General features: G+C 38.9%; 17 protein-coding genes across 33 annotated transcripts; 11 read left to right on the top strand and 6 right to left on the bottom strand.

Annotated features, from left to right (window-relative positions):
- Nucleotides 1-5,239: 5,239 nt before the first annotated feature.
- On the top strand, nt 5,240-6,889 carry LOC103973134 (probable plastid-lipid-associated protein 8, chloroplastic). The gene is made up of 4 exons (XM_009387621.3): nt 5,240-5,450; nt 5,680-5,803; nt 6,107-6,286; nt 6,479-6,889. The coding sequence occupies exons 1-4, from the start codon at nt 5,271-5,273 to the stop codon at nt 6,667-6,669; spliced, it is 675 nt and encodes a 224-aa protein (XP_009385896.1). The 5' UTR covers nt 5,240-5,270; the 3' UTR covers nt 6,670-6,889.
- Nucleotides 6,890-8,008: 1,119 nt separating this feature from the next.
- On the top strand, nt 8,009-15,839 carry LOC108951891 (uncharacterized membrane protein At1g16860-like). 2 transcript variants are annotated; one of them, XM_065124877.1, is made up of 8 exons: nt 8,009-8,215; nt 9,029-9,168; nt 9,300-9,393; nt 9,700-10,866; nt 13,047-14,091; nt 14,572-14,727; nt 14,902-15,113; nt 15,404-15,839. In XM_065124877.1, the coding sequence occupies exons 5-8, from the start codon at nt 13,195-13,197 to the stop codon at nt 15,594-15,596; spliced, it is 1,458 nt and encodes a 485-aa protein (XP_064980949.1). In that variant the 5' UTR covers nt 8,009-8,215; nt 9,029-9,168; nt 9,300-9,393; nt 9,700-10,866; nt 13,047-13,194; the 3' UTR covers nt 15,597-15,839. The 2 variants fall into 2 exon arrangements, with proteins under 2 accessions (XP_064980949.1, XP_064980957.1); XM_065124885.1 differs by lacking the exon at nt 9,700-10,866 and having other exon boundaries at nt 9,029-9,393.
- A 566-nt stretch (nt 15,840-16,405) lies between these two features.
- LOC135622760 (uncharacterized) lies at nt 16,406-23,125 on the bottom strand. 2 transcript variants are annotated; one of them, XM_065124909.1, is made up of 9 exons: nt 22,777-23,125; nt 21,765-21,965; nt 21,501-21,660; nt 21,335-21,414; nt 21,162-21,239; nt 19,546-19,637; nt 18,036-18,147; nt 17,769-17,894; nt 16,406-16,925 (listed from the first exon to the last, which is right to left on the bottom strand). In XM_065124909.1, exons 1-9 carry the CDS (start codon nt 23,065-23,067, stop codon nt 16,803-16,805), a joined length of 1,263 nt encoding a protein of 420 aa, XP_064980981.1. In that variant the 5' UTR covers nt 23,068-23,125; the 3' UTR covers nt 16,406-16,802. The 2 variants fall into 2 exon arrangements, with proteins under 2 accessions (XP_064980981.1, XP_064980991.1); XM_065124919.1 differs by having other exon boundaries at nt 21,501-21,603; nt 22,777-23,122.
- A 2,091-nt stretch (nt 23,126-25,216) lies between these two features.
- On the top strand, nt 25,217-35,150 carry LOC135581912 (pumilio homolog 5-like). 4 transcript variants are annotated; one of them, XM_065124936.1, is made up of 12 exons: nt 25,220-25,422; nt 25,654-25,714; nt 26,626-27,425; nt 28,866-29,148; nt 29,220-30,315; nt 30,418-30,559; nt 30,708-30,815; nt 31,801-32,013; nt 32,115-32,225; nt 33,318-33,512; nt 34,473-34,644; nt 34,789-35,150. In XM_065124936.1, the coding sequence occupies exons 3-12, from the start codon at nt 26,811-26,813 to the stop codon at nt 34,815-34,817; spliced, it is 2,964 nt and encodes a 987-aa protein (XP_064981008.1). In that variant the 5' UTR covers nt 25,220-25,422; nt 25,654-25,714; nt 26,626-26,810; the 3' UTR covers nt 34,818-35,150. The 4 variants fall into 4 exon arrangements, with proteins under 4 accessions (XP_064981022.1, XP_064981008.1, XP_064981001.1 ...); XM_065124929.1 differs by lacking the exon at nt 25,654-25,714; XM_065124942.1 differs by lacking the exon at nt 25,654-25,714 and having other exon boundaries at nt 34,794-35,150.
- Nucleotides 35,151-35,324: 174 nt separating this feature from the next.
- LOC103973130 (protein NUCLEOLAR FACTOR 1) lies at nt 35,325-52,142 on the bottom strand. 3 transcript variants are annotated; one of them, XM_065124971.1, is made up of 25 exons: nt 51,989-52,142; nt 51,469-51,573; nt 50,993-51,122; nt 49,654-49,742; nt 48,210-48,381; nt 47,425-47,569; nt 46,692-46,812; nt 45,534-45,634; nt 45,297-45,428; nt 43,676-43,756; nt 42,002-42,174; nt 40,950-41,022; nt 40,771-40,830; nt 40,616-40,654; nt 40,447-40,535; nt 40,009-40,073; nt 39,027-39,073; nt 38,900-38,959; nt 38,622-38,693; nt 37,744-37,773; nt 37,099-37,193; nt 36,735-36,840; nt 36,495-36,557; nt 36,312-36,383; nt 35,325-35,584 (listed from the first exon to the last, which is right to left on the bottom strand). In XM_065124971.1, exons 1-25 carry the CDS (start codon nt 52,002-52,004, stop codon nt 35,513-35,515), a joined length of 2,208 nt encoding a protein of 735 aa, XP_064981043.1. In that variant the 5' UTR covers nt 52,005-52,142; the 3' UTR covers nt 35,325-35,512. The 3 variants fall into 3 exon arrangements, with proteins under 3 accessions (XP_064981043.1, XP_009385890.2, XP_064981050.1); XM_009387615.3 differs by having other exon boundaries at nt 49,648-49,742; XM_065124978.1 differs by having other exon boundaries at nt 49,648-49,742; nt 51,993-52,098.
- A 1,921-nt stretch (nt 52,143-54,063) lies between these two features.
- Nucleotides 54,064-56,921, bottom strand: LOC135622812 (gamma-glutamylcyclotransferase 2-1-like). Of its 2 annotated transcripts, XM_065125019.1 has the most exons (9): nt 56,708-56,920; nt 56,032-56,150; nt 55,848-55,924; nt 55,526-55,582; nt 55,395-55,451; nt 55,245-55,285; nt 55,041-55,112; nt 54,844-54,923; nt 54,064-54,509 (listed from the first exon to the last, which is right to left on the bottom strand). In XM_065125019.1, the coding sequence occupies exons 2-9, from the start codon at nt 56,138-56,140 to the stop codon at nt 54,349-54,351; spliced, it is 654 nt and encodes a 217-aa protein (XP_064981091.1). In that variant the 5' UTR covers nt 56,141-56,150; nt 56,708-56,920; the 3' UTR covers nt 54,064-54,348. The 2 variants fall into 2 exon arrangements, with proteins under 2 accessions (XP_064981091.1, XP_064981083.1); XM_065125011.1 differs by lacking the exon at nt 54,064-54,509 and having other exon boundaries at nt 54,516-54,923; nt 56,708-56,921.
- LOC135636200 (U-box domain-containing protein 34-like) lies at nt 56,619-59,624 on the bottom strand. The gene is made up of 5 exons (XM_065147823.1): nt 59,537-59,624; nt 59,045-59,470; nt 58,213-58,968; nt 57,306-57,364; nt 56,619-56,634 (listed from the first exon to the last, which is right to left on the bottom strand). Exons 1-5 carry the CDS (start codon nt 59,618-59,620, stop codon nt 56,619-56,621), a joined length of 1,341 nt encoding a protein of 446 aa, XP_065003895.1. The 5' UTR covers nt 59,621-59,624.
- A 1,875-nt stretch (nt 59,625-61,499) lies between these two features.
- LOC103973149 (trihelix transcription factor ASR3-like) lies at nt 61,500-64,408 on the bottom strand. Its single transcript, XM_009387640.3, has 2 exons — nt 63,480-64,408; nt 61,500-61,866 (listed from the first exon to the last, which is right to left on the bottom strand). Exons 1-2 carry the CDS (start codon nt 64,066-64,068, stop codon nt 61,610-61,612), a joined length of 846 nt encoding a protein of 281 aa, XP_009385915.2. The 5' UTR covers nt 64,069-64,408; the 3' UTR covers nt 61,500-61,609.
- Nucleotides 64,409-66,310: 1,902 nt separating this feature from the next.
- Nucleotides 66,311-68,077, top strand: LOC135622804 (coniferyl alcohol acyltransferase-like). Its single transcript, XM_065125001.1, has 2 exons — nt 66,311-66,765; nt 66,856-68,077. Exons 1-2 carry the CDS (start codon nt 66,343-66,345, stop codon nt 67,777-67,779), a joined length of 1,347 nt encoding a protein of 448 aa, XP_064981073.1. The 5' UTR covers nt 66,311-66,342; the 3' UTR covers nt 67,780-68,077.
- A 2,006-nt stretch (nt 68,078-70,083) lies between these two features.
- Nucleotides 70,084-74,935, top strand: LOC135622799 (uncharacterized). Its single transcript, XM_065124989.1, has 7 exons — nt 70,084-71,920; nt 72,509-72,599; nt 72,733-72,890; nt 73,011-73,062; nt 73,260-73,342; nt 73,540-73,633; nt 74,214-74,935. The coding sequence occupies exons 1-7, from the start codon at nt 70,253-70,255 to the stop codon at nt 74,867-74,869; spliced, it is 2,802 nt and encodes a 933-aa protein (XP_064981061.1). The 5' UTR covers nt 70,084-70,252; the 3' UTR covers nt 74,870-74,935.
- A 548-nt stretch (nt 74,936-75,483) lies between these two features.
- LOC135622826 (upstream activation factor subunit spp27-like) lies at nt 75,484-78,064 on the top strand. The gene is made up of 2 exons (XM_065125036.1): nt 75,484-75,800; nt 77,739-78,064. Exons 1-2 carry the CDS (start codon nt 75,576-75,578, stop codon nt 77,862-77,864), a joined length of 351 nt encoding a protein of 116 aa, XP_064981108.1. The 5' UTR covers nt 75,484-75,575; the 3' UTR covers nt 77,865-78,064.
- Nucleotides 78,065-78,403: 339 nt separating this feature from the next.
- On the top strand, nt 78,404-79,255 carry LOC135622821 (uncharacterized). The gene has a single exon (XM_065125025.1). The coding sequence runs from the start codon at nt 78,536-78,538 to the stop codon at nt 79,133-79,135; it is 600 nt and encodes a 199-aa protein (XP_064981097.1). The 5' UTR covers nt 78,404-78,535; the 3' UTR covers nt 79,136-79,255.
- Nucleotides 79,256-79,460: 205 nt separating this feature from the next.
- Nucleotides 79,461-100,276, top strand: LOC108951889 (dual specificity protein kinase YAK1 homolog). Of its 9 annotated transcripts, none has more exons than XM_065125074.1 (21): nt 79,461-79,976; nt 80,584-83,902; nt 84,070-87,300; nt 88,839-89,035; nt 91,394-91,547; nt 91,788-91,897; nt 92,003-92,072; nt 92,155-92,237; nt 92,327-92,405; nt 92,527-92,567; nt 92,828-92,950; nt 93,487-93,637; nt 93,726-93,840; nt 93,965-94,047; nt 94,155-94,229; nt 94,676-94,750; nt 94,937-95,570; nt 95,667-95,736; nt 96,840-97,019; nt 98,679-98,856; nt 99,946-100,276. In XM_065125074.1, exons 3-21 carry the CDS (start codon nt 87,181-87,183, stop codon nt 99,952-99,954), a joined length of 2,547 nt encoding a protein of 848 aa, XP_064981146.1. In that variant the 5' UTR covers nt 79,461-79,976; nt 80,584-83,902; nt 84,070-87,180; the 3' UTR covers nt 99,955-100,276. The 9 variants fall into 9 exon arrangements, 8 of the variants coding, with proteins under 8 accessions (XP_064981146.1, XP_064981125.1, XP_064981131.1 ...); XM_065125053.1 differs by having other exon boundaries at nt 80,584-83,128; nt 83,230-87,300; XM_065125059.1 differs by having other exon boundaries at nt 80,584-82,473; nt 82,764-87,300.
- A 1,241-nt stretch (nt 100,277-101,517) lies between these two features.
- LOC103973122 (uncharacterized) lies at nt 101,518-103,983 on the top strand. The gene is made up of 2 exons (XM_009387604.3): nt 101,518-101,801; nt 103,780-103,983. Exons 1-2 carry the CDS (start codon nt 101,607-101,609, stop codon nt 103,861-103,863), a joined length of 279 nt encoding a protein of 92 aa, XP_009385879.2. The 5' UTR covers nt 101,518-101,606; the 3' UTR covers nt 103,864-103,983.
- A 290-nt stretch (nt 103,984-104,273) lies between these two features.
- Nucleotides 104,274-106,711, bottom strand: LOC135622854 (trihelix transcription factor GT-3b-like). The gene is made up of 2 exons (XM_065125104.1): nt 105,672-106,711; nt 104,274-105,045 (listed from the first exon to the last, which is right to left on the bottom strand). Exons 1-2 carry the CDS (start codon nt 106,074-106,076, stop codon nt 104,458-104,460), a joined length of 993 nt encoding a protein of 330 aa, XP_064981176.1. The 5' UTR covers nt 106,077-106,711; the 3' UTR covers nt 104,274-104,457.
- Nucleotides 106,712-132,851: 26,140 nt separating this feature from the next.
- On the top strand, nt 132,852-133,829 carry LOC103986307 (putative germin-like protein 12-3). The gene is made up of 2 exons (XM_009404271.3): nt 132,852-132,992; nt 133,081-133,829. Exons 1-2 carry the CDS (start codon nt 132,881-132,883, stop codon nt 133,620-133,622), a joined length of 654 nt encoding a protein of 217 aa, XP_009402546.2. The 5' UTR covers nt 132,852-132,880; the 3' UTR covers nt 133,623-133,829.
- A 1,531-nt stretch (nt 133,830-135,360) lies between these two features.
- LOC135637044 (putative germin-like protein 2-1) lies at nt 135,361-136,260 on the top strand. Its single transcript, XM_065149389.1, has 2 exons — nt 135,361-135,494; nt 135,584-136,260. The coding sequence occupies exons 1-2, from the start codon at nt 135,383-135,385 to the stop codon at nt 136,141-136,143; spliced, it is 672 nt and encodes a 223-aa protein (XP_065005461.1). The 5' UTR covers nt 135,361-135,382; the 3' UTR covers nt 136,144-136,260.
- Nucleotides 136,261-138,507: the final 2,247 nt, after the last annotated feature.

Here is a 138,507-nt window from a genome sequence, read left to right on the forward strand (position 1 = left end):
ACGTTAAAAGATTTGGTCTCACTATGTTATTGATTTATTGCTCTACTATTTTTTTTGTTGATATTAGTATTTTGATATCATGTTGGTATTTTGACGAGGAACCCATTTTGATATACAAAGAGGGAAAATAATTATTTCGCTTTAACAAGTTTTTCCCAATAAGTGGTATCAGAGCAACAGGTTATTTGATGCTAGTTTTTACTTGTGTGATTGAAATGGAACAGTTAGATGGTATGATTAAATTGAACTCATCAAACTATTCCACTTGGAGGCGTATCATGGAAGATCTACTTTATTGTAAAGATTTATATAAGCCTATCAAGGTTAAAGATAAACCTTCTACTATGGACGATGAAGAATGAGAAGTTCAATATAGAAAAGTTATTGCCTATATTAGAAGATGGATGGATATAAATTTGCATGAGCATATTTCTGATGAAAACAGAGTTGATATTATTTGGCAATGGTTAGAAAATCTCTTTGCAAAAAAGACAATAGGAAATAAAATTTCTCTACGCTTATAAATTTGAAGTATAAAGATAGTGGTAATATTGTTGAGCATATAAGCCTATTTCAGAGTCTTACAAATAAGTTAGTTGCTATGAAAATGAATATAGATGATGAAATACAATGATTATTACTTCTAAGCTCTTTACTAGAAAGTTGGGAAACGTTTGTAGTGACAATTTGTAACTCCATGCCAAAGGAGAATCTAACTATAGATATGGTTAAAGACAGTTTGCTAAATGAAGATGATAGAAGGAAAGAACATGATGAATCTTCTTCTATTATATTTGTTACTAAAAAACAAGAAAGACGTGGAAAAAGTCATAGTAGAAATCTACATGGTTATAGAGGAAGATCCAAGTCTAGAAGAGATATCAAATGTTTCCATTGTAACAGACCAGGTCACATGAAGAAAGAGTATAGGTTTTGGAAGTGAGAACAGAATGAAATGGAGAAAAATGAGAAAGAGACCAATACAGTTACTACTAAAGGTAATATCACTATTGTTTGTGATGACGATTGTGTCAGTCTTGTAGCTCAGGACAATAACTAGATAATTGACTCCGATGCTTCATTTCATGTCACTTCTCATGTTGATTTCTTCATATCTTACACTGCTGGTGATTTTGGTAATGTCAGAATGGGAAATAGTGGTACATCTAAGATTGTAGGTATTGAAGATATTTGCTTGGAGACCAGTATTGGGAGCAAATTGATACTCAAAGATATAATGCATGTTCCAGATATTCGTCTTAACTTAATATCTATAGGCAGACTTAATGATGAGGGCTTTGCACATTATTTTGGTGAAAGCAAATGAAAACTCACTAAAGGTTCTTTAATTATGACAAGAGGAAAGAAGCTTAACTCTTTTTATGTCATAGAAGCTAAGCTACAAAAAGGAGAGATTAATGTAATTCAGAAGGATGAAAGTATAGATCTTTGGCATAATAGGCTTGGTCATATCAGCGAGAAGGGACTTCAAACTCTTGCTAGAGAGCAATTCTTACCATAGTTGCAAGGTATATCTCTTAAATCTCATTGTTTAGCTGGAAAAACACATAGAGTTGCATTTCATACATATCCATCATCTAGAAGATCAGATGTTATTGATTTAGTTCATATTGATATTTGTATTATGCAAACTAGAACTCTTGGAGGTGCTCTTTATTTTGTTACTTTTACTGATGACCATTCTAGAAAAGTATGAGCTTTTGCTTTGAAATCTAAAGACCATGTATTTAATATTTGCAAGGAGTTTCATGGTAGTGTTGAAAGAGAAACTAGTAGAAAGCTAAAGTGTGTTCGATCAGATAATGGTGGTGAGTACAGGGGTCCTTTTGAGAATTATTGTAGGTTCCATGATATCAACCTTGAGAAAATAGTTCCTATATCTCCTCAGCAGAATGGTGTGGTAGAAAGGATGAATAGAACTATTGAAGAAAAGATTAGGTATATGTTTTCTCACGCCAAGTTACCGAAGTCATTTTGGGGGAGGCTATGAGAACTACAGTTGATCTCATAAATCTTTCTCCATTAGTTCCTCTAAAAGGTGATGTTCTAGAGATAATATGGAAAGGAAAATATATATCTTATAATCACTTGAGAGTCTTTGAGTGTAAAGCATTTGTTCATATTCCCAAAGATGAGAGGTCCAAGCTTGATAATAAGGTAAAAGCATGTATCTTCTTAGGATATTGTCATGAAAAGTTTGGTTACAGATTATGGGATCCAGTGAACAAGAAAATTATTAGAAGCAGAGATGTTGTATTTCTTGAAGACCAATTGTTTGATGATGGTGATAATGTTAAGAAGCCAAAAATCTCTGTTTATATTTCTTGGAGTTTGGGTTCAGTTCCTTCATCTGTAGTTCATGATGATCATGGGGGAGATGAACAAGAAGATTGTGGTGAGAATGCCAGTGATGATACTCCTACATTTGATGATGTTGAACCAACTGAACAAGCACATCCACCACCAGTTGAGATTACATTGAGAAGATCCATTAGAGAGCGACAACCATCTACCAGATATCCTCAACATGAGTATGTTATACTTACTAATGGGGGAGAGTCAGAAACTTACCAAAAAGCTATTCAACATGAGCATAAGAATGAGTGGGTTAAAGCCATGCAAGAAGAGATGATATCTTTGTATAATAACCACACCTATGACTTGGTAAAATTGTCTAAAGAGAAGAAAGCTCTCAAGAACAAATGAGTTTACAAATTGAAGACCGAAAATAATAGCTCACAACAAAGATACAAGGCATGACCAGTTGTGAAAGGATTCAATCAGAAGAAAGGTATTAACTTTGAAGAAATATTTTCTCTTGTGGTGAAAATGTTCTCTATCCGAGTTGTTCTTGGTTTGGCTGCCCGCTTGAATTTAGAAGTTGAGCAACTTGATGTGAAAACAACATTTCTTCATGGTGACTTAGAAGAAGAAATTTACATGGAGCAACCAAAAGGTTTCAAAGTTGTGGTGTGTAAGCTTAGGAAGAGCTTATATAGATTCAAACAAGCACCTAGATAGTGGTACAAGAAGTTTGATTCCTTTACGATGAGCCAAGGGTATGATAGAACTACATTTGATCATTGTGTGTTTATTAAGAAATTTTCAGATGATGATTTCATTATTCTCCTGCTATATGTTGATGATATGCTAATTGTTGGTCATGATGCTGGTAAAATTGAAAAGCTTAAAAGAGAGCTAAGTAAGTCTTTTGCCATGAAAGACTTGGGATCGGTGAAATAAATACTTGACATGAAGATTCTTTATGATAGGAAGAAAAGAAAGATTTGGTTACCTCAAGAGACTTACATTGAAAAGGTTTGTGAAAGTTTCAACATGAGTAAAGTCAAAGCAGTTTGTTTTCCACTTGTAAGTCATTTCAAGCTTAGTTTGAATCAATGTCCTATAAGTGAGAAAGAAAAAGAAGAAATGTCCAGAGTGCCTTACTCATCTGCAGTAGGCAGTTTGATATATGCTATGATTTGTACTAGGCCAGATATAGCTCATGCAGTTGGAATTGTCAGTCGATTTCTCTCTAATCCTAGAAAGGAACATTGGGCAGTAGTGAAATGGATATTAAGATATCTAAGATGTACTTCTAGGTTGTGTTTATATTTTGACAATGATGAACCTATGTTAGAAGGCTACATAGATGTAGACATAACAGGTGATACTGATTCCAGGAAGTCCACTTCGAGGTTCCTAATGACATTTGTAGGGGGAGCAGTCTCTTGACAGTTTAAGTTATAGAATTATGTTGCTCTATCAATCACAGAAGTAGAATACATTGCATTTACTGAAGCATACAAGGAAGCTTTATGGATGAAAAAGTTTCTACAGGAATTGAGCTTAAAACAAGAAGGATATACTGTTTACTATGATAGTTAGAGCGTCATTCACCTCTCTACGAATTCAACATACCATTCTATATTCAAGCATACTGATGTGAGATATCACTGGATTCATGATGTGCTTAAGTTGAAAGAATTACAATTGAAAAAAGTACATACCAATGAGAATGGATCAGATATGTTGACAAAGTCTTTGCCTAAAGAGAAGCTTGAAGCATGTAGGCGAAGAGTGGGTATAGTACAGCCCACCATATGAGCTGGAGGGGGAGAATTGTTGGGTCCAGCCCATATGTGGGCTTGGACAATTGAACCTTTAAAGCCCAAATCATTAATTAAAAGGTAAAAGAGATATAGGGTAGCAAAGGGTGAGAGAGAGAGAGGGCAACGAGCGTACAGTGAATGCATGCAGTGAGCGACGACGTAAGGAGAGAGAAAAATTAGGATCTTAAGTTTTTTGCTTGACGATCGGTAGCCAAACATTATCAGTTTTGACTCAAATTTTATACAGAGAATCCTTGTAGGAAGCTCTACAATCATAAAGGTGTTGATATGCAGTTTACCATCTCTGAGGTACTTTTCTGTTATACCCACTTTGTGAGATCTAGAATTTTTAGATTCATCTTGTGTGATGATGATATGCTATTCTTGAACTAAGATCTATGTTCTTGATGTTATTATGATCCTTTGGTTATTCTAGAGAAGATTTACTGTAAACCTGTTATCATAGTGGAAGTTTGAGGTGGACTACGGTCCCATGATTTTTTTCGCATTGGGTTTTTCACATTAAAAGATTTGGTCTCACCGTATGATTGATGTCTTCTTGTGTCCTTGACCCCTCCGAATCGAAGATAACCCGCCCTCCGTCGCCGTCGCTTGGCGGGTGCACCGGACACGAACAAGCGTTGGGATCTCTGCGGTGGCACCGCCTCCCTCTAGTGCGAGCCTGACGACGCGTTCCTCTGCAAGGCCTTCGACGTCGCCTTCCACGGCGCCAACTTCCTCGTGGCACGCCTCGTCAACTGCGGCGCGTGCCACGCCTTCGACCGCCCGCTGCGTCCCATCGCCGGCTACCCGTCCGTTCCTTCCGTCTGCCGCACCCTTCGCCTCGCCTTCCTCCGGCTCCTGCCTTGTAAATCCAAGATACAAGGTCGCAACCTAAGTCGAATCTTAAGCGACGCCGTGGTACGTTCAAGGCCAGTCCATCCTACAATCCAATTGCCACTAATCAAATATTACATGGTCCAATCGGGGCCACAGATCTCGCCACATGGCTCATGTTCACAGCTCCTGGCCCCACGCACCCTATCCAAAATCTAAATATAGCCAATCAAAAAACGAAGAAAAAATAGATATATAAGGAGGCACAAAGGCGGACGAGGAGCTAACGCGGGCACGACAATGGCTTCGTCGGTCGCTCTCTTCCCCCCCGCGACCCTCGTCTCCCGTCCTGCGCTCTCCAATCAGCGCGTCGTCTTTCCGCAAACGCACCGCTGCAAGATCCCAATCGTCCGCGCCTCTGTCTCGGCGCAGCCCTTCGTGGCGGCCCCGGACGATCTCGTCGCTTCCATCCTTTCCAAGGTTCGGTCCTCTTTCTCGATCTCAGATATTTTTCCTTTTGCGCAAGAAATGAAGATCTAGGAGGAAAGAAGAGTATCGAATATGCATCAGCTCCACAACATTTTGGTTGGGAGCTTGGAGTTGGATTGAAATTTCCCCTGCTAGGTTTGATGATTATTGTCTGCATTTTAAGGTACGATTTCCAGATCAATCGTTGTGTGTAGCAAAAAAAAATCACATCTTGCTGTAGGTGAAGGGAACTGATCGGGGAGTTTCGCTTACGAAGGACGAGCACAAAGAGGTGGCCAGTGTGGCAAGTCAGCTTGCAGGATACTGCGTCGATGAGCCTGTTAAGTGCCCTCTCATATTTGGAGGTAAAGACCAAGATCCAATTAAGCCAGTAGTTACATATCTAAAGTTCTCAGCAAACCATCATGCATCGAATCCAAGATAAGGACTCTTAATTGACTCTTGAAACATCGTTCTCCTTCGTGGATTTCAGATGCTGAGACTTGCCTGTAAGCTATTAGAAACTCCAGTTTGTCGTGTAAGATTTGTGGCAGCTCTCCTTTACACACCATCAGTTAGAAAAAATTGGCAGTGATGAAATCATCATGTTCTCGCCTGAACTTTGCGGTCATTGGTTTAGCAAGCTCATGTCTTGTCATATAACTCAGATTGGGATGTGGTCTATTGCTCGGTGCCGACATCACCTGGAGGAGGTTACAGGAGCGCAATTGGACGACTTGTCTTCAAGACAAATGAAATGGTGCAGGTCGTGGAAGCCCCTGATATTGTGAGGAATAAAGTATCCTTCTCTGCTTTTGGTTTCCTCGATGGAGAAGTGTCCTTGAAAGGTAATTGTGCACTGATATCTCCGTCTTCCACTTTGTTCTGTTTTCACCTTGCTTATTGTGATGATTCAAACTTCTCTCTACTTTGCTGGAATACAACCAAGATAACATTTTTATGATAAATATATGCAAATTGGATATTGTGAAGAATTTGTGCTATTCACTAGATAATATGGAGTCCTTATGGTTTTCCAGGTAAGCTGAAGGTATTAGATGGTAAATGGATTCAAGTCATATTTGAACCCCCTCAACTGAAGGTAGGATCACTGGGCTTCCAGTACGGTGGTGAAAGCGAGGTCAAGCTTCAAATAACATATATTGATGAGAAAATAAGGCTTGGATTAGGATCAAGAGGTTCACTCTTTGTCTTTCTGAGACGAGGATAGCTGAGAAATTTGTCCTTTGGTTCATTAGAATTTGTATATTACTTGTTAGTGTTTCGTCTTCATCAGAAGAGGTCCAAACATCCATTATGTGCAGTTCAGTAAACATAAAAAAGAGTGCTACATTGATTGGTTGTTCTGCGACCAACCTGCTGAGGACTGGTGGTGAAGAAAAAGAGTTGTGGAGATTTTGATACTTTAATAATACAATTTTGTGAATGAATTCATGCTCCACCAGAAATATGCATGTCAATTGATCTAAATTCAGAAACACAATGAACGATGTTTATGTTTCCTTTGTACCAAGGACAAATTATGTTTGCTTTTCTTTGCAACTTTCATTTTATAGATCTTTCACCTGCTCAAAGAAATGTGCAGCTAACTTTGTTTTTTGAGTTATGGAGAAGCTGGTGAATGGTTTTGCAGTCATGCATCTTCTGATTAGTTTCTTAGGAATTTCTAAAATCTTAGAAATTGGTTTCAGATATCTAACCTCAGGATCTCCCTGAAGTGTTTTTTGGAATATGGAAGTTATTTTACTAGAGGAAAAGAAAACAGATCACAAGAACAATATAAAATGCTTATGAGGTAAGGACATGGCTTCCAAGAAGAGTGGTCTAGGAATATATTCTCTGCTTGTCTCCAACTTATGGGCGAATCTTTGTGCAAATGAGAAGGCAAGATGAGATCGAGCAACGTCGTACTTTTCCTGATGTAGGACTTGGAGAGAGTCAATATCTGTAATATTGCCCTGGAAGCAGAGAGAGGGAATGCATATTTTCAGTAGTTTCAAATAATCTTACAATCCATTTGATTTATGTTAAAACATGAAAAGCAGTAAACTACATCAAGGACAACTATGATCAACATAACGCTTTAGTTGCATTGAAATCTGGCATGACATATCTGCAAGACTCCCTTGATTAAGGACAATAAACATGATGAGAAGGATGTCTCATCAAGTTGAAAGCTTAGAGCAAAAAAGAATTTTTCTTATTTTTTCCCCTCACCTAAAACAAGCTGCTTAGTGAACAAGATATGCTCTGGTTACAAAGAGGGGTCAGCTGAGTCTCCATGCAGTCATTTTGCCTGTGGTATGTTAGATGAAGATTCAAAAGGAGAAAAAAATGTTCCAGATTTATTTTGCAAACCATAGACTGTTTCTTGCAGCCAACTATCGTCACTCATTCCTCAATGAAAACTGTTGTTCATGGATGATTATTTTAGAAACAGTAAAAGACTTCATTTTTGTTTCTTGTTTTTTTATCCTGTCTTTCCTGTTTCGGTTAATATTTCTTGTCTTCTGCTAGCTCTAGGTGTTTACTATTTTTTTTTGGTGGGATTGCTGGATGAGTTTGATTTAATTATTTGGAACTAAACTAATCAAATTGCAATGGATGCTTATTGCTTAGTACTATTTCCGTGTTGTATATTGACATCTTTGCAGACTCAAACACAATACAAGGAATTCCAGAGCAAGGCATACATCACCACCAAGATGGTAGAATGTCCTCTGAACATTTCTGGAACCCAAACTTGCAAACATCAGGTCAGTTGAAACACAATCTTTACAAAGTCTATCTTAAGCAAACATGTCAGAGACCTCATAAAACTATGTTAGCATATCGGTTAATTAATGGTCTTCCTCTCTCTTACAAGATGAAAGAAACAACCAAGTTCTCTTAGCTTTTGCGTTTAAAGGCATTGTATTCACTTGCATTTTGCATCTGTTGGTAACAAGAAATTAATGTGCACCATCCAATTATAGCTTTTCATCAACTGATTCAAGATTAATTTCAAGGAAAGCCTGCTGATAATGGGAAAACACTTGTTATGTATGCAACACAACAACAAACCATAATGTCTCAACTATTTGGATTTTGGAGTTCACTATATGAATCTTTTTTTCATAATTGATATTAGTTTAAAGTAATATTCTTAGTAAAAGAAAAACTTCATTATTATTAACAATCTTGGATATTTATGAGATGCAAGTTGTTCAACAACAAACTTCAATATCTCAACTATTTGGACTTCACTCTGCGTATCTTTTTTTTTTTTGGTCACTGATATTAGTACAAACTAATATTCTTAGTAAAAAAGAAACTTCATAATCTTGTATATGTATATACAAGATGACACAGTCTTTTTGTATATAAATAAACTTGATTCTACCCAAAGCTTACACTTTGTGAATGCAGACATCCTTGGCCCAGTCTAAACTTAGACTGATACCTCCTCCCCCCTCCCCTTCTGTCAATAGCAGACATGCTTGTTCCCTCTCTTTCTTCCTTCCTTTTTCTAAAGGAAGAATCTTGAGATCAAATTATTAAATATCATTTTGTGAATGGTTGTTTGACAGGATGTTTGACTAGATGGAGCAAGTAATGTTTTTTGTGAGAGCAACGACAGATCAAACTTGTCTCTCTTGAAATTTATAATTTCGTTGACCACAAGGTTCTACCTAATCCATTTCTCCCCTGCATCGGTTCTCCCCAGCTGGTTGATCGACTCTGAAACTTACATTTCCTCATCTACCACAACAGAATCCACATACCATTTTTTTCCCTTTGCCTTAATCTGTATCCCGACTTTGATTTTGCTGATGTTGTGTTTCTCAAATTGTTTTGCAGTCCAATCATGCATCAAGGTGGCAGAGAAACCGGTGCAACGCATGCATTTATGAGTTGAACCCCCGAGTGATGGTGGCAAACACTGTAGCTCATGGTGGGTAAGCCTCAGCTTCAAAAGATTTTTATCCACCTGCTGTCAGCGAAGCCATCACGACCCCTCATATGCCACATGAACTGATCCCTCCCCCAAAACTGTGAGCTCTGGTTGCAGACCAGAGCAGCACAGTTCTGCTTGTCTCTCGGTGGGGGCAACCTGCAGATGGCAAACCAGGTGATGGTATCACCAAAACCATGAGGAGGCCATGTGATGACGACACTGCTGCCAGTACAAACTGCTGGGAGTAGCTGCAGCCATTGGCACAAAATAATGTGACTCACATCATGCTGCTTTGCTTTACAGGACCATGCTCGCTGCTTCCTTCCTTCCTTGAAAGCCACATCAGTAGCTCCTCCTTCTAACCCCATTATATTTAATCTCCTTAGCTAGCTGGATCGACAAAGACTAAAGATACTTAGCTGGATTGACCTCCTTAGTCTTTTCTAATCCCCAACCACGCACAATGATTCCAAAAAGAAGTCCTCATGCAAGGAGGTGGTGATTGCTCTCATGGCAACGCCACCCAACACCATCAACTCTGTCCGCCGCAGCTGAATGCGGCCACCTAACACGAGACTTGTATTTGTGGTCGGATCGGAAGTCGATGTGATAGAATAAGTAAGCCTAAGTTTCAGTTTGAAGTTTATATGGATGAGATAACGTAAGGACAAAATTATACTTTCCTTCCTCTCTGCGTATATAATGAAAACCATCAAATTATTATTATTATTATTATTATTATACTATATAGGAAAAGACAAGGAAATATTAATAAAAATAACAATTTAACGAAAGATACATTAGGGAAAAAGAAAAAAAAAACATAAAGGAAAATAAATGACAGTGATACATAAAAATTGCAATTTGTGGACAGCCGACAGAGATGCACGCTCTCCATGATATAAAATAATAGTTCTGAGGACCAAATGACTAAAATGGTTTGAGATTAAACAAAGACAAAGTGGTGACACTTACTTAGTATTATTAAATGGTATTTGTTTGGAAGTACACACATCCTTAGTTGTGGAATTACAAAATTGTTTTTTTTTTAAGAATGGCTTAAAATGTTCTTATCAATTTTCACTTATTTTCATTATGCAAATGACATAAAAAAATAATAATAATATATTTTTTTTCTTAGAAAAGCATTAGGAAGAGGAGTGTGATGGGAAACCCTAAGGCTATTATGGTCATTTCATGAAAAGAGTATCCATTAGAAAGTTACAGCCCAATACCCAGGTGAGACAGTGAAGCTGGAAGCTGTACTCCTCTCTCTCTCTCCCCCCTGTTATTTCTTGCTCTGCCTCCACGCTCTCTCTCTCTCTCTGTCTCTCTCTGTGTCGAGGTTCTGTTTGGGTCAGTCCACATCTCTCTGCGGCGATTTTGTAGCAGTTTAGCTCCATTTTCCGCCTGCTTATGATCCGCCCGAAGGCTCTTAAGTTCATCCAACGCGCGCGGAAATTCGTCGAGGTAGGGGACTTTCTCTCTCTTGTTTGGTTTCCTTTTGAGTGGTTTGTTGGGGGCGTTGACAGCAGCATCTCGAGTCCCCGCTTGTAATTGGGTATTGCTTGTTAGGTTCTAATTAGTATGGGGAGTGCGGGTTTTGATTCCTCCCTCTAGTTTTGGATCTAGACTGTTGGTCTTCTTTCTTTGCGACTTCCGATACATGGATCCGAGTGTGAGTTCTTCGGAGGCGGAGAGAGGGGAATCAAGCAAGCAGGGTTTTTTTTCGTTTAAGTTCATTACCCCTGTAAAAGTGTTTCTTTTGTCTCATTGGTAGGCGCTGATTGAGGTGTTATGAGTTCTAGTTGCCTCGTGAGGTCAATTTCGAGGGGGGTTTGGAATGGGAAGAAATTATTGATGCAAATGATAACTGCGATCTGTCAAAAGCTTGATTCTTGGAAATGGTGCAAAGGCTCGAATCTTGGATTTTCGCTGTGATCCATCTGGTTATGATTTTGGAGACTTGTGCTGAAAAGATGCTACTTTTTTTGTACATGTTTTTCCCAATTTTTGGTGACTTAGGTCGATTCTAGATGTGTTCATTTTTCTAATTGATCCTGCATTTGGTTCATAGGCAATGGTAACTATGGGTTCGTCAAGAATCTGAATCCTCGCAAGGCTTAATAGTTTATTTTAGAGCAAGCATCGAGTGTTACTCTTTGTACCTTTTCTTTTGACATCCACTCAGCCTCACTGCTTTTCGGTTTCTAGCCAAGTAATTGACGGAGCACCTAATAGTATGTAAGTGGCCATAAATAATGACTAGTAATAGGCAATAGGATTTAGTTCAAAAAGGGTAAAAACACAAGAATACTTATCGTTTTAAGTAATGCGGCATGGGTGGTAATCAGAACATACCTGACCTTCAGAAAGTGATTCTAAGAAGACCGCATGTGATGTTCATGTGTTTTATAAAAAAATATGCGTATTGAAAAAGTTTGCACCTAATTTTTATATGCACATATAATCTATATCATTTTCAAGGTAACTTTTCTAGGTGTCGACTATTAATTTTAGGTCTTCCACTTAAGCCTTGTAAGCAGTCTCCAACTATTACCACCCGAGCAATTTAACATCATGGGATTGACTAAATGGATGTGTGGAACTTTTAGCGCTGCATTTGTATTCTGGATGCAAAAAAATCATAGTTTGGGTTTGCAATTCTGGATGTGGAACCTGAATCTTCCATTTGTATTCCGGATGCAAAAAATGTTGTCATGATTAAAAATATTCCATCCTGACTTCAAGAAAATCATAGTTTGGGTTTGCAATTCAATATAGGAAGCTCAGTAGAACTTCTCTGGCCACCCTCAATTGTTTCTTGACTCTCTTCTGCAGATGTTGGTTTCAATGTGAACTCATAAATTTGAAGATCTGTAATGATGACCCATAGGTAGCTATAAAAGGATGGTTAAACCAGTGTGAAAGATTGAAAACTGAATCAAAGGCAATCAATCTATTGAGATGCCTTTTTCTACTCGAAGGTGATATATTACTGAAATAAAGAGATCAACTCTGGCTAGGGAGTTATGGTAAAACGAGGCTATTAGGCCGCGGATTCTTTTCCCATTAACTTCACATGGAAAGAAATTTTTGAAGTGGACGACATTCATAGTATGAAAGATATTACTGTGCAAGTACGGGGCTTAGATACAGTTTCTATTGGAAGACGAGACGGATGCACAAGGACTTTCTGAAAATTTTTTATGTCATCTCCATCCCTTGTGCTTTGTAATTGTTCTCCTTTCTGAAAAATTCCCTGCCTATGCTTATGATTCACATGCAACGGCTTGTCTTTAGATGCAATGCTAAAAATGGAATTAATGCTAATTTTTGGATATAACCCAATTTTCTTGCTCGAATAGGTTATCACTTATCATCCTCTGCTGTCATTTTCCTAATTCGTATTTAATGTTGAAATTCTCTTCTGGCTTGGAGACGCCTTGCTTTGTTTACAAAAGTTGCTTGTTCTTTTCAAATTCTAATCACTTCATAATGTCCTAATGGGCTAATTGCATTGCATGTATTCTTCACCACTGATGTAAGAAACCTGAACATATTAGCATGTTGGTTTATTAGTATTAATGTCAGAGTGTGCCTGGACATGCTTTCTTCATCTCTGACATGGTTTCTTGGTGCTTTAACAGAGTGCTTGAAGATTAAGTTGTGGATTTGTGCTTAACTTGCAATTTGAGCCTCATGATGATTCAAATATTAAATCTCAGTGCTGATCCCTGTGGACTACACTAACTATCTGCCATCTGCCTTCCGAGATCTATTGTCATTTGAAGCCTGATGGGTTCCAGATTCCCATCACACCAGCTCAGCAATGGCCTCTATGTATCAGGCCGACCTGAGCAACCCAAGGAGAAACCTCCAACAATTTGCTCCACAGCCATGCCATATACAGGTGGAGATATTAAAAAGTCTGGAGAAATTGGGAAGATGTTTGAACTTCATGTGGAAAAGTCTAGAAAATCTGGTCCCCTTGCTAATGCCCCTTCACGAAATCGATCGTTTGGTGGTGCTGCTTCCAACTCGGGGCCCATTATGCCTAATGCCTCTGGTCAGTCTAGCTATCCTGGTTCTCTTTCTTATGCAGCTCCAGGTTCTGGTTCTTCACTAGTCACTGGCGGTTCCGGTAGACAGAAATCCAACTCTGGGCCACTTAAACATGGAGATTCAGTTAAGAAGTCATCTGGGCCTCAATCTGGAGGTGTCACCCAAATGGCTCGCCAAAATTCTGGCCCTCTGCTTCCCACTACAGGTCTCATCACTTCTGGTCCAATTTCCTCTGGGCCGCTTAATTCATCTGGCGCCCCCCGGAAACTATCAGGACCTCTGGAATCCACTAAATCGATGAAGTTACATAATGCCTCCATTGTTCATAACCAAGCCGTCACTAATCTCGGCCAAGAGAATGATCAGTTGTTCAAGGGGAGCTTTCCTAAGCCCATCCTTTGGTCTGTGATTTTGTTGTTTGTGATGGGTTTTATTGCAGGTGGCTTTATTCTTGGTGCTGTTCACAATCCCATTCTTCTTCTTCTTGTTGTAACTATACTTGGAGTTGTTGTCATGCTTTCCTTTTGGAATACTTGTTTTGGAAGAAGAGCAATCATAGGATTCATTGCCCAATATCCTGATGCTGATTTGAGAACTGCAAAAGATGGGCAATATGTCAAGGTCTCCGGGGTATGTAAGTTGAAAAATATATTTTTTTTTATTGTTCTCTAGAATCGTGAAAGGGAGCATTCAGTAATTACCTTTATTCTTTTCAAGTTTGCATATGATGATCAGAATTGCTCTCAGTTTCTTGCAAGCAGTGCCCTTTAGGCTGCCTATGAACTCACTAGCATGTTTGGATTTTCTGTTATTTTAGTGCAGATGCCATGAAAATTTTTAACTACTATTTCTTTTGTCTTTCTGTGGAATTTTTATTGATGGTCTAATATGTGAAGTATTGCTAAACATGCCTTTTTTGTTTAAGTTATAACCTTCCTTTCATTTACCAATTCTCAGTTCAAGATGCAATCTGCATATTGTTAAATACATTTCTTATGTACTTCCAGTACTCCTTTCTGTGTGCGTATCTGTTGTCTGTCTGTTTGCCTACCTGCCTTAGTTTATGGTTCTTTGGTGCAATTCTATATATTTAACTTAAGCTTATTGCAGGTTGTTACATGTGGGAATTTTCCTCTAGAGTCATCATACCATAAGGTTCCAAGATGTGTGTACACATCTACTGGCCTATATGAATACAGGGGCTGGAACTCGAAGACTGCCAATCCCCAGCATCGACGTTTTACTTGGGGATTAAGAACAGTGGAGGTATGCCACCTTTTAAAATAACTGAACTTATTAGAGATAAATTATATATGAAATAAAGAAAACAGAGAAAATTTTAACCATCATAATTTGGAAATGTTTACACTAAACAATAATCATGTTTGCTCCAGTTTTATTATTTTGTTCTGACCCTCTCAGTCATCTTATGTGATACAGAGGCATGTGGTTGACTTTTATATATCTGATTTTCAATCTGGATTAAGAGCTCTGGTCAAAGCTGGTTATGGTTCTAAGGTGACCCCATATGTTGATGAGTCCCTCATTGTCGACATCAACCCAAACAACAAGGACTTGTCTCCTGAATTTCTCAGGTGGTTGCAAGAGAGGAGCCTTTCTAGTGACGACCGCGAGATGCGCCTGAAAGAAGGGTAATCTGAAATTATAGTTGCTAGTATATCACCAGATAGTTATTGTTTTGGCTCTTTGCATGGTCTTTCAGTGGTAGACAAAAAGAAGGAAGATGCTAGGATTATCTTTTTTGTTCTGATAGGTGAATAATTCCCTTTTCTGGTTGGAGTATTGTCTTCTCATCAGAATCCCTTTTCACAAACCCATGTTTTAAACTATTCATAGGAACTGATGAGCGAAGGGATTACCATGTTACATATCTTTTTCTACAGGATTCATTAGGTTAATCACTTGATCATTTTCGATGCAGTTATGTCAAAGAGGGCAGCACTGTAAGTGTAATGGGGGTTGTTCGAAAGAACGACAATGTCTTGATGATAGTTCCTCCGTCTGAGCCCATTTCTACAGGATGCCAGTGGGCAAAGTGCATAGCTCCAGCGAACCTCAACGGAATAGTCTTACGATGTGAAGACACTTCAAATGTTGACGTCATACCGGTGTGACGGACAAGTTTAATGTCCAAATATTTGCTGTTACTTATGCCCTCTCTGGAATTTGCATGTTTGGTTTTTAGCTTCAGTATTACTTGGAAGAGATTGTGATCTATCAATTTAAAGAGGTGGCTTGGTATCTTGAGTCTGTATAGCTTTGTGTTCCCCCCTTTTTGTTAATTTAGAATGGATAATTTTGTAAGAAAGATGGTGTAAAGGATTACTATGATGATGTTTGAAGAGAAACTTGACAAATCCTGTATGTTGAGAAATCTTCCTGTAGGGCGGATGCCAAAATTTTGTTGTTTATTATTTTTTCCCGGGCTTACTCTTCGGACAATTACTAGATTCCATATCTTCGGTTCATAGCGTGATTGCACGTAAAATTCTGTTTAAAATTGTATCTTATTGCTCAGCAAATTTACTTCAAATTCAGCTTAAATTTGCATAAAACTCATTGAAATTCCACTCCTTTCTGGATGTGATGCAAAAAATGTCAGCTTGGAGAAAAGGCGAACAGAAAATTAAGAAGCTTGGAAATGAGAAAATCTTGGTGGTGGTAGGAATTCCTCAGATTCCTCGTCTTCCCATTTCATCTCCCACATGCATTCAAAGGTTAAATCACTAGCAATTCTTAGATCCATGCATGCATGAACACAACAAGAAAACAAGAGCATGTACGAGGGGACTGTACATTAATTGTCTCCGCCATTGGAACGTAGACATCATTGGACATTCACAAATAGTGTAAACAAGCAATACAACAAGCATGTTTCAGGAACATACGACACAATAAACCACACTACAAAAAGACAGATTCATGACAGTAGGTAACAACGATCGAATTCATACCATCATGCTTTGGTATGGTGCTTAAATTTTATTTATACTTTTGATACATGAGCTGCTCTTTTTGTGTCTCGGGTCACTACCCACAAGGGATTCAAATTCATGAAAGCAAGTGTTTGGTTCAACTTTTGCAGAGTCAGCCTCCTTACATGCCCACAATTATGAACACATACTTTAAAGACTAGGAAAAGGGAGGAGATCTTCATGGCCCCTTGAAGGTCAAGAAAACAAGGGCAGAAAGAAGAACAAATTTGTTTTTTCTTTTATTCAAGTCATTCCAGAGAATCCTTTAATTGCATGGCCTGTCCCTGGATCATTTCGATATTCATGACAAGTTGATGTTACTGTCGTAAATGACGAAGATATAGTTCAGTTCCCTTTTTGTGATCTTGAACTGCAAGACCTGTCTATTATCTTTTGAAGAGCTGCTTTTGCTTCATCCAGAGTCTGCACTTCATGTTCGACTTCAAATGATATCCTTTGAATGTTAAACTGCATTGGAGTACAAACATGTCCTCAGCAAGCACACTTCAATACCGACAACATCCATATACAAACCTAAGGTCTCATAAGCGATAGGGTTTGCACAGTAGCTCAATCAAAAACAACTGAAGCTTCAACGAAACTAAAACATAATGAAACACTGTTATAAAAGATTAGCTTCCTGCTGACCTTATAAGTTACTGACCACCTAAATTCAAAATAAGAAATGACCATTATTTCAGGTTTCTCATATAGGAGGGAAAAATAGATGAAAGGTTGAATGTCCATGAAACAGTAAGAGCATCTGTCTGTTATAACTAGAAAAGCAGAGTGATAAAACTAGGAAAGAAAGATGCTTCCACTAGAATATTATGAAAAGGGGAGCTGCTTTTATATCATTCGCGTGTCCAACGATATACAGACATTCAAGAGAGTAGGGAAACTCAAAGAGCATGTGTGAAAATTGAAACTACAAGCAACTAAAGCTTTTATAATATTTTCCAGAGATGAGGCTTCGAGAGACTAAGCAATAAGCAAAACAATTATCAGCACTATAATGCTAACAGCTCTAAAGCGATCTAACAAATTTAAAGAGCATAAAAAGAAATTAATGAAGGGACGGTTCCAGGCGAAATGATGCATCCACAAACCAAGGAATGTGTTTCCCTTTCAATGTTGCCTTGTAATAAAAGCACAAGCAAAGCTGGATATATTCTTTAAAGCCACCTTCTACACCATATTGGTTAAACAGGCATTTAAATGTTATAAAACTTTAAGGTGTTAAACTGACACTGGATCTGCCAATCACAAGGATTAGATATCTTCAACAACACTAAGGGAAACAGCAGTTACCTGTGCACCTTGCCTAACCCGCACATCAGTACCTTTGCTGTCTACAGATATAAAAGCAGCATCATCTATCTCAGTTTCTGTTGATAAGATATCCTTGATTGGTTTTGAAAAGATTGCATTAAGTTCCTATGAAGAAAATGTTAAGTCAAATGCCAAAAAGAGGGCCAGGTTTTTTATCACTACTGAAACCTTTTTCAAGATCAAACCGGTAATAAAGTTAAAACTCAGCCATTTAGTGTAAAATATGTAGCAGTTTGTAAAGCTGACCTTCAAATTCTGTTCTCCACTGTCAGCAGCAATCTTATCGGGTTTCAAGCCCTCATATTCCTTGACATCTACCCATGCAACAGTGCCGAATCCTCCAATGAAGTATATGTCACTGTGCCATGTCAAAAGTGACATCAGTCATGCAGAAGTAATTCATCAGTTGAATATCACGTAAGTGAGAGAGCAGAAATAAAGCACCAAAATTTATGTGTGTGCGTGAGAGAGCAGAAAAAGAATATAAGTTTCAGGAAAAAAACAAAGAACAGGTGCAGTTTTGCATCTGTTCCTGCATTGTTAGATGGGAAAAGGCTAAGAATACCAAAAAATATTAAAGGTACAAAATCTTAAAAATTAATATATTCTCATTACAGTTTGGAACAACTTCACATAACAATGTCCATCAGACAAGTCAAATGCTCTGAATTTAAAAATCTGAAAATGCAAAACAATATGTACATTGGAATTTTAGGTGTGGTTTAAGGGCCATCGGACAAGACAAATGCTCCGAATTTAAAATCTGAAAATGCAAAACAATTAATAGGTACGTTGGAATTTTAGGTGTAGTTTAAGGGTATGTTTGATGTTGCGTCTGTGTTTAAACAAGTCACAAGACTCTTCCTAAAAGGTATTAACTTATTCACAATTTAAGTTCGGCAAATGTTCTCCTTGATAAAAATGGGCAGCAACATATTTGCTGATAAGGATATAAACCAAAACCTTTGCTCAATAGTTTCTCTAAAAGCAACTTATTTTTTTTTCTTACATGGCAAGTAGTTTAATTGAAAAATGACAAACAGCTGTTCTCTTTCTTTTTATTTATAGACTGCAGAAGTGCTTTTTAAACAATGTCAAACATCTCTAAAAGTCAATTGAAGATTCCAAACTAAACTTAGATTTTTGACCAGATTAGATATAACTAAAATCAGGAAAGATTTCATTTGGTGGCTTCAGTCTATTTCAATTCCTATATTCGGAATTCTAACAAAGTTTAGGAGGTGTGATTGATTAGTGAAACTGAATCATAAATTTAACTCTCCTTGTGCTGAGAGTTCAAATCAAAGTAGGTTTCACATATATTAAATTCCAAGTTATGATGTTTTCTTAGATCCAAAAGTTCTCGCTACTTTCCTACTACAAGAATAACCATTACATCATAGAAGTTGCTTGTGTTGGAGCCAGCCTATTAGTATGCCATGGTTTATAATTTCGATGTGTACCACTCGATACGAGAGGTATGTACCAATTCGAGAACGTCTTGGCACGCGGACCGCCTGTTACTGGGCGTACCAAAATTTTGGCCCCATATCGGGCGATACAGGATTGTATCGAGCGATAACAGTCGAAATTTCAACCGTTACCAACCTGTACCGAGCGTTACTGATCAATTTCGACTGTTACCGACCTTTTAGCTAATTTGGCTAAAATAGCTGTAAACACTAATACAATATGTATTAGTGTTTTCAGCTATTTTAGGCAAGCTACAGCAGGAAAAAAAGGTTTGAAGCATAACCTAATATTCTGCATCCTGGAATAATAGAAGTTGCCCCATTGTTGGGATGCCCATTGTTGGTGCTTTGCAACAAACTGCTGACGAGCCCATTCCTGAGGTAGAAAAGAAAACCTGAGGTTTTTAGGAACAAACTTTTACTTATCTAAAATGCAAAGGTAAAGGTATTTTTCATCAGAATATTTGAGGAATCTAAGCTACATTGTGTCAAATTAAGCATGAAAATGTAGAGTAACCAGTGGAACTTCGACAACATACATAAGAAAGAAATTCCATGCAACAACAAAGTAGTAAATTTCTGATTTCAAGCAAACCAGTTTACTCTGCAGGATATACTTGATGCAATCACAAGAAACTTCTGGATTTTCTGAGTAACATTTATAACCAAAAGAGCTCCCATTGGGAGTATGCATGTTCTGTCTGAAGATTTCACACCAGTCAAATATGTCACGAATCATCTGTGGCGGTATGAGAGAAAGCCTCAAAAAATCAAATATTTTAGGCTCTACTCACTTAAATGTATATATTGTAAGTATCGATCTGAACCCTCCATATTGCTCAAGTCAATTGGAAAGAAACGGATAAAACATAAGATTTCATAAATATACAACAAAATTTTCATCATTAATTTTCATTAGTATACTAATTTTCAAGGTTTTTAAAACCATTTAGCAATGTTAATGACATCATAATACCAGTGTCAGCAGCACTAATGCCACAAAAAACAAAACAAAACAGAAAGGGAAACTGATTCACAAAAGTCCTTCCAATTATCTATCAAAAAAAAAAGGAGAGAAAATCTTCCAACTAACCTTTTCATTTGGTAAATCAAAGGAAGAATGATAAATGGGAGAACCAATTATCTACAATTAGTATGGTTTTAGGATTTGCCTAAAAGCCCATCTCATGTGACTGATTACACTCCTAGGCTTTGGTCCTTTACTGCTGAAAATGCAGATATTTATGCCCATCAGCAGCCTCAGATTATTTGACAGCATCAGCAGTGGATTGCTTGGAAGCAGCCATGAGATACATGAAAAACTGAAAGAAAATTCCACCACAAATGAGGCTGCGTTATCAAAGGAATCAAACACCAACATTCCTCCCTCTGAACAAAATTTCCATGTCCAAGCAGTAACAAAATTTCCCTTACCTGTGTGAGTAACAAAACTCTATCACTACTTCAAGTCCTTATTTTCCTAGCAAAACCAATACCGATTGACTTGTCATGTCAATTACCATAATACCCTCTGAACAAAATTTCCCTTACCTATGTGAGCAACAAAACTCTATCACTACTTCAAGTCCTTATTTTCCTAGCAAAACCTATACCAATTGACTAGTCATACCAATTCCCATAATACTGCATCAGTATCCCTCCTAATGTGCATCTAACATAGAGGGCTTCTCTTTATCATGAATAAAAACCAAGAACATTACGCTGCATCAGTATCTCCATCTCTGTCGCGAATAATATGAGTATTCATATATTGTAAAATAACATATCTGCATTTTTTATATGTGATTATAGTCACTGGAAGTAAACTCAAAAGTTGTATACTATTCTGAAAATTAGCAAAGAATGGAAAGAAAGAATACTCATATAACTTGTCAACAACCTGCTCATCAGCTGCAAGTGGGAAAACATCACCAAATATTGTGACACGTGCATTTGATAGAGAGCTCCATCCAGGTATCTACGGCCAAAAGTTGCATTTAGCAGGAAAGATAAAAACATCACTTGTGTTAGAAGTCTTTAAAAGTTGTCTATATCAATTAAGCTAAGGCGCACCTGCACTACAAGCGAGCATTTTGAATTTGCCAACAGATTCCTTGTGTGGATTGCTAATGGAGAGAATGAAAAAATAGGATCTGTGCAATGACACAGATATAATAAGCTTTGAATTTCATTTAAGTAGTACAGTTGGATGTAATTTTAAGATATCGATGATACTTACGCCCCATTGAATCAGGTGCAAAATCAACCAATGAACCAACTGGGTAACCAGCACGGTGATGATGCATCCCTGACATTATAGTGCATAGTTGTCCAAATTTGGCCTTGGTTTTTTGACATGAAGAGCAAAGGAAAAAAGAATGAATGTCATCTGCATTGATCTACACATCCCCAAGAAGACCAAATGCAGATGGAAACCATGAAAAGAAGGAAGAAGAAAGATATTTTGATAATCCCTCACTATTATATTTCTGGCTAAATCTACCTGCTCCATTAGATTGCGAACAGCCAAGGCTGGTGGAGGTAAACCATGGACTGTTGTTGCACTTTGAACACCACCAGAAATTGGTGTCCTGAAAAGCCCAGCTTTGGATCCAGTTGTTCCACTTCCAACAGCAACAGGTTGTACCATCTCCTTTTTCTCGCTGATGCAACTCTCATGGCTTCCATCTTGAACTGAGTCATTCTAAAAATGGCCAAAGAAACATCAAAATTATTTCTGCTTTTTTTTTTTTTTTCAGTCTCATGGTTAGCATTAAAATTTAACATGAAATACGTTTCTTCGTATCCCATCATCAATAACATGGGCGAAAGAAAATTAAAAAAGAAAACACCAATAAGAATCAATACGGGGATTTTCTGCATGGACATGAAAGCTGTGTCTTCTATCACAATTGCTTTTTAGTAAATGATTCTGCTAACGAAAGAAATTAGGCATACTAGCTTTTAAAGCTGACAATGCAACTAATTATAACAACTTGCCGGGATTGATGTCGATAAAGATCACTCTAAACCAAAAACATAAAATCTAATCGTTGACTCCCAGGTTTCTCAGTTAGTTCTTTCTTTCAAATGATTAAAATAAAATAACGGTCTTCAAATTGTGGTAAGGATTGCTCGTTTACATTAGTTTGTGATACTATTTACTGTAGCATTCTCAGATACATTTCCACCAATCTGATTGTGGACCGCTCTAGTGAGTTCAAAAATGCCCCCACCAATCCTCCTAACGGGAAAAAAGGAGATTTTTTAATCTATTCTTCGCTTCTGTTCCTCTGTTTTGTTGGTTGATATATAGACCTACCAATATGTTGACTACGGACATAAAATTATGCACAGTAATTATCTGGCTCTATTGATATAAGGTTTTCAATCACAGATTTTGAATATCTAATCAGAGATTTAAGTTGTATCTGTGATGGAAAAATGGCAGAAAAGGCCACCTCAGATGCCACAGAAACAAAACTTCAGTCATCGAGACTGTCGTCGCAAAATACCTCAGGAAACGCCCGGCCATCGTTGATCAGGACATTAAACCCGTTCGTCGGAACACCATTGTTCTCCCCACAACCACCGGAGGCTTCATGTGCGAGGACCGGCCACCTTCTCCCCCACTTCTGAGGGCTCGGCGGAGGGCTCCAGAGCATCAAAGAAGCGGACTTTCCTCTGTCCCCATGGAGCCCAAGACGCAAGGTCGGGGCTCCGACGCGGGACAAGCGCCCGGGTAGGTGAGCGACAGAGGCTTCGATCCACCCGGAGGTGATACCGGAGCCGCAGAGGGACTCCATGGAGCAAACTCGAAGGAGATGGAGACAACGTCACCGGGGAAACCCTAGCAAAATAGCAAATGAATGCGGGTTCGAATATATATGACATTTGTACATTAAGCAATATTGGAAAATTATATTCCACTTGGAAATTATTACATTCCATATATACATATATATATATATATATATATATATATACATATATACATATATACATATATCTATATGCATATGTATATGTATATATATATGTATATATGTATATATATGTATATATATACATATATACATACATATATACATATATATAATTCATACAAAATAAAACAGATTGTTTTGTTTTTTAGTAAAATCATAAATCTTTAATAAAGGCACTATTTTAGACATTTTATATTTTAACAAATTAATCAAATTTAACTTAAGATTTATAGAGGAAAAGAAAAGAAAATAAAATAAAATAAAATAAAGAGAAAACCCTTCTTGCGCTGTTACTTCAACGCGGTATCCGCTCCCATTTGAAGATCCCGCCAACGCGACGGGTTCCGATCGAGCAGCAAGAGAAGGCCGATAGGGAGATTCTTGTTCCTCCTGCGGGTTTCGATCGGGATGGCGGACGCTGCCGCGAGGTTTGCTACGGGCGATGCTTCGCGACCGCACCATCGCCAAGAAGCGGGAGCGGCTCCGAACATTCTTGGGTCGGGAGCACTCCAGCGCCGTCCGCCTCATCCTTCTCCGGCCTCGACCACGGGCCTCACGGCCTCAATTCGTCAACCGGCGGAAATGGGCGCTCGATCTGGCAACGATGCCGAGGTGGGTTTTCGCATTCCAAATCCCCATTCAGACAATTTTGATCTCCTATGCTTCACGAACTTTATTTGCACCATTTTGCCTTCCAGTGCGTCTTTCCATCCTGCAGTGCTTCACTCTTGCAGTTCATAATCTCTTCGTTTCTCTATGTGTTCTCTGAATTGGTTCTTGAAATCTTTAATCCAAAGTGGTTCTTGAGAACTTTAATCCGAAGCGGTTTTTGAAATCTTTAACCTAAAGTGTGGTCGTGCCTGATGCCACTTTTCCCCTTTCGCTAGCTCCTCCGTTTTGACGCGTTACCCCGTCCACAATGTGGCTTGGAATCTACTTTTCCTTCTCCCGGTATAATCTGTATAAGAAAAGAAAAAGAAAGCACTCTCATTTCACACTATGAACAGAAGGAACGTTCACATGATTCACGGAGACAGGAAGCTTCGCAGTGAGGTTTCTAACAACACTTTGGTGTCTCGCGTCTGCTTTCTCACTTGTTTACTTCGTGCAGCCTTCGTCCGACCGCGACTCGGCCGTCGTCGCGTTCCGTCGGAGGAGACGACACGATAAGCGCGCATTTGCACGTGCGGGGGCGCGTTCGCGGGACGCGAGCCGTCAGCCGCCTCGAGCCTCAACGGGACGCTGGGGACTCTCCGTTGCGTCTAGTGGGTCCCGCGACATGTCTACGCGACAGTGAGGAACAAAGCAAAAAAAAGGGGAAAAGAAACGTGAGGTAGCGTATGGCCTGCGGCACGTCGTGCGATTTTGCATCGCCACGTCACAGTTTGATCTGGTGCGCCGTCCCTCGTTTGCCTGTCAACGCGGAGACCGCTGCCACGTAGAACTACCAAATCGCCCACCCCTTCCCGTCTCCACCACCTGCTCCTCGGATGCCACTGCCGCTCATTTACTTGATCTCCGAGGATCCGTCTTCTGGGCCCATCACTGTCGTCGATGACGGAGCAGGTAAGTGCACGAGGAATTGAACGATATGATAACCTCTTTCATAACCGGACATCAGATTCACCTTAATGCAAAGTCCACAGAGACCTCACTTCACAGCGAATGTTGATCAACGCACGAAATAAAAAAGGCTCGGAGCACTCGAATCTTTCCTGCGCGTCCAACCTTCCCCGATTAATTGAGCGGCATCTGTTCGCTCAGAGATAACAACACTCGCCCAAATACGAGGAAACTCCGCCACGTTATGCCCAAAATGCCCTTTCTGCTGTGTACCCTCGTGTCAGCGTGCCGTAGCCCGCATCAGCGGGTCCCACAGTGGCGGGTGTACTAGCAAGGGCCCCGAGTCAGGGTTTGCCTGCAGGGTCATTTAGGTCATTTGGAGCCTCCTCGGTCGCAAGAAATTTCCAAAAGCCCGGCATTTGTGGGTTTTAGGGGACAGGGCGAGAGAGAGAGAGAGAGAGAGAGAGAGAGAGACGAGTTGTTCTTGAGGCCGCCTTCTTCTCTACCTCCGGAACGATTTCTCTCTTGATTGGGCCGAGACAACCGAGGAATCGTGGTTCTTGGTTTGGATTGTGGTACGGGAAAGCTAGGTTTGGTGACGTGTGAAAGCAGGTGAGAATCATCTGTCGTGGTTCCCGTCTCCTTGTTGTTCTTGCGTTAGGGTTTGACGGCCATCTCCTGATCTTGTTCGGTTTACCGTTTTTTGGTTCTAACCGGAAAATTGGGATCTTGATCTGCCTTAATGGCCTCTTCCGGGGTTATGTCTGTGATCGGAGGGTTAAGTTTTGTGGTCTTTCATCCCTGATATTGGTTTCTTTATGCTTTCTTTTATGATACTTTTAGGACGGTGGGATTTCGGTTCGATTCTTGGATTTGGGTTTTTCAATTTTGGAGCTGTTTGAAGGTATGGGCTTCTAAGTTTACTGGGAATATAACTGTGCAAGTTGCAACCTTCGTGTTTTCTTGACAATGAACCGAGAACGAAAAGGTCCTATTACTTGAAGCTTTATCTTTACTATGAGACACATGACTGACTAAGTTAATTTGTGGCTTGGATCTTGCTATCGCCCATGTTCCGTGATGTAGCTACAGTTTCTTCTGTTTCTTTATATTATTGGTTTACTTAAGCACGGGGCAATGATATTCAGGTGCTAAATTAATAATATAAATAAAATGGATGTTTCCCTCTTTAGATTTTTTTTTATGTTTCAAGTGTTTTTCACTCTTCTATTGTATTTTTTTTCCCTACATTTTTGCTCATTATATTAGTGAAATTTGGAGCTAAACTTGTAAGCAGGTTCTTGCCGATTCTGTGTCTTAGAATATCCGGTTATACTAGATAATCATACGTATGTCTCTATGTGTTCCTCATCCTCAATAGTGCCAACTGTCATTGAATCGATTGAACTGCTTTAACTTGTAAAATTGATTGGTCACTTGCTTTGTACCAATCTGACTTAGGTCAAAAAAAACACAGTAAGTTAACATAAATAAGTCTGGTAGATAGTTATATTCTGCACAAATTTTGACTCTGTACTTGTCATTTGCGAAAGGAAGAAAATTTCTCTCTATAGGTGTTTTCCCCTTATCTACCTGCAGTTACCTATTTCTTATGTTCATACATGTATGTTCTGAATGAATGCTTTTGAATACAATATCAATAGGTAAAGTTGAAGCAATTTTCAGTATTGCTTTGTACGTAATTTGCTGGTTCCATACTTGACCTTATTTGAATAGAATGTTTTATGTTTGTTTCATCTTGTTTGTATTTTCTTATTTCACCATAAAGCTGATTTTTGTTTTTAAATTTGTTAGTTGAAATGCAGCTGCTTCACTGAAGTTATGCATCTGCTTCTGCAATATCCTTCCAACTAAAGTTTCGGTTGGAGTTCCCATCTGGTACGTTCTGGAAGGGTGAAAATAACATGCTTGCTTTCAGAGATATGGAATTGTGTTAGGGTCTGAATGCCCTGTGCAGAAGCAAGCAGCTTATCAAATAAATGGCCACAGAGAATCCTTTGAGATTCATAGGGAATAATGGAGCTGGAAATTGGACCCTTAATAAGGACACATCACAATTTGCATCATCAGACAATATAGTTTCAGAAGAGTTGGGATCGCTTCTAAAAGGGCAAAGGTTCCATGGGAACAATAGCATCACTGGCCTCAGTCGAAGTGGAAGTGCACCTCCTAGCATGGAAGGCTCTCGTGCAGCGTTTGATATCCTGGAAGACCGGACTGCTGATTTGGATGGCAGCTTGGAAAACTTGAGCAATGCAGCTCAAAATTGTAATTCTGAAGAGCAACTCTGTGCTCATCCAGCTTACCTAGCATACTACTGTTCAAATGTGAATTTAAATCCGAGGCTTCCTCCACCTCTTATCTCTCGGGAGAATCGGCATTTGATGCAACACAATAGTGGGTTTGAGGACAATAGGAGAATGCCCTCATTTGATGACAGCAACAAGGCATCTTTCTTTGTCTCTCGACCTGCCCTCTCTACTCATGATGAGGAACCTGAGGATGATAGGTCACCTAGAGTGGAACATACTGACTGGATGAAGGCTGATGTTGTTTCTGGGCATTTCACTCCTTCACCAGGACATTTAGCTCGGGTAATTGTTTTAAATAGTTTGAATTTACTGATGGCTTGTTGGCTTTTTTTTTTCCAGTTTGTAGGTGGGGAAAGAGCATTTGCATCTCAATATTGCCCTTTTCATAGAACCTTGTCTTTTGTTTTTGGTGCATTTCCTAGCTGGCCCCTGCTCAATGATTTGTTGTTGGTCTATGATTACATAACTTGGAGTTTGTTTCTTATTTATGTAATCCTAAAGACTCTTAAACAATGGTTTAAAATACTGGTCAGAATAGGAAGTCCAGACTGGTGTCAGTAATGGATCATAATGCTTGGTATAACACTTATGATCAATAATGGATCATGAAATTGTTTGACTTGTCCTTTGGAGGTGACACTCAATGGAATGGCATGGCAACAACCATCACAAGATTATGGTAGCAAACTAGAGCAACAAATAACTAAATGATAACCAAATTTGTAACATCAGAGTGAAAGGACGAGAAGGTAGGAGACTGTGGATTGGTAGAAGACTACAAACTGAAAGAAATTATTTATCAAATCAAAAATATTATCCAAAAGAAACATAGTTTATGTCATTGTTGTTGCCATAGTTTATCAAATATTATCCAAAAGAAACATTACTTAGACGAGAAGATCTAAAGAAGCATAGTTTCTTTTATCCAAAAATTTATGTTAACATCATTGCCACACATGTTTATGCATTAAAGTCTATTTATAGATTAACAATTCAACCACTATCAAGATTAGTAAGATCTTTACCTCATCTGCTTCCGGTTTGAACTCATCTACTACATCCTAAAATTATGTTATCTTTTTATCGTCTCAGATGTAAGCCTAAGATAATGATAATGTAAGATTTATCCTACACAAATCCACCATCTAAAATTTAATACAAATATTTTATGATATATAAAAATTTAAAAACCGAAAACTAGACTCAAAGAACCTAAATACTTTACTCCTAAAATAGGATGCATCAAGAAAAAACTAAAGTAGGACAATATTGCTACATCTTGGGAGGCCTGATTTTGGAACTTATTGTGATATATTGTGGATTGTTGTTGCTGGTATTGAGCTTACTGATCCTAGAATGGAACTACGTGACTTGCGCCTTGTTTCGCAGTATAATGTGCCTAATCCAGTCTTGTGCTCATGCATGTGCTAAACAGTATATATGGGCGCCTCAGCCCAATAGAAACTGTTTGGTAGGGTGAGAGAGCATCTCTTTGGTGATAATACTCTGGTCCTGTTAGGGTCTCAAAAATAAATATTGTATTAGCTATCCATATAGTGACAAGTGATTTTATTACTACTTTTTGTCTGAGTCCAGTGGACATAAGGTCCTCTCAGAAGTATTCTGAGATTTATGATTGGTTTGCATAAATTTCTTTTGATATTTAATATGTCATATGTGGATACTGTCCCTCTTGAAACTTGGTGGTTTGTAATGTTCCAGAAAGATTTTCCCCAGACTTCATCTCCTGTGTATGCTGATCATTCTCATCCCCCGAGTCACATAATGTTAGAACAAGCACCTAATCAAGATGCCTTTCTGAACCCTCTACAAGAATCTTCAATGGGCATTACTGACCCAGAGACAAGATCACCCAGTATTGCTGCCAATGCTTGTATTCCTCATCTAGGCTCCCATTCAGTTCAATCATTGTTGAATGACAATCTTGGTGGCACGCCAGTTACATGCTCAGCATCCACTGACAAGACAGTGAACCTACACCAAGGTGAAAATGAATCAGTCAGTGGCACACTACTTTAGACAACAGTGTTTTACATGGTAGTTTGGTTTTTTCAGGTTGTGGTAATATTGAAGATGATTTGAAGAACCTAAGGTTGTCTTCTGATGGCCACAGAAGGCATCAACCACAGCAATACATGCAGCAAGTTGGCATTTACCCACAAAGCTCATCTTCTCATGCTCAGATTGGTCAGTCTCAGGTTATTGTCCAAGGACATTATCCTCAAAGTACCGGGGATCGTTTTTCTCATGGCCAACCAAAGTTACCCTCGGTTGAAGTTCAGCCTTTGTTGCAATCCTCTGGCATTGCTCCATTGTATGTCACAGCAGCTGCATATGGAACTCCATATTACCACAATTTGCAATCTTCTAGCCTACTTCCTTCCCAGTTTGGCATAAGTGGATATGCGTTGAATCCCTCACTAGTGCCTCCGCTTGTTACTGCTTATCCTCATCATCGTAGTGGTATTCCAGTGCCTTTTGAGAATGCTGTGGGCCCAAACTTCAGTGCTAGGGCTTCTGGAGTTTCTGATGGGGGAAATGTTTCTGGAATCGACATGCAGCACTTGCATAAGATATACGGGCAGCTGGGTCTAGCTATCCAGCCTCCCTTTCCAGATCCTTTGTATGTGCCTTTTTATAATTATCCCTCTTTGGATGCATATGCTGCTGCAGGTCAATATGATCCAACAATCTCCAGGGGAGGTTCTGTGGGAAGCTCACCAGGTACTTATGATCCACAAAAAGCTCCAGGTCCTGCGCATTTACCTGATCAGAGGCCCCAAGTCATGAGAGTTGGTGGTGTCAACACTCTTAATCTCAATGCTATAACAGGAGGCACTGGTAGTCCCAGTTACTATGGGAGCTCTCCAAACAACAGTGTCCTGATGCAATTTCCTAGCTCCTCGCTTGCCAGTCCTGTGTTTCAAGGATCAACAGTTGCTGGAACAAGCTTTTCAGGAAGGAAAAATGACAATATTAAATTTCCATTCAGCTCTGAAAGAAATGCTGGTTCTTTATCCGGATGGCAAAACCAAAGAGGACGTGAGAAGGTTGATGAACCAAAATCATACTCTTTCCTTGAAGAGCTAAAGTCCAACAGAGCTCGTAGATATGAGTTATCTGATATTGCTGGGCATATTGTTGAATTTAGGCAAGTCAATCCTCTTTTTCCTGATTTTGGCCTCCTTTTTAATTGTGGTACTGGAGCTTTTATATGATGTATTGATATCATTGCTGTACTTTTTTGCATCAGCGCTGATCAACATGGGAGTCGATTTATTCAGCAAAAGTTAGAGACTTGTAGTGTTGATGAAAAAGCATCAGTTTTCAAGGAAGTTCTTCCGCATGCTTCTTCACTAATGACTGATGTTTTTGGGAATTATGTAATTCAAAAGGTATGGTGATCTAAACATGTCACTCTCTATTTCTGGGATCAATTTTATCATAAACTTGTAAATTGTAATCTGTAATTTTGTTTTAGTTTTGAGACTTGTCATTAACGTGATGAGGATTTTTTTTCGATTAATTGCTCTGTCCTTGCAGTTTTTCGAGCATGGGAGTCCTGAACAGAGGAGAGAACTTGCTAATAAGCTGGTTGGCAATGTTTTGCCTTTGAGCCTTCAGATGTATGGCTGTCGTGTAATTCAAAAGGTATATCTTTCTTCTAGCTATCTTTAGGTCCATTTTATGCCATCTTATATATTTTCTTTGTTGGAGTTTAAATTCTAATTATCATATTGCTGTGTGAGATATCATAAATGGCCAGTGTGACCTTTATGTCAGCAGCGTTGAATTGTGTTAACTAGATTTAGCATGATGTTGTTTGGATGCAAAGATGGAACATGTTTCTGCTTCGAGAATGCGAACTTTGTCAGATTGATTCTGAAAAGTCACTTGTCTTCTTTTCAGTTTGGGAACCTTTAACTACAGAATCTGGTACAATTTTTCCAATTCCTGTTACATTCTGGTCAACTCGAACTGCTTGATCATTTCCAACCATTCTTTTCATCTGTTACTAGGGACAATTATCATCATCATCATCATCATCATCATGCATGATTTTCCAAGAGCATTGATGCTAAATCTCATCCTCTAGGTGCTTATATTGTGTGTTTGTCCAAAAACATGATGTATCTCCAATTATTGATAAATTTTAATATTTTATCATTTGCACATATGAATTTGTGCAGTTATTATTACTTTTTAAGTTCATATCTGACGCACAATTTTAGATATATGTAATTTGTGTTCAAGCATTAGTGTAGATACTCATTTACATTGAGACATCTAATGCTCAAGTTTTTGCAGTTTGTCTGAGTCTTGTCTAGTTATCTTTGTAGAAGGTTACCGAATTAGCACATGTAAAGACTAATGTATCCTTTTCACTTACTTTCAGTAAGAGATTATTGTGCCTAAAATTTTATACCTGCTGCATATATGGTCAAAATTAACAAAGTTTTTGCAGTTAGGCTAAGTCTTTGTTTTAAAAATTGTAATCCCTTGAGGTTATTGAGCCATATGTTCAGGCTCCCAGAAGTAACACTTTCAATAGGTGGGGACATTTTATAAGCTTTCTGGTTCCCTTTGACTTCATCTCCTTGCAGATCCTTTAATTCTTGTTTTCTTCTGATTGTAGGCACTTGAGGTTATTGAGCTTGATCAGAAAACACAGCTTGTGCAAGAACTTGATGGAAATGTTATGAGGTGTGTTCGAGATCAGAATGGGAACCATGTAATTCAAAAGTGCATTGAGTGTATACCAACAGAAAAAATTGGATTTATAATATCTGCATTTCATGGTCAAATTGCAACACTTTCTACACATCCTTATGGTTGCCGAGTAATTCAGGTTAGAAATTGCTATTTTCTAGGTGGTATTTTGGTTCTGAGAACAGTTATACAATCTGCTTTTAATATTCTAAACTAAAGCATATCCTCTCCTATCTGTAGAGAGTCTTGGAGCATTGTACAGATGAATCTCAAAGTCAATGGATCGTGGATGAGATTTTGCAGTCAGCCTGCCTGCTTGCACAAGATCAGTATGGCAATTATGTCACACAGGTATGTTATTCAACCTTGCGCATCGGTTCATCTCATTCTTCTATTTGAGTGATGTATTTGATAATCATTTATCACTTGAGGTAATTGGAAACTCAGCACCTTATGCTTAGTTTTCAATTTCATGTGTTGAGTTGTCATGCTTAACTTCAAATCATGTGTTTATCTGTCATGCCAGCATGGTGCAAATACCTCGGTGGTGCCGTACTGTGTTATTTGAATGACAGCATCACACTGAGTAGTAGGCTTTAATTGCACAATTATTTTTGTCCAATTGAAAATGTTAATGCCCTTTAAGTTATAATCTCTTGTAGAGCAAATATATTCACTTGATCATGAAGTTGGGTATTGGCTTGGCCTGTGATTCTTTCTTGACGAGTCTGCAGAACCACGTGGTTCCCCTCCTGCTCAGTTGCACGTAGCTAATTAGGGTTAGGCATAGCTCCATCATGATGACCCTCAATACTTCATTTATTGGTAAATGCATCAATTTACATGTCCAATAGTGGAAAGGCCAGCACACTGATGATTTCGTTTTTGACCAGCAAATGGATTGGAAGGTGCATCAGTTTACATGGCTGATAGTGGGAAAGGCCACTACACTGATGGATTCTTTTTCGACCAGCCAATGGATTCTTTTTCGACCAGCCAATGGATTACCCATTTTATACTTTTCACATGGTTTACATGCTTGACTAGAGACAAGGCAGAAGAATAAGGGACCATTTTTTAGAGCCTTTGATCCCATGATTGAATAATGTACATGGTAATTGACTTCACTTATATAGATCTCCATTTCAAATGGGGAATTTTTATGCAGTAAGTTTCTCTCACTTCTCCCTGTTTCTTAAGTAGTAACTGTATGATCAAGGGGGTATCTTAATTCCAGACAGGCCCTGATCTTGAATTACTGTATCTTATCTTAGTGCAGTGTTGTAGAGGAATTAGAACGCTATATATTATGACAATATTTTTCGCTGGGAACCACTTATACATCTTCAGTTGTGATTGATTTGTGTTCTGCTTAGTAAAACTTTCCATGTGGATATTATTTGTTACCTACAGTCACATCTAACTTAATAATATTGTTTTTAGCATGTTTTGGAGAGGGAAAAACCACATGAAAGAAGCCAGATCATCAGCAAATTATCTGGACAGATTGTACAGATGAGCCAGCACAAATTTGCCTCAAATGTTATTGAGAAGTGTTTGGAGTATGGCAATACTGAAGAAAGAGATCACTTGATCAAGGAAATACTTGGACAAACTGAAGGAAATGACAATTTACTGGTTTGTGCAAAACCTTAATAAATTATCAAATGAGATGCTTTAGTAGTTTTTGATGATTTATTCTCCAAATCAGGACTTGTTTTGGTGATAATTGATGAGTGGACTTTTTTGTCATAATTTCGTTTGTAGTTTGGTTGCTCAAGTCATTCCTAGTTCCATAACTGGGAAACGAAAACCAGTAGCGTGCCATATGTTGTGACGAAAAGAAAAAAAGGGAAGAGATCAAATAGGTTGTGCATCTTCTTAATTTAGGGCTAGAACTCTAGGTGATTTTTCATTATTGCGTGATGATAAGCTAATGCTCAATAGCTCAATAGCTTATCATCTAGTAGTAGGAAACTTATTTTTATGGTACCGTAGGCATTCCGAAGCTTTTTGGCAAGATCTTGTTATGAACTTCAAAGTATTTTATTCAACATGAGTTCAAGAAACAATGTTCATGCTTGTAGTCACATCTGCTCCTTTGTTCATTCTCAGTTTAAGTAACATGAGCTCATCCTATAATATTTTCTAAATTTGAACATGTCTAGCATGTATACGATATCATTTTCTATGGTCTATTGTGTTTTTAATGCATTCTGTTTTACATAATCCTTGGTGAATCATTTACCAGAGGCAACATGGTATTTTCTTGGCTCATGCGTATGATAGAACATTCAACCTATATGATGTTGTCAAATTTTTTTGGAGCAATTAAATATTTTTAAAGAATTATGAAAAATATTGACGAAGCCTAGCAGTAGCAATCGAGGTTGATACAAGTCGTTTCCATTACAGTTAATTTGGCGGAATATTACTTTAGAAGTTTCTTTTGGTTATATTTTTCTGGACCGAGTGATATATACCCTACAAGATATCCATGAAGTTTGGGTCTAGAGGATACTGGGGATTTGATTTACCAGTCTTTAGCATACACTCCCATAATTTGATGTTTGCACTTTGGCATTTCTCCTTTTTCAGGTAATGATGAAGGATCAATTTGCAAATTATGTGGTTCAGAAGAGTCTTGAAACAAGCACTGATAATCAGCGTCAAATCTTGCTCGATCGCATAAAAGTTCATCTGCAGGCTTTGAAGAAATACACCTACGGGAAACATATCGTTGCACGAGTTGAACAGTTATGCAGTGAAGGTGTGGACTCATGCTCAACTCACTAGGTCGTAGAAATTATTCATTATGAAGAAAAGGATGTGTCATCTCGAAGAACATTTCTGCATTCACAGTTATCTTGTTTTTGGTATTGGGCATTTTTGTGATTTGCTCTTTTATGGCCAGTCCAGATTTTTCGGAATCATGAAATGTGAAGCAAAGTTGGCTGCATGGCAACGCTGCTGAATCCTGAGATGAACCCCATAAGCTGCCGCCGCTGCTGCTGCTGCTGGTGGTGGTGGTGGTGGTGCACTGGTTCATGAGAAGGAACCAACGTCTCCTATAATGCAGTGAACTGATGTACACAGGTCAGTGCTCCTAAAAGTAGATCGATGTCTTAGCTCTATATATTGTATGTGGGAACGATGTCATGTGTATCTATAGGACGAGCCTAGCGTATGTAAGGGTTACTTGGTTTAAAGGGGGTTTGCATATCCTACACGATCAATTGTAGTGCTGATGGGGAAGAGAAGCATTCGTTCGATGAATCGTTACTAAGCATCGTGATGCATTGAAATGTATGCTGGTAGAGTGGTGCCTCTCCTCTAAATCAAATGCTCCTATCACTTTTACTACTTGCATATGGCACCTAAAAGCAGTCGAATAGGAGGGGAAAGATGGTGAGATGAAAGATCAGTGCCTGTGAAGATAACACGAGCATGCAAATTAAACTTTAAATCCAATAATGAAAACCAGCCAATTGCATTCCCCGCACAAACCGTTACTGAACAACGCTATGCTAAAAAGAAACCTACACAATGTATAATGCAGCTACCAAAACTGGACCCCATAATTATATATGGAGAGGCATGTCTGTATGTCCACAGAACGCTTAAGCAGCAACAGTGGTTCAGCAAAAGACAAAGATGCCCTTCTCGGAAGACGACATCTTCGCAGCAACAGTTCCCACGATCCTTTCTAGCTGAGACAATACTGGACGTTAGTCAACTAGAAAATGTGGGCAAACAAAAGGCAGTAGTAGATTACGATGCTACAACAGACCAAATGCATCAAAGAACCCATCAAGAGGCACGAAAACTTAAAAGCATCCAAAACAGAAGATCTTGAGATCTGAAAACTTCAAGCCATTCAAACAAATCAATCAAACAGCTTTGGATCTAGTTAATGGTGGTAAGAGCAAATGGGCTTCGGTTTACATGATTCGTAATACAAAGGGTGTAACAGCTTAGTTATGCAGATGGATGGATGGATGGATGATGGAACCCAACCGAGTGAAATGGAACCAGTAAACAGAATCGATAATTTGTCATGTACACATTGATATGTTCATGTTCACTAGTTATTTTAGCCCATCCTGCATGTTTTGAGAATCACTATTGCTAATCGGTGTGTGGAAACAAGATCATCCCATATGTGACGACAAAGTACATCAATATCAAAACTTATTTGAAGATGAGGTTACTCATGCAAATAGTGTAAATTTATGGAATACAGTGGCAGTAATCGCTAGATATTTCATATAAATTACATATTTCCATCTCCTATGCTTCCCACTTCAATTAACTCAAAGTTAACACAGTTGCAACACAGGCTACAAACTTACCGTGATTTACTTCTGCAAGCATGCTAACTTCATACAACTTGAGAAGAAGTATCAAAAAACAACTTAATAATAATCATTAACTTACCTTGAATTGATCAAAACGAGAGAAAAGTATGCTGCACATCATGTTCTTGGATTCATCCAGCATATTGATTATCTGAAAAAGTATGGCACAAAAATCAGAAATGCTAGCACATGAGTTACAATTGTTGTATTCCCAACAAAATGAACCACAGCATCAACAGAGAACTCAAACTTTAAAGGTTACCTCAGGGTAGAATTCCTTTCTTTCTGGTAGAGAGTAGATAATTATATTCTGTATTCCACGAATCTACAATAATATACAGAGGTTAGTAGAAGTGATCGACGTCAGGATACTCAGTGACAGGAGATGCGATTTAACTGAAACTACATAGTAAAATTTGCAAATATCAGAACTAATCTTCTTCCTATTACAGGTTTCCATCAAGAGCCTACAATAAACGATTGGAAACTAAGCAGTTAAAACCTTATATCGGTGATAAAAATGAGCCCTTTCAGTATAAAGCATGATCTTCCGCTTGCCTTCAAAAAACCAAACCCGTGCACGGGATATATCACTTGGCTTTGTGTACCTACACAATATTTACAACTGTAAATCACATAAAATAACAAAGATTTAGAGCAGCAAAGCCAAATGCATAAAATATTAACTATGCTAATGTTTATGTGAATCATATTAATTTTCAGGATATTAGTAAAAATGATAGAAGTGCTCTTACTTTCCAAGTAAACAGAAAGAAGCATTCTGAGACTTTAAGAAGTTCCATATACACACAAATTCAAAATAAGACCTCACGAGATATCAGTAAAAATGATAGAAGTGCTCTTACTCTCCAAGTAAACAGAAAGAAGCATTCTGAGACTTTAAGAAGTTCCTTATACGCACAAATTCAAAATAAGAACTCACGAATAGCAGTGTTCCACCCTGCATGAAAAATAAATTATACATTAAACATATTTGACATAAATCTATGCAAAGTTCAAGGGCTTGCATGCAGCAAACCATACATATAGTCACACCTTAAATAGGATGCTTCGTCATCAAAGTTTAACACAATAGACTCATGCAAAAAAATGATAAAAAAATAAAAAGAAAATGTTGTTACAATGGTTTGTTTTAGATAAAACTAATAGCAACACACAAACAGGATCACCATGAAAACTAAAATATTAATTCCATATGCAAATAGAGAGTCAAATCAACTTTACAGAACCCGTTTCACAAATTAAAAACTACCTGATAATCTATGCATATAGACTATCAAACTACAAAGATCAAATGCTATAACATGAACTTACAAATATATATAAGGAATATATTTCATCAAAATTATATTTCAATCTAATACCGAATGAGTTTCAGATGCTGATATGCCATTGAAAACCTCATGAATTATGCAATTACGTAGAGAATCAACAAGCTTGAAAGAAACAGATTAGGAGGCAATCTCTCATGATGTTGGATAAAAGCATACCTCAATTGAATCCTTCAATTTAGGAAATACCTGAAAAAGATAGTCAACTACATCAACCAATTTTTTTTAAAAAAAGTTAAGCAGAAGAAAGAGAAAAAAATACAATCAAAATAAATAAAACTTAGCGGTAATGTATGCTAGGGTGCAAAAATTGACGAACAAGCGGCCTTCCTAGGCAAACTCAGTAGTGTTGGCAGCAAAAACACTAGGTCCATGGTACCAAGTCACAATGAAGAAATCCAAATTACTATAGTAGCAGACATGAACTGCCAGTTCAAATTTTTTTCTCATGTCTCATAAACAAAAATGTGCAAGTTATGCTTCTTCACAAGGATTGAACAGTTTTCATTATTGTTTTCCATGTTAGACAAGTTTATTTAACCCATTAATGATGGCACTGAACAATTAATAAGTTGGTCTTTAGTTATGATGCAGCTCAAATTGAAGGAAATAAACAACATTAGCCAAAAAAGATGCAGTGCCAGTTAGAATTCTGAGACATATTTCATAAAGGGACACAAGAAAATAAATGCTGGCAGTTAAAAATAAACATCTAATGTTTTTGTTTCCTTTGCAAGCAATGTTCATTTTAACTTCAGATATAAAGGAGACAATTTTCATCACATATATGTCATATTACACGATTTGGAACTAGTAACTTATTCAAAAGCCTACATTGAGACTGCATTAAGATTTAAGAGTACAAAGAGGATTTATTTATTTAGAGACAAATCTAACCAAACACTTGCTACTAGACATAGTTATGCCTCACAAACACTCTCAAATTATGAATAACTTAAATTGGTTTACTTCATCATTTTTATACCTTTGCAAACTATAGACTAAAAATTAGCTGCAAAAAAGTTACACAAACTTACCTTCTTACAGAAATAATCAAGGCGAGCATCATCAGCATCCATAACTGACTTAGCATCAAATCGTTCATAAACCTGCAGAAATCTTCGTTAGGCACCACTAATGCTGTGGACCATCTAGATGTAGAGAAAAAAATACTTTAACAAAGTTTATTGCCACTTCAGTAATTTGTCTGCACAAGTTATGGCATATCCTTAATCTGCTAGTGAATAAGCAGAAGCATTATGTTGAAATGAACTTAGGCATCTACAATTTTGATGTAGTATAGGGAGTAACGCACCTGCCGTACTGGTAGCAATATCTTAGGAAGAACACCTTTGTATTGGCTTATTAACTTAACCTGGAGAAGAAACAAAAACTCCTTAACATCAAAACATAATAAAAAAATAATTAATTCATCAATTTACCTTCCCCTCGTAATTCAGACAAGATCGATTAAATAAAGCATTCATCTCTGAAACAAAGACAAATTAGCATTAATCATTAGGTATTTTGATTTTCTCAAACCAAGAAAGTTGTAACTAGATTGCAAAATTTTTAAAATTAAAAAAATGTACAAATTAGAGAGAACTAGGTATACAGGAGATAGAATAAAAAAATGTAGTGCATTATCCAGAAAAGCAACCTCTGAGACAAAGTTGAGCCACTTAAATAAAAAGGTGTAAACATTGACAAACACTATGCAGGTGATTTTAAAGTGAAGAAAAGGCTGCACAGACATCATATCTGCAGCTAGAAGAAAAAACTTTTAATCATAGGAACAGTTCCCCTTTGTCCTTCGTAGAACTACATTTGCAGGTACAGTGCAGTAACATAATGGATTTGCAAAGCTAAATAAACCAAAGAATATTATTTCATTGATAAACCCTTCCAAAATTTAGCTTCATTTAATATCAAATATACAAAACAAAAGAATACCCAACAGAAGTCACACTTGTAAAGTCCTGGAAATATACAAAACCATTTTCTAAAGAAAATCAGCATTTTATTCCTCCTTTCCCATCTATCACTAGTGTAAAGGTTCTCTTCTTCTTGAAAACAAAAAAGAACTAGAAAATGTTAGCATACATAATCCTTTGCTCCATACTATACATATACATAAGAAGTATGAAGGTTCCATTTCTCAGAACAAATCAATAAAGTTACTAACATGACAGTTGTAAGCATAAATGTTGAAATGAAAGGAAAAAAAGCTTTCATTTACTCTACATAAGATACAACTTAACAAGAAATTATTAAGTCATACAACAAATCCGAATATGGACCAAGCTTTGGCAGATTATCATAATTCCAAAACAAAATGTAGAACCTTGTAACCTAATAACAAGCAATGCATAGTTGGTTTCTTCGGCCATAGTGATTGAGCTAAAAACTCATGAGTTCTAGTACCTGGATTAACAAAAGAAGTCAAGAGTATTGTTTGTCGATAAAAGCGTGCATGCCCATCCAGATACCTAGACGATAATGAAATGACGAAATATAAGAGAGGCTGACAAGCAAAGTGAACTTCATTACAATTGTAAGCACATTTTCAATTGAATTAATACAACTGTAGTACTGTACTACAATCATAGGCTCACACAACTTGAACAATAACTTAAAATTGCACAGAAGTGAATCAAGGTGGCTAGAATAAACAGATTCCTTCTCTTGTGGTGGATAAGAAAAATATTTAGCAGAACAAACAGATATCTACGCGCGTCTATTTCAAGTACTACCAACTGCTGACCCTGTGGAGCTTGCAAACAAGCCTAAAGCCTCTCATATAACAGAAAAGAAAAAAAGTTCAATGATCTTGGAATATTCAGACTTATAAATAAAGCCTACCACTGCCTTATACGCATTATATCAGTTCCGTGTTGCTTGGATGGTATACGGTTCAATTGTTCCACGGCAGTATTCACATGAGACCAGTTCTGCATGTCATTCTTAGTATGTTAATGTTTTGAATACCACAACAAGCAAAATAGGTCAGGTTTTAGTGTAATGATTAGACCTGCATTGATATCACATCAGCATGATCAATGATCAACACCTGTTCATGCACAATTAGCGATAAACGTTATCACAGCATAAACATACACATCAAAATGAAGAAAAGTCAGCATGAAAATATCATTAATATCATGAAAGTAAAAGATATATACACACCTCTATTGATGACAAATAATCAACATCCTTTTCTTTATCAACCTCAGCCTCCCCAATTTTCTGAGGAGAGAAAAAGAATCAAGAAATCAACTGTTGAAGTTACTACCAGTAAACAAGATTTCTGTGTACATGATAAATGGGGATTTTAAAGAAGAAAAATATAATGAGAAAGAACTTGCAGTTATAAGTCCCAGAGGAGATGCAACAATGATATCTGAAGAATAGAAGTCACTGTACAATTTTATGGTTCGCCTACAAGAAAAACAAAGAATTATCATATACCTAATGCAGACATGACTTGTAAGAAACACAAATAGTCAAATGACTAAGGGCACAAAATTTATTAGAGGCCAAACTTTCATCAAATGAAAATAAAGGTGTGTTGGTCATCCAATCTAACTTGCAATATCAACAATTAAGTTATCTTTTAGGACTTGTTTGGTTCAAATATTGAAATAATAAAGTGATTATCTTGTAAGAAAAAATAGCTTGTCGCTAGTGAAGAAAAGGAAATCATCTATTTTTTCTACAAAACAAAGGAATAAGAAACATAGCAACTATTATATAAGTTACTCTAGAGTTATAATACAATTGGTTGATAAAAGATTAGGCATCTTCACTTATTATATTCCCAGAATAAGTTGCAAAAGAGAACCATGTTTGGAGGAATAAGACTACAAGAGCCAGTCCAGATGCTTATTCCAGAGCCCAATCCATGTTCAAGGAGATGATCCAAACTAACTTTCACAATTATCCCAGATCAAGATTGAAATGCAACACTAAATATATGTTGGCAACTACATAGCCAGTCAGAGACTATCTTACATAATACTTTAGATAAAATACTTCGTTCCTTGTTTCCCCAATATTTTCATATAATTATCCCAGGTATCATATAGGGCATATGCATAACAAATAATACTAATATCACTACATGGACCATTGCGATGAAAAAAAAAAGTTCATCTCAAAGTTCATCTCTCTCATATCAAATATTATCTTTTCCTTTGAGGTTTCTAAATAAAATTTTGCCAGTATGTCAAATAAAATGGGTCTCATAAGTTAAAGCAACACAGCTTCTTGAAACAATAAAGTTTGGAACAAATGGAAATCAGAAGCTTCATAGAGAAAATGACCATGATGTTAAGTAGTCACACAAATCAAAAGCTTGAACAAGAAAAAAATCCATAGGGAATTTTATAATTAGTAGGAGGATCTGAAAAATCTGTACTTTGTCAATTTGATGCCTAGCATAAAGTGATCGTTATTGTTTCCACCAAACAAAGCTTGAAAGTCTGAAGGTTTTGTAGGCTTCTGAGATTTTGAATTCGCAGCTTCCCCTTCATCTTCTTCATCAACAGTTCCAAACTCTTCAGTAAAACGATTTATGTGCTCCACATTAGCCTAAAAAATCATTATAGAAGAACAAAAGAGTGAGATAAGAAAAGCAGAAAACAAAAAAAATCCATACTGGACTAAAAGCATTCTCATATATCCAAGTACACAAAAACCTATTCATATGTTACAGAACATATCTTCAGGAATAATATTAGCTGCAGGGATCTAATGAGCTTCACAAAGTAAAGGTAATTTAGTATGATAACTACCAAGAACTGCCATATCATGTACCAGATCCATATTGATTACTGGAGGACTGGTATGTACTGGTCGGTACCAGTGTACCAACAAGGTACATATCAATGTTCTGAAGCAAAAGGGCAAGGCATTGTGGAGGAGGAGGAAGGAGGAAGAAGGAAGAAGAGGAGACGGTGGAGAAAGAGGAAGGCAGAAAAGAAGGTGGTGGAGGACAAAGAAGAAGAGAAGGGGTGTTCCAAGGGTGATAGAGGCAATAGCATCACGAGAAGAGGACTCACGAACAATGGTAGGGCGTCATGAGAAGAGGACTTGTGAATGGCAACAGCAATGTTGTGAGAAAAGGTCAACGACGAGAAGAGGGCTTGCGAATGGTGTCACAAGAAGAGGGCTCACAAACTGCGATAGCGACGTTGTCGAAGAGGTCAACAACAATTAGAGGGCTCACGAACTATGACAATTGACATTGTAAGAAGAGGGCTTGCGAATCACTATTTTAGGTTTTTTTTTATATGAGTTGGAACGGACCACCTGAAACAGGAGCGGCCTATGAACCAGTCCATGCTCGGACCGATCATACTACTCATTTCATACCGCTTTGGACGATACGATAGTCCTTGATAACTACTATAGTCATATAAAGGCAGTTCATTCAAATAACAAAGCAACATTTTCTTAAAAGATGATTCTCGATTCTCACATATTAGATATTGGTTCCGACAATTGGTCATACTGGTGCAATATTGGGTGATACACCAATCTATACCACCCAGTTATAAAGAATTAAAATAAATAAATAAATATCAACTGGCAATGACCTATATAGTCTGGCAACGGGGATCACCAACCAATACAACAATAACTTCAATAATTATCTTCAGCAAACAAAGAAGATAAGAAATTAATGCTACATAGAGAAACTGAAATTAGTTTATCACATTGGAGACAATGTTCATGCATCTAAAAGAAACTAAATGAAATGAAAATCAGCATAGTTCATAGCTCGACAAAATCAATATCCTCACAAGTTGATAAAAACCATCCAAACATTCAGATGCTCCAAATTACCAACTGAATGAACTGTTCAAACTTGCATACTTAAGATCCTTAGACATAATAAGCATATATCTCATCAACTATAAGCTGACTCACCACATGACAAAAACATAACAATCAAAATAAGAAATAATTCATATGTTTATATAACCATGAGAATGAACTACAACAGAATCTAAGTGAAGCAAAATTTCTATATTTACTAAGTTCCTGACCAGAACACAAGACAACATATAACTAAAGAGTTGATACATACTTTGTTCGCTAGTGGAGTAAGTTCAATTAACCTCTTCACAACACGCATCGCAATGCTCCCAAGTGGCAGTAAGAACATAACCTTTGCATGTCAAAAATTAGTTAATAAGAAATTATGATGACTAGAAAAAGACACATCAGATGCAATAAAAATGAAATAGTTAAAATTATAATCAAAGGTCAACAGTTATAGCCAAGCATGCTGCACTGCATTGGCAGGTTACTGACATTTGGCACAAGCTCATGAGACTTAGTGTAAGCTAGAGAGCTTTGAACACTGTTAAGTTAAAAATAACTAGAACATCATTTATAGAAATCATTTATCAACAATAACATAGCTGAATCCTTCCTTGCATATATTGCAAGTACACTAAATTAAAATTAGTGTCATCCTTGAAACTAAATGATGCATATGAGACCACATGTACTACAATATATTTCAAAACATACAGGAAAATCAAACACAAACAAAAATGAATAAATGTTCCTAAATCCAACAATAAGAACCAATTCCATGCCAACATTCAACAGTACTTAAAGAACTTTCTCAAACATTTAAAAAGATCATTAAAACTTTCTTCATACATCCGCCCACACCCAAAATCAGAGGACTTAATCAATCCACAATGACTTTTGCAAAGTGTACCTATAATGTAACACCCTGATAATAGTTTCACATCGGAAGTTGACTAAGACTAAGATTAACTTATAAAGATTTGATATGTGTACTACCGTTAACTTGGTTTTAAGCATTTCGAATCAATGGTTCAAGCTCAACGAAATTAACAGATCTATCATATTAAATTGGGTCATGATAATTGATATAAGAGCCGACCTATTATTAAGCATAGAGAGAGGTTCGAGTAGAAAAGGACTAACCGTGAATGGGACTAGAGGGCATGTGACGTGGAGCCATCATTGGGATATACCTCACATGCACCATATTAAGGTTTAATTCTAAGTTAAGTTGGATCTTAAGCCCCTTAAGTGGGTGAGATTGTAACATCCTAATTTAGTCCCACGTGCTAAGACTTAGAATTACTTATAAGATCTGATAACTATATTATTATTATCTTCAGCTTAAGCATTTTGAACCAGTAGTTCAGGCTACTATTAACCCATCAACAAAGTTAATGGGTTAGTTATCCCATCAGGGGCCAGGTTGTGACATCGCACATCCATACAATCGCACTCCACATTTAAACTGTTAAAGACACAAGTTACAAACATCTGTAATTGTATCTCAAACACTATAAATAAGATAAGTACACAATATAAGTATGCCAGGTACTCAAAAGATAAGTTATCTGTACAAAATTAAAGGTCAGTCATAGCAACCTTAAAACCAACTGCAAAGAAACATTAGATTCTTCGGAGTTGAATCAACAAAAAAAAATGACATTTACACAGGCTGAAAGTAAAATTTCCAGAAATTTTATTCGGTAAGAACAATTAAATTAATCAAAAGTGCACTTAAACTTTTCTGGTCAACAACATATCCTTAAAAAGTCAACAGCAGGATACCTAGCAAATGCCATCCTTATGCCAAGTGGAGTTCACATGAGAAATTAATTATGATACAGAGACATTCAAGAAGCTTCCTGATTGTTAGTCATAATTACCTTAGGACGAGTGAAACCTTGATCCAGGTATGTGCCACTAGAAAGAATCTCTTCCTTCTTATCTTCCTGTTGCTTGGTCAGCTTTGCGTCATTCTTAATGACGAGATCTCTAGTCCAATAAACATGATTCAACTGAAAAACAAATATCATGATATAAAAAGCACAAACGAAGGTGGCTTATGTAGTACAGAAAAATGTATCTACAAAACAATACAACCACAAGATATCTGCACTTACAGCATGAATAATATATGCATCCATGATACTTGAATCCTCTTCGTTGCCTTTGAGATAAAATGGCTTCTTGTTGCAGTGCAGTATATCTCGATAGGTATGGCCTGCAACAAGAGACATGCACATAATCAATAGCAAGATTCAATGATGAAGCTCATGAAATGGGTCTTATATACACTATTACAGTGTAGTGGGAGACACTGCAAATAAAATGGGTACATCCACTGTATCAAGACTATAAAAGATCTGCCAATGAGATCGATCTAAGGAACATTATATTTCTACTTTTTAACTTTCAAGAACCTAAATTATCTAATCTGATTTTATTGCTTTCACCTCTTATCCTCTTTTTGGCCCTTGAGAAGGGCACAAATGCATACTGAATTGTTTTACTGACAAAGCTGGCATATCACTTATGAGAAAAAAAATCAAATTTCTAGGCATTTACCCACTAGATGGGATAAAAGCCAAATGATAATAGTCAAAAACAATCAGAAAAGAAGAAACAGAACATCCCAGAAATGCCAGATTCTGTAATGAATGTTTCCAAGTTGCAGTAAACTTCTACGCAACAGAAAAATCAAAATTTTATCTTTTGGTATAAATTCCTCACACCCAATACTTCAAAAATGAAGGATTCCACATTGATCTCACCATTTTGAGTTAGCCTTACCTTGCCGTACCTACCTTTCCTGTATCAAAATGATTTAGCACTAGATTACATAAAATGGAAGGAAAATGTTTAAAACAGATATATGACAGCTTGCCAAAGCACAGGTTCAGGAAGACAAGACAACTCTTGTGATCCTTAAAGAAAATACAGAGCATGACACTCAAAGCACAATCATTTTAAGATTTTGCCCAAAGTTGGTAGACCCTCAGCAAATACAAATCATTTTTTTATTAATTTGTTCCTACCAAATGATGGATTCAACTTTATAGTGAATTAAAAACTGCAAAGGCCATTGAGTTCCATATTGCTTTCATGCATAAGCTCTAAGCCTCTAACATATCTGTTCTACTATAATTAGTTGATCTAATTCATCAGCATTTAATCAACGATAGAATATCACCCACACTTATAGTGAATTATTCAACAGAAAAGATAACAAGAAAATAATTGTTTTGACATGTGTCAACAAGAATAGCACCAAAACTTACAGAGGGAGAAGAATTTCTGCCTAGATGAACCAAAGTCACTTGATCCAAAACTCTTACAGATGCTCAGCCAATTGTTATACAGCTTCTGCTTAAGCCCATAAACTAGATCGGTGCTAGTATCCTACAACAGATAAATCAAATACAGGTTACGATCATCAAGTCATTAAGTAGTTATCAACCTCACGCATTCCAGCAATAATGTAGATAGCCAAATTAGCTTTTGATAGGATGACATGCACATCTCAAACTCTATATAAAATGTCCTAAAATTTAACATCATTATAGTGATACAAAAGTATGAACTATGAATCATTCTTTAAAATATCAATTGAAGCAATACACACCAACCAGCATATTCAGGTCTAACCAAACACCAGTAATGAACCAAATAACATTACAGCACTCAGTACATCACCTTACAAACTATTTTTCAGTGACACAAGATAGTACAAATTGGTATATCGCTCAATATCTAGTCACCATACTGGTGCGAGTGATTGTTGATACCGATATCATTTTGATGTTTAAACCTTGGTCTTAAAATCTAGAATTTGTCTACTCCAAGACCAAAAAAATCGCACCACCAACGACAATAGCACATGCCAGCTTTAAAGAAACCAGAAAAGAATCAGTTATGACTACTTTTTTAAATTTGTAACAGATGATGAGCACAAACAAAAATCTAAGAGTCAAGATAGCAAAATTTCAATTTTTTTTAAGAAAGCATGTGTACCATTGTGATAGGGTCTCCAGTTCCAACCCACTTGGACATTGGCATCTCAGTAGCAGGCATCTCCCACTTAAATTTCCACTGCTTTTTCAGCAACTTCTCAACCTCTTCATTTGTAAGATCATGCCCCAAATGACCATGAAAAGAGCTGAGAATAGTTAAGGCGAATTCATAAGTTTAATATCAATCCAATTTTTGCTCTGTGCTATGCGGCTACTTTTAGCTGGAAATATCATTGGTACATAAAGATAAACAAATGTCAATGACTATAAAGCAGCAAAAAATAAAAAACGGAGAAATCCTTATTATCTTTGTAGTCTTGTTCCCATGTATGCAATTAAGCTGTCCCTATGTGTCAAACCCATAACGACCATGTCGCAAAGTTCGTCATACCACGGCATACCACTAGGTACAAGCTGTACGTATTGACCTGATAGGGGACCGGTATGTGCGATACATCAGTATGTCCACATGTATCATGTGTCGGTACGTTCGGTACGACTCAATACAGCTCAGTACATATCATACCGACAACTGATCGGTACACCGGTACATAATGATAAGGTGAACCATGCCATGTAGTAATGAAGACAACAATATCAAGGATTGTCCCTACAACCACCTCGACTTATGATCACCTAAAACAAGATACAAAGGAAGCACGAAGCATAACTGATGACATTTTAAACAATCTTTCATTGTAAATACTGTGTAGGTGAATCTTTCATTGCTGTGTAGGTGCACAGCAAGACCTGAGAGAAGCAACTAAAGTGCAAAGTAAAATTAACCTTGTACATGCCGCTTCACCATCTATCCTGTATTCATTTTCCATGTCCTGAAAATCATTGGCATCAGATGTTGCATCCTCATCTCCATCTTCATCTATATGATAGTGATTGACAACAGCATCTTGTACATCATCTCCTTCAGCTGCCTCTGAACTAGACTCGGTGCCAGATCCTGGAAATGAAAGGAAGAATAAGTCAAGACTGCTTTCACTTGTATAGTCATAGAAAAAAAAAAAGAAAGCAAAGCCAAAAAGCAATTGATCTGTGTCAGGACCCAGTTCACACAAAGAAGACAATGTACTAGTATTTCTGATCCACAACAAATTAATTTCCATGTATATGCACTAAATTCTATCAGAAAACTTTTTAACGAATCAAGAAATTCCAAATATTTGACAATATTCTAAAGACCCAGTTTATAAACCAATTTTGATTCCCAAGTCACACATGGAGAAGGAAAGTGGTTCAAGGGCTTTGAAGCCTTCTGTATGTGTGTGTCAGGGTTTAAGGTGGTTTTGAATCGAAAGGAGTAAGAAACAAATTGTTTTGAACTTCAGAATAGCCTCTATGGATTCATAAGATATCATCAAAACTACTACAACTGAATCAATAGCAGAAGAAAAACAACCGATCACTTTTCTTCTTGGGAAAGAAATGCTTCATATAAAAGTGATTCAAATTTTTTATCTCACAATTCTATTCCCTAAATACATATATAATTCAAGTTAAATTTGAATTTAATGTTCTATTCATATGGATCCAAATATTAGGTGCAAATACAAGTTGTTGAAAGGCCAATGTGAAGGAGCAATATAGTGAAATTTTCACATTGTGAGATAGAAATATAATTGACATGGTTCTCTTTTCTCCCAAAAGACTTCAAATGCCAGACCTTGTTTCGATATATAATTATAATATATTCTTCTAGAAGAAAGCTATCATGAAGACACTTAAGTAGAGCTTGCTCATTGAAAATAAAGAATTTTCTTGGTACTTGCCATCATATAAGCACTGGACAAAAAAAAGCAAACTACAATGTTATTCAAATGTTCAAACCACCAGCAAAAGTTTCTCATGTTCTCTTACAGCATGCAATTGAGAACAACCACAATATGTCTTCATTCAGAACATTTTGCATAAATTACAAAGAGATAGCGAGCAGATACAAGAATCAACCAACTTGCATCTAAGTTCACAAACTGCCAATCATATCAAGCTTTAAGAAAATCAGAATGGCTGATAAGCCAAAGTAGTAGGAAGTTATCTACAGCATTAGAAAATCAGAAGGCCTATGTGTATGTGAATCCAAACCCTGTCTAGTACGACAAAATAATAATCATTCCAAAGGGTAGTAACTAAACAAAGTAGAAACTATATTGTAGGAAAATGTAGATGAGCAAGATGCACAATGCAAATGGTTTGGTTAAGTAAATGAAACCTGCACCAGTATCCGCCCCATCAAGTAAACTAGAAGATTGAGATCCACTATCATCTTCCTCCTCGGTATCACTTCTACCCTCTTGTTCTCTTTGCCTACATAAAGCATACAATATAACAAAATAGGAAGAGTGAAAGTACCGTTATGAGTATGCTACATATATAGCAGTCCAAAAATTAAGAGAAAAAATAATCACAAAAGTACCTGTATCAATATGACAGTTAATTATTAATGAATGTCTGAACTCTGAACACATCAGTCAAGCATCTCATTTCAATCCAAACAATTAGAATGCCCTTGTCGTACAAATGAAGTATCTCTTTTTTTTTATCTCCGGTAGGATCATTTTGATTGTAGTTCTTAAAGTATTGCACATCTAAATGATGTATGTAATTTTGTGATACCGAACCTTTCTGAAATGTCTTTCCATAGATATGGAGGCCATTACTTTAACTCAGAGGCTCCATGGTGATTTAAGAAAACTATAACTAGCTACCACACTAAATTCCACCATTAAGAAGTAATGCAAATATTGAACCAGTCCAACTTAAGCACAAGAGTAGATTGCTCCTTGATGGAAAAATCAATATCAATAGTTGACCAGTGAGCTATGTTGTGGTAGCTACCATAGCACTGATTGTCTAGTTCATTCGGAAACCATGAAATTGTGGGAAACACCATCTTTACACATTAAAATGGTAACATGTTTCAGATGGCACATCATGGTTTCTAGCATTAAGCCAGAATTGGCATTGTTTAGTGCATTCTCTAGTAGACTAAGAACATTTATGCATTAATTAAGGATAGAATTAATTAAATAGAATGAGAACATGAATTAATATTAATTGGGGATCATAATAGAATGTCCATTTATAAAGTTCTGGAGCACTAAATTAAAAAGATTCTTAACATAAAAATATTCAACTTGAATGTTCATTATCTCCAAGAAGCCATCATAACATTAATGTTAATTATAAAAGAAATTGTTATGGATGCTCCTCTAAAGATAAAATATATTTTCCATGATAGTTTATTGAAAAATATGAGGGACCAATGTCCTATTTACTTTTTTCATTGCACTCCAGCTATTAGCCACCAGAAAGAGTGTTTTGGTAGTCTGTGCTGCTCTCATATTTCTATATCTCATTGAATATATACAAGGTCATGTCATCATCTGATCTAAGTTTGATGAACAAGATACAATGTGTATAACCAAGTTCAAAACAGAAGTTATAATTAGAAAAAATTGCAGTACACTACTAGAATAATGAGTATAATAAGAATGACATCTGCATTAGCTTTGATCCCATTGTAACCAAACAAAAAATAGTTAGTTTCCACTAACCTCTTCCTGTATATAGAGGCAAGTTTCTTGCTATTGGATCCCAATATTTTCAACAAGTTGTCAAATACTGATGCATCCTTGGTGTCATCCTCTAGACCAACATCACTTAAAGGTTTGTCAAGAGAATGTCCTGAAATCAAATAAAGATAAAGGATTACAAGGAGATGTTTAGCTCAAAAGGTAAACCCATAATTGAGAAAACACAAATGTCCTCTACAAGTGTTAAAGGGTCCCACAGATGTTCTTTATTTAGAATTGTGTGACATAGATGTGGTGAGTTCAGCTCACAATATCAAACAAGTGCTACTAAGAATAGATTATCAAACTCAAATAGTTTAGTTACCACATTGTCTGCTCCTGTAGACATATTATTTAACAGGCATAGATGAGTCATTTGTACTTCTCGAACGGCCTAATTTAATCAAATGTTAGAAATTCAGAGAAAACACAAAAATAAAAAAAGTAGAGAATCAGACCTGTGGAAGATGGCAAAGGACCATCCTTTGGTTTATCACCAAGAAGCTTCTTTCTAGAATGCTTCATAATTTTGCACTTCTCTAATGTCTTTGGCCGCTTGTGTCCTACAAGAAAGTTCATACCAATCAACTACAGCACCAGACCTCCAACCATCGTGTAAGAAAAGAAATAAATAGGCCAACAGAAGCCCTTGCATCAAATCACCATCATAAGAAAAGAAAAAAAAGGAAAGGAAACGAATGATGATATCAAAAATTTGCATCAAGAACAACTGACACTACAAGGGTTACCGCTATTGCAAGGCATGTGACAATTGAATATGGATATTAGATAAATTAAAAAGAGGAGATGACGGAAAAGAAAAGAGGAAGAGAGGAGATCACATGAGAAGAGAGGGGAAGAGAAGAGACGAGAGAAGGGAGGCGAAGAGACAAGAGAGGGAAGGAGAGGGAGAGGAGGCGATAGGGGAGGAGAGGAGAGAAGAGGTGATGGAAGGAGAAGAGACAAAAGAGGGAGTACCAACGCGAGGAGACATCTTGGCCTGCGACAACGGCAGGGGGAGGTCGCGCCGCCTTGCGTTAGTGGCCGCCGAGAGGAGGTGGCTCGGCCGGGATGTTGGCAGCGGCAGCAGACAAAAACCTAGGGCTCGCTTGTCTTTCCTGCCCTGGCTACACCGATAGCAGAGAAAAAGCTAGGGCTCGCTCGAGTCAGACTCGGACGAGTCGACCGATTGTACCGAGTCGACCGATTGTACCGAGTCGACTCGCGAGTCAACCCGAGTCCTATGGTCCGTAATCTCCATCTCGATAATCTCACTCCGGACCGTAAGATTGTACGATCCTATGCTCCAAATCGTGAGTTAGTTAAATCGACTGTCACATATATATATATATATATATATATATATATATATATATAACACGCAAGGAGTAAATCTATAATGAAATCTTTCTTATTAATGAAAGATTTTTTTCGTTGTTTTTTAAAGATGACTCTTTCAAACGAGAAGGAATTCAAGAAAAAAACTTTCTTAATAATTTCCTATTGAGATTTTTATAAATATTCTTGTTGAATTGATTCACAAAGGTTGAGAAATCAATGAGGATTTCAAAGAGTCGTCATCGAAGAGGATTTCAAAAACAAACCTCTCTAAAAACTAGTAATTTCTCATGATGATTTTAGAGATGAAAACTCCTTCGCATACATAAGGCAAAGAGGAATTCCAACCTTTATTTTTAACAAACGATGTGCTCATTGTAATTTCTAACATAAAAAAAGTTCACGAAATTGGAATTAAAAATATGAGGGAACCATGAATAGACAAAATTAATAAGTTAGAGGGAGTTAGAATCAAGAAAAAAAAAACTATGAGAACAAATAAAAAGGAGGATTATAGCGTAAGGAAGACTTATGCGAAGATTAAGAATAGGAGAAACTAAGAAGAAACAAAATGAATATTACTTTTGTTTTTTTTTTCTTTTATATAAGACTCGAATTGATTCGAACGAGTCGACATATTGATCAAGTGGACTTGTAAGTCAATCTAAGTTTATTGGATTTACATTTAGAATGCCAAGTCAACTTAATAGTCCCGTAAGATCGATTTATGAATGAAATCAGTAGTCATGGTGTTATTATATATTATGTACCATATAAGGAATAAATCAAGAATAAATTTTTTTTTTGACGAATGAAAAGAAGCTTTTATGACAATTCCCTATTGAGATTTTTATAAATATTCTTATTAAACTGATTTATGAAAATTGAGACCTCCTTTCATATAGAGAAATTGAGGGGGATTTTAAAAATGAACATTTCTTTTAGACTAATGATTTCTCATAGTGATTCTTAAAGATGAAAGCTCTGAACCTTTCTTTTTTTTTTTTTTTTTTTTTACGAATGATAGAAGAGCGAGTGATGAAGATTTTGTATAAAGATTTTGTATAAAAATAAATGATTTCCTTATAAAGATTTTGTAAATATTTTTGTTAAATTGATTTACAAAAATTAAAGACCTTTTTTATATAGAAAAATCGAGGAGGATCTCAAAAAACAAACCTTTCTTTTTAGACTAGCGATGCCCTATATGGTGATTTGTAAAGGTGAAAGCTCTTTCACATACATGAGAGGAAGAGGAATTCAAGAATAAACCTTTATTTTTGATGAATGATGTTCTCATTATGATTTCTAACGTCAAAAAGATCACAAAATTAGATCAAAAGACGTGCGAGCAGCAAAGAGAGAAACACTACAAAGTGAAAAGAAAAAAGAAAACTTTGATGAAAACAAAAAGAGGATCTCAGTGTAAGTTAGGGTTTGTATAAAGAGTAAGGAAAGAGACGGAAAGGGAACAATTGCTAGGTGTCCTTATTCGATGATAAGGAGAGTTCTGCCTCGCGCTCGGCCCAACCGGGTTCCTACGTACACCGTGAATCGACCTATTTTATACGCTATCAATTACATCTGACCATCCTTTGGTTTTAGGAGACAAGAATGGTATGCTAAAGATGATCCTTTGGTTTTCTCTTTGTGCAGGTCTTTCATTGGCATGCAGTGCCACACAGTTGTAAGTGTAATCATTTTGCAGAAGAATGTGAAGATCATGTAAAGATGTTGCTTTTTACTCCAATGACAAAAAAGCAGAGTCAAAAGTATATATCGTCCATCTCTCACCCTCTCAAGTACAGAACAGAGATTTATCCAAGGGTGGTACCCTAGGTTCCGAATTAGTGGTGCTACATGCAAAAGAGATGAATTAAAGGGACAGTGGGGAAAAAAAAAAAAATCCTTTCTTAAATGCTTTAAATGTCTTCTGCCTTGTGTATCGGGTTCACAATTGCTTCAACTGTTGTCTTCTACTTGTTCGGGATGATTTAAGATCAGGAGTCAACAGCAACTGTGGTTTCTGGGAGTGTTTTGATATGCAGAAACGGCGCGTGGGACTGCAGGGGCAGATGCATCACAGGAGCCCTCTGTTTCAAACTTTCAAGCACCTTCCTCACTTCATTTGCAAGCTCGATCACGTAATCATCTTCGTGCCCTGCAATCGATAAGGGAAGTTGTCAGCTATTTGATTTTCTAGTTGGAATGACATGTCTTTGCCTTTGTTTCTTCCTATAGATTCAGGAGTTCGATGACCTCAACTACAGATTACTTCAAGTAGTTCCTCACAACTAGTGAGATTTGGCAAATACTCCAAATGAGCAACTCGAGATTTCCGATTGTTCTAATGAATAGGAGAAACAAATTGTTCAGACAGAAACTATATGCAGAGTCACCGAGTCGGATTAATTTTAGAAAAATATGAGCATCAGCTTTGCAGAGAATGGCCATGAAAAATAATCTAAATAAGCAAGTCCTCAAGGTATGATTACCTATATCTGACATTGCTTTCTCCAACAAAAAGAGATACTCTCTATTGTTCCCACAGGGACCGCTTGCTGTAGCAATTTGTCTGAAAAAGAAGGATGAGGTTGACTCAACATCAAGCACATACAAACTAATAACCAATAAAGACATCAGGCAGGAAGGGAAGGGAAGAAAAGGAAAAGCTATGAAGATCATCTGTCACCTTGCCATCTCAACCAATGGAGCTGGGCCCAAGTAATACCTATTGGCTTCTTTGTCCATTGTTGATATGAATCTGAAATTTAAGATATTTGTTAATTGCACACCAATAAAAATTGTCAAACTAAAGAAGTTCAAAAAAACCAAACCCCGATATAAAATGCTCTAAACATATGAAACATATATGGCAAATGGTTGGGTATCTTACACTAATACTCCTGTTACAGCTGGCTCAGAAGTCTCCCCCTCCTAAAATATTAAGTACCAAAAACGAGGAATGAGAAGAAGGAACAAAAACCAAAGAATATAACTCAAGATGACATTTCGGCTAGATGAGAACGGCCATGTATTTATGTACCTTGTAAAAGTCAACTGAAGTTTTCTGGTCATATTCACATTCTCTTCTCTCTAAATACTGGAAAAAAGAAATGAAGGTTCAGTAGGAGATCGAACAATGTAAGGTAACGAAGTTACGATGCTTGATTCTACCTTCATTGCTGCTCTTTCTTTTTTGATGCCTCCTCTAACACAATAAGCAGCACCCCACTGCAATAAATTTAGCCACTTGATGAGAACAAAAGAGTGTAATTGTCAATTGAACATATGCCTAACAAATTTTTACATTCTTGCGACAGGGGATCTTTTATGAACAAGAGAATGTAATTATGATAATCTAAAGAATAACTGCACCATGCTCCCAAAATGAAGACGAGTAGGAGAATGTGGCTTGAACGTAGATTATGCTTAAGCAATAGACATTCATGATTGATTGACTACATATGGAAGAACTAAATACATCGGATCTACTTACGCAAATTGCTCCCTCCTCAGGTTGTAATGTGCAGGTTCTTGCTGGATTCTCTGGTGTACCCCTGTGATCTATGCACGCTGGCAAACCAAAAATTTGATTTAGATTCGCGTCACAAGGCATTGACCTATTTGCTCCCACAAAACTGGCACATGGAAGAGCTGGCTATCCTCTTTAAAAACCTTACCTAAATCAAACACACGCCTGTAGCCCTTAATGAAGCCTACTATCTTCTCATCAAAGTCGAACCCTGGATTCCAAACCAGAGATCCATAGCCAAAAACCCAGAGAACCATCGTCGAACCCCTGCGTTTTGGATCCATACAAGATATTTTTTAGCAGCAACTCGCTAATCGCTTCAAGAAGCAAATCGTGTTTATGACGAATAGGCCGTTTCACAGCATGGTCTACTAAAAATCACAAATCGATCTGCGAGATAGAGCCATTAAAACGGACGAAAACACGATTCCAAAGATTATATTAGCTTTATATTAGCCTTTCGTAGAACAATGGTAAGATTAGGATATAACACGAATTACTTCACCAGAAGGGCTGAACTTCAAAGCAGCTATTTTTTTTTCTGCCTTTGTATTTGCAGTATCAAAGGAAAAATTCTATGAATCAACATATTCGAACAAAAACAAAAAGAAGAAGGAATCGTCTGTCTTCACAAAAGAATAGTAAGCAAAGTCTCAAAGATTGCATTATTCATGGCGAACCATCATCTTATCTACATCCGATGAATCTTCCGGACAGGAAAAAGAAAAAAAATTCTTAATAAAGGTCAATCCTGGAGCCAAAAAACACATAAAAAGGAACACGAAAGCCAAACGCCGGCATTAATGAAGCAACAACGGACTCACCTAGAACGAGATCCGACGCAAGGCGAATGAGAAGAAGAAGGATATGGCGGGAGGAGGAGAAGAGCTGGATCCTCCTCTTGGAATGGAGACACACAAGCGAGTCCTCGATCACGCAGATGAATAAGAACCGAAATGGAGAACGACCGGGAGACAGCAGAGGGCTCGATTGAGGGCGTCAGTGGGCTATGCGATGGTTTCAGCGGTGACGAAGCGACGCCGGGGTTGAGCTGCGGTTTATAGCGGCCGTGCCTTATTCGAAATTACTAAGCTGCCCTAGATTAGCTTGGTCATGGCGTCCACGATTCTTCCGGTGCATCCGTTACAATGAACCTGGCCGGGTTCCCGTCGATTCGGCGCGTTGGTGTTTGGATCCACCCTTTTCGACAGTCTGGACTCCGTTAAAGTGCCGCAAGCGCCGACCGCGTGACGAGGAAGTCGGATGCGGGGCCCGTCGCCGGGAACCCGGACCGGGTTCGTCGGGTGGGTGTGTGTTTCTTTCTCATCCTACATGGCCCTATGACTGAGATGCACGTATTTGGAACCTTAAATATGACGAGTCCGCGGGTGGTCATACGCCGTGTGACGTGGTCAGACCTACCTTTGGAAGTCGGCGACGGACGTCCAACCGCCGTCGGAGACCGCGCGGGCCACGTTTTCCTGGCGGTAAACGCAACCCCGCGTTCATTTAATAGACTATCTAACTCCTCCTCCTCCTACCTTATTAATGGCTTATCAATGCCAGTCGCCTTCCTGTGGGCCCCACGTTGCCTCGAATTAGAAACCAGGTAGCTGAGCAGGTGCGCCGTGATTAATCAGAAAAATTATATAATACGTAATTGTAGGGCATTAATACGTATATATATATATATATATATATATATATATATATATATATATATATTATGTTCTTCATCAAATCTAATAATTAAAATGCTATTCCAGTGAAAATTGAAGCAATGACCATGTTGCAGTTTGGCAGGTGCTACAATCATAGAAGCTTTTTGCTCAAATACAGCTTTCACTAACTAAAGCGCTCTTGCTGCTGTCACGAAGCAGAAGCAGTATATTACAACTTGTTGCCACACTGCAAAGGTCTTGTTCTGCAAGGCTTCACATTTTAGTCCGTTGGCATCGAAACATAGTCGATGGGCGCTCCACATGAAGGAATCCATTGCTAATCAACACTGGAAATTGCTAATCAATCGATCCTCAGAAGCTGCCTTCAACAACCAAAGGCAAAAGTGACATTACCAAATCCCAAGAGGAGCTTCATCGTCGTCCAAAGATGGATAATTCACCGCGTTGGCTTCTTGGACTCTCATATCCTGACTGCAGATGTAAAGGGCCGCTCCTCAAGTCCTGAACGAACAGAAAGAGATGAAAAATGACTCCGCATGCACGATTTGGACGCCGTATATAACGCAGTCCAGTCTTGATGTGTCTGTCATATGCCAACCAACCTGCATGGTAGAGCGAGAAGAAGAGAGGAAGAACAAAAATCTTACCTGCACGGAAACTTCACTGTGTACCGGTGAGGAGAGGATGCTGTTGTCGAGCTCAAACGGGCGCATATTGTCTACACCAATAGCTCTCAACCTGTTAAGCTCTGGCAATACGATAGTCGCGAGATCTGGCCGATCCCTTCGTCTTAGCTCCACGCACCTGAGTGCTAGCTTCGCCAAGCTCAAAGCTTCCTCGACTGGCCAATCCCGGACCGAGGGGTCCAACATTTCTGCAAATGTTCCCCTCTCGATCGAACGCTCGACGTGATGGGTCAGCCCCATGGGCGGCCTCCCGGTGATCAGCTGCAGCAGCAGCACTCCGAGGGAGTATACGTCAGACTTGGTGCCCAGCATGCCAGTCTGCTGGTACTCGGGGTCGATGTAGCAGAACGTTCCGGCCGCGGAGGTCATACGATACTGCGTGACACTGTCTGCCACCGACGGAGGAACCAGGCGAGCCAGGCCGACGTCGCTGATCTTGCTCACGTAGTTTTGGTCGAGGAGGATGTTCGCAGGCTTAAGGTCTCTGTGAACCAGTGGCTCTGGCTTGGTTTGGTGGAGGAAGAGCAGGCCTGTGCCGATCTCCGCAGCAATGCGGAACCGGTACTGCCAGGGCATGGGCGGCGTGTTCCCCCGCCGGAACAAGCGGTCCTCCAAGCTCCCGTTCGCCATGTACTCGTACACAAGGCAACCATACTCTGGGCAAGCGCCTAGGAGGAGGACCATGTTCGGATGCCGAATGCAGCTCAATATTTCCACCTGCCCATCGCAGTGGACGCAAGACAAAGGTTAACACGCTTCTTGGTTTGTTCGGAATGATTCCAAGATCCATTACCTCTTGCTGAAACTGTGACCTCCCCTGGGCTGCGTCTGGTCGCAGTACCTTGACGGCGACTTCCGTGTGATCGAGATAGCATCTAAAGACAGGACCATACCCACCTTCTCCGATCTTCCGGTTCTTGGCAAAGCGATCTGTGGCTGCTTCTATCTCATCTATCGTGTATTTTCTGTATCTCAGGTCGGCTACAGAGCAAGAATCCAAGGCCTCATCCTCCTCGTAACCTCCGACCAACTTCATCTCTGCATCTCTTCTCTTCCGTGTTTCCGAATCCGCAATCAGTTTGGCGACCTCGGCTGCCTCCAGTGCAGCCTTACACTTTGCCTTCTGCTTCCCTACCATAGCGAAGGCAGCTTCTTCTGCTACTCGAGCTTCTTCCAGTCTCTGCTGTTCCCCCATGTTCCAAAGATGAAGCTCCATTGCCTGTAGCACGATGAATCATCAGGAAACGAATTCTACTTTTGGTGGTAATAACCGCGGAAACATCACCTTCTGTTTAGCTACGATGGCTTCTTTACAGGCCGAGCTGTACATATCCATTGTCTGCTGGAGTTCTAATCTCAGCCTATTCATCTCTGCTTCCACGTAATCCTGCAAGTCCCCAAGATACGTACGTGAGGGCTCATAAATATCCTTGAAATATACATATGTTCTTGAACTAATAATGTCATCATTCCTTTGCTAATGGAGGGCAAAATGCACGTACCGAAGCCTCGGATGACGAGCTGTCGTGAGACAGAGAAGAGAAGCCGGTCCCATATGAATAAGCACCGAAGGACTTGGTTGGCGACTGCACCGACTCAGAGCTGCGATCGGTGCCATCTGACATGTAGGAGAACCTCTGAGCTAAGGATCGATCGGTGCTCGTTCTGCTGCTACTCGCAAACGACGCGTCGCTGTCTCCGCTAAATATTGCGGTCCCGAGGCGTGTTTTCCTGTTAATTGGCGACCTGTTTGAAGGCATCAAGGCAAAACGATGAGCTGGGAGCACAAAGAAGGTTGGAAACATGTTTGTCGTGGGAACTCCTACTCGATTGTCTGTGTCTGTTTACGTAGTTTGTGAGTCCCAAATGCAGCATCACCTGGCAACAAGGAAGATTATAGCTCGAGGCAAAAGGCAAGGCAAGGGAACAACAGCAACGATGTTCACTACGAAAGAGACCTCTTGCGCTCTGCAAACCCTGCCGATGATCCGTGGAATTAGATGCTCGTCGATTCGCCTGGTTTTGGAGTTTAGCCCGCAGAGGCGAAACGGTGGGTGCCGCACGGATAGCGTTTCTCGTAGTGGAGAGCTTCCCTTTCGTGACGATGTACGTGGTACAGAAATCAGGCACGCTTTTAGAGATGCCGGTGCTGATGTCTGCGCCTCTAAACGATCTGATATGGTGCGGATATCGAATGAGAGATGCTTCTATCCCGTGGATAAACCAGTGCACCAGGATGACAGGATCACCTGATAAATCCGCTTCTGGAAGCTCCCACCACCAGCTTCTCGATTGCAGCCTGTGCGACGAAGTCCACGACTGCCCTCGTTACGTCGGTGTCGTCCAGTACGATATCCACGCAGTTAACCTGTCAAATGCTCAAATGTTCGTATCAGAAACATTCGACGGTTCACGTGGACTAGGCAATCTCCGATTACCCACATCTTTTCTCTGGCAGAAGCATCGGAAGGGAACAAGTAGTTCATGAACTGCAGCCGCCGCGTCCTCTTGGTTCCCCGCTGCACGGCATCAGAAGGAGAGTGAGCAGGTGATCGCAAGTACTGTTGCCGCAAAGAGAGAGTCGGTCTTACGCGAAGCCTTGGTGTTCACGTGGATGAGGATGAGGATCTGGTTCTTGGTGACAACATTGTCGAGAGCCCACTTCAGAGCCGCTTGACTGCTCTTGTCCTTGTCGACGGCCACCGCGACCAGTGGGAACGCCGCAGCATCTTTGGTTGTCTCCGCCATTGTTTCCCAGAAGACCGGCTAGCTAGCTAGCGAGCGACAGGAAAACAAATACAGCAACTTAGAAGAGTACTCTCCGTGCAAAGCAGGTAAAAGAAGACAAGCGTCATAGGATTAGGAGAGGAGGTCACGTACTCGTCCCCTCGTCTCTTCTCTTCTCAGGCAGCAGCTCCCCTCTTCTCGGTCTGTCGTCCTCCTCCCACGAATGCACCCATTTATGTTGTGTCTCTTCTGTCGATGGGGCGTGGCGCGGATATAGCGGGGCGGTGGTGGTTTTTCTGTTGACACCTTGACCAGGTACGGTCTCGAACGCTGTCAGTTGGCTCCTCGCTTTCTTTTACGGTGGCACGACAGCTGCGGTTTCGAGGCGGCAAACGTCGCACACATCAGCAAAGGAGACACAAATGCCTGAGGCGGCAACAACCGGTAGTTACAGTACTTCCTACGCTTAGATGAGGTCTCTGGTAGTTAGCAGTAGCTACGCAGTACAAAACTACTAAGCATGCTTAACACGATGGATTTCTTTTCTAAAGATCAAGATGCCCATAATTAACAGTGTCTGAGATGATGCAACCAAAAATGGGGAAAACACGGGCATCACATAGCCATCGAGTCAGATGAGTCTGATTCCTCCAAAATTGCCAGCCCTGATCAGCTCAGTAAACTGGTTCAGAGGGCCAACAAGCTCCCTCAAAGCTTCGATCAGCTGATCAGCTTGGCGCCTAGTGAACTCTATGTCTGCAGCTTCCAGCTCTCCTCTGAGTATGGCGTGTATCCGTTGAGCATTGTCTTGCAGCTTGCTCGCCATATCTCTTGCCTTTTCTCTCTTCTTCTGAGTAGTCTCATCCTCTGCATTATTCTCTTTGGAACCTGAAAAGGTGGGATGTGATCGGCTAAGTTATTCTCCTTGTACATGGAGTGCAATCATCAAAATCCAAGTTGAGCTGGTTGCATGTTTGTTCTCCACCACCAGAGTAAATACCAACAATGATATCTAGCAAACAGCTGAAGCAGAGGTCAAAAGTCGATGAAAAGATATACAATAGTTGGGAAATTCCAGTGTTTCTCGATACACCATAATTCACAACTTATCTACAACAACAGCGATACACGAAAATAGTCCTACCGGCATTCGACAGACATCTCAGATGACTAAGTAATTCAGTTGAAAACTTCGTATAACTTGCCTGAATTTAAAACCTCCTTTTTCATTGACAATATATTTTTAGCAAGTGTTCCTTTTTTTACCCAACCGAGTAGCTAGTTTTAGAAACTTGAACAGGAAAACAGGATGTTCTGAAGTTACAAATTTGAGATATCAAAATTTGCAATTAAAGGCCGATCCTAAAAAATCCCTACATTTCTCATTATCTTATAAAAAATGGCGGCAAGACGCAACACCTGAAGATGTGAGAAACAAGAGGATACACTCCATTTGTGTAATGACTAACCTTTTGGAAGACACAAGAAACGCAAAAAACCTCAAGGTATAATTATCAGGACATACACAAAGAAGTAAAAAGAAATAAGCATGGATTATGCAGTTGCCATACCCATTCTGAAGCAGAACAAGGCATGAGGCCAAACATAAAATCAGGCACATGAACAAGCATGCGAAAGCCATGATCATGACAAGGCACAGCATAAACAGGGCAAATTGCCACTTGCTGTGCCTGTGCCAATCTGATCAGGCATAGAACACAGAACTTAAAACTTTGCTACACCAAAACATACTAGCATTGTACCATGCATCGCATGAGAAGCTGTCACAACATATTATTATATTATTGGCGGACTAGCAGAAATGTTCCTAAAAATGCAATTACCTGCAATTTTTGGTTAAGCTGACTTTCAGCATAAAAAAATGTCGCAATGGCAATCTCGAGATCAGATTGGATTTTGCGCTGCTTTAGTTGTTAGTAAATTTTCACAAGTTCATCTTCCATATTTTTGCATAGGGATATTTGCATCTCCCCTTAGACAAATCAATATTGACAGGCGATTAAAGCTAAAAGATACTCCATAGCTGAAACATATGACATGATATTTATCCTATACTAATTGGACAACAGAAAAATTTTCGAGCACAAAGAATAGAGTTTTCATATGCTTCTTTAACTATACACTTCCATGCATACTTAAGATGAATCAACATATAATATGTATGGAATACTCCCCAATTATGTCCATTGATGGAATTGCGTTTGTATATGTTGAATTTCATCATACATTTTGGATCAATTATTACTAAAAGCAGTTTCCTTGGCAATAATTAAAAGTATGAGCAGGTTATTGATATCGATTGGTGCCTTTTGACATTGTAAAATCCAACTTGTGTAGAACAACAGTGTTTGACTAATGATGCATTTGTATCATCCAACTATTTGCATGATGTCTGCATAATGGCTTATGTAGAACAACAGCCATTAGCTTCCCTAACAAGAAGAAAAGCTTTGAGAGTCACAGCCAAGTAGTCAACGTACCTTGAGCACCATTGGCATCCAGAATTGCTGCCTCCATGGTCACAATCAGGTCTTCGGAACCACCAGCGGTATCCATAAGGTTCTCTGAGTCGACGTCGCCCCACCAAGCCTGGTCCTCATGCGGCTTAATGATCGTCTCCATGGAACCAAAGATTTCCGGATCGAACAAAGTTGGGAGGCCCAGGTGCTGCTTCTCCTCGCTGTCCAAGCTCCAGTAGGAGCCCTCCCCGTGCCGGGACTCCCACTCCCTGATCTTCCTGTACCCGGCGAGCAGCGACTCCCACCGCCGCTTGCACTGGTAGGAGGATCGGATGACGTCCAAGGCCACGCAGTTGTCGGATATCATCTTCCACTTCTGGTACGAGGAGAGGGCCCTGAGCCAGTCCTCGTCCATGGCGGCGGTCTCGTTCACGAGGACGAGCAACTCGTATGTGGTCCAGTCGGCGGCGGCCTGCGAGCGAGTGCAACGAGAGGAACTCGCCGGCCCCCGAGGACTAATGCTGGGGTCAGTGCTCATCTTCCTGCGCTGGGATTCCTTCTCCTTCATAGGGGTGATGGGCAGAGCCTGGATGATGCCGGCTTGCTCCATGTTGCTAGTCCGTAGAGTCAGAGAGGAAAAGGGGAACAAATAAGCATCGGAGTCGTGTCCGTGGAACGGGGTCGGGGATGGACGACGGAAGATTTCGGCCGATTTATCGGCCCTTGCGCCAGAAAATGGCAGGACTCGGCCGGAGACGGTCGTTTCCAATCGGCAGAAGGAAGACAGGTGTGCAAGGGGAGGAGGCAGAAGAAGCAGCACCGGCAACCCGGCCGGACCAGAACATGTAGAGAAGTTGGAGGTTACCGACTTGGTCGAAAGGCCCTGCCTTGCGCTCGCCGGCAGGAGGCGCACTCTCTCTCCTGCCTCCAAATGGCTCTATCCGTGTGTGTGCGTGTAGTGTGAGAGAATCCAGAAGATTTGGCAGAGACCGGAAGGGACCCTGTAAGTGGGTCCCACAAAAGCTACTGTGTACATTTTCAATAAAGGAGTGACACATCAGCCGGGACGCGGTAACCATTGATGGGCGATGCGGCCTCTCTTAGACCGGATCATCACATCATTCATCTGCCCATGAAAGCAAGCAGGTGGGCTTTCACAGGTTCGAGCAGCTTCACAGGCCCGCTAAATGGTGGGCTAAGTGATGAAGGTTGCATTCCACTTGAGCTACTAACCAAGCACGCGATGATCTGTAGAAGCACTGGATAAAGTGTCGTCGCCAAAGCTCCACATACGTGGCCTTCCCACATTTGGGTGGTTTGGAGGAGGCAGCGGCTTGATATCCTGTCGGTTGAAAGTCTTGGATGAAGAGTAGTCACAGCAGCATTTAGGTGGGAAAGCCAAGTCACAGGAGACGCCGGTCAAACTACGGTCCACCGCCGCTGGAATTCAAGGTGCGTCCGAGCCCCCCAGTGGAGATGGTAGGGAACGGCTGAACAGAGGAAGTGAGTTGGCAACGAGGAGGAGACTGGGAGGCCATTTTGGTTACGGTCGCCCACCAACCGCACTCGCAGTTTGTGTCTACTCTTCGCAGTTACCTAGGAATTTGCTCCACTACTTGTAATTGGTAATCACTAGAACAAAGGCAACTTTTAGCTAAGTAGTGGATGGAGGTGCCAGCAGATGCAAGAACTGATCCATGCATTTGGGTTGGAAAACCTAGACATTGGTTTAGCCATCAGGTGGAATGTTTTAGCCTCTTTTTTATGGGAGAGAACACAAACATGGTAGGTGATCTCGGTTGGCTCTTGGATTGGGAACAAACGAACTTTGCCATGTCCACAGAGGGACTGAATCTGTCAGATGATGGAACATAATTCAAAGCCTTCTGGTAAGGCATTCACCATCAACATCATCATCTCTCCAGTTCAAGAAATTATTTATCAATCTAAAGAAGAATCCAAATGCTTATTTAAGTGTGATGGTTGCAGTGGAAGTGCTACGGAAACCTCTGTCTAATACTTTTCCTCATCGGAAAACAAACTCTGCAAGTGAGTGACCTTCCAATGGGAACCAAATCTCCTCGACACTAAATTCCCTTTGTATCCTACCACAATTTTTCTTAAGAAAGAACGAAAGTTGACTCCATGCAAAACACTTTCTGATAACACTTGTTGATGTAAAGAGAGGGATATTTGACAGGTTAGATATGACTTAAACTAGCTGGTTAGGTGCTTCAGCCTTCTTCCTTGATGGTTGACCGCGGCAATGGATGCTAAATCTATATATGTTTCCTTTCCTTTTAGCTCAGAAAGCAAGATCTTTGTTGGTGGTTCGGATACTATATATGGGTCTGTTGAACTAAGCTTATAATACAGTCTACAGTTGTGTTTTCAATGTGCGTTTGGTTTAAACTAAGCTAAGACTCCCATTCTTTATGAGGGAGTTTAGATTGTCATTGCTCTGTCAGTAACATGAGTTTGTGTACGTAGCCTTAAGAAAGCAGTCGACGTACACAACATTGCATGCATGTGTTAGCTGAGCTGCTGCTGTGATTAATGATGGATGCGAAAGGACAAGAGAGATTTGTAGATACCCATAGAACATGCAGTTGAGGTACCAATCGTAGCTATATGATATCCCAAAATCATGGACTATATATATATATATATATATATATCCTCAGGTATTTCTTCGGAATGATTTGGCATATCAAAGAAACAAGCAGAGGTAGCTGCCGAGCCCCCTCGATTATTATATGTTCATTTGGTTAGAGCTAGCGTGACAAACTTACCTCTCCGCTTCTATAAATTGAACCTAAAGCCTCTTTGATCTCCAAACCATCTCCGATTCGCCTCTCTCATCGTAAAGACAACACACACAAGGATGGGAGGAAGCGAAGAATTTTCCATGGACGTTAAGGGGAGTGAGACGGTGGTGGCGGTGCTGCCAGTGCAAGAACACCGCTTGCCGTTGTCCAATCTGGACCTCCTCTTGCCAGACATGGACGTTGGTGTCTTCCTCTGTTACAGGAAACCAGAGGGGAAGCACTTTCACTCCACCTTCGCCTCCATGGTGAGCTTGCTCAAAGCATCCCTAGCGCAAGCGCTGGTGACGTACTACCCCTTTGCAGGCCAGGTGGTGGCGAACTCGGTGGGCGAGCCGGAGCTGCGCTGCAACAATCGTGGCGTGGACTTCGTCGTAGTCTTCGCGGACGTGGAGCTTAGGGAGCTGAGGCTCTGCAACCCCGACGACAGCGTCGAGGGGAAGCTGGTGCCGAAGAAGAAGGAAGGAGTTTTGTGTGCGCAGGTACTAAACGCTCCCGTGCTTGAGGTTGCGCAGATCAAGATCTCGATGTCGTACTGATACTGGGCCTGTGTGTTGTGTGTGGCATGACAGGCAACAGAGCTCAAGTGCGGCAGCCTAGTCTTGGCCTGCACGTTCGACCACCGCGTCGCCGATGCCTACTCTGCCAACATGTTCTTGGTTGCCTGGTCGGAGATCGCCATGCTGAAGCCCCTCTCCCGGCTCCCCTCCTTCCGCCGGTCTCTCCTCACCCCCCGCCACCCGCTTCAGCTCCATCCTTCCTTCGACCGCCTCTTCGTCCCCGTCTCCTCCCTCCCGCCCCCCAAACATCATTATTCGGACCAAGCTGTCAACCGGATTTACTACATCGCCGCTGCGGACATTAACCGCATGCAGTCCTCCGCCAAAAGGAGAAGCAAAATCGTGGTGTTCACCGCCTACCTCTGGCGCGTTCTGGCCAAAGCAGCGGCGCCGGAGGACAGGTGGTGCCGCATGGGCGTCGTCGTCGACGGCCGGTCTCGTCTCGGAAACGCTGCCATGTCCAGCTACTTCGGCAACGTGTTGTCGATCCCCTACGGCAGGTTGAACGTGGAGAGTCTGAGGCGGATGGAGTTGGCGGAAGTGGCGGAGGTGGTGCATGGGTGGCTGAGACCGGGAACCACGGAAGAGCACTTCCGGGGGCTGGTCGACTGGGTGGAGGTGCACCGTCCGGAGCCGGCGGTGGCGAGGATCTACTGCGGGGAGGCGGACGAAGGGCCGGGGTGCGTCGTGTCATCAGGAAGGGCGTTTCCGGTGGCGGAGGTGGAGTTCGGATGGGGGAAGGCGGCGTTCGGATCCTACCACTTTCCCTGGGGCGGAAGCGCCGGGTACGTGATGCCGATGCCGAGCGCCAAGGGGAACGGGGACTGGGTGGTGTACATGCATATCCAGAAAGAGGTGGTGGCGGCGCTGGAAGAGGAACAGCCACTCGTGCTTCGTCCTTTAACACCCGATTACTACCTTACAGACACCAACTGAAGCAACCACTGTCGCCGCCACTTTGTTCCTCAGTGCTTACATTTGGAACGTATGTACTGCCACGTTATGTTAATACCAGTTGTTCCCGCTCATCTATGATAATGCTTAGCGTGACGCCGTCTTCCTGCGTCGTATTTGGCGGCCGTGTTGGTCCGCGTGAGTCTTCACTTAAATGTCAAGATGGAACCGCGCGCGTAGACGTGGGCGGTGGTGTCGGTTGCTAGCCTTATCTACGGTGACAACTGTCAGCGGCATGGGTTGCGGTCATGTGGTCTCCCCACCATTGTTTGAATTTAGCAGTTCTCGTCAACACGGATGGGAATACTATAACAGAAGTTTCAATTGTCAAAGACATTTTTACACCTAAAAACATTAATTTTAAATTTTTTTCTATGATTTCTTAATATAAATAATATATTAAGTATTTTATAACAAAAACTAAGATTCAATTGCATGAGAAATATATATATATCAATAGTAATAATAATAAAAAATTGGCAATGGAAAGAGAACTCGGGTCAACAATCAATTAAAAATTAAATTATTCGTTATATAAGATCAAATATAACACCCTCAAATTATCTCTTAATTAAATAAATATCAAATAATTTATTATATTTTTTATTCTCTCTAAAAACTCTAATGAGAATTCTCTCGTCATAAGAGCATCAAACGTATATGTTATTATCTATCTCGCAACACCTAAATATACATTAGATATTTATAAAAGAATTAAGAATGACCAAATAGTCTATTCGATTTGAATAATACAGTAGAACATTTCTATGATGCCATGGATTTTCAACGATTAGCAATATTTAATGTGATTCAACAGTAAAATTTTACCCAAATTTTAGATGTAAGCTTTTATTGTTACATGATAACATGTCTTCTCGTCGATTGATATCAAGTAAAGCTTCACTTAAAATGCAACGGAGATTACACTTAGGTTTAGTTAAAGATCATTATTATGATTAATTAGTATTTTTTAGGGTTTCTAGAATCGAGACTTCTTCGTTGAAAAAAAAATGTTAGCATGAAAATAAAAATATTATATATATATATATATATATATATATATATATATATATATTCTTATGGTGTATAAGGAGAGTATGGTTGAACATATATAATTCAATAATCTTCTAATTAATTGCACATGATAAAAAAATTATTTTCTTCTATACGAGAGTATGTTAGTTTTACGTTATATTATGTGAATAAGTCATTGACATTTTTGATCGACCCAATATAGTTTAAATCCGTGTGTGTAGGGTTGCTTAATATGTCTTTAAGATGAAAACACTGAGCTCTTAAGGTATCACCTATATGAGGTCAATAGAGGATTTATCGAGTCCCTCTAACGCTAAAGTTAATTATCCGGATTGGTAAAAAAAAATGATGAACCATTTTTTTTTATATTAAATATGAGCCTTTATAAATGAAATATTTTATATATCTCCTCAGGTAGAGAATGACTTTGTAGTATACTTTTCATTATTTTTTTTATCGATTCAAAAATTCCTCTCACCCTCTTCAACACTTGGTGGACTGTCGCTCCAAGCCCAATAATTTAATCTCCTTTGAATGGTACTAAGTAATACCTCGCTCAAAGCCCATTGGATAGTGATGGACCGATCCGCTTCAGCATCACCATCAATCAATCAATCAATCAATCAATCAATGTTCTATTTATGAACATAGAAATACGTAATTTAGCAAAGAGAAATCAACTACATTTTCTCCGTTGGTAACAATAATTATAGAGCAAAACCACCGGTATTCTACGACCTAAATTCCGAAATAAATAAATAAAACAGATGCTTCAATTAATTCTGAATCCATGATAGAATATGAAAGAATACAAATTGGAAAAGAAATCAAGGTTAATACTAGACTGACTTCACATCATGATATTTCTAATAATACAAAGCCACATAAATTAAAGAGGAGAAACAATGACAACAGAATAATGTTGTCGACATACAATTAAATTAAAAATAAAAATATATAATGATAAAAGATATATATAACATGATGTTGTTACTGATAGTGTTTTTTTAATAATCTTTATAGTGTTTTCAGTATATCAATAAAAATAATATAAATATTATTAAAAAAACCATAAAACGAGTCTAAAATTGGCTAAAACTATATGAGTATTATAAATACAGATTCAAAATAATAATATTTATAATTGTTCTTTGAGAACGAACTAATTCACAGAGATGATGATGATGATGATGATGATGATGTGCTCGAGAGACAAGTCCATTTCACCGTAGTGTATGGATAAGAAAACCAAGAGACCATTTCAAGAAGGGCAATCCGAAGTGCCCTCGCGCCCCTCCACGACGCCGCACGTCTTCCCCTCTTCCTCTCCCATATCCTCCCTTAATGGCCCTCCTCTCCTTCTCCGGTCGATGCTATTGCCCTCTCCTTCTCCGCCTCCACCTCAACGACGACGGCGACGATGACGATGAAGCAGCAGCAGCAACAGCAGCAGCAGCAGCAAACAGCACGGGCGGATCGTCATCATCGTCATTGCGGCGAGGAGGAGGATGAGAAATACGAGGAGGGGGAGGAAGAAGAAGAGCAGGAGGAGGCGGAAAGCGAGGGGGACGACTGCTTCTTCGAGTCCTTCGATCGCGTCGCCTCGAGGGTCTCCTTCTGTCTCGACCTCCCTTCCGACTCGGATGACGACGAGGAAGATGACGTCCGCATCTCCTTCGCCTCCGCCGTCGGCCCGCCCTGCGACCTCCGCTGCGTCACCTTCTCCCGAGAGGAGTTCCTTGCGCAGCACCGTGACGAGGACGAGGGCCACCACCAGGGAAGAGGACCCGGTGGCTACGACTACGACGTCTGGATGGCCGAGCCCATTTCCATCAAGGAGCGCCGCCGCCGCCTCCTCCAGGGCATGGGCTTCGCCAGCAAGAGGGACCTCGCCGCCTCCCTACGGATCCGCAGCATCAGCCGGAAAGCCGTCGACGCCCCTGCCGTCAACGGGGACCAAGCCTCGGAATCGTTACCGCCGCTGCCGCCGCTACCGCCGCTACCGGCGCCGCAGTCGCCGGTGTCCCCGGAGGCGATCGAGGTGGCGGCCTCTCCCGACACGTCCACGCCCCCACCGGCGATCACCAGATGCCGATCCGACACGGAGCTGGCGACGAGGGGCTCGCCTCCGCTCGCCGAGCCCACCCTGACGCGTGCCGCCTCCGCCCCGCCCACCCTCTGGGACAACCTCTCGCGCGAAACGCCGGAAGCCGCCGGAGACGACGGAGTTGCAGGAGCGGACGATGCGGAAGCCCTCGTGCTCGCCTCCGGTGAGGTCTGCCGGATCGAGAATCCCGACACGGGAAACGAATTCGTGGTCAGCGAGTGCGACAAAGACGGGAAGGGTCGGCTCAACGACATCCCGACCGGGCTGCAGATCACCATGGAGGACTTCGAGCGGTTCCTGGGATACTCGCCGATCGTCAAGGAGCTCATGCGGAGGGTGAAACTGGGCGGCGGCCAGCAGCGCAGCAGCGACAAGGCCGTCCAAGCCATTGAGGGCCCCAAGAACTCGAAACCGGGATACAGAAAGAAAGGGGGCTGGTTCAAGAACATCAAATTCGTCGCGAGCTCCGTCACCGGGCTCATCACGGAGAAGGAGAAGGGTGATGCCGGGTCGAAGGTGACCGGAAAGTCGCCCGGAGACAACTCGTCGGAGCTGATGAAGGTCCGTCAGCACGGCAAGTCCTACAGGGAGCTCACCGGCCTTTACATGAGCCAAGAGATCGACGCCCATCAGGGCTCCATATGGAGCATCAAGTTCAGCTGGGACGGCCGCTTCCTGGCCAGCGCCGGCGAGGATCGCGTCGTTCATGTGTGGCAAGTCCAAGAATGTGACATCCATTCTACTTCGCTGCGGCGCCAAGAGAGTCGCACCCTTCCGCCATCCAAACCCGATGGATCCCCGGATGGGTCGCTTCCCAGCACCCAGCCCTTGAAGAAGACCAAGAAGACCAAGAGCAAAAAGCGGTCCCTTCCCGATTACATCAATATGCCGGAAGTCATCTTCTCACTCTCAGAGAAGCCGGTTTGCTCCTTTGAAGGCCATTCCGATGACGTCCTGGACCTCTCTTGGTCTAAATCTCAGGTTAATATCTCACTCTCATAATGTCATACATACAAAGGGAAGGCACATGCATCAAGGCTCATCGAATCGTGAGTTTTGTTTGATGATCTCAGTAGTAAGTGGAAATTGAAACTTTCCCCTCTGCATGAATTAACCTCGTGCCTTGTTTTTGTGTTATAGTGCTAAGATTTGTTTGGAGCTTAGCTTCATATGTCATAAGTTATATGCTTAATTAGGTCAAAAGGAGTATTTATGGGAAACGTCTCTCTATTGAGAGAACTAAAATAGGTGTCTTCTAGGAATTTGGCTCATTCTATGGTTGTTTTCACTTTTCACATTGTGATTATAAGGTCCAGAAACATAAGCCATTTATTAGTTTTAACCTTGAAAGGATTTGCTCAGTAACTTTGGAAGGCTTGAAAACACACCATTGTTCGGAGCTAATCTTTTGTTGTAGAATGATGAATTAAATCATTGACCTGTAAGAACTTGTTCATCTGATTGATTGTTGGTAAATTTGTAAGCATGAAAAAAGCACAACATACTGACGAAGCATTTATTGATAAGATTAATCTGGTATTCTTAATCGTTGTATCTTTTTGAGTGCAGCATTTGTTATCATCATCAATGGATAAGACTGTAAGACTATGGGACATGGAAACAAAGTCCTGCTTGAGGTTGTTTGCACACAATGATTATGGTAAGGCGACCAACTAAACTTTTACTTGCATTTTTGTCATTTGAATGCCACTTTGGTGTAACTTAATTCATGCTGATCTTTTTGATGTTTATTCTCTTAATGCTTCTGTTGATCTTGATTGAATTTTTTGCAGTAACATGCATCCAGTTCAATCCAATAGACGATAGGTACTTCATCAGTGGCTCTCTTGATGCCAAGGTTAGGATATGGAGTGTACCAGATCGCCAAGTTGTAGACTGGACTGATCTCCATGAGATGGTCACGGCTGCTTGCTATACACCAGACGGTCAGGTGCAACCAAATGATATTTGCGCGCACAGTACTTTGTCGATACTTTATTATCTACATTTCTATTGTACTATATATCCAAAGCCTGTTCAGTTACTAACTGGCTGTATCCATGTTTGAAAGGGTGCTTTAGTTGGCTCACATAAAGGGAGCTTCCGGCTCTACAAGACCACCGGTATGAACCATCTTTTTAAGTTCCTCAATCGAGGAGTTGTTCTATTTTGTAAATTGATATTGAAAGATTCCTCTCACAATGATTAATACTCTATCCTGCATTTTATACTTTACTTCCTATTTATGGCATATAGCTGATGTTATTATTGTTTTCAGTACTTAAAATGACCTTTGGGGTGTTCTGTGTTATTTTTCCAGATTGTAAGCTTTCCCAAGAAAGCCAGATAGATATACAGAACAAGAAAAAGAAGACAAATGCAAAAAAGATTACTGGATTTCAGGTAAACCTATATTTACATGTAAAATAGCATTATTTCTTAATGTAATAAAAAAATGATGATTACTGGCTAATAGTAATATTTTTAGGTCTGGAGAGAAATGTTTGCTAATAATCAACACCTAAATGTCCATTTGCCTTGGATTTATTATGCTTTGGGTACCGATATGCTAGATGACTAATTTGTGTGTGTTCAAACAGTTTGCTCCGGGCAACCCATCTGAAGTGTTGATCACCTCAGCTGATTCACAGGTTCGGGTCTTTGATGATCTCAAGATGGTTCACAAATTCAGAGGTACAAACTAAAATTAGAATTGCTTTTCTTTGAGAAATAGTAGTTAGTTTTATTTTGGTGTGTTTTTAGTATACGGTGCTATCCAGATTCTAAATGCAAACTAAACTATAAGCTAAAGTCACCTGTAGGTTTTATTCTGCTACTTTGCTTCATAAGGTCTCACGTCAAAGATGAGTTCTTTTTCTTTACCTTTGTATTTTATTTTTATTGAGAAAAATATCTAAATGCAAAATTGCAATCTTTGGGATTTGCTATAGATTTAGATGTTTTCTGATTGCATGAATCTATATTTCCTCCTCAAATAGATAAATATATATTTTTATTTTAGTTCGTGTTTGGCTGTGAACGATGTGATTTTGGTGTCTGAACAATTTACTAGCGACCAAAAACAGAGCATGCATTATCTTACAGGAGAGAACATCAAAAGTTTTGATGATGGTATAAGTTGTGCAGCAAACAATAATTTTGAACCATAGTCTTCAGTGAAGTTAATGTTCTACATCTAGTCAAATACGCAGGTTCTTCAGTTGTTGTAATGGTAGTGTGCTTGCTGATTGCTGCTTGGAAATGTGGAGTTCAGGTTTCCGGAACACCAGCAGTCAAATGTCTGCATCATATACCTCGGATGGGAGATACGTCATATGTGCGAGCGAGGACTCTCACGTATACGTATGGAAGCGAGAGGCAAACGCAGGCAAAAGCAAAGGCTTGAGCACCACTCGATCTCACGAGCACTTCTACTGCAAGGATGTGTCGGTCGCAATTCCATGGCCAAATGCCCGAAGTAACTGTTCGCCACTATCTCCGCCGCCCATGTCCGGGAGGTTCAGCCAGCAGGAACCCCTAGGAAGCACCGACTCGCAGCGGTCCACCGCCACACTCGATGACATCTTCCCCAGCGGCAGTAACTCATCCCCGCCTCTTCCCAAGAAGAGCGACTCGGAGCTGACACAGTCTCAAGCAGAGGAGCTCAGTAACATATCTCTCTCGGGCGCAGGGATCGGCAGCGAGTCATTTGCTTCAGCTTCCTCTTCCATGCGGGCTTCGGATCCTGGCTCATCTTCCTTGTCCTCCTGGGGATGGTACAGTGGAGGCAGTACCAGGAGCGGCGGGGGCGGCGATCAACCGAACGCCTGGGGACTGGTGGTTGTCACGGCCGGTCTGGGTGGGGATATCAGGATCTATCAGAACTTTGGCCTGCCACTTCGCCTCAGCCGGCAAACCAATCTATTCTGAATGAACCACACACTTTGATTACATTTCAGCTTAAGAAAAAGAAGAAACAAAAAAGAATTCAGCTTTTGATTCTTTGTTCTACTTACTTTATTTCTTTTGCTGGTGAAGATTCAGCATTTGTTTTTTTGGGATCTTGAGCAACATCAAATGCTATCACCAGATTTTTCTGGAGAGATATAGAACATTACATTCTTGGCCCTGTCTATTATGAAGCTCTCTCTCCTTCGAATCGTTTCTTGTGAGATTTAGAAGGATGAGGTCGTGTCTGAATTCTGGAGTTGCTTAAAAGAAGAAGTAGCAGCAATAAAACATTATCATATCGTGTTTCTTTCGGTGATAAAATAGAAAATATTTCATAACTCGTGTCGTTTACCAAACAAGATACCTGCGTTTTATTGGTGAATGTCGTAGAGCCCATATAGGTTTCGCGATGGGAGCATTTTGCCATGGCAGGTAAGTGACCGGGTACCGTTTGAACGGGTTGGTATAATATTGATTAAAACCTTCACGTGGCCATGGCAGGTAAGCGAATGGGTACCAGTTGAACGGGTCGGGTAAAATATAGATTAAAACCTTCATGTGGGCCTACTTAAGACTGCCCCCACCCCCCCCCCCCCCCGAAGGACACATCACGAGACTCCTTTGTTCGCTCGGTGCGCCTCGATTCCGTCGTTGGAGAGCGGGAGGGTTTGAAGGGAAAGCGGTCATGTCTAGGGTTTTGGGGGGATGTCGGGTGCTCATGGCGGCGGCGAGGGCGGGCACGAAGGAGGTTGCGGCCGCTCCCGCGGCGGCGGCGTCGAAGCCAAAGTTGGGCTTGCTGAAGCCGCGCCCCGTTTCCCCTGCGATGAAGAAGTTCCTTGGCGTCCCAGAGATCTCCCGCGTCGAGGCCGTCAAGAAGATCTGGGAGCACATCAAGGCCAACCAGCTTCAGGTCGTAGCTCTGCCTCTTCGTCTCTTCCTTTGAATCTTTGTCTACTTCTATTTGTACTTCATGGTGTTATCGTGAAGCTTCCCATCTCATGATGTGGTCTTCTGGCGATTATAGGCTTTATACGCAGACTTATCACTTGATTCGTTGTCTTAAATCCTCAAGATTGGAGAAAAATGAGGTGTTTCTTATTCTTCATGCTTTTTTGAAGACGATTTGTTGCCCGTATCAAATACATACATATTATTCATCTGAAGCACTCTTTGCACTTGTAGTAGTAGAAGTTTCATGAGGAGTGGCTTTCTAAATACATCTTGTATGGCTTTTCTTTTTCTCTTCTCTCTTCATATTTAGAGCTCCTTGGTGGATGATCCCACTTTATTTTCCAATTTGAGACTATACTTTGGAAGAATGGGCCGCAGATTTTTCTTTTGTGAGCTGTCACATTTGGTGGAATTTCAATTCCGAGTAAGTACCAGATTAGCGACCCAAAAGTTCAAATTGCAAAGATCTAATTAACTTGTTTAAATGACAAATTATGAGCATTAAGTGGCACTTTGATGTTAAGTGGCACTTTGATGGGCTGAGGTGTTTATCTTGTCTTCGGACAAGGGTTGGGATTTTATTTGTTTATTGATAGTGTATAACTCCTTCAAACAATTATTCTAACAGCCATCTGATTCAACCATTGGTACAACAGAAAAGTTGTGACCTAGGAGACTAGGGTTCGAGTCACGGAAACCGTCTCTTTAATTGTTTAAAGATAAGGTTACACATATTGATCCTTCCTAGAGCCTGCATTGGCAGGAGCCTTATGCATTGGGTACGCCCCATCTGATTCAAACATTCTGAAATTCTCCACGATGGAAAATTGTCATAGAGATGCAAAGTGCTCTTTTTTTGACAAGTGATTTGAAAATAAGACTGTCATGTGATGTTCATGAGGAGGACTTTAAGATGCTCCAAGTCCTTTGAATTGTGAATTTCTTAGTGTTGTTAGCTAGGTTTTCACTGTGCAATATATCAATGTTCTATCACAGAGGTTATTCTACTTGGGTTCACATGAGACTTTTTTTTTTTTCCTACTTTTATCTTGCATGTTCAGGTTCACTTTCAAGTTTTCATTGGTATCTAATATTTTCCCCATGTCTGTGACTGGCCATATTTACTCAGTTCGATAAAATATGGGAGAGAAATAAGTTTGCAACTTATTTGAAGCTTTAAGTTGGAAGAAATAGACTTTCAAATATTGGGATTCTGTGTGTTGGGCCATGAGTTGCAATTTGTGATCAGTTTTCTGGTTTGTTACAATTTTGAAGTTCTCTTTTTTCTTTTTTTATTACTAGTTTTCTGCTTATGTAACTCGTTTTGGTACTATCAAGCGTATACAAATGTGAACAATTCTTTTTCTTCTTTTTTTCTCGTATGCATGTATTCCATCTTCAATATGGTATCCTTTGTTAATATAATGTAAATGGTTTAGTTGATAGTTCATTTTGATTTTTTAATCCCCATAATATATGTTGTTTGTGTGTTGTTGCCGATATTTGTGGTTACATGATTATTTCTTGGTATAGATTTAAAGTTCCACACTATCTTGTGAACTTTGGAGAAGGCCACTAGAGATTCATTTATCGTCTCATGTTCATCTGCCGTTATTGTATGAATACCCTATTGGTTTTTCCACTTGTTGTCGTCAAAGATCTATCTATTTACTTGGGAAAATTCCTCATGCTATTGACACAACGATGAGGGTTATCAGCATTTATTAGAGTGTTAAGCCGGTCTAATCCGTAGCACTCGTTATGTATGTTGCTTGTCGGATGAGGCCAAACCATCAATTCTTGTTTTCTTCATAAGATTTTTGCTCTTAATATGAAGTTGTATCTGAGTATATGGTCGATTATAGTTTCTAATTAGTTTTGCATTTTTTTTTTGTAGAACCCAATAAATAAGAGGGAGATTTGCTGCGATGAGAAACTGAAGAGTATCTTTAATGGTAGAGACAAAGTTGGCATGATGGAAATTGCCAAATTGCTCACTCCTCATTTTCCCAAATCTAACTGAACCAAGGGTTGGAAGGAATGTTTTGCCTATGCTTCTGTGATCTGCTCTTAGTTCCTTGTAAGCTGGTATAATTCTTCGGAATTATACTGTGATCAGTATCTAGTTTAAGGCAAATACTATTTCTGCTCGAAACATGCTGTTTTGGACCTTCAGATGTGCTCTATTTTCAAAACTTTCCTGCAGCACTGAAAGTTCTTTAACTTTAGAAATTTGTTTGTGTGCTAATTGAATTTGTTCTTTTATTATCATTGGGCTGTGAAAAGGGAGATAAATCAGGGGTGGTGATTACTCAACAGCGATCGACACGGCACGGCGGGTTTAGGAAAATTCAAGTTCTAAAGCCGAAGAAGAGGTTTTGCAAAGGTTAAAGAGTTGAATTGTACCTACTGGTGGTGGTGTCTCGGAAAGAAGAAAGGTTAAACGGGCCAACAACACAAGGCAAGCATGGTATTTTTCTTTGGCCAACGGTAAGGCTACCGAGGTCCTAAAAAAAACGCACTTTTCTGGGAGAAAACTTGTATCTCTCCGCCAGGGCAAAGAAGATACCAAACCTTGGACATTGCGCGGGAGCAAGAACCCCGGAACAGGGCTCCTCCTTCCCTGTGCTCTCCCAGCCTTCACCATAAGAAACACTGCGAGGCAGCAGCAGCAACATATTCCCGCATGCCGGGATGGCAAAGCTTTATGCCAAGCGGCCCAAGGGCACCAACCCGCTGATCTGGATAGTCGCCATCGTGTGCGCCATACTCGCCATCGCCGTCATCGTCACCGGCATCGTCGTGTTCGCCATCTACGTGATCTACCAGCCCAAGATGCCCTACATCAAGGTCGCCTACGCTCATCTCGATCAACTCGCCTACGGCCCTTCGGGGATGCTCGAGATCCGGATGGCCCTAAAAGTGGTGGCCGAGAACGACAACAAGAAGGCCGTCGCCAGCTTCTCTGACGCGACCTTCGTTCTCCGGTTCCATGGGATCGACGTCGCCGTGCTGCAGACCGATCCATTCGATGTCGCCAAGAACAGCTCTGCCGAACTCGACTATCTCTTCCAGTCATCGCCGATCCCGCTGGATAAGGAGGGGATGGAGGCCATGCGCGTGGCTCTCAACAGGGGCGTTGTGCCGTTCGACTTCGGCGGGCATGCGAGAACCCGGTGGCGGGTGGGCATTTTTTTCTCCGTCAGGTTCTGGGCTCGCATAGCGTGCCAGCTCAATTTCGTCTATCGCAATGGGAGCACCGTCGACTTGGATTGCGGCTCCAAATCCCGCTAACATCCGTCCGATTCCGGGACCCAGTCACATCTAGGTTTCCTTTATGTTGTTAGGTGCATCTTGTTGGAAACACGGTGCGGATTATGGTTGTGTGGGGAATAAGAAGATAACACGTGATTATAGAGAGGTTCTTCATTGGGCAAATACTGTTGGATGACATGTAAAATTAACAGTTGCGGGACCCACGTCGTTGGCCTCTCACGTGAGGTGGGCCCGTGCTCCTTGGTCGTCCATCTACCGTTTTGTTTTAATTGCCGCGATTATATATATATATATATATATATATATATATATATATATATATAGAGAGAGAGAGAGAGAGAGAGAGAGAGAGAGAGGACTTCTGCCTTGCTCATGTCGTTGATTCCCGGCATGCGTCGCCTCCGTCTCTGAGTCTCCCAACCTTGCCTTCCCTTCGTTCATTCCCAGCCCTTTTAATTGTTTCAATTACCCTTGCTTAATATCTTGCTTGATTCTTCTTCTGCGCTAGCAAGGTTGCTGTTGTCTACGATCGACGTTGTCGATCCCAGATTCTAGGGTTCGGGTTAGGGATTTGTTTCTTGCCAACTTTGGGAATTGAGAGGGAGAGAATGAGTTTTCCAGGATCTGTAATATTTGGGGCGGCTGCTAATCGGGCGTCGGGATCCAAGGCAGGCCGTGGCGGCCGGGCTGTTCCGGATCAGAACGGCCATCCGCAACTTCGAGCGCCTCGGCGACACGATCAGCACCCCCAGGAATACCCCCGAGCTACCTCGGGAAGGTGTTCCTAATTTGGTTCCTCTTTCATCTCAGGGAATTGCTGTTTGTTTCACTGTGTTGATTGACAGATCTGTTTGGTTCGGTAGGTTTTGTTCTCCGGTCGTATATCTTTGAGATGATTATATACGTTTCCAAAACAGCTTATCAGAACACCCTTTCCATGCATAAGAAATTATTTCAACTTTGCCCCATGCTCCCGTAAGCTGGATCGATCAGGTAATTCCTACCGGCCTGCAAGTCTCTCTTGCCTAAGCCTGCCTGAACTAGGAACATTGTCATTGTCAAAACCTATTAAGTCTTTGTCGAGCCTTCTTAATTTCAGTTTGTTCTCGCCTACCCCTGCTACAATCGAACAGCTTAGGAAAGAGGATGGCTTTTATACTCGTCAAAGTCGTCGTTCGTGATGTTGGACAATAGAATAGCCTAAAGCAATATTCCCCTTTTTACCTTTTATATTCTCCCCACCAGTGGCATTGGTTTAAGTATTTGCCTGCCAGTCAAAACACATCAAACTAGTAAAACAGATCACCATGTAAAAGTTAAGTGTGTCTGGTTTTTTGCATGTATTTTTTGCGACTGAGTGGATGACCTTATTATTGATCTTATGATTGAATTTGCTGAAGTTAGTGTTGACTGGTTTCTCCTTTGTCATGTGTTATTATTGATCTTATTTCATTTTACAACATCAGGTTGGAGCTAGTGTTTACCTGGAGTTTCAAATTAACCTATATGAATCATATTATGAGAAGTATCATCTGCAATATTAGAAATCATCTTTTTACTAAATACAATCTGGTATGTATCTTTTCTCTCCCCTTGCCATATCAGACATTATGATGATTGAAACTGGAGTTTATATCTTTCAACAATGAACGGATTTCTTGGGTGCAACTTAAATTGTTTAGGAATAATCTTTCTTTTATCACAATGTTTCATACTGTGAGTTCTCTTACCAAAAAAATTTGACCACAGGTGAGTTCTTTTTAATGCTCATGTTATTTCTTTGTCCTAGTCTTCAGATTTTTCCCTCATCTTTTCAAGAACTATTGTTTTTGCATATTCTCTAGGAATAGTTTCATTAGTCCAGTATTTTGTTCTGATATTTACAAGTTTTTTTTTTTCGAGACATTGATTGCAAAGACAATTGAATTACATATTTAACATAGGTCTATATTCCAAACCCTCTTTGTTGCCTAACCATTTAATAAACAAAATCTCTTGACCTAGGTGGCATGTATTTTATTTTTTTATTCTTTCTACTTGTTTTTGACTAATCATTGAGTAGGAGCCCTTATTGTATGCAAACTCTAGACCCTGGGTCCTTTTATTAGGGAATCTGAGTTTAATTAGGTTGTGGAATATAGTTTGATCAAACTAATAAAGAACTAGCCATTGATTCATTAGGACTCACTTAGTATTGATAAGGAAAATTCTTCTTTACCAATAATAACATGACACATGACAATATATGTTGTAGCCTGATTGACAAGAGGGGATAAGATCTATTCGATGGTCGATCTATGTGGACATTAGTCCAAAAGGGTGGCTAGAGATTGTCCCCTTAAAGAGTATTTTATGAAATGTTTTCTCCTTTTTACCTATATTAAAACCTATCTTTAGCACAATAATCAAGGTAAACTTACTAAAATTATTAAAATCTATCTTTACTAAAATTACTCCACCCACCCTTGTTGATTACTGAATTAGGTATTAAAGGGATCAATTGCATACTATGCATGTTAGTCCACCTCAGCTCTTGAGCGAGAGTCCGAGCCACCCATCAACCACATTAGACTTTTGGTGCACGTGGAACCGAATCGAGTTGGGCTTATTCAAATATCATTGATATTTTCTCCCCAACAATTATGATTTTGTCACAAATCTTACTGATCCATGAAACATGATGACTTGTAATAAGCTATAATTTACATGGACATCATGTATGTATTTATGTAAATCCTTGTTGTGCCAATTCTGCTTTCTCCTATTCATCTATTGTGATATTATTTTGCGTGATTGTTCATGTTTAGCTTGTAGCAGAGTCTTTCCGTTCCCTGCACCTGCTGCTTCTAGTGATTCCCAGTCCTCAATTATTATGGTTTTGAGGTAGTGGTGGTGCATTCTTTTGTTTTGTTTTTTGTGTTTTTTGACGAAGACGGAATTTGAACCTAAAATCTTATTATATATTATTAAGATCTTTACCAGCTAAGTATGGAAGGATTACATTATTCATTAGCCAAAGAGTCAGGGGATTCGAGCTCGGAACCTTGTAGGGTCAGGATCAGTTTCACTCTGTTTACTTTGCTCAACCATATCTTCACGGAAGCAACACAATTAGCCCTTTACTCATCCATATCTTCATTAGTCTCAAAAGGAGACAAATCCTCCATCATTACAGCCTCCTAATTCTCGTTGTTTCCACTCCATGTTTATCTATTTTGATGGATTGTTCAGTTGTTTCGGCAGATATGTGACACTTTCGTGCCATCATCGATCATAATTTGGCGGATCAATTCTTTAGTAGCATACTAAAGCTCTCGCGGAAAGTGGGTGGGGGTGCTTCCCATAGATGCACAGATGTAAGGCCTTCATCCATATCTCTGAAACTTTATGATTTATATTGATCTGCTTTGCAAGTGGTCCGTCTCCAAGTCAAAAGCATCCTCCCGAGACTCATCAAGCCGATCCATCACTTTTCAAAAAGTTAAATAGGCAGCCATTAAGTGGCTTCTCTCCTACAGCAAATCTGCCCAACTACCAAGATTTTGGTGTCGGCCTCTACTGGCATGTTCAGTGACAATCTTGTCACCACTGTCTCCTATGGTTGCAACCCTCCTCTTATGCTCAAATGTGGGCTTGCCTTTCCCAGCAGGAGCTTTCTCGACCGAGGTTTCCTTGTTGCTGCTCTTGCTCGTCTTCATCTTTGCTTGCAACGAGTCCTGCGTTAAATGAATGGATGGCTGATCCATCCTGGGAGGGAGCATTTGGCTTTCCACATGCGGCGTCTGCCAATATTGCTGCCTGTTTTAAATGAATGGATTCCAGCACGTTGTCCCGAGTTTTGTCTATTGCTGCAGGCGACCCCACAAGATGTCCTGTAGCTATTTAATAGCTTCAGAGAATCTGCTAAAGGCATGGAGCGAAGTCAAATTCCTGCTGGCAGAAACCATCTCTGTCTCTCACCCATGGAATACCCGTACAAACACATGGCTGCATGCATTGCAACATTTTGAGGTGCCACACCACACATTCCAGACTTTTTATCCTTCCACATAAACTTCTCGTTTCGTTAGCTTTTTTTTTGAAATTGATATCTCATGCGATACGAAGCACAGATTTAAGCACGTTGGAGCCAACAAGTGTTTTGAGTTCCGATTTGATGTGCAACAAGCAGTTCGGAGCACGTATGTGATTCCAGCAATTTCCACAAATCAAAGTCTAAGAGAGAGCAACCTGACATATATGAGCAAGTGTTCGAGACTTCATGGAAGAAAGTATCGTTTCGCATCGCAACTCAAGTCACGGTGCCGGCTGCCAATCGCAGCCGAGTTGAAGCAGCGTGTTTTCGTTGCATGTTAAATCGTGAATTTAAGTCGGGCAACGTAGCATTTTTCTCATTAAAGAATCCGCGCCTCAAGGCTATCGCGTCCTATGACCTCCACGGGTTTCAATCAGAGTTGATGTGCAACGTGTCACAATCAGCTCTGTCCGTTCTCAGCATAAATAGCGCCCGTTGCAGGTCCGCTGTCCGACCCATACTTCGCTTTTCTACGCTCATTCCATCATTGCCCCGAGTGAGTCCTCCTCCGGCTCCGGTGAAGGTGGCGACCACGGTTTTGTTGTCACGGCTGCCTCAGATTCGCTTGGTGCAGGTCGGGAACGCTTTGATCCGGACGCGGACGAGCCAGATCCCGCCTTGCACCAACTGAATCGGAGGCGGACAGCGACCATCTCGACCTCCCTTCGTTCCGCCCGTCCGCCCCATTTCTTGGATCCCATCTATCCATGGTCAGATCGAGCCTATCTCTTCCTCTTTTTATGTTTTATTTAGTTGATCGTTCTGGAGCATCGAGACCTTATGGAGGTCCTTTGAATTACCGGTGGATATCTCGGCGCCGAGCTGTGGCTTCCATCTATTTCGGAAAACTTAACCGGTCTTATCTGATTTGATTCAGCTATTAGATTGGTGGTAGGTTTCGGTTGTCTGGCGGCAATTGGTTGTTGAAGATCGCTTCTGATCGAGTGTTTCAAGCTTTTGCAAAACTCAATCTTCTGCAGAAATTTTGGGATCCACTATGGTTTTTCGTAATCTGCATCTAGTATGCGTGGTAGATCTGTCTCTGAGGTTCATCCCGATTCGCCATTCATGCTTGTGAAGCACTTGCAGTACGTGCAATTGGATGTTTTGCCTGCTCAGATGTTTTTATTTATCTCTATAAAATTCATCCTGATTGTCAACCTGATCGTGAGCTTAAGGCTAGTGAAATCCCTGGAACTATTAATTGTTCTGTTCTTCTTCTTCCCTTATCGTTTCTCTCCTAGTTCTAGACCAGTCCATGAAAAGGGGAAAAGAACGCCAGCTTCTTAGCCTACTTACCCATCTTCTTCTCAGTCACAAGACTCGATCACGAACTTAATCGTGATTTTGCCTTAGGCTTTGGATATATGATCAGAATCGTGCAAATATATTCTTTATCAATACAAATACCTCAAAATTGGGGTGCGTAGCACATTTCTAAGAGTAATCCTTAGAATATGGTATTGTTGATGTTTTATTTGCTATGCCATGTGGCTGCTTTATTAATGTTCGTTGGTTGCTCTTATGGCTTCTGTATTTTGTTACTTATTGTCTTTGGCAGAATTTGGAAGTGTATAAATTAAGTTTTGGTGTCTTAGATATTCGCAGCTACTGTAGGCCGAAAGATTATTATTGTGAAAGATTGTGAAGAATCCACAGCTCAATTACCTTTAAATTGAGGATACTACAGAGTTTTTCTCTACTCCAATTAATATAATTATTTCAAGTGATGCAAGATGAGGAAGAGAAGATCCATAGGATCGATCCAAGACATGAGAAATGATTTGGTAAGCTTGCTTCAGCACCAGATATAGGTTTCATCACTGAGGACTCTTAGAGTTGACCTAAATAGTTGGGAAAAGCTCAAAATGGGATTAAACATTTTATTAGTAAGCTTAAAACACTTGTTACAAAATACAAATCTTTTCGTAATACCCATGAGTTTTTTTCCCAATTATAAAAAAAATTCAACAGTATATTATGGTATGAACGACAATTTGTATTATTAAACTTCTTTTCTTTCTTTGCATGTTTGGATATTGTTCTTCTTTTCTTGGCAATTTTTTACATGTTCTCTATTTGCGATATTAATATTAGGAACTCTCAATTTTGATCTGGATCGTTGGAGTCGAGGTGTACTTTGGATTGGTAAATAAACTTATTCCTCATCCAGCTTAATTTTAGCTGGATCTCGTTAGGTCCTGGTTAGAAATGTCATCAATGTCTATACTTTGCAATCATTTGTTGGTTGGCCACAGTCACAGAACTTTAGGTCATATATTAATGGGGATTTGTATCGGCTCTTTACTTTGCCCTTTGCGCATAAGTGCTTCTTTTGATTACTTATCTCGACATGCCACCATGTATCTGTCGCCTGTATATTCTGGCCAAGAATGCTTGTTTTCTTCTACCAATCTGTATATTGTGCTGAAGAACACGTTTGTGCTTCGTATCGTTCGGAAGGTAGGAGAACATAGAAAAAAAGGGCAGAAGGTCAATAATTATTAAGAGATCGAAGATATTCTTAGTTCTTAATTCTTGCGAGGACAGGTTCTAGAATCAAGATAAGATTGATCCCTTTGTGGACCAATCTTTTTAATTCAGTCTTTCTTAAATTTTGAGTAGTTGCTGAATTATAGAAGCTACTTTCAATCGTCAGATGATTACAGAATCAATTTCAACGCTTCATTTCTGGAAGAATATTTCATTATAGTGCTTCCGATAATGTTTCGAGCCCAATTCAAAACTTTCATGTAGCGATGACTACAAGTCTCCATGAGCTGGAAGGTGATTAATTTTCTTTTCATCCTCTTTTTTGTGCCAAGTCTGCTTTGTCTCATGTAAATCTTGAGTTCAAAGTTGTCAGATGAGATCAGGCCAACGATGGACCGTCTTGTCCTGTTGTCCTGTTTAGCAACTATTCCTGTAGACCAAGTTGGTGTGATGCTAACGATAGCTTGGGGTATTAGTCATAGTCCACGTGTCCCCATTTCCACAAGCCATGCGATCACAATAGCATACCAAACAAGGAGAAGCCTACCATGACCGAACAGGGCAACCGTCATCAATGGGAACAACCTGTCTCGATGGATCAGATCACTCACTGACCTTGCACGGGTGACGTGGTCTCTGATGACGGGGCCGATATTTTTGGGTCCCAGTCACTGAGAGAAATCGCCGCAGTTGTCAGGGCGGAATCGTCCCACCTTCGCCGCCCACAGGACTCCCAAACTCCACCTAAGGTGTGAGGGCCCACGTATGCGAACCATTAATATTTGATTTGGTCACCGTGCCGGTTCCAGAACGGGGACGTGTTGACGGGCTTCTTAGGAAAGCGGTGTTATCGAGTGATTTCATTCTCGCGAAGCGACGCGCGAATCGAGCCCCTCGAGGGAATTGAGACGAGGGCGCAAACTCTCCGGGAACTCGAGAACCTCGCCGACCACGGAAACCCTCCGTCGGGCCCCCAGCGATGAAGCAGCTCGTCTCACGCAAACAAAAGCCATTGGTCCTTTTTCTAACGTCTCTTTTTTAGGTGTCTCGATCCTGAACTGACCGAAGCAAATCTCGAATCTACGCCAGTGAACGGACGAGATTGGTCTCCAGATTCCACACGTACGATGGGTTTGTTGTACGCATAGGATATCACATGCGGACGCACAGCAGCAGACGATATATATATAGAGGAGCGGGAGGACCCGTCGAGACCGAGGCGGAGAAGAGGAAGGGAAAAGAATAGAGGAAGGCGAAGACCCCTCCGTAAACCCTACCTCTTCTCGATTCCTACCATCTTCGGTCGACCTCCGGCTACCCACTCGACGGCGGATTGGATCCAATTGCGTCGCCGGATGTCGCGGGAGGTTTTGTAGAATGGGACTGGAGTCGTCCGGCGGGTCTCCTCGGCTGGAGAATCGGGCGATCGACTCCTTTCGCTCTCTGCTTCGACCGATCGGACGTTAGCGACGCGATACACATCGCTGGTGGAATTATGGATGGGGGAGGGATTGGAAAGAACAAGCCGCAAGCGTTCCGTGCTTATGAATCGTCGCAATCTTCCTCCGGACCCTCTCTGGTTTTCGGCGAATCTTGCGCGACTGCGAAACGATCTGTATGTCTTTTAAGACTTTACCTTGATCTTATCCTTTCTCTATTTAGCTTTGGTTTATCTTGATCGGGAATTCTTTTATTTGATTATATATTCTCATGTACTTTTTATTATTCATAATCATGGATGCCTCAAGTTTTAGCGCATAAAGCAAAATTAATCTTGTAGTCACCAGGATGGGCATGATATTATCTTCTGATTAATGGCGACGTTCTTGCCTCAAGTTCTTCAGGCATGTCAGCACCGAACCATTCCTGGATATGAAGTTCTGGTTGGTCATTATAAGTCATATGCGGAGAAAATATTTTCTGTATCTGCTCAGAGTTTAGCTCAAGTGAGGCCAATAGAATGCATGAAATAAAGTCAATGACAACCATTCTGTTGTTAATTGTCATTCTTGGAGGCCAACAGTTGTGGCAACTGTGCCTTTGATCATCTGGTTGGACAAAAAGCTTTCATTCTAATTGCTTTATGTCACTATTTAGTAATAAGCTGTTGCTTGTGCCCAAGAAAAAAGTAGCCTTTAGAAGTCTTGAGAGGGATATGGTCAAGGTAATAAGTGCAAATTTCTAAACATGAACATCCTCGTGTTGAAAGGACCATCTGTCCCATGTCATCATCACTACATCACCAACGGAACCATTAGATGGGAAGATAAATTATTGCTTGTCCACAAGAAATTTCCCATGCACTGAAGGATCAACATCATCTACTCATTGCTGTTGGCTGGGTAGGAGAATTGAGCTTTCTGCTTAACACAAAAAGATTAAACTTTCTCAGACAAGGAGGCTTTTATCCTTTTGTCTCTCTCTCTCTCTCTCTCTCTCTCTCTCTCCTTCTATTCTTCTTTGTGTTTATATTCCTTTCTTCTTTCCATTCTGTTCTCCCTCTGCATTTGCACAAGCTGTAAACAAGTTTTGAACAGACTGAAACAACCCTACAACTGTGTATAATCATTGGTCCAACAAAACTCTTCAGTATTATATTTATAAGATTTTTGATGAAACTTGATAATGCATGATCTTCATCATTAGTGATTAAGTCTTTGGATAGTGAAACTGAAACCTAGTTCTTATAGCTAATCACCTGCACAACACATTTGTGGTTATTCTGGTCGAAGTGCTCTGTAGTTGCCCTTGCACCAAGTCCACAACCACTTTTTTTTTTTAATTGGCCATTGAACATTTGCCAGTTCACACACATTCTCTGGTCAATAATATTTTTATTTAGTTCATCTTTTCAAGTGAAAATGCAACAACAAATTACTGCAGATAAGCTCAACAGTTTTTTATTGTCTCATCCACGTGTGTAGCCTTAAGTGTATATCAATTGACCTAGCTATCAAATTTCATACATCTGAAAATTATTTTTGCATGAAATTGTGTTAATCAATTTTGTTCAATACATTTTAAATTGATGCCATTAGTGTTCAGCCATTCTAGGTGAACATTTTATATAAGTAATTCTGAAACAGTTTCATCTGTGGTAGTAACTGTGGCAAAGAAATCATGATGTTTTGGTGATGTTTTATATATTTGCAGCTAGTTGAAAAGCTAACCAAAGGCATAGTTGAAACATACCGCAAATGCAACCCTGGTTTCAAGTACTCTAATGCATCGAACTGGAAGCGCTTCCTTACAAATCCTTCTACTGGAGTAAAAAATGATGGCTATGACAATGCATATTCAGATCTTATTTTGTATGTAAATCTTGTATTGTGTTCAGGCTCGAAACAGAGGTTAGTTCGTCAACTCATTAATAGCATTTATGTTGTACTTCATCTTCATTGTATGGCATGTTGTGTGTTATAGCAAAACTATTTGATAGAGCATGACAAAGAATATTTTGTCCTTGCTTGTGTTATATGTTGTCAGAAGTGGAAGGCTTTAATCTGGGGGCATGAAACTGCCATTTCGCCGAGTTAGTCAAATTAGCAACAGTGAGATAAATTAATATGCACTGTGGAAAATATACTTCCTACCGTCCTACAAAGAATCTCGGAAATGTTAAGTAGTGTTAAGAATAATATTATATAAATATAAGGACTTTCCAGGACAAAATCTTGCAAGTAGAAGTTTTTGGAATAAACTAGCTAGCTATTCAGATAATAAGAAATAGTTGCAAGTAGGAAGGTATTGCATGGGAAGTTTCTACTCAAGCAATCATAAACTATAGACACAAGATTTTCTAAGCCCCAAATTTCTAAATTTTCAATTAAGGTTTCCTTATTTTTGTTTAATTTCTTGCAAATAGGAGACATGTTTAACAAGTTTGTGATGCAGTGCATGGTGAGCAGTGAATGCTCTAAGTTCCAAGACAATAAATCCCAAGCTCAATCCTATCAAATTTCAAAAAAATGATTTGTATCTTGAGATAATTATGAAAATTCAAAATCACCAAAGTACAATGCACCATGAATTTAATATGTATTGTAATTTGTGTTTGACTTTTAGTAAACTGTGACTCATTAATTAAGTAATTGAGGGATTCAATGTACAAGAGATCTATAAAAGGGAAAGAAGGAAGATTGGTGGGGTATTCTAGTTTTTGAAACCTTATCGAACTTTTGTATTTCGAGTTATTAGCCCTTAGTATCTCTTGAAATAGAGAGAGTTCTCTTTGTTCTCCCATATCTCACTTCTTTTCTCACCCTCTCCTTCTCTCTTCTTTTTTGTGTCACATCAGTTTGTGTGAGAAGTTTCCCTTTTAATAAATAGAAGATCCTACTGTGAGAGTCACTAGTTCCAAAGTTCTCTTAATTTTCAGTTAAGGTACTTGTTTGTTGTTTCATTCTTATAACCAGGAAATAGTTATAGCAACTTTGCATAAGAATTTCCTCCTTTAAACAAATGAAAAATGCTGGTAGAGACTGACTATAACAGAAAACGTTTTAATAGTCATTTTGGGATACAAATATTGTGATTTTATTTTTCTAAATGAGCTCCTGGGGATGTCTATTCATTTTGTAGCCATATGAACCAAAATCTACTTTGATTATTATTGTCCTTTTAAGTGTTGTGAGGAAAAATGGTTCATCAAGGACAAGGAAATTACAAGTATATGGATTGCTTCCGGGTTTTATTAAATCCCTGTTTTGCATAATTTTGAATGAATTATTTGGCATCACTAAGATTGACACCAACAGATTGCAATATTTTCTGGTGACAGCCTTTTAATTCTTCAAACTACTGCAGTAATAAACTGCAAGCTTGAAACGGATGAAGATCAACTTAAAATGAAATGGTGACTGAACAAATAGGATTAGATTATGACTGAATATATAGAATGCAACTTTACTGATTTCAAATGAAGAAATGAAGGTGTACTTGAAGTAGATGTTTCATATGATACAAAGATCCAAGATGTTTCATTACTTTGGATCAATTGGATAATTGAAATGTATATTACTACGAAAATCATGTAAAGATAACCAGTTGAAAGCCATTTAATGCATCAAAAGTAAGATGCTGTTTTAGATTTTCAATTAGGCTAAGATTACTATAATGAAGAGAGGAACAATAGAGTGGAATTGAAGAGAATCAACCAAACAGAAAATTTTGGCTTTCATATAAACTCAATAGTGGAAAGGGCCTTAATCAACTTCAATTAGTCTGGACCTGAGCTGAGTTGCCACTATGAGAAACAGAGACAACAGAAAGATATGGAACAAGCAGCCATAAAGGACATTATGGGCTTTCATGTGAACAAAGCATGTGTCTGGTGATCAAATGAATAGGGAAAGAATCCTGTAGTCAGCCTAGCTAGTTGGCACCTAAAACTCTTCCTTTTTCTAAAGCATTGGTAACTAGTGGGTATAAGATGCATGAAGACTGGGATTGTAGTTCTGACATATGTGCATGGGGATTCAAATGCCTTGTTGTTGTATTTGTCAGCCATCCTTCCATGTATACTCTTATAAGTTATATGCTATAACCACCATATGGAGTCTTTTAGGAAATGGACTAATTTTCCAAAACTATATGACTAAAGGTATCTGAGAAAAGTAAATCTGCCAAACTTCAACCAATATCTGCAGATCTAAATATTTTGCCTCAAAATAAATTGCAGATAACTTTTGTTGTTTTGGAAATCTTAGGTACATTGTTAAAGACATACTTGGCCAAGGTACATTTGCTCAGGTTGCTAAATGTTGGGACATGGAGACCAACAATTATGTTGCCATTAAGATTATCAAAAATCAGCCTCAGTATTATCGACATGGAGTATTTGAAGTCCATATTCTGTCAATGGTAAGCAAACTTTGTAGTGGAACTTCTTATTTATGCAACATTACTGTGTATATTCACACATTCCTATTTACATAGTAAATGTATTTATATATATAGAATATGTTCATTCTCGCTCACAAATATATAGATGTCTGTATATATTTATAATAGTGGACAATTGTATGCCTCAGATATGTATGTATTTATAGGTACTGTATTGAAGCATTGCTTACCCGTAAACTTAATGTATTTATTTTGCAGCTCAATCAAAAGCTTGATCCTGATGATGAGCATCACATTGTGCGCATGCTTGACTATTTTTTATTTCAAAATCATCTTTGCATTTCGTTTGAAATGCTTGGGTCAAATCTGTAAGCTAAAATTTGTAGCTTTCTCTTGACTTTTGAAAATTCTTTATATATATTATTGTATATCATATTAGATTAATCAGCTGATGATGTTTGTTGACATTCTAGGTATGAGCTAATAAAAGAAAAAAAGCATAATGGATTTACATTGGATGTCATACAAGACTTGTGTAAGCAGGTGTTACTTGTACTTTTCTACATTCTCCTTCACCTGATTCAAATTGATGTGGTCCTTGAATCTTTTTCTCTATTTTCTTCAGATCTTGGATGCATTAATCATCACAAGATATGCTGGTATTATCCATTGTGATTTGAAGCCAGAGAATATCCTTATATGTACAAGGTGAACTTTTTGTCGGTTACAATTTGAACCTAGTTGTAGGATTTTTTTATTACTCTTGAACTTTGAATGTGGCATCTTGAACTACACAGTGAGAAACCACCAAAAATTAAAGTAATTGATTTTGGGTCGGCTTGCTTCATGAGTAAGACAATATACACATACATTCAGGTTTGAATACTGATTTGGTCTTGCAATGTATTAATTATTTGATTTATTTTATATGCAAGATGTTTTATTCGTCAGCTTCTCTCTTAGAATTCTTATTAGTTCATTATTTTCTACTGTGCAGAGTCGTTATTACAGGTCTCCAGAAGTTCTCCTTGGCTACCCGTATCCTTGATGATATTTGAACATGATGTATTTAGAACTTCCAACTGGAGAAGTAATCATTTCAATTCATGTATTTTAGGACTCTCTGCTGCTATATGCTCATATCTGATCAACAGAATAGGTCTGGTTTCCACACAGTTTCTCATTCTGTGGATCTCAAACGAGCTTTGTTGACCAAGAGTTTCCATTTATACCAAATTTTCAGTATACTTTACTAGAATTATACAACAAGCTTGAGATTGCAGCTTAACATGTAGTAGATATACAATTGCCATTGATATGTGGTCACTTGGGTGCATTGTTGCTGAGTTGTACTTGGGTTTCCCTTTGTTTCCTGGGGAGTCACAATTTGATGTTCTAAAGAGGATGACTGAAATACTTGGGTATATCTCACTTGGTTAAAAAATTTTGCTACTTCTATCACACATGTTCTTTTTTTACCAAGAACATTAAAGATGCATTGCATACATGCTTCCTTATGTTTGCTTTTTTTCATTGCATTGAAATTTTTATAAGCATGCAAATGGGTTCCCTACACAGCTTAATGGCGAGAAAAGGTCAATGTAGCTGACCGCAAATAGTTGAGACATTATGGCTTGTTGTTTTGTTGTTGATACAAATTAACTCTACTTTGCACCAATTACATTTTTCTTTCCAACTTTCCCATAAGGCACAAAGCCAGTTACTGTTTATCACTATGATCCTATAAAATTAACATTTTTTTTCAATCTATTTTGATTATTTTTACAATAAACCAGTCATGATTTTCAAATTTATCTTCAAGTTGCATATGAGGTTGAATAAATTTTTGAAAAAATGGAACACTTCTCCTAATGCAAAATATTCTTTTTTGGCTTTACCATGTTGTGCTATATTATAATTTTCATAAGCTTCCATCTTATTGAGTGACTTTGTACAGTGATCAGCCTCCTGATAATCTCCTTAGGAATGCAACCAAGACAAATAATTTCTTTAAACATGTTGGTAGCATAAACCAGTTGGTGGATGACCAGTCTGTCAAGATAAACAGCAGCGCTTACCAAATTCTAAATGAAGAGGAATTTGAAATTGTGAGTCCTTTGGTACTTATTATCAATTCAATGTTGAACTAAAATGAGACTTTTATCTTTAGTGCCTTACAGTTGTTATTGTTTCCAGAGGGGATTAAAAAGGCCAAAGATAGGAAAAAAATATTTCAGTTTTGTGAAACTTGAAGATATCGTTGCAGAAAAAGCTTACAGGAAAAACTTGCCAGATGAACAATTTGACAAAGGTTAGCGTCATATTCTTATTTGTTTTCCTGAAGAATAATGACCATAACATCGGACACTTAAGTATTTAACAGGTACATATTGTCTGTCTTCTATTATATACTTCTGATTGAAATCTTGTCACAGAAAGTGCAATGTGCTTGGCATTGATTGATTTCTTAAGGGGCCTTCTTGAGTTTGATCCTGCCAAACGATGGTCACCTTTGCAGGTTAGTGAAATCATCTGGTCTGTAGAATTTTCTTTACTTCCTTAGTGTTTGATTTACTTGTCTGACCACAAATATAATCTTTGATCTTTATCTGGCTGCTGTCTCAGGCTTCACACCATCCATTTGTTACTAGAGAACCCTTTTTGTTCCTTTACAAACCTCTTCCAGAGACTCCACTCACTGTGAGTAGATTTAGTGTACCAAGATATTAATAATCATTACATGGTTAATGTCTATGTCAAGTTATGTGTGTCATCCATTCCATCAGAAATGCATAATGAATAGCATTAATTGTTATGTTGATCTTCTCCATTTAGTTGCAAGCTTTAGTTATATGATGTTTTCTGAGATGAAGTCCAAAGCTTCCTAAACATGTTTGCTCTTTGTATTATGTAAATCTAGTGCATATAGGTTTTTCTCCCAGCAATCTGTAAGTATTTGTTGGTAAACTTAGGTAGTGTGGCTTTTTTGACAACTCAAAAATCAAGTTTATGCTGGCCAGGGTCATCTCCAGCCCACATAATGGATATATGAAATAGGGTGACATTTTATTTACATTCAGGTGCATGGCCAGCCCTCATCATATATATATGAAATAGGGTGACATTTTGTTTTCATACTTTTTCAGCCAGTTTCTCATGCTCTTCAAGTGGAACATGATCCGAGGCAAGGACACCAACTAGCAGCTGGTCTCTCTCCAGAGGTCTGTCTGTAAGGTTTTATAGTCTCTTAAGCTATTAATAAAAAAAGTGTAATCAACAGATTCCTTTTCTGATACTGTTTCTTATTATGGTACCAATACTTCTGCTAGTGTTTTCTTAAATGAATGAAGGCATCTTGTACATTTTGTTGTGAAATTGCTATAATGACTTCTGTTTTCACTTCTTAGGTTGTAAGTATGAACAAATATCTTCCACAGAATAGCTCTAAGGTTTTACTGGTGCCTTCATCCTATGAAAGTAGTTATGGCAGCTCAGAAAGCCATGGAAGCTATAATTATAGTGCTAGTCTTGGAAGTGGTTGCAGAAGTTATTCATTAAAAAATAGCATGTTGGATTACTCACCAGTCCATTCTTCCCTTTTCCAAAGTGCTAAAACAGGGGGATCTGTCCTTGGTGTTAGTGCGGATGCTAGACATGTTCCATTCTGTCATGGGAATGGTTTTGGTGTAACTCCTAGTTACAATTTCTGGCCAACGTCCCTAGGAGCCAGCCCCTCTCAATTTACTTATCCAAGCTTGAAAGTCCAAGAATCAAAAATGTTTCAAGGAGAGTATGCTTGCCATTCCCCAGCAGAAGGCAGCTTTCATGATTTTCCATGGGGCAAAGCTTCTAAATTTGTTAGAGAAGGCAAACATGCCTATAATGGATCGTTGGGTATTCAACCTCATGAAAATTCATTCAAGTACTATCATGGCCTTTGTGATGATGAGACGAGCTCTAGTTATGAAGACTCAAATCATCAAAGATTTGTAAGTTCTAGTACTTTTTCAGCCTTTCATCATTCTAACAACAGGATACAAGGTGGGTTCAGAAGTTTGCCAATGTTTTAACTCTTCTGATAGGACCCTCTTAGCTGTATGTATATGTGACTTAAATGCTTTATCTTGGTTATTTCAGAAGTGTCATGGGACAAGCCTGAATCAAGTTACTTACCATTTGGTCCTGGAGATTGGGATCCCAATTATAGGTACAAGATGTACCTTCTTGCTTATTCACTCAGTATTTTACACTATACTGCAGCTCATCTTACTAAAATTTGCTCTATATTGATGTATCTTGACTATTTTCTAGTTAACTACTTATATGAGATACTTCGTATTTATCCACATGTTGCTTTTGACTATCCTGCAGCTCCTCTTTGTAAATATGCTTGCTTTTTTGATATATTTGAATTATTTTCTACTTGAGATTGTATGTCTCTGCTCTTATTCTAAAACAAAATGAGTGAGGATATAAAACAGCATAGTCAATGAAATAGTCAAGAAAAGAAATTCTTGCAATTTTCTTGATAGAAGAAAATTGAATACAGATAAACAGTTATCCTTGACACAGTATATGATAACAGAAATAACATAAAATTAATGGTAAATTTGATGAAATAAAAATAATAACAATGAGAAAATATATTATTGTGATTTGTTATAAAACTGACACAACAGACTGATACCAATTCAGAAGAGAAAGATGTATGATGTGAATATCTTAGGTCCAGGGACAAAGTTCACTTGAGATTGCAAAACTAGATAACTATTTTAATTGATTAGTGAAACAAGATTACAAGAAGGCACGCGATAGATATGAGAATTGGAAGCAAAGCTTTTTTCATTGTTATAGCATTGTTTGGAGAGCTCAAAGTTTGACTAAGGAAAGAAATTGCATTGGTACTGCATTTACAGACAAAAAGTGGCTAGGTGATTCACCGACTCTCAGCTCAAGCCTCAAGGCCTGATACCTCATAACTCAGTAATTGCTTTTTCTTTCTCTGTGAACAAAGATGAGGGGATCTTATGTTAGCCCTTCTGCAAGCCAGGGGGGCTACACATCACCCTAGGCTTCCCCCCCCCCCATCCCTCCTCAATATTTTCATTTTTGTTGATCCCTTCTACTCCTGCATTCCAGATAAGCAGTAACTATCATAATAATATTACAAGAGAACTTTGGGAAGACTATGTTACAAGTCATACTCTTAGCATGTTTTTACAATTTGGCATATATTGTCTGGTAAAAATTGTCTATGATGCTATAATTTGATAAAGATATTGGATTTAACTATTACTTTATATGTTCCAGTGATGAATCCTTGGTTCAAGGAGATTGCTCTGAGATCAATTCTCTGGCTTTAGGGTTTGACAGTGTTATCCGCCTTGGTTGCTCAATCGATTTGAGTAATCAAACAAGTGGAATTGGTACTTTCCCCTTGAACCGTCAACAGGCACTTGTGGGCTCAAATTATATGTATGCAGATTCAAGGTGTGGTCTCCTTCTCTTTAAGAATTCTACAGATTCTACAAATGACCATAATAATAGCCTGCTAAAATCATTTAGAACCTAGATGTTCTAGAAATTCAGTGCTGTAAAGTCATTGTTTATTGCATTCGCAAAGTCTTTTCTGGTTGCAAGTTAATTGCTGGAACACATTTCTTGAGCTGTATAGTAGGGGGCATCCCAGTGCCGAAGGCTTTCTCACAGTGCAGCCCCTACCTGCAAATAGAAAGGCTGTTTTCATGAACCAAACCCTAGTCACCCAAGTTATAAGAATAATATGGATTTGATTCATACTATAACTGTGGAGGAATGAGATTGGTGTGTAAAGTAGCTCTTACATGTCAACTTTATATTTTAATTATGGACAATACATGCCCATGTTGACATCATATATTTTGGTTACCGTGATAGTGTTTGGTGTTCATATGCAAACTATATTGACATCATATCCAATCCATGTTGACATTTTAATCAAGCTGTTAAACAGGCACTGATGTGGCATAATGCCTATGCAGTGTAACATGTGGATCAGTTACCACCACATCCTGTGCTGTAATGATGAAATCATTATTCAACTACAATGATGAAGCCTACTGACAAAAGCTTTTCTTTGTTAAAGGGTTTTCTTTCAGTTTCAGTTAAGCTAGCACTGACCAACAAGTGCTCCTTGGACTTCAGCCAAGTCATGGAGTCCCATGTCAGCATGTTGAATCCTTGGTTAGAACTACCTGACATGGATATTTCGGTTGAGTCGAAGTATATGATTTGTATTATCGGGTCTTCTTTTGAGATGACTTATGACCAAGAATCCATGTTCATAACATGGAAATTTATATGCATGCTAGAGCTAGGGCAAGCAAGACAAGACTTGTGATGGTGCTATTTTTAAGAAATTGCCTTTAATTTATAAATCATTTAATGCACAGTTTATAGTTCTTTTTGTAGTTAGAAAATGGTGAAATGATTTGAAACTATAAAATGATCAGGAAAGAGAGAAAGAAAATGATTAAGAGGATGTAAAAAAGAAAGAATGTAGGATGGCACTCTCATTTTGGAGGAGCTTAAGAAATCAAGGTGCAGTCTGTTTAATATTTTATTTTACAAAATTTGGAAATTAAAAGAATGTTTTAAGACTGAGGAAATTTTGGGATGTCAATCCCAAAAATAAAGGAGGTGTTCGATGTTGATCAAGATGAATTAAGCTAATATGTTGCAGTACAAGATTTTAGAAGAGGTGGATCAATGAAAACTAAAACACAAGATGAGTATTTCTAAAAAACTAACATAGTGATGTAAGATGAATTATCTTTTAAAATTAATATATCTTAGATCTATAATATATATACTATAGAAGCTATTTAATTATTGAGACAGTCACTAGAAAAATATAGTATTACTGATAGTCACTAAAAATAGGTAGGAACAAATGAATAATATATGTGCAAAATTACTGGCAATATTATCACGGTGTAAATTGGCAATGTTAACAGAACAACATCAAATACTAGAACGAAACCACATATAGTATAAACGAAGCCTATCTGTTTTTTTTAATTATATTTGTTGTTTGCTTTACTTATATTCTGCTTTTTATAATATTGTTCTTATCTTTGATAGTTTTATCATTAAACTGTTATCTTGCAGGAATCCCCCTGTTATTCAGGGCTTGCACGGTGGATATGCACATCCGGTGTCTCTTCCACATTCTGTATCTCAAAGTGCACAAAACTCACCCAGGCATTTTGGACAACAGTATTTTCAGCAATTTAATCACCCGCATACAATGCATACTCATAATCTGTGGAATCATCAGAAGGCGCAGGTAGTCATATCATCCATAGTATATCGTATTCACAATCTCCTGCCAAAATTAAGATCAATAGTTGCTGTGAAGTTGAACAGAAGCTCTGTAATGTTATAACAAGTATTTTATCTTTCTAATTTGAAATTGTAATCTTATATATTTACTAGATATCTCATTTTAAGTAGTTGTCTTTTTTCTAGGGAGTAGCAAACATATCTATAATGTACTTATCTTGATGTCTGTCCTAGATCTGGCTGATGCTTAACTTCCAATCTGGATTTTGTGTTTTTGTTTCTTTAGTGATACCTTCATCTGTTAAAGACACTCATAAAAGTTCTTTTTCGTGCTTGGAATGCCTCCTGAGTTGTGAACAGAAGCTCTGTAGCATTATAACATGTTTTAAACTGAAAAAATCACATAACATGGTTTATATATGATACTTCATTTTCCTAGCGAGTATATGTACATCTCCATGAAATGAAGTGCTAGTGCAGATGTTACACCTGCAAGTGCTTGGGCTCTCTTGTAGTTGCTCTAATATATGTCAATGATAAGCTTGCACCAAGGTTTTCATGGGCCATAGACCTGGATCTTTTATTGGGTATCTGTAGATACCCACCTCTAGTTAGCCATGGACATATAACCTATATCTCAAATAAGTTATAGCCATGGAGATATAACCTATATTTTCATGGGCCACGCTCAGATAAGATGCTATAGCAGATTCCATACTTTTTCCTTTCGACATATGTCAAGTGATTTTAAAATCTCTTGTTACTGGGAAACCCCTTTTCTAGTTCTCTGAATTTTTTGTGATATAATTGTTTATACAAACCTGGAAAAGAAAAGCTGGAATATTTGAGGGATCATGCAAACCATAAAGGCCATAGGTGTAGTACTACACTGGTTGGAGCCCTTTTTTTTTTTTAATTTTTTCGGTCTAACAAAGTTTTCTTTTTCGGTTGAAATTTGTACTTAAGTTTAATCTTATTTTGGAACTCCAAGATAAGCCAACAATGAAGCATAATTTATGTTGATTGCAGTCCCTTGTCTGTCTCTGACTTTCTTTCTGATGAAACTAACAAGCTGATGTGTTGTGTTGTGTAGGGGAGATAGGTGGACTATCATTTGCAGCAATATTACACTATTCCTGGACGGGACGGAGTGTTTCCGGCGGAAGAGATGGCGCTGTCTGTCTGTCTGTCTCTTGCAACTGATATCGGATGGTACTGGACATCCAGTTTGTGTTTGAAAGTATAATTTTTCTTTCCCGTACCTTTTTAAAAAAAAAAAAAAAATCTCTGGCTGTTGTTATCTTGTTTGCTCTGATGGGGTTTGTCAAGGAAATGCTAGAGATGAATCTCCCACCACATTCTTTATGTTATTCTTACCTTGAATAACAGAAAAAGGTGCCGTATGTTTGGAACTTGGAAGCCAACATATGTCCAATATCTCCACCTTAAATTGTATTTTAACATTGTTGGCTTTGGACCTGTTTAATAAATGCCTGCAACCCCACCTATACAACTTGTAGTTTTACCGAGACAAGAAGTAGGATATATGTATTGCAGGAAATTGAAGTGCATTTCTTACAATGTAGCTCTTCTAACCAATTGGTCAGTTCCTTGTGCAGTAAACCTAGTAACCTCATTAGATGGTTTATCAGTACCGTTGCATTCTTTTATAGTTGATATGAAACTTGGGTTCATACATTCTTGTGAAACTGGTTTTACTGTATATCTTATTTGAAAGCTTGGAAAAACTTTAAAATCTAATACGACTTTTAGATATAATTGAATACTCCCAGCACCAACTGTTGTTTCCATTGAATTCAGCAAGCCTCGTTAGCTTCGGGTTTTACCATCTTGATCGAAGTCTGCTCTTGAATTTGATGGTACTACACGATAGATAATATAGTTATAAATTAGTATTAAAAGGAGGACGAGGAATAAGATGATGATGACATTTAATCCATTTGTATTGATATATTTTAGGAATATTAGTTTTTTATAATAAAATTATAAATAGAAAAAAAATATTATCATTTGTAACATCATTTTAAAATTTCTTTATTATAATTAGCAAAGCTTAAATTTTAATGCTTCATAAATTATCCAACCATTTAATATAATTAGAAAATTTCTAAATTATCCAACCATATGTAAATATCATTTTTTTTCTTTTTTTCATCTTCTTCTTCCTCCTTAGAGGATGACATTGAAGGAGCGATAAGTGACATCAATAGCGAGCGATGTTGATGGCAAGAGGTGTAGTGAAAGGTGTCACCTCCAACTATGCATTGAGCAATGTCTCCCGCAAGTAATGTTGATAATGATGATATCAACATCGATAATGAATATAACGAACAAATAACAAGCAAAGTCGATGGTGATTATGATAACGATGATGTCAACATCGATGATGAACATAACGAACAAATAACGAGCAGAGCAAAGTTGATGGTGATTGTGATAGACTATAATGAAATGAAATGAAAAAAATAAAAAAAAATCAGTAACATTGGATTGTAAATGATAGAATAATATTTTATTATTTTTTAATGGACGGTCAATAGTAAAGGATTAATGCCGTAAATGGTAAGCTTACGGTCGCCAATATAAACATTCTTTCCTTTTTTTTGTACTTGTTTCCGCATGGATATTCTGACACGGCACTGATCTGACGGTGATGGTTAAGGGGTGCGGTGCGATGTCCCGGGTGCCCGTACCCGCTCCCCTTCCGATCGATACGAGCGATGGAACGCTGATATGCTCGTGATCGAGAGCATTCGTTGGAAAGGTGGTCTGAGATCGAAGCAGGGAGGAGGAGACGAGAGCAGGATGACGAGGGGCAAGCAAAAGATCGAGGCGCAGCGGAGGAACGCCGAGAGGAACCAGAAGCCCAAGGGTTCGCAGCTCGAGGCGAGGGCCGTCGGCCTCAAGGTCATCTGCCCCATCTGCAAGGTGCCGATTTCCGATCCCTTCTCTCGCCTGCTCGATAAATCTTTTCTTGTCTCCCTTCACGTTTGCCTTCTTGATCGAAAGCCTGATTTTAATTGCAAATAGCGCGTCAAGATCGTATCTGCCTTTGGTTCTGGGTATGGAAACCCTGTTTTCGTTCGATGATTTTTATGGTCATGATTCGGATTGCGGTTAGCTTTCCGATTTAACAAAGCATCTTTCTTCCGCAAAAGACAATTCAATGATTGCGAGTATCGGATCGTAGTTTGGATGTATGGCGAACTGGTTTATGGGGGAAGCAGCATGCATTTGCCTTGATTGAGAAGAAAAGTATTCACTTCTAAGGAATAGATCTTATGCGCTTACTTCATTCTTCTAGCAATCCAAGGAGAAACACGTTATACAAAGCAATAAGAGAAGAGACATGGGAAGAAGCTCGTAAGTCCGCCAGTCTCCCTTACCCTCAGATGTGTCTTTTGGAAAGCTCACATGCACCAAAAAAAAAAAAAAGATAAAATCCTCACGAGCGGGCCGCACCAATGGCCGGCCGATCAAATTGTCCCTTATTATTAGATTAGCGTTCTGGAAGGAGAGCCCAAAGCTTGCACCTCGCTCCCGAGCCGTGCGCCAGGTCTCCCTTACTATCAGAGACATCTTTTGGACCAATGTCCGATCGACCAAATTGTCCCTTATTAGATTAGCATCCTAGAAGGAGGGCTCAAGGTTTGCACCTCACTCCCGAGTCGTGCGCCAGGTCTCTCTTACCCTCAGAGGCGTCTTTTGGACCAATGGCCGACCGACCAAATTGTCCCTTATTAGAGTTATTCTATGATGTGGTTAGGTTGAAGGCTTTCTCGTATTCGAACCACTGTAGGATAGTGTCGGAGGTGTACGAGATGGAACATATGTAAAACCATGTTCCATATTTCAATCCACAAGGTTAGATCGATTAAGATGATTCTTTTAGGACAATTTCCTTGCATCAATTTCCTTGAGTCTAGGAGCATCAAGATCTTAAATTCAAGTTAATTTACAAAGTAATTAGTGCTTTTTTCAGGATCCATTTGTGCAAGTCGTTCATCATGCATTCGGAGATTAAAATTGTATGCCAGCAGTACCAATGGATCTTAGGTTTTGTCCTATCCGATGGGGTTCGATTTTGTTCTTATGATCTCATGCCAGATATTGTTTTTGATGGGGATACAAGCATTTCATGGAACCGTGAAATTTTGCTAACTTACATTTCTTTGTTCACAAATCGAGAGGCTAACGATAGGAATTCATGATGAGGAAACAAAACAAAGGAAGAAAAAGACCCCTTTTTTTTTCTAATTAAAAGAAAAGAAATCCGGTTTAAAATCCATACGGTGACATGCAAGAGAAAGATGAGAAAATATGAATAGGTTTGAACAAAGTGAGAAATGATCACATTGGAATTGGAAATGCCAATGCAGCTAAAATGCTACGACGAACTAAGAACACAATCCTGTCGCCATTTCAATGTCTCAGTGTTGTGAAGAGGGGTATCTTTCTTGATGAGTCGATGATAAGAGAATGCCTTTTTTGTTGTTGTTGTTGTTGTGATGATATATGAGCTTTGAAAGTTTGGTCAGGTGATAATAGAACAACTATTTTTTCATAACAAGGATTGAGATCTGCAGGATTGGCCGTGGAGGTGGGATAAGAACAGAACGAAAGTTTTGCTTAATTAGCGGAGCAAATATGAGATTCTACACTAGCCATTGCACTTCATGGTTTCTTGTTGTCTGTCTGTCTGATCAAAGTTCTCGCTGACTTCTGTGCTGTCAATTTTGATTCTCCTTGAACAATATATTCAGGAAAAACTCAAGTCTTTTCAGCATCATGAATGAATTCACTGAATTTTCGTTTTTTTTTTCCTTTCTAGTTCTACCTCAATTTCCAGTACTTGTTTTTCTTGCAACAAAGTTATATCCTCAGATCGGGGAGTGGTTTCTTTTAGGTACAACTTGCGAATCATAACCAGCTGGTGGATCATTATGGCTCGAAGCATCCCAAGGAGAAGCCTCCGAGCGAGTCCGAGTGATCCATCCCCCCGCCATAGGAGTGTTCCGAACCTGCTTACTACATACGAAGACTTGGAAGAAATATATGTATCTATCTTAAACCGGGATATGCTATAACTCGAATTCCAACTCTCTGACCACTCTTCGTCTTCGATGGGATATTTGGTCTAGGAAGAACTTGCTCTTCCGAGTATTGGTATTAACATCCATCTGTCTGAAACTTGGGCAATGGCAGCGGTAATGACTTGCTGTTTCGTTGCTCCCAGTTGGATGATCGGAAAGAAAGGTAGGTATAGATACTGTTTGATGTTTCCCTTAACAACATGTTCTGGTCGCAGAAAGAAAACTCTAACTTGGGATGATAAGGTTGATCCAACGATGGAGGAGCACAAAGAGGTATCTCACTCACTCAAGTTAATAGCTCTCTCTAGGTAAGACTGATGTGGAGGGTCACCTATAAGATTAGCCTGTTTCTAGTCAACAACAGCGCCACCAAATATAATCCCCTTTTATAAGTATTACAAGAAGAACAAAAAATCTACCTAACCCACCATAGCAAATAAAGAACAAGGAACAAGCAACAGACACGAAGAAGAAGAAGAAGAAGGGGCCAATCACAGATCATCTTCAATGAACTTATTCAGCAGCGTGGTCAGCAGTGCATCCCTCTTTTCTGCCCGGCTCTCCTCCCTCATCCTCCTCTGCTCCTCTCTCTCCCTCCAAGCCTGCTCGAGCATCAGCCGCTCCCTCTCCAGCTTCTCCATCGACTGCCGCCACTCCTGCTCGAACATCCGCCGCTCCTGCGCCCTCCGCTCCATCATGTCGAACCACTGCATCTCCATCTGTTGCTGCTGCTGCAGGAACTCTTGCAGCAGCTCCTGAATGCTGCCGGCAGCCGCTGCCGCTGCCGCCGCCTTCCCCCGGTGCTGTTGATGGCCCCCTCTGTGGTCGGCCTTCTTCCTTCTGCCCTTTGGAAGGAGCTCGTCGTCACTGTCATTGTCGTCCTCATCATCGTCGTCGGAGATTTCATCCGAGGATCGATCCCTGCCGACCCTCTTCGGCTTCTTCTTTGATTGCGAGGCGCCGGATTCCGATTCCAGGAGGAGCCGTTGCATGTTCTTCGCCCGTTCCACGAACACCGCATTCAGCTCGTCGAAGAACGGGCATTGCCGGCCAGTTTCAGGATCAGCCGTCTCTTTACCCTGACAACAAACCAAAAAGAATTAGAGGCATATAAGATAATAATCTCTTCAGAAATCAATTGCTTTGAATCAACAAGGTTTTGACTTGTACAAATTTTACTAGATGTTCATCGACGAGCTGCAGTCCAAAGAGAGATTGAGAGAGAGAGAGAGAGAGAGAGAGAGAGAGAGAGAGAGAGAGAGAGCGAGACCAGAGCAAGAAAAGAATGCCAATTTCTTTACCTAATGAAGACCTAACTTCCGCATGTTAGGCTACAATAAAGATGTTTATCTAATGGCAATATTGTAGCCCCAAAAAGGCAATAACATTCGGTAGGAAATTAATCGCATAATTGCGATGAATGAGTCCGTCTTCAGTCGAATTTGTTGTGTTTTTAGGGTTCTTAAAGGAACTCTACATGGCCAAATCAATGCAGTCGACTTAAAATTCGATGATCGATTCAAACCTTCCCAAAAAGAATTGGCAACAAAGAACATACGCCAATACAATCAACTTAAAGCTGCGACAACCAATCAAAGTCGCCCCGGAAGAATTAGCGATAGAAGACGTGCAAATCACGAACCCTATATCGACCGAAATCACCGGAGCCACAACAAGGGGAAAGGAATAGGAAGAGAGGCGAGACCTTGTAGCGATTGACGAGGTTCTTCCACTTGCACTTACACTGATCCGGCGTCCGGCGGTACCCGCGCTCCCTCATCCTGGCCGCCACCCCCTCCCACATCGTCTTGTTCCGCCGCGCCACCGCGGGGTCGCGCTCCAGATTGGCCCTGATCGCGATGAGGTCCCTCGTCTCCTGCTGGCCCCACTGCGGCACCCTCTCCTCCCTCCCCCTCTGCTGCTGCGGCAACAGCACCCCCCCGCCTCCTCCTCCGCCGCCGCCGCCGCTCGTGCCCACCATCTCTCCCACCGGACCCGGGTTCATCTGAAGCGGGATTCCAGCCAACATCGTCATCCGCCCCCCAAGCGACTCACCATCCCCGCCACCTCCTCCTCCTCCTCCTCCTCCACCTCCACCTCCAAGCATCATCTTTTTCCTCTCCTTCCAGAAACCCTAGCCCTAATTCTTTTCTTCTTCTTCTTCTCCCCGCCCGCCTCACTACTCCACTTCGTCTTCGACTACTAACTCGTCCACCGCGAAAAGAGCAGCTGAGCAGGAAAGATTAGCTTCCAAATAGGAGATCATTCATCGGACGAAGGCGCTTCTCGGTTTTATATCCCCTCTTCCGCTCCTCCCACCTCTCCACATGGGCCCAAGAATTGGACCCTGTTATTACTCTAATGCCACTGCCGCCTTCCTCTCATCCAAACTATGCATCCACAAAGAGGGGGAGAAGAAGTCCTAAATGACTTTAATACTACCCGAAGGAAGGAAGATGTCTAGACGCTGAACACGATGTCTGAAACGGCGAAAGAAAGCTGGAGGAGGCGGAGAGCATGTTCAAAAGGAAGTCAAAAGAGCGAAAGACACCACGCAATTGTGCTGCTGCCCCAGAGAGGCTGATGGCGGATGCAGCCGACGAAGCCGTGTGTGTGTTTTTGCTTCCGCGTCCGTGGTGCCGAGGCTCGCTTCTAGATGGGATGGCGTCCGCGTGTGAAGCTCTCCATCACCGGCCCACCACCACGAAAGGTAGAAAAGGTGGGTGGCCGAGTGCGGCACGCGAGGGTGGGCCGTTGACGACTCCTGACAACGCTTCCCCGCCCCCCCCCCCCCCCCAAATAGCCCCGAGCTTTAGCTGTCCGTGACACGCCCCCGCCACGACGTCCACCGACCATTTTGCCCGGTCACATTTGGCATCGCGTTGGGGACATTATATTCCAAATCTAATTATTTTTCTTTGTAAATATTTAAAAAATATTATATTAAGTAATTTCGTTGTATTATCGTCAAATTAATATCTGGATAATATTTGATAAAAACCTCTCTTTTTAAGTTTATTGAATAAAATTTTTAATAATAAATTTTTTAATCTGAAATACTTCTAACTGTATAATCAGTCACCAATCTTGTTTTTTTTTATTTTTTTCTTATAGATGGTGAATCAAGATTACAATACTTTTAAGCTATGTTATGATATCTACAGTAATATTTATGAAAATATTATTAAAATATAATATTAAAAAATATTATTAATGTCTCGATCAATCTAGTATAGTCTAAACTCGTGTTATAAATGTCATGCTTCTAAGATAATTTTGAGTTGGATCTAAAGTAAATTCACGGTGTCTCCGAGGTGACTTTGAGATGGAAGTATTGTATTATTTGAAATGTCACCTATGCAAAGTCTAAGGCCAAGGAGGATTTCCAAATTAGCTTCGATACTCAAGTTAGCAAAACTATAATTTTATTTGTAGGTTAGAATAGTCCTCCTCAAAGAGTTATCTTTTTTTTTTTTTATATGCCTTTATATCTTTGCAGAAGGGGGGTGGGGGAAGAAAGTTTATGATTACTTTCATTTTATTACGAGGAAAATAATTCCTTATCATAAAGGGAGAGAAAAATTAGTATTTCTCTTCCTTATCATAATAAATAAGAAGTAAATTTTTATTTTTATGTTATGATTCTACGTAGGTAGGACGATAAAATTTCCATCACATAGTAAAGATGAATCTAAGCTATAATATTTTTACATGATGTTACCATATTTTCAACAATGTTATAAAAATGTTATTATAATATAATATAAAATTATAATATAATTTTTTTTAATTTTATTAAAATATTATAACTAGACAGACCCATATAAAAAGAAAAGAAAATAGAGAAAAAAAAAGGGAGCAGAGGTACTTCAGGTATCAAGAAAAAGAAAAAGTGATATTCGAATTCTAAAAAATGAGAAATACTTTCGAGAATTTTATAAAAATCTAAAAAAAATTCGAGAATTGGCTCATACTATTTTATATATTAAAAATTTATTTTACAGAAAATAAGACCAACGAAGATTGCCCTTTTCGTCGCACAGAGACAGTTGGAAGGCCGCGTCGCGGACACGTGGGAACGGGAACAGCGTAATTTGTGTGAACAGGGCGCGGCGTAATCGTCGACTTCGTCTCAGTTGTCGCGTTCCTTCGTAGAGTCTCCGTGCGGGCGAGGCAGCCGCAAAATTCGTATCGTTTTCGTCTGCTTAATATTGACTGGACTCCTCCCGTTTGACACCCCTCCGTACGCCACGGCGTCAGCCCAACTCTTCTTCAACCGTCTGATACGGTCACCCGTGATGCCAGCATTTGGAGGAGGAGTTGGAGCTTTCACGATATTGGTCGGTCGCGTTTCCCATCGGGTGACGATCGAACCCCACGAAGCAGCGTTCTAATTCCGCTGCAGCCAACACGTAGCTCCATCACCTCACTTGGTGAGCGCTTCCCCGCATCCATCAGCTGGCAAATGACCTATCAATGACCAAATCGAGTGCCTTCACCATGTTTTCCGTGCTGCACCTGCTCTCTGATTACCGGTCATCCTTTTGCCACGCAGCTATCGACAACATTTAAGTTCCAAAACTTGTCCATTTGACAATGCATGTGAATTCTAAGCTGGTTTCTGTGCCCACGTGAGAACGAGAATTATATATAATTTTATAAACCTAAACGTTTGGATTGAATGTATACCAAATTTATGTGAGAGCATCATGCCTTTCACATAATATTAATATCCATTGTACAAAGGTACGAGACAGTTGACTAAGTATTGTCTCTCAATGGAATATTATCCGAGATGGCTAGAAGTTACATTCTTAAAAAATATTCTATAAAATATTTTATTTCTTTGTAATCAAATATAAAAACTCATAATCAATATAATAAAAAGATAGCACTTTTCGATCACTTATATCCATATTCATCTATCTTATGTTACCAACTTAGGCGTCAAAAGAACCAGGTTAGAAAATCTCTCTTTATCTCGAGAGATCGACATTTTTACCTCGGAAGCACATCGAGTAACTCTACACACATAGGTCCAGATCACGTTGAGCTAGTTAGGTTGTTAACAACTTCTTCTCGTAACATTTTGATGCTAGGAGGGCTCGATCTTGCAGGAACACTTGCTCACCGACCATCTCAATGAACACTCAAATAAAGAGGTTTTACCCTCGGCCCATAGTACTTTCACTCAATGAGGGCAACAGTCACCCTTTCCACATTCAGGTGCATCCACCTTAGCATAAACACCGATACGATACTAATGTATATTTAATAACTCGAGCCTCTCACTTTTAGGGACAACCTTGAGCCACATGCTTATCCTCCGCTTACGTGTTCTTAAATCTCACTCAATAAATGCAGATGCTAATAGGCATTAAACATGTTGTCAGTATTTTTTCCCTTATTAGCTCAACAGGTGGTGCCACAAGCTTAATTGTAATCGCTGGTTCAACTACCATTGGCACCCATTGAGGTTCCTTGACCCGACATCGTGTCAGCATCTTAGGAGCACCTGAGACCCACCATCAAGAAGAAAGACCAACATCGACCTGCATTGTAGAGAAGAACAAGGGCTAATGAGTGAAAGCTCCCAAGGGAGACCACAGAGACTCAAATGAGAGAATGAGTCTCACTCTCATAGTTAAGGGGAATTTATAAGAAAGGGACCAATATTTCTTCTCCCGTATTGACAAGTGTCCCTTCAGATCAAATTTGAGGCGACACTAATAAAATGAAGTCATACCTCTATAGCATTAGAAGACAAATAAAGAAACCTAAACATTGTGTCATATAAACGATAACCAAGCAGAGGGACTTGTAGATCAAACTTGACTGGGATGAAGTACTTAGTTTGCAAGTGATCTAGGTGTTGTATGCTCATCACTGATTCTTTAACATATGTGTTTTTCATGAACTCTAGGTCTTGAAGAACCTTTGAGTTCACGAGAACTAACTCTCCCAATAAGGGGGAGGACGGAACTTCCTCCACCCTTGGGTTGTCTAAGGATAAAGTGTCAACCTCCTTGGCTATCTAGCGATCGTAAGATCAGGTGGAGCCTGTGCAAGAAAGGAAGGGCATCATAACCTACAAAGATAGAAGAACAAGATGCTAAAGTGCCGACATGCAAAGAAGATGATATGCTCAGAAACTGACCCGCTGTCAGGAAGAGGACCAATGATTGACACGCCTTATAGATGAGAACTAGGGCTAAGGAGAGAAAGCTCCTAAGAGGGACCACAGAGGCTCAAATGAGAGGATGAGCCTCACTCTCATAGTTAAAGTAGATTTATAGGAAAGGGAATAGTCTCTCTTCTTCAATATTGAAGATAAGTATATCTTTAGATCAAATTTGAGGCAACACTAATTGATGAAGGGGTACCTCGGGAAGCATAAAGGCGATAAATATATGAAGACCATCTCGGAGAGTGTAAAGATACTCGAAACATATGAGTCGAGAAAATTTGATTCCCATAAGAAGAAACCTATTACAACGGGAGGCACAAAGCAAATTGTGCCAAGGTGCATAAGTTAAGAAAACTATGTTAGGATCATAAAGGCACTAAGAGCAGGGGGGAGGGGGGAGGGGGGACGGGGGAGAGGGGGCGAGTGGTGAATTAGTGCTTTTAAAAAATTACGATTTGAAAACTTTTGTTTGATGAAACTAGTATCGAAAATGCATTTAACTTAAAATGTGAGTAAGAGTAGTGAGCAAGTAAATAAATCAGTAATAAGAATAAAAATTATAAAGAAAAAATATAAACTAGATTTATAGTGGTTATATCGTCTCGACCTATGTCTACTCCCAATTCCTATTCTCTCGAAGCCATCGGCTTTCATTATCGATCTTCTTTTCAACGAGCAAAGATCAACTATTCTTGTTATAACCCTTTCTCCTTTTCATAGGATTAGGAGAGAACCTTTATGCTCATCTTTTCTAAATAGACCTTACTCCTTCATTAGAAAGACTTCTAAACCCTAGGAGGAAGAGACTCAACACTTAGATATTACACACTTTTTTTTTCCTCAAGAATTATTTCCCCATTCTTATCGTTTTCTTGCTATCTCAAGCAAGAATGAGCGGGGTATTTATAGGCCCTAAATGGCTTTAGAAATGGAGTCAAAAATTTAAATTCCTGGGTTTTTGGGGTACTAGTGGTACCACCGCTTGCACTAGGTGGTACCATCACCTAACACGATCTAGAAGACTATGTCCTAGCAACAACATCGCTTGACACTAGCGGTACCACAGTTGAATCTTCCGAAATTATATACTCGGTACTTTCTAGCTCATAGGTGGTTCCACTACCTGGTCGAGCGGTGCCATCGCTTGACCTAATTGCAGGTCACTGAATGAGCCTTCCAATAGGCTTAATTCAATCATGATTAAGACCTAATGAGCCCTTAATTGAGTTGGTATGGTTACACACAAAACTAATTCAATTACAACCTAAACTACTCCGATCAAGACACAAACGATTAGAAACATGAATCCTATGTTGTCTGGCATGTCATGGTTTATTCGGTGCTTCGTCCGAACCTTTGGCGTATCGTCATCTCCTTCGATGTATTGCCTGATCCATTGGTATATTGATCTCTTACAATATTCGATCTTCTTGGCATAATACTCGATTATTCTGGCCCGATGCCCGAACTCATGGCACAAAGTTCATTTTTCGGCACATCGACCAATCTCTGACATGATGCTCTCCGGCCCAACGTCTAATTCTCCTACTCCAATAGATTTACCTTTCTATGATCAAAGTTAGTTTTCCATCACTCAAATGCTTATTATATTATAACTTAATTAATTAATTTTATCATCAAATCCGAGATTCAATAATCTTTCTTTTTTTTGATAATGACAACAAATTGATGCCAGAGTTTTAACTAAACTCCTCGTATCTATATGACATATTAAAATACACTTGAATTTAAAAAATGATAACCTTTAAATTCAAGTCAAAATAATTTTAATGATAGTGACTTTCATATCATAGTTAAAATATCATTGCATACATCATAAAATCATAATTTCAAATCATCATGCGTTAAGATATCATTGCATGCATAATTTTAAATCATCAAAATTTTAAATCAAATCATCAAAGATTACATTCAACTTCTCCCCCTTTCTCATCAACAAAAAAGAGAATGGTGAAAGTTTATTACTTCTCTTTAACGTATGCAAGATAGTAAATTTTTGCTTCTCTTCGAGACGTGCAAGCTAGCAATTTTTATTTTTCTTTTGAGATGTAAAAGCTAGCAATTCTTTGCTTCTCTTTTGAGATGTGAAAGCTAGCATTTCTTTGCTTTTTTTTTGAGATGTAAAAGCTAACAATTCTCTCTCTCCCTTTGTCATTGTCACTAAGAAGGGAAGGTACAATTTTTCTCTCTTTATATTAATGTTTCAATCATAACATGAAAGAGATCATAAATAATCAATTTGGTGATGGGGTATACAATTCATGAATATAAGAGAATCATATGAAATAAATAAATTTTAAGTTATGAATACTGAGAAATCAAGTGAAAAATCATGATTCATTTGGATAAATATCCTCTTTAGTAAATAATAATAAAAATCTTAGGAGAGCAATTAGTAAATCTCAAGTATCAAGTGAAAGATAATGATTCGTGTGGATAAATATTCTCTTTAATAAAATAAGAGAATCATATGAGAATAAATAATAAAAGTTCTCGATTCATGCATTTGAATAAGTATTTTTCAATGAAGAGTGAGTTTGAATATATTTTAATGTATATCTAGTAATTAGATCCTTAGGATATGCATATATATATACTTTCATTCCTTGGGTAAGGATTCTTTAGAAGTAGATATATCCAAGTTACTTTGGAGAGAAGAAATTAAATTATAAAATTTAACATAATCAAAATTATTTTTTTAGTTCAAGAGATTCAAAAATAATAAAAATAGATTTATCAATCTTTTATTGAAAACTCGATAAGCTTTAAAGATAGAAAAATTTTCAAGAAAAATGCATTCTTCTTTTACTATCCATTTATGTGACTCATTTCATACTAACATGCTCAAATCTTCTATGCCAAAGTCATGCATAATCGTTTAAAAACGAAAAATAAGTTTTGTCATCACAATCATTAAGATCAATAGTGTAACCATTTACTAATAAAATATATTCAATCAAAAGATTTGATTTATTACCAATAATTTAATTCCAATGATCTTTCCTTTATTATTGTTGTTTCGGTTAGTGAGCTTTGTGAAGTATGTTGGATCTCCCATCATATGCCTTTGAGTATCTATTATCAAGATATTATCTTTTGCTCGTAGCTTTCTATTGTAGATATATCTACAAGAAAGATATGTTTGTTTTAGGCACCTATTTAACTTTAGGAACCCAAACTAATTTATGAGAGTTGTACTTTTTAAATGAATATTTATAAGCATAATGATCGCATCTACTATAAAATTACATTTAACTTCAAGGGAAACATGTAATATGAGTTCTTTAACAAATGTAGTTGGTTTTTGTTGAGTGTTACTACTCACAAAGCTGATTCCTTCCTTTTTACATAAATGACCTTTATTAGCAAGAATAATGTTTAATGATTTGCTATAAATTTTAAAATGTTCTAATATTTGTTATAATAATAAATTTTCTTTTTTGTATAAATCTAACTCTTCATATTTAGTATAAGGAATTAACATGCAATTGTCATATTTATTTTTTAATTTATCAAATTTGTTAGGATTGAAATCGAATGCTTGTTCGTAAGCGTAGTGAAAGTAAAGTAAGGAGGAAGTGGAAGCAATTGCAAAGTAAATAAATGATAATAATAGAAATGCACATTGATTTATAGTGGTTCGGTCGTCGTGACCTATATCCACTCCCAATTCCTCTTCACTCGAGGCTACCGGCTTCCACTACCGATTTTCTTTTAACGGGCAAAGATCAACTATCATTTTACACTCGATTCTCCTTTTGACAAGTTTAGGAGAGAACCTTTACACCTCCACTTACTCCTCTCTTAAACCACACTAACACTTAGAGCTTGAGAGGAGTTCTCACAAGATTACAATAGCATTTTTCTATTTTTTTTGCTCTCAATTCTTGTGTAAGTTAACCAGGGATGAGAGGGGTATTTATAGGCCTCAAGTGGATTCAAACTTAGAGCCTAAAAGTATCTCAACCTCAATTTTCAGGGTATTAGTGGTACCACCGCTTGTGTTGGGCGGTACCATCGCCTGCAATATTGAAACTGGGTGGTACTACTACCTGGGAGACTATGTTTGAGTGGTACCATCGCCTGACAGTCTCAGAGATTGAGTTTGGGCGGTGGTACCGCCCAAACTCACAGTACTATCGCTTGACACAATCTCGGAGACTGTGCCACCGATGGTTCCATCTGTTGGGTTATTGTTTGAGCTTTTTACTTAAACCAACACAGCCCAAACTTGGGCCCAATTAGCCCCTAATTGAGTTGGCCCAATTCTAACCCAATTATGCCTAAAACCTATTTCAATCTAGACAATTATTATAAAGCTAATTAAATGTTGTCCGGCATGTCATTGGTTCATCGACGCTTCGTCCGAATCTTCATGCATTATTCTCTCTTATGGCGTATTGCCCAATCGACCAGTTGACCTCTGAAACTCCAATTTTCTTGGTGCAATTTCTACTCTTCTTGGCCCAATGCCTGAACCCATGGCATGAATCTTATGTCGATACATCGACCAATCCTCTGGCTCGACATCCAATCTTCTGACATGTTCTACTCTGGCCCAACATGATTCTTCCTGATTTTAAATGTCTCTCCCTGATCAAAGCTTCCTTTGTCACTCAAAACGTATATCAGATAAACACTATCAATTAGTTTCATCATCAAAATTCGAGATTCAACAATCTCTCCCTTTTTGATGATGACAACCAATTGATGACGGAGTTAACCTTAACTCCCCCTATCATATTGTCATATTGATAGAACCTTGAATTCAAATTGAATTCAAGTCACAGTAATATTTTATCATGAATATATGCAACACATTACATGCATATCATTGCATTGCATGCATCAGTATCATAAGTTTTGCATGCATCATAATAAATATTTCAAATCATCATGGTATCAAAATATCAAAGTATATTACATCCTACTATGTATGATTCTCATATCATCATATCTTCTCCCTTTGTCATTAACAAAAAGGAGAAGTGCAACTATCAAAGTTTAAAGATATGAAAGGTTACTATTTAGTAAATTTTTCATCACTTTAGAATATTCAAGCTAGTGAGTTTCTTTTTTCTATTTTGAGAAGTGCGAGATAGCTTATTTTTGCATTTTCTTGAAGTGTGTAAGCTAGTAAGTTTTTCTTCCTTTTGCAATGTGCAAGTTTCCAAATTTTACATCTTGAGCTAGCAATTTTTGAAATATACAAGATAGTATATTTTGTATCTTCTTGAAATGTGTAACTTAGCAAATGTTGCTTCTCTTGAGATTTGCAAGATAGCACTTTTTACTTATCTTTTGAGATAAGCAAGCTAATAAGTTTGCCTCTCTCTGTGATATGCACGCTAGCATGATTTGTTTTTTCTTGAAATATGCTACGTAGCAAATTTAGGTTCTTTTTTAAGATATGCACCATAGCAATTCTCTCTCCCCTTTTGTCGTTAGCAAAAAGAGAGGAATAACAATATAATAGTACAATTCATTTCTCTTTACATCAATTTTTAAATTATCACATAAAGTATAACAAGAAAAGTTTGGTGATAAGATATAGCTACATAGTGAAAATCATATAATGAAAGATAAGATCATATGAATACCAAAAGACATGATTCATTTTGATAAATATTCTCTTTAATAAAATGCAAGAAATAATTTGAGAATAAAAAGTGAGGGATCTTGATTCATATAAAGAAACTATCAAGTTTTGATTCCAAGAATTCAAGAGCGATCATGATATAGATATAAATTTTCCTATAGCAAATAGAATCATGAGAGAACACATAAATGATCTCGATTTATGTATAATAATTCTCATGATTCATATAGTAAATCTGCTCTTTAAATAAAATACAAAGAAAAATCGTAGGAGTAAAAAGAAGAGATCTTTATTCAAAAAAAATCTTAAGTAATTCCAAGAAATCAAGAACATGATTTGGATAAAACTCATTCAAATTCAAATTATCAAATTATCAAAATTACTTTCAAGAGATTCAAAATGGCATAAATAACTTCATCAATTTCTTAGTAAAAAATCGATAAGATAGAGAAAAATAAATTTTCAAGAAAAATGCTTTCATTTTTTAGTTGTTTCAATTTAGGTGATTTTATTTCTTACAAGCATGCCTAAGTTTTTACACAAAATTAAAACATGCATTATCGTTTAAAAGCAAAGTTCATCATCACAAAAATCGTCATGCATAATTTCAAAATATAAACTCATTAAGCATGATTTCAAAGTATCATTAAATTATTTCTTCAAGCATGATTTCATAAAGCGTTTTTAATCAAAATCATTTTGTTTATTGTAGTAATGTATTTTCCTTCTTTGCATCAATTATTCAATCATATCATGAGATATAAAAATCATAAATACAAAGAAATCATGTAAGTGTAACACATAATTTCAAAACATAAGATTTTAAATCATTATGCATCATTAAATATACAAAATGATCATTTTCAATTAAAATGATAAAGTGAATCTAACTCGTCATACTTAGTGCTAGGAGTAAGTATACAATTGTCATGCTCAATTTTTTATTTTCAAAATCGCTAGAAAGATAAGCATGATCCCAAAACTTTCAATATTTTCATTACATCATTAAACATATAATTTTTTTTAAAAAAATTATATATAATTTTTCTAAGCTAAATTAAAAATAACTCATGAAAAGCATCAAGTAATTTCAAAATAAACTAAGGGGATTTTGATTACCTTATCGTCAAAAGCTATTAAGGCGTAGTTTGCCACATCGCCTTTGTTAGTTTTTTCTTTATCTTCCGATGAACTCGATTCGTGTGGATTGAGTGTTTTCTTCTTCTTTTGTAGATTTTTCTTTTTAGATTCATTTTTATTTTTTGATTCTTGTTTTAAGAATTTTTTAAGCTTTATAGTCAAGAGTTCAAAGTCATCATCACTTGAGCTTTCGCTCGAGTGGTCTTTATTTGTTCTAAGTGTCAAATCCTTTATATTCTTTGAAAGATTGTTCTCAAGCCCTTCATGAGCATTGCAAGTCATCTTATAGGTCATTAATGACCTGATAAGTTTTTCAAGAGGGAAATTATTCAAATCATTGGCTTCTTGAATGATTGTTATTTTAGGGTTCCAACTCTTTGGAAGGAATCTCAATATTTTATTAATGAGTTCAAAATTCGAAAAATATTTGCCAAATGCTTTTAGACTATTGACGACATCCGTAAAATAAGTGCACATGTCTCCAATAGTCTCGCTTGGTTCCATTCGAAACAACTCAAAATCATATATCAAAATATTAACTTTATAATCTTTAACCCTACTTGTGCCTTCGTGTGTGATTTTAAGAGTGTCAAATATCGAAAGCGGTTTAATAAATAGATACTCGATTGAACTCATTTTTATATAAAGCGCAAAATAAGGCATTCATAGCCTTGGCATTTAAAGAGAAAGTCTTCTTCTCTGACTCATTCCAATCATTCATTGGAAGAAAGGACATTTCAAATCCGTTTTCAATAATATTCCATAAATCAAGGTTCAAGAAAAGCAAGAAAACTCTCATTTGAGTTTTTCAATAAATATATTCCGTCCCATTGAACATGAGAGGACGAATGATAGAAAAGTCCTCTTGAAAGCCGAAAAGAGCCATTTCTCTAGGGTGTTAAACCAAATGATAAAAACATGTCTCTGATACCAACTGTTAGAATCGAGTCAGCACTAAGAGGGGGGGAGGGGGGGGGGGGGGGGCGGTGAATTAGCGTAGCGGATAAAAACGTCGGTTTGAAATTTTTTCGTACGATAAAAATCAATCTTGGAAGATAACTTGAAATTGAATACTTGTTCATAAGCATAGTGAAAGCAAAGTAAGGAGAAAGTGAAGCAATTACAAAATAAGTAAATGACAATAATAAAAATGCACACCGATTTATAGTGGTTCGGTCGTCGTGACCTATATCCACTCTCGATTCCTCTTCACTCGAGGCCACCAGCTTCTACTATCGATCTTCTTTTAATGGGCAAAGATCAACTACCCTTTTACACTCGATTCTCTTTTTGATAGGTTCAGGAGATAACCTTTACACCCCCACTTACTCTTCTCTTGAACCACACTAACACTTAGAGCTTGAGAGGAGTTCTCACTAGATTACAACAGTGTTTTTCTACTTTTTTTGCTCTCAATTCTTGTATGTGTTAACCAGGGATGAGAGGGGTATTTATAGGTCTCAAGTGGATTCAAACTTGATGCCTAAAAGTGTCTCATCCTTGATTTTCGGGGTATTAGCGGTACCACCGCCTGTGTTGGGCGGTACCATCGCCTGCAGCACTAACATTGGGTGATACCACCGCCTGACAGTCTCGGAGACTAAGTCTGGGGGGGACCACCGCCCAGACTGGCGGTACCATCGCCTGACATAGTCTTGGAGATTGTGCCACCGACGGTTCCATCTGTTATGTCAATATTTGGGCATTTCACTTGGCTTAACATAGTCCAAACTTGGGCCCAATTGGCCCCTAATTGATTTGGCCCAATTCCAAACCAATTATGCCTGAAACCTACTTCGATCTACATAATTATTATAAAGCTAATCAAATATTGTCCGACATGTCATTGGTTCATCGGTGCTTCGTCCGAATCTTCGGTGCATCGTTCTCTCTTGCAGCCTATTTCCCAATCTGCTAGTTGACCTCCGCAACTTCGATTTCCTTGACGTAATTTTTGCTCTTCTTGGCCCGATGCCCGAACCCATGGCTCGAAGCCTTTTGCCGATACGTCGATCAATTCTCCGACTCGATGTCCAATCTTCTGACATGTTCTACTCCGACCCAACATGATTCTTCATGCTTTTAATTATGTCTCCCTGATCAAAGCTTCCCACGTCACTCAAAACGTAAATCAGATAAATACTATTAATTAGTTTTATAATCAAAATTTGAGATTCAACAAAATTTACTAGAGAGATAAACATGATCCTTTTTTAGCAATTTATATTTCTTACTAATTAATTTAAATTCATCATACAAATCATGAAATGCATTAAGTAATTCATTATAAGGTAAAGAGATTTCAAGTGAGTCACATACCTTATCTTCGAAGGCCATAAATACGTAGTTCACCACTTCATCTTCATTGGTTTGCTCTATATCTTTTGATGCACTTGATTCATCCCAAGTTAATGCATTTCACCTTCACCTTGAGTGCTTTCTTTACCTTTTTGGTTTGTCATAAATACATAGTTCACAACTTCACCTTGAGTGCTTTCTTCTTCTTTTGTATGATCTTCTTCAGTTGTGGACACTCACTTTTGAAGTGCCCCAACTACTTGCATTTATAGCAAATGATTGTGTCCATTTTGAGTTTGTTTTTTTTCTTAGAATCTTATTTTACAGGATTTGTTTTGTTTCTTTTCATGAACATTTTAATTTTTTTTAAAGAGTTCCAAGTCCTCATCATTACTTGAGCTTTCATTCGAGTAGTCTTCTTTAGTTTTAAGTGCAATATCTTTCTTGTTCTTTGAAAGATTGTTTTTATGTTTATCATGTGCCTTACAAATCATTTCATAGGTCATTAATGATTATATAAGTTCTTTAATAGAAAAATTGTTTAAGTCCTTTGCTTCTTAAATTGCAGTCACCTTTGGATCCTAATATTTTGAAAGAGATCTTAGAATTTTTTTAACAAGTTTAAGATTAGTAAAATATTTACCAAGAACTTTCAAACCATTGACAACATCCATAAAACGAGTGTACATGTCACTAATAGTTTCGCTTGATTTCATTCTAAATAATTCAAAACTATGTACCAAAAGATTAATCTTAGATTTTATAACTCTATTTGTGCCTTCATGAGTAACTTCAAGGATGTGCCAAATATCATATACAGTTTCATAAGGCAAAATATAATTAAACTCATTTTTATCCAAAGCACAAAATAAAGCATTCATAGTTTTAGCATTTTTTAAAAAATATTTTCTTCTCAAAATCATTCCATTCATTCATTAGTTTAGAGGATTTTTGAAAACCAAATTCAACGATATTCCATAAATTAAAATTCATAGAAAATAAAAAAATTCTTATTTATGTTTTTCAATGCATATAGTCCATCCTATTGAACATAGGAGAGCGAGTGATATAGTGACCCTCTTGATTGCCGAAAAAAATTATTTAATCTCTCTTGAGTGTTAAACCAAATGAGAAAACTTGACTCTAATATCAACTATTAGGATCTTAAAGGCAATAAGAGGAGGAGGGTGAATTAGTGCTTTCGAAAAATTACAATTTGAAAACTTTCGTTCAATGAAACATGTATTGGAAATGCGTTTAACTTAAAATATGAGTAAGAGTAGTGAGCAAATAAATCAATTAATAATAAGAATGAAAAGCATAAAGAAAAATACAAACCAGATTTATAGTGGTTCGGTCGTCCTAACCATGTCCTCTCTCGATTCCTCTTCTTCGAGGCCACTAGGTTTCACTATCGATTTTCTTTTTGATGGACAAAGATCAACTACCCTTATTACAAGCCTTTCTCCTTTTTACAGACTCAGAAGAGAACCTTTACACCCCTCTTGTATAAAGAAACATCACTCCTCCCTTAGAAAGACTTCTAAACCTTAAGAAGAAGAGACTCAACACTTTAAAAGAGATTACACACTTTTTTTTCTTAAAAATTATTTTCCCTTTCTTCTCTTTTTCTTGCTATCTCAAGCAAGAATAAGTGGGGTATTTATAGGCCCTAAATGGCTTTAGAAATGAAACAAAAAATTTAAATCCTTGGCTTTTCAAGATATTGGCGGTACCCCCACATGCCATCCTATGTACTGGCGGTACCACCTCAAGTCATCTAGAAACATATGCTCGGAACTTTCTAGCTCATAGGCGATTCCACCACTTAGTCTGGCGGTGCCAACGCCTAACTAAATTGTAGGTCACTTAATGGACCTTCCAATAATCTCAATTCAATCTTGATTTAGGCCCATTGGGCCCTTAAATGAGTTGGCATGATTACACCCAAAACCAACTCAATTATAATCTAAACTACTTCGATCAAGGTATAAACGATTACAAACATAAATCCTATGTTATCTGGCACAAGTCAAAATATGTTCAAGATACGTGAGTTGAAAAAACCCAACCTATGTAAAAGAAACTTGCCATAGTAGGAGGCACAAGACAAGATGTGCTTGAGGTATATGAGTTTAGAAAATCTAATTCGCATAAGAAGAAACTCGTTACAGTAGAAGGCATAAAATAATATATGGTTGGGACATGTGAGTTGGAGAAACTCGATCTATGTAAGAAGAAACCTGTCATGATAAGAGGCACAAGACAAAATGTGTCTAATACACATGAGTCAGAAAAATCCAACCCACATAAGAAAAAAAAAATTTGTTATGATAAAAATCACAAGATAAAATGTGCTTAAAGCATCCGAGTCAAAAAATCCCAACTCGCATAAATAGAAACTCGTTATGATAGGAGGCACAAGACAAAATGTGTCCAAGGCATATGAGTTTGGAAAATCTAATCGTGTATGAAGAAACCCGCCATAATGAAAGACATAAGACAAAATGTGCTCGAGGTACATAAGTTGAAAAAAATCTGACCCACAAAAAAAGAAACCTGTCATGACAAAAGACACAAGGAAAAGAATGCATAAAATAGAGTGCACCTTGGGCTGAGATGTTGAGGTTCAGTCCCTCCTCCACTAAAGGCATGGAAGTTGGGTCCCTCCTCCACCTGAGGAGTGGAGGTCGGGAAATCCCAATCCCCTCCTTCGCTTGAGTCATGAAGGTTGGGTCCTTCTTCCGCCTAAGACATGGAGATCGGGAAATCCCAATTCCCTTCACCCAAGATGTAAAGGTTTAGTCCCTCTTTCGCCCGAGGTATGGAGTGCTAGTCAAAGGTACCATGTAAGCCAATCATATAAATGATAGCACGTGTGACATGATATGTACTTTTTTTATTAAATTATTTAGCATTTTATCACTTTATCTTACATACTGCATATATTGTGGTGCTCATGGATCTATGCAATGAAAATCGGATCGTGATGTGATCATAATAATGAGAACGATTCACCTTTAAACACAGACCCTAAATAATCTCAATCATAGATTACTTGAGAGGGACATCAAGATAATCAAACAAACTAGTGTACTGTATACTCGTCCATATGATGGAGGCAGTTGGTCTCATAGTTGCTCATGTTGGGACACTAGGGATACAGTGCATGTGCTCATTAGAGAATGAGGTTAACTAATTGATCCGCTTATGAAATGTTGGATGGTTGATGATGCCTCATTATCAAACAATAATTCTATCATCATAATGATGTATTTGGTCCTTAGACTTAAGACACCAAAGATGTCTTATATAAGTACTCCACTTTTTAATACCGGACTGAGAGGCTTGGAAGTTCTAAATCTAGCACAGTTGTTATCAGGAGTGGCAACCAACTTTACGAGGGCTATTGAGTGTCAATAGATGATCACTTCTCATGGTGTCATTAGATAAATGTCTCATATATTCTTGCTTTAGGAAATCCTTAGCTATGATCATTCGGATTGAAAGAGAAATGATTCTCCGGGAGAATCCGATTAGAGTGAGACTTAAGTAGAAACCGTATGAGCTTGATATCACCATGCTCAATATATATTCTCTGGGATATTAGATAGATGAGAGATTATAGATACACGGTAATCGAAGACAGATATGTCCAATAGATTGGATTCCTTTGTATTGTATGGGGATTACGGCGTAATGGCCTAGTACGTCCGTAATTGATGAGTTGAGTGAATTATTATGGATATAATAATTCATTGAGTCAGAGTTTTGATAGGAATGACTTACGACCAGCTCGATATTGGACCTAGAGAGTCATACACATGGTAGATATTACGACGAGTAGAGGTTCAAATATGAGATGTCAGTTGAAGAACCTATTTTATTGGATATCCAATAAGCCCTTAAATTATTGGATCCTATAGATTGTGCGGTGCATGCTGCAAGGAGATTTGAGTTGCGATTTGAGGAGAGTCTTCATAACTCCTACCATGTGGATCACCACTAGAGAGGAGGACAGTTAACCTCCTTCATCCTCTCTCACAAATATGTAAATATTTAGGGATATATGATCTTCCTAAGTAACATAATTTTCTTATAAGCATAGTTTTTTAGTTTCGTAGGTTTTTATGTACCAATCTTTGCATGACAATAAGAGTCTATTTTTATGAAAATTTAGGATTTTTATTTTTTATTCTTTTGCTGCACATGTGATGTCATCTCAGATTCCCTAATATGGAAGTAAAAAAATCTCAATCCCCTCCTATGCTTGAGTTGTGGAGGTCGAGTCCCTCCGTTGCCTAAGATATGGAGGTCAGGTCCCTTCTCAACCTAAGGCATGGAGGTTGGGAAACCCGATTCCCTCCTCTGCTTGAGGCATGAAGGTTGAAAAATCTAGATCCTCTCCTTCACTTGAGTCATGGAGGTCGAGTCCCTCCTCCACTTGAGACGTGGAGATCAAGTCCCTCCTCTACCCGAGGCATGGAGATCGAGTCCCACCTTTGCTTGAGGTGTAGGGGTTGATGAATCCTAATTCTCTCCTTCACCCAAGTCATGGATGTCTAGTCCCTCCTGCACTTGAGATGTGAAGATTGAGTGCCTCCTCCGCCCAAGGCATAGAGGTCAGGAAATCTTGATCCCCTCCTTCGCTCAAGTTGTGGAGGTCCGATCTCTCCTCCATCGGATATGTGGAGATCGAATCCCTCCTCTGCCTAAGGCATGGAGCTCGAGAAATCCCATTCCCCTCATTCACCCAAGTCATGGAGATCCGATCCCTCCTCTGCCCGAGGCCTAGAAGTCAAAATATCATGATCCTCTCCTTCACTTGAGTCATAGAGGTTGGGTTCCTCCTCCGCTTGAGTTGTGGAAGTTTAATCCCTCCTTCATTCAAGGCATGGAGGTTGGGTCCCTCCTCCACCCGAGACATACAGATTAGGTCCTTCCACATGAGGTGTGGAGGTTAGTAAATCTTGACCCCCTCTTTCGTCGGAGTCATGGAGGTCGAGTCCCTCCTCCGCCCGAGATGTGGAGATCTGATCTCCCCTCTACTTGAGGCATGGATACTAGTCATAGGTGCCCTACAAGCTAATCACATGATTAATGATACAGGTGACATAACATACACTCTTTTTGCTTATTATTATTATTATTATTATTATTATTATTATTATTATATTTTCTCATTTTATATTACTCAAGAGGGACATCGAGATAACTGGATAGACTAGTGTGCTATATACTCATCCATATGATGGATACAGTTGGTTTCAGAGCTACTTGTGTGAGGACATTAGGGCTACACTACAAATGCTCATTGGAGAATGAGTTTACGATGATACAAGTGCTTATTTTTCGATTTTAAATGATGACATAGGAGATTATGTCATGTAAGTATGAAATTGATCTCACAAATTGCAACTAAAGAACTTGTAAGAAGAATGCCTAGAATTAAATTTGTCAAAGATAAAATTTGTGATGCATGTCAACTAAGAAAACATAAAGAGTAGCTTCAAAACTAAAAATCAAGTGAGTACCTTTAGACCATTACAATTAATTCACATGGATTTATTTGGACCTATTGACATCACAAGTTTGGGAGGGTAGTAAATATGTTTTTATGATTGTTGATGATTATAGTAAATATACTTGAACATACTTCTTAACACATACATATGATTGTTTTAAATATTTTACAAAGTTTTGTAAATAAGTTTAAAATGAAAAAAGTTTTATGATTTCTTTTATTCGTAGTGAACATGGTGGTGAATTTAAAAATTATGATTTTCAAGAATTTTATAAATTTGATTGGGTATAACCATAATTTCTCTACTATAAGAAATTCACAACAAAATAGAGTTGTTAAGAGAATATGAGTTTACAAGATATAGCAAGAATCATGCTTAAGAAACATAGCCTACCCAAATATTTTTGAGCCGTAGTTGTTAACACGATATGCTATGTCATGAATAAGGTTCTCATAAGATTTCATCTATCTAAAACTCTCTATAAATTATGGAATAATAAAAGACCCAATATTTTATATTTTAAAGTTTTTACATACAAATATTTTATTTTAAATAAAAAAGGATACCTTAGGAAATTTTGATGCAAAATCTGATAAAGACATTTTTCTTGGATATTCCTCTATTTCTAAAACTCATCGAGTTTTCAATAAAAGAACTTTAGTTATTGGGGCATCTATCCATGTTATTTTTATTGAGTTTCCTAAAGTTAAGAAAAATAACTTTAATGATGATTTTGAATTTGATATATTAAATTTGAATGAGAATTCTTCTCTCTAAAGCAACTTGGATACATCTACTTCTAAAAAAATCTTATCCAAGGAATGAAAGTATATAGATATATATATTAAGGAAATAATTATTGAAGATATATCAAAAGGTTTTCAAACTCATTCTTAATTAAAAAATATGCAAATGTTACTTTTTTATCTCAAATTGAGCCTAAATAAAATGATGGTGCTCTTAAAGATGACTTATGAGTTTCGATAACGCATGAAAAATTAAATCAATTTAAAAAAAAATAAAGTTTAGATGCTTGTTCCTAGATCTAGTAATCATCTTATAATTGACATTAAATGAATCTTTAGGAATAAGTAAGATGAACAAAGTATCGTGGTTCGAAATAAGGCTAGATTAGTGGTCAAAGGTTTCAACCAAGAAGAAGGTATAGATTATGAAGAAACCTTCGATCCTATGGTAAGACTTGAAGTCAATAAGAATACTCTTTGTCTATGTATATTTTAAATTTTTTTAATTATTTCAAATAGATGTCAAAAGTGCTTTTCTTAATGATTTTATTTTTGAAGAAGTTTATGTTGAGCAACCATCCAGGTTTGAATATGATCTTTTTCAAACCATGTTTATAAATTATCTAAGGTTCTCTATGGGTTGAAGCAAGCCCTTAGGGCTTGGTACGAGAGGATTAGTTCTTTTCTTATTCAAAATAATTTTTTGAAAGGCAAAGTCGATACCATATTATTTATTAAATATTAAAAATAATTTTTTTATTATTTAAATTTATGTTCTTGATATTATTTTTGGTTCTATAAATTAATCTTTATGTGAATCATTTACTAATAAAATGAGTCAAGAATTTGAAATGAGTTTAATGGATGAATTAATATTTTTCTTAGGATTACAAATTAAATAACTAAATGATAAAATTTTATTAGTCAAACTAAGTATATTTTGGATCTCTTAAAATGATTTAACATGGATAGTACTTAGGTTATTAATACACCGATGAGCATTTTTACCAAATTGAATATGATAGGAGAATGCTTTGATTAAAAGACTTATAGAGGTATGATAGGTAGCTTATTATTTTTTACTGCAACTAGACTTGATATAATATTTAATGTTGGGCTTTATTCAAGATTTTAATTCAATCCTAAACAATCTCATTATAAAGTAGTTAAAAGAATTTTTAGATATTTGAAAGAAACTCTTAATTTAAGATTATGACATCCAAAATTTGAAAATTTTGATTTGATTGCATGTCGACTTTACAAGATGTAGAATAAATAACAAAAGTACCTCTGGAATATCTCAATTCCTAGGTTATGCACTTGTTTTTTAGTTTTCCAAGAAGCAAAACTCTATCGCATTATTTACAACTGATGATGAATATTTAGTGGTAGGTGTATATTATGCACAAGTAATTTGGATGAAAAATACTTTTGAAGAATATGGACTTTACATGAAAAAATCCCTATAAAATGTGATAATAATGTTGGAAAATATGGGGCAGTATCATATGTGTAGTAGAAAAATAAAAAAATAAAATCATACATTTTTCGCAGAAAAGGTTTCATCATCGTGCGAAGATTGGTGCGTAAAAATTGTAAAATAAAAAAACTACGTATATTTGAAAGATATGTCACATAGGGAGATCGTATATTTCTGAAATCCTATAGATCTATAGGAGAGGATGAAGGAGGTCAACTATCCTCCTCTATAGCGGTGATCCACATGGTAAAGGCTACGAAGACGCTCCTCAAATTATTGCACAATCCTCCTTTCTTCGTGCACCACACGATCAAGAAGGAGTCGACCCTTCTTGCTGTCCACATGCCCCAAATTGGGGTTGTTGGCTAAGGAGGAGAGGGAGAGGAGGATAGGAGATGATAGCCAAAAAAGGGTCTAGCCTATGACCCTTTAGTTCTCTCCTATTTATAGAGGCCCCCTATCAACTTAACCTTAATGGATCTTGCCCTATTGGGTACTATATCTCCATCCAACTATCCAAGCCTCTTGGATTAGTAGATCTCTACCCAATAATCTCTTATTGGCTCTTATTGGATCTTATAATTTAAGGGCTTATTGGATATCCAATAAGATAGGGGCTCCAGCGATTATCTCATATCCGAACCTCTACTCATCACAACACTTACCATACGTGTGTGACCTTATAGGCATAATATCAAGCTGGCCGTGAGTTATACCTATCAGAACTCTTTTTGGCTTAGTGAATTATTATCTCCATAATAATTCACTCGACTCATCGACTGCGGATGTATTATACCACTACGCCATAGTCCCCAAACAATACAAGGGAATCCAATATATTTAACTTGTTTATCCTTAGTTACCGTGTATCTATAGTCCCTCATCCATCTAATTAGACGATACTGGTGAATCCAATCCAACCCACTATGATGGGTCCCTCCTCTTGCAGACATGGTTGAGCAAGAACCCACCACGACAAGTCCCTTCTCTCGCCCATGTGGTTGAGCCGAAACCCACTATGATAGATCCCTCCTCTTGCAAACACAGTCGAGCAAGAACCCTCTATAATAGGTCCCTTCTTCCACCCATGCGGTCAAGCCAAAACCCACTACAATAAGTCCCTCCTCCTGTGGACGCGGTCAAGCAAGAACCTGCCACAATGGGTCCCTTTCCCTACCCATATGATCGAGCTAAATCCTGATACGATGGGTCCCGCTTCCCGCAGACATGGTCGAGCAAGAACCCACCACGATGGGTCCCTTCTCTCGCATATGTAATCGAGTCGAAACTCACTACAATAGGTCTCCCCTCCCACAGATGTCATTGAGCAAGAACCTGTCATGACGGGTCCCTTCTCCTACCCATTCATTCAACCCAAAATGCGCTATGATAGGTTCCTCCTCCCGCAAATGCAATCGAGCAAGAACTTACCACAATGGGTCCCTTCTCCCGCACATGAAGTCGAGCCAAAATCCACTTCGATAAGTCCCTCCTCTCATAGACACGATTGAGCAAGAACCTACCATGGTAGATCCCTTCTCCCACCCATGCAGTCAAGCCAAAACCTACTATGATAGCTCCCTCCTCTCGTAGACACAATCAAGCAAGAACCCACCACAACAGGTCCCTTCTCTCGCCCATATGGTCGAGCCAAAACCTGCCACGACAAGTCTCCTTCTCTCGCTATAGTGGTCGAATCAAGACTGGCTACGATGGATTGATATCAATGCTCCTACTATGATGATCGAATCAAAAACTACTATGGTGAACTAATACTAATCCTCACACCCACACAATCGAGCTAGCACCTACTATTGCGGACTTGCCCTCTCGCTCAAGCTATCAAGTACTTACCCTCGGAAGCGGAAGAAGGGGCAAGCCTAAAAGAAAACCTAACCAATGTTTAGAAAGAGGTGAAAACGGAGAAGAAAATCTCTTAAAGCATAAGGGAGAGATCAAAAAATGAGAGAGAGTGAATTTTCGTGCTGAAGAGGAGAACAAAGATAAAGGAGGAAAAGAGCAAGTGGTCTCTTACATCAACACCGATTAGAACAAAGGTCACATCTGCAAAAAAAACACAGCATATACTAAACGGGCTTCATGCCGAGCACCACGGTGTCGATGACGATCACATCACCCTGTAGGAACACAAGAAGAGCAAAGTCTTTTGAGACTTCCATTCGATATTGCTAGTCATAGGTACTATACAAGACAATCATTTAAGTGACAACACGTGTGATATGATATGCACTCTTTTTGTGTATACGGAAGGAACTTCTATAGTAAAGACATGAGGTGGAAATGAAAATTTCTGGTTTCAAATATTTAATGCTGAGACAAAAACATTAGTTTCGACTTCATTACGCATCACGTTTCCGTTTGTGTTTTGATATTAATGTCTTCTTTGTGAGTCTATCATCTACTTTATTTCCACATAGTTGTCAGCGATCATTTCAATTAATTAGATGGTTAATTTAACAGAGAGAATTGGACCACGGAAGAGAGCTGGAAAGGGAAGCTTCAATGAAGCAATCATTCACTGTGTTGGAGGATAAGCATCAGAATGTTACACTTCTAGAAAAACATATCGAAGACCTTGAAAGGAAATTGGAAGACGCTGAAACCCAACATAATAAGGTTAGTTTTATACCTTTCGATGAAGTTGAATTGCCATCTAATTCATGAAAAATACAGTTTAGATAGATTCATGAAATTAGTTATATTTATATTTATACATGTTTTTCTTTATGTCCCCCCTACAATTATATCGTGGCCTTCTTTTCGTGTACACTGTATTGTGAAGTGTAGAAGTGGCTCTATCTGGAACCTCTTCCACAACGTCTGGTCGAGGTTGCTCGAGACAGGAAATCTGTTGTTCTCATCATTATTCTGAGTCTCATGAGAAATAGATCCTTTATCATGTCTTTGTAATTCCTAGGGAATATAATTAAAAAATTTGAACGCCCAGTGTAGAAATGAAAAATGACTCCATTTGAAATCCAACATAATGATTTTTCTTTGTCATTTTTTGTGGCCCAAAAAGATTGGCCTTATATAAGAAGTTAGCATCCCTACCTTCATCACATGAAATAAGAAGTTTGCCATACTAAACCATAATTCCTTGTTCTTTTTGTTTCATAAATCTCACCGAGTAATAAATATTAATCTCGTGCTTTGACTACTATTATGTATTGGGGAATCAAATTGCCTATTGACAACATTGAACAGCTTATGTAATTGCTTTTTAATCCATGTATAAAGACCACGTTTCTTAACCTTCTGGATGTGATGACTGTCAGCTTATGGTGTCGATACAGTCTTCATATTACATCTTAAACATGGTTTTGTTTAGAGATGCAGAGCTTCTTTAATGAATGCCACTTCACCTCCCTGTCAATGCTCTGACAACAATATATGATGCAGCAATTTTTGTCTGTAGTAGCATGGACACCTTCAAAATATTTGCTAGGAATAAAGCCAAAAGGCGTATGGTACTGTATCCTTTGGTTAAAGATTAGGTCATTAAATGATCACATTCCACAAGTTGATTTCTGTTTTTGTTATTTGTTGTTTGTCTCTGAACTTGTATGATATGTTATTGAAGTATAATTAATGAGACCAACAATCACAATAGTAAGCTTTCATCAGCCTTTTTGCGGTTGTCTTCCATTTCATGCTTTTTTATTCATGATTCGTTTTTGCTTAACATGTCAAATTCAGAATTGTTTGGATCTTGCAGGCGACAGAAGAAGAAAAAAAGAAATTGTAGAACTCAATGGAGAAATCAGCATATTGAAGCATAAACAAAGTCAAACCGATGAAATGGAAAAGAAGATTTCAGAGCTTGAAAACAAGTTAAAGTTGGCATATACAACAAGTGGAGAAGAGGCAAGTTTAATGAAAATCAATGATGGCATCTCAAGGCGAATAATTCTATTGATTGTTGGCAATTCTGATTCTTTTCTTCAGGCTACGGATGAAGTCATAGAATCTGAAACAAAGGATGAAATGGGGGTGAAATCAAGGGATTCTGAACCGGACACCTCAACCCTGTCAAGGAGAAAGAACACGAAAAGGAGAGACTTGTTGCATCAAGTTCCAGGAACAGCTTCACTGACTCAAACGTCACACGTCGCTACAAGGCCTGCAAGAGCATGTCCTTCAAGATCATCATGGGAGTAGTATCATGTCTTTGATCATTGGTGTCATTCAGCCCATGTGGGCTTTATCGGTTCACATCCCATACCCCATCTTAATCTAACCCTAGATCAATATAAGGAGGGTGTGGTGGCTGCGTTTTGGCAAGGGGGTGACTGTATTTTTTGGCAGAAAAGAGCAGCAACGTGGTGATCTTCGCAACAGCAAAGAGGAGAAGAAAAAGACAGAAAACAAGAGAAAGAAAGGGAAGAAAACAAGGATAACACAAAAAGACTGTTCTCAATCATCTAGCAGTGTTCTCATGACTCTTGTTGTGATTACTTGGGGAGGTTTTAGATATTATGGACAGTGACGTGATCCTTGTATCTCAGTTGTTCTCTTGTGATTGTTGCTAGGGTTTAGGGCAAGAGATTGAGATTTATATATTCATTATTTTCATAGTGGATTATCTCTAGTTTGCCCCACGATTTTTACCCTTCACATTGGAGGAGTTTTCCATTTATATCTTGGTGTTCTATTTGATTGTGATTTCATTTAATTCTGCTGCATATCATGGCCTGTTAGTATTTATTCATATACAAAGGTTATTTCACTTTATATCCCCATTATACTAGATATTCATGTCAGGTTAGTAACTTGTGTTTCTGTCCTCCTCTTATCTGTGCTTGTATCTCTATTTCTTTGTACTTATTTTTCTTTCTCAATCAGTATGGGTTAAATTATTTTGAGATAATGCCATAATTTTTATTTATTGTTTGTTTCAGAATTATAATTTTTTTTATTCTAACAGTAATTTTTTACCTTCTAAGGGTTATGATCGAGTCAACTCGACTTCACTTATGTTATGGGGATTTCAAACTCAGTTTGAGACTTAGCTCGAGTTTCAATTATTATTAAAACTTGATTTATTATATAATTTCTTTTGTAATCCGGGGTTTGGTTTAGATTACTTAATCAAATGATTCAAAATTAAACACTTATATTCATAAAAAGGGTTGAAATCAGAGTTAACCTACAAGACTTTGGTTTGAACTATTATTTTCGCTTATGATGAGTTTAAGTCAAATGAGATTATAATACTAATTTAACCTAAAAGTAATCTGATCAAATTGTGGGCCAAATCCAGTATATATAGTTCAACCATTTGAATCCTTAACGAAGAGGATTATTTTTCTTTTTGTTTTTTCTTTCTCATCTAATATGCTCTTGACATGTATCGCGTATCACATCACTGTTGACACCATTCTCTTCTCTTAATTTTCCTAATCTTGGTTCCAAATTCATATGCATGAAGTCATATAGGACGTTGCGATAACGAGGGAAGTTGTCACTACTAGTGCATGCTTGCACCATAGTATTTGATGTCGGTCACTACATGCAACGTGTTGCCCTGGTCATGTTTGAACGTGACAAAGAAGGCTTGCATTATAGTATCTGATGTTAAGTGAAGTCAGATTGAGATGATCCACTGGTTTCCCACGTGTCTGCATTTACTACGTATAAGAAACTGACGGTGAAGAATAAGCTTCTCTTAGATCTTTTCTCTCAACCGCGTCAATATCTTGATAACAACTACGTAAAAGGGGAAGTCTACAAACATTATTATAAGCAGAAGGCAACCTAACATGTCATACTTTTCAACTCTCTCACCGAATGATGAGGAATATGTCAATGCCTGCTTCTCTATATATACCCATCTCCTCCAAGCCATTGGTATCACAACACCAATTGCAGCTTCGTCCATCCTAAAGATTACACCGATGGCAGCCAAAATGCTTCTCCTTGCGCTCCTTGCCATGGCTTCCTCTCTTGCAATGGCTTCTGATCCTAGTCCTCTTCAAGACTTGTGTGTCGCAGATAAGGACTCTAAAGGTATTCATAGTATCCAGATTAATCTCCTTCGGTGCGTTTGCTCTCCCGATGCATATTTACTGATCGAGTTTGCTTCCTCCTGTTGCAGTACTGGTGAATGGGTTCGTCTGCAAGGACCCCAAGGTGGTGAAAGCCGAAGACTTCTTCTTCAGGGGACTCGACAAAGCTGGCGACACAGTAAACAAGGTCGGCTCCAATGTCACCGCCGTCAACGTGAACCAGCTCGTCGGACTCAACACCCTCGGCATCTCCATGGTTCGCATCGACTACGCACCCAGAGGCCTCAACGCTCCCCACACTCACCCTCGTGCCACCGAGATACTCACCGTCATAGAAGGACAGCTCTTGGTCGGCTTCGTCACATCCAACACCGACGACGGCAACCGTCTCTTCACCAAGATGCTGAAGAAGGGTGATGTGTTCGTGTTCCCTGAGGGACTCATCCACTTCCAGTTCAACCCTGGGCACACCAAAACTATCGCCATCGGTGCTCTCAGTAGCCAAAACCCCGGCACGATCACGATCGCCAACGCTGTGTTCGGGTCGAATCCGCCCATCTCCGACGATGTGCTGGCCAAGGCTTTCCAGGTGGACAAGAAGACCATCGACTGGCTTCAGGCTAAGTTCTAGATGGACAACAACAACTGAAGAAACACCACCTCTACAGCTTCTTCGCATCCATGTTAACATTCCAATAAGCAAACACTTGGCGATCGATCGATCGAAGTCAGGCGTTTGCATGTTATTACTGTTTGTTTTCTCTGTAGTGATCGAAATAATCCTCATGTTTTCCAACCCGAAATAAATATGATGTTAAAGAGTCAATTGAGAGGGAGATCACTGATGAGATCATTATTAATTGCGAAGCCACATTGCAGCAAATCTCTGGTTTGCATTATCGAACTTTTCTTTGCATTTGTTAGTGTTAAAAAATATTCATGTATGAGAAGAGATTGAAAATATGATAAAAAGAAAAACCATTTAGTAAAAATGAAAAGTGCCTGATGACATATACCCAGTTTGACTTATAATCTAAAAGTTTAAATTTTATTAAATTGATATTTGACTCTATATATGTTAATTTTAACGAGTCTACTTCACACTCATAGTTTATCAAAGCCAATGTTTGCGTCAAGATAAGCTTTGGTAACTAAAGTTAAATCGTTGCTAATAGAGTTACTCACAAAAATTGAGAGAATCGAATGATGAGTTTGACTCATAATCTAAGAATACATACATACATATATATATATATCCATTGATGAATTTTTAATGGTAAACATCTCACGTGGATCATACTAGTTTTGGTCAAATACATACATATATGTATATACATACATACATACATACATATATATCCATTGATGAATTTTTAATGGTAAACATCTCACTTGGATCATACTAGTTTTGGTCAACATTCTGCACGCAATCACCTACCTTCATCGAAGCAAAAGAATCTTTTGATAACAATGACAATCTACAGATAGGCAACTGGCAGATCACAAAGAGTTCATTGCCGTCTCTTCGGGCAGGATGGGTGTTTGTCTCAAAAGAAGTGTATGACCTTTGATAGGAAGCATGCTTCAACCTACACAGAGCATCTTCACAAGGCAAAGATGAAGAACAACAAATTATTGTAATTGAGCCTTTTTAAAATATTTACAAACTTTGTAAAATATTTCAGAAGAACAGCCAACTTTGTGAGTCTGATATCTACAAAGCCTAATAGAATCAAATCGTAAGATGTCTAGCCACAAGTTAAGTTATTTTGGGTGTATACATTTTATTTTGATTTGATTAAAGTTATTCAAAATATATTTAAACTTTATGGAATGTTGATATGGTGAGGTGAAGATTGAAAAGATGAGCAAGATGAAGCCGTATCTCCGTTGTGAACGCACACACAACGCTTGCATTATAGTATTCGACGTTAGATGAAGTCGCCACACGCATTGATTGTCCTGATCATGTTTGGAGGTGACAGACAACGCCTTCCATTGTAGTGCTTAATGTTATATGAAGTCAAACTGAGATCATTGGTTTACTAGTCCTTCCGGTGGATCCATATGCTCCACTGGTTTCCATGACTTTGCTTGCCATTTGGTACCATCCTGTCGTCATCAAAACCCTGTCAATTGAATGGCATACAAGAAATCTTCGTTGACCAAAACATTAAGCTCCTCTTTGTAGACTCTTTCTCTGCACAAGATAAGAAGCACGCACAGTCTATAGACATTATTATTATAAGCAAAAGCCATACTTTTCAGCTCTCTTACCAAATAATCAAGAATGTTTCAACCCTGCCTCTCTCCCCCCTCTCCCTCTATATATATCCATCTCCTTCGTGCATTTGCATCGCAACACCAATTGTAGCTTCATCCATCCTAAAGATGGCAGCCAAAATCCTCCTCATCGTTCTCCTTGCCATGGCTTCCTCTCTCGCAATGGCTTCTGATCCTAGCCCTCTTCAAGACTTCTGCGTTGCCGAAAAGGACTCCAAAGGCGAGTTTAAGGATCGAACACCGTATCTGCATGTCCACGATTTCGATTAATGCATGTTTACTGATCGAGTTTTCTTGTTGCTGCTGCAGTGCTGGTGAATGGATTCGTCTGCAAAGACCCCAAGCACGTGACAGCCGAAGACTTCTTCTTCATGGGACTCGACAAAGCCGGCAACACGGTAAACAAGCTCGGCTCCATGGTCACTGCCGTCAACGTGAACAAGCTCGTCGGACTCAACACCCTCGGCATCTCCATGGTTCGCATCGACTACTGGCCCAAAGGCCTCAACCCTCCCCACACTCACCCCCGTGCCACCGAGATCCTCACCGTCATAGAAGGACAGCTCTTGGTCGGCTTCGTCACATCCAACACCGACGACGGCAACCGTCTCTTTACCAAGATGCTGAAGAAGGGCGATGTGTTTGTGTTCCCTGAGGGCCTCATCCACTTCCAGTTCAACCCTGGGCACACCAAAACTATCGCCATCGGTGCTCTCAGTAGCCAAAACCCCGGCACGATCACCATCGCCAACGCTGTGTTCGGGTCGAAGCCACCCATCTCCGACGATGTTCTGGCCACGGCTTTCCAGGTGGACAAGAAGACCATCGACTGGCTTCAGGCTCAGTTCTGGACGGACAACAACAACTAAATCTTCATTCTTGCAAGTTGACATGACATGACATGCATAAAATTATGTGCTTTAAATAAGCAAACAGTGAATAACTATTTCCATTTGTTTTTGTGATAGAATATGGCTTCTATGTTATGGAAACTGTTTCTTGCTTCGTACCAAACAATTGAGTCCTGATGTTATTTTGTATCCTGAGATGTCTTTTGGGTCCGCTTTGAATGCACAAAATCATATGATTTCGTGTTAGGTAGTTTAACGTAAGTATCGTCCTCTAATCTTACGATAAGGTACGATAATAATAATAATAATAATAATAATATCATAAATTTAGGATAACTATATGAATCTTATGACAAGATACTAATATAAATCCCATCATTTGAAGAATAATGAAATCAAGACGTTATTAGAACCAAATTTTATTTCTTTCCTAAGAGATGTCTTTTGGATTCTGAGACTTTATAATAACAAGAGATATGTTAAGATAATATTTATATTAGTCACGTAGATATTGTTTAACAGTTGAATCTATGATAATTTTAGTATATGTTATGATAAAAACATGTTAATGACCACTCATCATTCTTCATCATGTGAAGGCTAGTCTAGAAAGAAAGGGTCTTAATAACCCTCCATCGGTTTGCCCATATGGACAATAATCTAAGGGAGACCATTTGCCCTGTCTCCCTTCTTTCGCCCATGTTAATAAATATCAAATGTGAATATTAGGACAGTTACAAGATATCCCATTTGTAAACTAGATATAAAAGCTAACTATCGGCATCGTGCCAAGAGATTCGTTTTTGAGAAAACCCATACTAAAAAAGTATCTTTTGCTAATTTGAACGTCGGAGGGACCCGATCGAAAGATTTTCTTGATATCAGTCTTAGTATAAGTATCACCTCGGAGCCACTAAGGATATGTTACAACCCTTTTTTCGAGCTTTTGAATAATATTTATTGATTCTATTTAGTCCAGTTATTTATCGAGTATATTTGGTTCAGTTAGAATCGGGTAGAGATTTATTTAATATTTATTTATTATTAAGAGTTCAAGTCTTAATGGACCCTAAGTGGAACTCTATAAATAGTGATGTAACCCTTTCTTTTAAGGAATCAATCAATCACTAAAATATTATTCCAATTTGTTATGATGCCGATCCCCTCGAAGTGATCAAGGAGATCGATCCCCTCGAAGTGATCTTTCTTCGACGATAAGACCATAAGGGTCTTATCATTTGGTGATTGATTGATTCAGTATTGTCGTAGCTATCCACAAAAAAAAAAAAAAATTGTGTGAGGAAGGGTGAAGTCGACGGCCACGAACACCAATCCTTCTCAACCGAGAAGAAACCTCTGCATCTTGGTCAGCAACCACCGTTGCTCCTTCTCCACCACCGTCGTTATTGCCCAGCCAGCAGCCGCCACCACCATTGCTGCCCCCTTGCTGCAGTTATCTTCGTCTTTTAAAAAAAAAGAAGAAGAAGAAGAAGAAGCCGCAGCCACCCCTGCTTTCGGCCAGCTCACCCGCCGCCGCTGCTTCCCGACCGAGGGACCACCATTGTCGCCGTTGTTGCCCAGCCAGCAGCCACCACTGCCGCCGCTGCCCCCACCCGGCCAACGACCTCTCCTCCTCGCTTCCCCATCTCGCTCAAGCAAGAAGGACTGCCGGTGCCGTTTCCTAGCCAGCAGACCACCCCATCGCCGCTTCTACCATCGACGACCCTGCACTAGTCTACCATCGTGCTGTCGCCCCTCTTGGGTCGTAGCCGCAGCCACCGATTGTCGTAGCCCCTCCTTGCAGTGGTTGCAGAAACAAAGCTTCCTCTATTGCCGCAACCCCTCGTCGATCCCAACCAGTGGACCACCCCATCGCCGCTTCTACCGTCGGTGACGCTGCCCTACTCCGCCATCGTGCCGCCTCCCTCCTTGGGTCGCAGCTGCAGCCGCCAGTTGCCGCAGCCCCTCCTTGCAGCGGTTGTAGAAATAGAGCTTCATCTGTCGCCGCAACCCCTCGTCGATCGCAACCGCGACCCTCGCTACCTCCTTCTCCACTGCCGTCGCTGCTCCCCAGCCAACAACCTCCCCTTCTCGCAGTGACCAAAATAGGGCAATCGAGAAAAGGCTGTCGTCGCCATTCCCGGCCAACGGACCACCCCCTGGTAGCACCTAGCCTTGGCGACCCTTTGCTGCTCCTCGCCCTCGACGACCTTGCTCCTAGCTACACCGCCACTGTTGCCTCTCAACTCTGGCAGCAACCTTCCCTTCTCGCAGCGATAGAAACAAAGCATTGTTTCCTGTTTCCAACCGCGCCACCATCGCTTCCTCTGCTTCCGGCTAGTGACCACCATCGCCGTTGCACTCTGGCTAGTGACCACTGTT

The sequence above is a fragment of the Musa acuminata genome, chromosome BXJ1-3 (assembly GCF_036884655.1).
Source record: "Musa acuminata AAA Group cultivar baxijiao chromosome BXJ1-3, Cavendish_Baxijiao_AAA, whole genome shotgun sequence".
Classification (NCBI taxonomy): domain Eukaryota; kingdom Viridiplantae; phylum Streptophyta; class Magnoliopsida; order Zingiberales; family Musaceae; genus Musa; species Musa acuminata.

What these genes read in the sequence shown, in the direction of transcription:
- LOC108951889 (XM_065125043.1), top strand. Translation starts at nt 87,181, where the DNA reads ATGGATGGGGGAGGGATTGGAAAGAACAAGCCGCAAGCGTTCCGTGCT. An exon ending in AGATGAACAATTTGACAAAG is followed by an intron (nt 93,841 to 93,964) that starts GTTAGCGTCATA and finishes ATCTTGTCACAG; the next exon opens with AAAGTGCAATGTGCTTGGCA. An exon ending in GATTGGGATCCCAATTATAG is followed by an intron (nt 95,737 to 96,839) that starts GTACAAGATGTA and finishes TATATGTTCCAG; the next exon opens with TGATGAATCCTTGGTTCAAG.
- LOC135622812 (XM_065125011.1), bottom strand. Translation starts at nt 56,140, where the DNA reads ATGGTTCTCTGGGTTTTTGGCTATGGATCTCTGGTTTGGAATCCAGGG. An exon ending in CAGGCGTGTGTTTGATTTAG is followed by an intron (nt 55,925 to 56,031) that starts GTAAGGTTTTTA and finishes TTGGTTTGCCAG; the next exon opens with CGTGCATAGATCACAGGGGT. An exon ending in CCATTGGTTGAGATGGCAAG is followed by an intron (nt 54,924 to 55,040) that starts GTGACAGATGAT and finishes CTTCTTTTTCAG; the next exon opens with ACAAATTGCTACAGCAAGCG.
- LOC103973149 (XM_009387640.3), bottom strand. Translation starts at nt 64,068, where the DNA reads ATGGAGCAAGCCGGCATCATCCAGGCTCTGCCCATCACCCCTATGAAG. An exon ending in GGATGCCAATGGTGCTCAAG is followed by an intron (nt 61,867 to 63,479) that starts GTACGTTGACTA and finishes CCACCTTTTCAG; the next exon opens with GTTCCAAAGAGAATAATGCA.
- LOC135637044 (XM_065149389.1), top strand. Translation starts at nt 135,383, where the DNA reads ATGGCAGCCAAAATCCTCCTCATCGTTCTCCTTGCCATGGCTTCCTCT. An exon ending in TGCCGAAAAGGACTCCAAAG is followed by an intron (nt 135,495 to 135,583) that starts GCGAGTTTAAGG and finishes TTGCTGCTGCAG; the next exon opens with TGCTGGTGAATGGATTCGTC.
- LOC135636200 (XM_065147823.1), bottom strand. Translation starts at nt 59,620, where the DNA reads ATGAATAGGCTGAGATTAGAACTCCAGCAGACAATGGATATGTACAGC. An exon ending in CCATCGTAGCTAAACAGAAG is followed by an intron (nt 59,471 to 59,536) that starts GTGATGTTTCCG and finishes ATCGTGCTACAG; the next exon opens with GCAATGGAGCTTCATCTTTG. An exon ending in ACAGTGAAGTTTCCGTGCAG is followed by an intron (nt 57,365 to 58,212) that starts GTAAGATTTTTG and finishes GTTTACCGCCAG; the next exon opens with GAAAACGTGGCCCGCGCGGT.
- LOC135622804 (XM_065125001.1), top strand. Translation starts at nt 66,343, where the DNA reads ATGGGAGGAAGCGAAGAATTTTCCATGGACGTTAAGGGGAGTGAGACG. An exon ending in AAGGAGTTTTGTGTGCGCAG is followed by an intron (nt 66,766 to 66,855) that starts GTACTAAACGCT and finishes GTGGCATGACAG; the next exon opens with GCAACAGAGCTCAAGTGCGG.
- LOC103973134 (XM_009387621.3), top strand. Translation starts at nt 5,271, where the DNA reads ATGGCTTCGTCGGTCGCTCTCTTCCCCCCCGCGACCCTCGTCTCCCGT. An exon ending in TCGCTTCCATCCTTTCCAAG is followed by an intron (nt 5,451 to 5,679) that starts GTTCGGTCCTCT and finishes ATCTTGCTGTAG; the next exon opens with GTGAAGGGAACTGATCGGGG. An exon ending in GTGCCCTCTCATATTTGGAG is followed by an intron (nt 5,804 to 6,106) that starts GTAAAGACCAAG and finishes CATATAACTCAG; the next exon opens with ATTGGGATGTGGTCTATTGC.
- LOC135622826 (XM_065125036.1), top strand. Translation starts at nt 75,576, where the DNA reads ATGTCTAGGGTTTTGGGGGGATGTCGGGTGCTCATGGCGGCGGCGAGG. An exon ending in TCAAGGCCAACCAGCTTCAG is followed by an intron (nt 75,801 to 77,738) that starts GTCGTAGCTCTG and finishes TTTTTTTTGTAG; the next exon opens with AACCCAATAAATAAGAGGGA.
- LOC103973122 (XM_009387604.3), top strand. Translation starts at nt 101,607, where the DNA reads ATGCTCGTGATCGAGAGCATTCGTTGGAAAGGTGGTCTGAGATCGAAG. An exon ending in TCATCTGCCCCATCTGCAAG is followed by an intron (nt 101,802 to 103,779) that starts GTGCCGATTTCC and finishes GGTTTCTTTTAG; the next exon opens with GTACAACTTGCGAATCATAA.
- LOC135581912 (XM_065124936.1), top strand. Translation starts at nt 26,811, where the DNA reads ATGGCCACAGAGAATCCTTTGAGATTCATAGGGAATAATGGAGCTGGA. An exon ending in CACCAGGACATTTAGCTCGG is followed by an intron (nt 27,426 to 28,865) that starts GTAATTGTTTTA and finishes GTAATGTTCCAG; the next exon opens with AAAGATTTTCCCCAGACTTC. An exon ending in TGAACAGTTATGCAGTGAAG is followed by an intron (nt 34,645 to 34,788) that starts GTGTGGACTCAT and finishes TTTTATGGCCAG; the next exon opens with TCCAGATTTTTCGGAATCAT.
- LOC135622821 (XM_065125025.1), top strand. Translation starts at nt 78,536, where the DNA reads ATGGCAAAGCTTTATGCCAAGCGGCCCAAGGGCACCAACCCGCTGATC.
- LOC108951891 (XM_065124885.1), top strand. Translation starts at nt 13,195, where the DNA reads ATGGGTTCCAGATTCCCATCACACCAGCTCAGCAATGGCCTCTATGTA. An exon ending in AATATGTCAAGGTCTCCGGG is followed by an intron (nt 14,092 to 14,571) that starts GTATGTAAGTTG and finishes AGCTTATTGCAG; the next exon opens with GTTGTTACATGTGGGAATTT. An exon ending in GAGATGCGCCTGAAAGAAGG is followed by an intron (nt 15,114 to 15,403) that starts GTAATCTGAAAT and finishes TTTTCGATGCAG; the next exon opens with TTATGTCAAAGAGGGCAGCA.
- LOC135622799 (XM_065124989.1), top strand. Translation starts at nt 70,253, where the DNA reads ATGACGATGAAGCAGCAGCAGCAACAGCAGCAGCAGCAGCAAACAGCA. An exon ending in TCTCTTGGTCTAAATCTCAG is followed by an intron (nt 71,921 to 72,508) that starts GTTAATATCTCA and finishes TTTTGAGTGCAG; the next exon opens with CATTTGTTATCATCATCAAT. An exon ending in CCGGCTCTACAAGACCACCG is followed by an intron (nt 73,063 to 73,259) that starts GTATGAACCATC and finishes TTATTTTTCCAG; the next exon opens with ATTGTAAGCTTTCCCAAGAA.
- LOC135622760 (XM_065124909.1), bottom strand. Translation starts at nt 23,067, where the DNA reads ATGGAGTCCCTCTGCGGCTCCGGTATCACCTCCGGGTGGATCGAAGCC. An exon ending in ATGGCCGGGCGTTTCCTGAG is followed by an intron (nt 21,966 to 22,776) that starts GTATTTTGCGAC and finishes GGCCATTTTTAG; the next exon opens with AATGACTCAGTTCAAGATGG. An exon ending in TTCGCAATCTAATGGAGCAG is followed by an intron (nt 21,661 to 21,764) that starts GTAGATTTAGCC and finishes GGGGATGTGTAG; the next exon opens with ATCAATGCAGATGACATTCA.
- LOC103986307 (XM_009404271.3), top strand. Translation starts at nt 132,881, where the DNA reads ATGGCAGCCAAAATGCTTCTCCTTGCGCTCCTTGCCATGGCTTCCTCT. An exon ending in CGCAGATAAGGACTCTAAAG is followed by an intron (nt 132,993 to 133,080) that starts GTATTCATAGTA and finishes CTCCTGTTGCAG; the next exon opens with TACTGGTGAATGGGTTCGTC.
- LOC103973130 (XM_009387615.3), bottom strand. An exon ending in GCAGAAATTCTTCTCCCTCT is followed by an intron (nt 45,635 to 46,691) that starts GTAAGTTTTGGT and finishes CTCTTGTTGCAG; the next exon opens with GCCATACCTATCGAGATATA. An exon ending in TCTTTCTGTTTACTTGGAGA is followed by an intron (nt 36,841 to 37,098) that starts GTAAGAGCACTT and finishes AATATTGTGTAG; the next exon opens with GTACACAAAGCCAAGTGATA.
- LOC135622854 (XM_065125104.1), bottom strand. Translation starts at nt 106,076, where the DNA reads ATGATGCTTGGAGGTGGAGGTGGAGGAGGAGGAGGAGGAGGAGGTGGC. An exon ending in ACCTCGTCAATCGCTACAAG is followed by an intron (nt 105,046 to 105,671) that starts GTCTCGCCTCTC and finishes GTTTGTTGTCAG; the next exon opens with GGTAAAGAGACGGCTGATCC.